A 131,813-nucleotide genomic window follows, 5' to 3' on the forward strand; every position below is an offset into this window, starting at 1 on the left:
ATTGTCAATACTGTCTTTCAGAAAATTACTAAGTGGTTCCTTGTAAACGGACTCTCACTGAATTTTGATACGACACAGTACATACAGTTCCGTACAGTAAATGGTATGATGCCATTAATAAATATAGACCTTAATCAGAAGCATATAGCTAAGGTAGAATATTCAAAAATTTTAGGTGTGTCCATTCATGAGAGATTAAATTGGAAGAAACACATTGATGATCTGCTGACACTTTTGAGTTCAGCTACTTATGCAATAAGGGTCATTGCAAATTTTGGTGATAAAAACCTTAGTAAATTAGCGTACTATGCCTATTTTCACTCATTGCTTGCATATGGCATCATATTTTGGGGTAATTAATCACTGAGGAATAAAGCATTTATTGCACAAAAGCGTGTAATCAGAATAATAGCTGGAGTCCACCCAAGATCATCCTGCAGACATTTATTTAAGGATCTAGGGATATTCACAGTAGCTTCTCAGTATATATACACTCTTATGAAATTTGTTATTAACAACCAAACCCAATTCAGAAGTAATAGCAGTGTGCATAACTACAATACTAGGAGAAAGGATGATCCTCACTATTCAAGATGAAATCTAACTTTGGCACAGAAAGGGGTGAATTATACTGCCACTAAAGTCTTTGGTCACTTACCAAATAGTATCAAAAGTCTGACAGATAACCAACAAGTATTTAAGAAGAAATTAAAAGAATTTCTGAATGACAACTCCTTCTACTCCATAGAGGAATTTTTAGATATAAATTAAATAAAAAATAAAATAAAAAAGTTGTTATATTAACTTAATTATGTTTTTAAATTAACTTAATTATGTCATGTATTGGAAAATTTGACTCGTCCCACATCATTAAGAAATATTGTATTCATCATCCATGGAACTAGTATTAATCTAATCTAATCTAACAGGGTTGCTGGCTTTTCTGTAGGTGTGGGCCCCTGTAGCCTCTTGTGTATAACTTTTCCCTTTGTTAGCCGGTAAGTCACAGGTGAGGTTAATTTCTCAGCCCTCCAACACAGTCAGCTGACAGACCCAGCTTCCCTCTAGGGTTGGTTATCCAGGGGTTTATCAGGGGACACCTCATGCAGGTTTGTGTATTGAGTTGGAGTGGAGAGGCTATGAAAATCTTGTTCAGTGAATCGTCAAGTTACCGATGCTGCTGTTCTGCATCGACATGTCACGCTCCCTTTTTTCCAGATCTCCTGCTGGTCTGGAGACAACCCCTGGTTGATTCCAAGGACCTATGAGCAAATATGTACATATTTTAGTTAAAAATCGTTTCAGTTTATCCGTAAAAAGATTCCATCATGAGGCAGCCTCAGGAGTTGTCTTGTAGCAGCAAGGTGGGCTGTCATCTGTCGCACTTTTGTTATTCAATATCGTACGATGATCATATCTGGTTGATGTATTGTAATGATAAATATGCCTTTATGCTGTTTTCTGTATTCTCTTTTACATACTTAATTATGAGGGAAACATTCCACGTAGGAAATATATATCTAAAAACAAAGATGATGTGACTTACCAAATGAAAGTGCTGGCAGGTCGACAGACACACAAACAAACAGAAACATACACACAAAATTCAAGCTTTCGCAACAAACTGTTGCCTCATCAGGAAAGAGGGAAGGAGAGGGAAAGACGAAAGGATGTGGGTTTTAAGGGAGAGGGTAAGGGGTCATTCCAATCCCGGGAGCGGAAAGACTTACCTTAGGGGGAAAAAAGGACGGGTATACACTCGCGCACACACACACACACACACACACATGTCCATCCACACATATACAGACACAAGCAGACATATTTCTGCTGCTTGTGTCTGTATATGTGTGGATGGATATGTGTGTGTGTGTGTGTGTGTGTGTGTGTGTGTGTGTGTGTGTGTGCGAGTGTATACCCGTCCTTTTTTCCCCCTAAGGTAAGTCTTTCCGCTCCCGGGATTGGAATGACCCCTTACCCTCTCCCTTAAAACCCACATCCTTTCGTCTTTCCCTCTCCTTCCCTCTTTCCTGATGAGGCAACAGTTTGTTGCGAAAGCTTGAATTTTGTGTGTATGTTTGTGTTTGTTTGTGTGTCTGTCGACCTGCCAGCACTTTCATTTGGTAAGTCACATCATCTTTGTTTTTAGATATATATAATTAAATTGTCCGTACAGGATTGAGGTTTACTTACATTCCGGTTATTCTAAGTGATCTGTCACAAACACCCCAATCATACAGACTACAGCGTCCCAACAATTTGCGTCCCCACCTGAAATTGCATTCCCGTATTGCAGATGAGTGAGGGTGTGTGTGTTTTTTTTTTTTTGGGGGGGGGGGGGGGGCGGGGGTGGTTATACCAGGAGGGTGTATTATGGTTGTGAGATGTTTTAATTATGCTCTTTCCATACTAGATGTGCATCTCTCACATTGTATGGAAATTTATATTCATCAGATTTTTCGTGCAAAAGCAGTGATTTGTCATGTATCCCAAATATTTTAGGTGGGCCTTAATTTAACGTACCCTTATTCTGTGTAAGGTGATTCATAATAAGGTTTTCTGTGGTGTCTTTATTGTTTCACATAGCTGACTCAGTACAGCCCTGCTAATAAAGGATACATTATCAGTGTAGTGGCCTATGCTAATTTTGAGTTTTCTGACAATGGTATATCATTAACATATATATACAAGGAGCCAAAGTGGCCCAAATGCATCCCTGTGGGATATTACGTCTGAGGATTTTGTATGACTGGTTAACTGGTAACCCTTCAGTTTTGTAGTACAGTTTGACACACTGCTTTCTATCAAGAGGACAAGAATACTTCCTTATTGTATTCACTAAAGCAAGTCTCGTGCCCAACATCCTAGGTAGCAGGAAACAAACCCCCTAGTACAGAATATTTGTTCAAATGAGTGTCGATAGGCGTGTGGCACCGGAGTCTGTCCTGTCTTCTAACTCGTGTAACACATAGAAAGTTGAGTATCTTATCTACCGGTTTTCGTTCCTAAGAGTTATCGGGCACATTTTCTCCCGTGTTCTGGCTGATATTTGCAGCTTTATTTTTGCATCGTGTTGGTGGAGTCAGGCCAAACGAATACCACCCGTCACGTCTTTGACGCGATGCCCAGTGTCGATGGAAAGAGTCGGTTTGTTTCCTGTTACAGTCAAGATTATTTTTAAAGAGAAATTTTGTGTGTCCATTCAACTGAGCGGTCCCAAATTAGTCTATTGCAGTATTTGTCTTTTCGATGTGTACTAACAGAACAGTGAAACACTCAACACAGTCGGGACTCCGGCACTGCTGCTAGGCAGCAGTAGTCATTGTGAGCAGAGCGGTGCCGCCACGGCTGGAACACCGACTATTCTTCGTGTTTTACTCGAATCGTCTATCAGTATGTTGCCTGTTGTTATGTGTTGTGCACGTAGTCAGCGTGTACACAACTTTCCCACTAGAGCGCGCCCCGCTAAGCACAACACCGCAGGCGCAGCGGTTGTCCATCTCCGCACTACGAGATGGCGCTGCCTTAGAGACGGACGAAATTCTGCTTCCGCCGATCCGTGTATTAATATGTCACGCAGCCAACGAGATTGCTGCTAACGTAGATCCTTTTCTCCTCGTGGATCACACTCGCGCAGTGATGGCTGAACGCTCGAGGTATTATAACAAGTGTACAGATCTCCAATTAGTCAGTCTGCATTAGTCTATAGTCAAGTTTCAGTCTGCGCCTAATAAGATTATCGTATTCCTGTACACAGCCATGAAGAGAAATGTCTAGCCACTTTTGTCAAGTATCAGAGATATGTGAGAATAAGATTAACGTCCCAAGACAAAGGAACTTCAGATTGTCAATTGCAAATAGCATCCAGAACCAAGTTAAGTAGTTTTTAGGCTTGTTATTATTTTAATAAATGTGTATGAAAATTAACCAAGTTCTGTTTAAAGTTGGTCACCGTCAATCTGCTACTCTAAGATCGCAAGTGGCATTTCTATCATCTGACCTAACGGCAGAAGATAAACACGCCACGATAAGACCACGAGACATATTGCTGACACTCGCCTACTTCGTTAGAGCGACAAGTCAAATAATCTGATGGTGTGTGTACCGAAGGTCTTACAGTACGCACACCACATTATGAATATTAGATATAGTTCTATTCATATCTATAATGCTCCACAGAATCTCCAGGTGCATCAGCAGAACCTGTAAACAAAGACCAATTTACAATCGTAGGGACTCCGCAGTGTGCAGTGCGGACTCCAATAGTGAAGCTGAAGCTGGACGGCTCTCGTAGTAGAGGTGTGAAACAGCGTAGACCGTCCACAGCGTCCAACTTCTTACAGAAACACTACCACCTGAAAATTGATTTAGTGATCGATAAAATGAGTGATGATTTAATTGAATTGTTGTCTCACCAGCTATTTTGTGATGATGACATTGAATTTTATTTCTCTTTTTCTTAAAAATTCAGTATCAACGACATTCTGTATGTGTACGCAATCTGATTCCAGATTTGTGTAGTAACCCACGTGCACAGAGGATCTGATACATTTACAGTAGGTATACAATCTTTGATCGACTACTGTCAGCTAATACACACAATTACCACACACAAACAGAATGGTCATTTCCAGTTAAAAAGCTATGTTGTTGTTGTTGTTGTTGTTATTATTGTGGTCTTCAGTCCTGAGACTGGTTTGATGCAGCTCTCCATGCTACTCTATCCTGTGCAAGCTTCGTCATCTCCCAGTACCTACTGCTGCCTACATCGTTCTGAATCTGCCCAGTGTATTCATCTCTTGGTCTCCTCCTATGATTTTTACCCTCCACGCTGCCCTCCAATACTAAATTGGTGATCCCTTGATGCGTCAACACGTCCTACCAACCGATCCCTTCTTCTAGTCAAGTTGTGCCACAAACTCCTCTTCTCCCCAATTCTATCCATTTCCTCCTCATTAGTTATGTGATCTACCCATATAATCTTCAGCATTCTTCTGTAGCACCACATATTGAAAGCTTCTATTCTCTTCCTGTCTAAACTGTTTATCGTCCACGTTTCACTTCCATACATGGCTACACTCCCCACAAATACTTTCAGAAAAGACTTCCTGACACTTAAATCTACACTGTATGTTAACATATTTCTCTTCTCCAGAAACGCTTTCCTTGCCATTGCCAGTCTACGTTTTATATCCTCTCTACTTCGACCATCATCAGTTATTTTACTGCCCAAATAGTAAAACTCGTTTACATCTTTAAGTGTCTCATTTCCTAATCTAATTCCTTCAGCATCACCCAACTTAATTCGACTACATTCTATTATCCTCGTTTTGCTTTTGTTGGTGTTCATCTTATATGCTCCTTTCATGACACTGTCCATTCCGTTCAACTGCTCTTCCAAGTCCCTCGCTGTCTCTGACAGAATTACAATGTCAAAAAGCTATAACCTATGGATAAAACAAATATTGCACTACACTAATTTCAGACTGCTCTAATAAATAGGCACATTAAATTCTGCTCGAAAGATAATTTTGTTTATAACAGGAAACAAACTGACGCTTTTTGTCGACACGAGATGTCACGTGAAAGGCTTCGTCGGCAGTATTCGTTTGGGCTGACTCCAGCTGCAAAAATGGAACTGCAAATATCTGCCGAATCACCGGAGAAAATGTGCCTGAAGGCTCTTGGCCAGCTTGGATGACTGTCTAACGATAGTTAATAAGTTCAGTCTTTCAATCTGAATTTCACTAGACAGTTGACATTTAACCATTTGGTGATCACACAGAAATGGCGACTGGCTATTACTGTGGCAACTGTCGATCTGTGTTGCCTGGAACTGCAGCTCGAAGGAACTGCAGAAACTGTGATTCGATCCACAGCTGCAGAAATCCAGGAATGGGCTGTGCAGAAACTGAAGCTTTCCTGTGTCGAGTTTGCTCGTAGAGATTAGCTTTTATTGCCGTGATTGTTATTTTAATTCTGTTGACCGCAGTTTTCTCGGATACATCGCAAATCGTGAAATTTTGGTTAGGCTAGGACAGGAGTTTAAATTCGAGGATACAAAATGCGCCATCTGCCGCAGTTCAGTCATCGGTCATTTATAATCGGCTGTTGACAGAGCATCTGAGATTCTGCCATACCTCGGGGTGGCAGCTGCCGTCGTTGCTTCGTGTTTTCGAAATGACGCGACATCTTTGTATGTCGCCTGTAACCGAGCCGTTGTCTGCAACCAGTGTGGCGGCACCGTAACGGCAAGTGACAGTTGTCAATAGTCGAGTAATTTTAATCGGACTATATAGTGTGTATACAACTCCTGAGTGCACTTTTTTGTCCTGTTACACATTTTGTTTAAAACGTCATGAATGGAAGGCTTTTCCCATCTGTTTCTTGTTTACAGTAGAGACTTGCTGTCTAGCATTTGCATCCTTATCAGTGAAGCTGTGCTTAAAAAATGGAAGAAAATAGTGGACCATAAATCAACAGTGAAACGCAACACTAGTGGCAGTTAAGCCTGCTGGTAAGGCAATATTTTTCAGGCTGATGATTATAAAGAAGACAGGTAGTCGCGGTGAGGAAGAGAGCGAAAGAAAGAACTGTTTCTCAGCTGCACACTTAATCTCTCGCAGTACTTCACCTGCCTACTGTGCTAGGGCACTGAGTACTGTGAAGGTGTACGTGAACCTGCTGACAAATAAAACATTCATTATGTAACTTCAATTTTTTGAAGTGATAATTAAAACTTTATGACCAACTGTTGCATTAACTTATAAATGAAAGTTGGTTTAAAATTTTGAGTTGTACCATATCCTCCAGAATCGTCACACACCATCATCGGTGTAGAGGACGTGCACTCGTCCATTGTTTTGTAAATATGTTTTATTTTTGTTTCCCGTGCTACACTGTGGGATTACAGACTAAACAGTATATCTGACCTGTCGAGTTATGTTTCCTGTAGACACTCTACAGTGCCTCGTGTATTACAGGTCGGCAGTCTGCCAAAACGACCCCTCAGAAACCCAATGTACCGACCTGACGCCAAACCAGGCATCTGACAGCTGCTAACCTGATGACGCTTCCCTACTGAAGTAAAGGTATGATGCTCCTGTCATAATGTAGTGCTGGAAAGCTGATTACTTGTAGTAGTAGTAGTAGTTTTATTCATCTGTATATCTCTTTTTACACGGATATAGGACATGTCAAAGTATTAACAAGCTAAGATCAATTTAAAATAAGCTAATTTGTATACATATACATTTACAGACTTCTAGTTAGACAATCATTAGATTTACTGCTGGTATACAATACTTTTTTTTTTTACAAATAACTGATTAAATAATGTAATGCCACACTGTTCACTCATATCTCACTATCAGTCACTGCACACACTATACAGCATTCGGGAGGATGACGATTCAATCCCGCGTCCGGCCATCCTGATTTAGGTTTTCCGTGATTTCCCTAAATCGCTCCAGGCAAATGCTGGGATGGTTCCTTTGAATGGGCACGGCCGACTTCCTTCCCGGTCCTTCCCTAGTCCGATGAGACCGATGACCTCGCTGTTTGGTCTCTTCCCATAAAACAACCAACCAACCACACTATACACATTGTTTCATACCACACACACACACACACACACACACACACACACACACACAGTGGTGACCTCTGGGCCATTTTCTGTACTGCAGCTTCCCATTTGCAATCCTGAAAAACTGAGTCAGCATCGCTGTGTAATGAGTGAGATATTTATTGTGTTGTAACATAGTGATTACCTAATGTGTAAGGTATGTAGTGACTGAAGTTAACTGTGTGGAAATGTTAGTATTGTGCTACCAGTTATTTCGCAGTGTCAGTTGTCTAACTTTTTATTTGTTCAACTTCCATTTAATGTTCGCAGAGTGTAGTAACACACACATTTCGTGCAGTATTACTTGTCTTACAGCCTTAATTGAATACACTATGACTATGGACGGAAGAAAAAAAAAGTGTGACCATGACCTCCCCCCGCCCCCCCCCCCCCTCTCTCTCTCTCTCTCTCTCTCTCTCTCTCTCTCTCTCTCTCTCTCTCCCTCTCACACACACACACACACACACACACTACTCAAGGAGCAAACCCTAGCTTTCTGCATGACATCAGTCATGGACTTGTGTGGATGTGTTAGGACCGCGAACATGATGTTGCTTCTGATGCTCATGTATACTTCATGACTGGTCTGGACATCAGGAGAGGTTGTTTACAGTGGTGTTCCCTAAAATGGGAGGCTCACTCAAATTTCAGCATTGTGAGTAGTAAATGTCACACTTATTGAAATATTCCAGCCAGTTGTGTTGTGGTCGAATGAATTTGTTGGAGACACCCAACATTTTGTCCTCGTCTGAGGATGACATATTCAAGTATGGGAAGGGGGTGGAGGGAGTTTGCAGCTTCTGTCGAACTCTGATTCACACTTCGACTCACTAAAAAAGTCAAAGTAAACTCCACACTCGGGTCCCGGAGACCTTGCGATGTTGTGACAGCTCACTGTGTCATTCTTTTCCATTTGGTGTCATGTGCGTGTGCGTGCATTACGGAGAAACGTGGGGTCTGCACGCTGCTTTGCCAGACGTTGTTAATTTTCTAGATTTCGGAGCTGCTGCCCCCCACAGTCACGTAGTTCCTCGTCTGGCATCGTGCAGTCGAGGGAAAAGTTCCCGGCAGTACCGGGAATTGAACCTGAGCCCTCTGCTCGACACTCTGGTGTGCCGACCACTCGACTTCAGAGGCAGACGTACTCTATTAGCAGAGATTTTTTTGACTGCCCCTTAATAACCTGAAACATTTTAATAAGTGTAATATTTCCAGCCACGAATGTGTACATTGACAGTATTAAGAGCCAACTATATAAAATAGTTGATCTTCGTTTAATACAAAAAATGAAACTGGATTAAGCTGAATCTGCCTTGCATAAATTTTATGTGGCATTACTCGACCATCGAGGAGGATCCATTTTGAAAATTTTGCGGGTTACGTCATGTTCGATTGCCGATGTCAGTTCACGACTTAGTGAGAGTATAAAATATTGAATTAATTTTTCAATTATTGTGCCAGTCGCGATTCGGCATCTCCGTTATATGGTGAGTAGCAACTTTCCTTCTCTCGTATTGAATTAATTTTTCCATAGATAGAAGTTAAAAACAATTAAATAATAAAGAAGTTGTTGTTAACACTTCCACACTGCAGAAATTTGGAATAATTTTTTTCTTATCAGTAAGGTCGAAGAAGTTTGAAAAGTTTTTTCTTCTTACTTTCCTCCATCTATTCAATACAGAGCCTTCAGTAATAAGTGTTGTATATCGACAATGTACTATTTTTTTTTCCTGGGATTTTTTTATTTTTTAAATTTTTTTCCCCCACATGTATTCTTCCATTACAGACACCAAATATATGGAAGTGCAAAAAGGGTTAGGTTTTACGATACCCGAACAAAGAATAGTATACACTGCATAAATAGATGAAACTGTTTTTATTAATAATAAAAAAAACTCTCATTTTTAACAGTGAAACATTCAGCTTTTTGAAGGAGAAAAATACAGTTCTTAACATTAAGGAAACCAAAGGATATGATGAAAATGTGCTATTCAATCCCTCTCAGCACTATTTGTGAGTTTGTCTATATTTTATCAGGGATATTAGTGCCAATGTTTTGAAATGTTTAGACGACCTTTAACCACTCTTTAAGTTCTCGGCAGTGTGGGCAAGTTACCACAGTGGGTTTATCAGGAGCAGTTGTTAATAAGTTCTACTATTTTATTTTCATTTGTGACGACTGACATTTTTCCAAAGGCTACAACTGTGTCAGTAACACTTTAAGTAACGAAACACTCTGCCAGTTTGACGTGCCGTGCCTCCCCTCAGCGCCGACATGACGAGCGTGGGCCGCCTGCCGAGGGGCCCGTGGCGCGGGGGCGGGCGGATGGCGGCGTGGCTGTGTGGCGCGCTGGTGGTCGGCGCGCTCACCTACATGTGGCATGGCGCGCACGTGCACCTCGGAGAGCTGCGCGAGGCCGCCAGCAAGTGCATGCAGCACCAGGAGGTGCTCGCCGCACAGATGGAAGGTACGTGCCGGCTGCGAGGACACTGCGCTGGAGAGGAGGCAGGAAAGCCGACCGGCACTTACTAACTGTTCACTCTAAAAATGGGGAATTAAGTACCATATTCTACTGTATTTACTCCTTAATGAAATGTGCTATAAAAATGTCTCTCTTTTTCTAAACCTACATCTCAGTTCGTGGAATCTCTACTAGAAATAAAAATAATCTCTATAATTTATGGAGTGAAGGTAACAGCTCACCAAGTAGTAGAAACATTGAGTCATCTAAACACGCATCATAAACAAAACTAAAAACTATATATATATATATCAAAAAACAAAGATGGTTATAATAGAGGGAAACATTCCACGTGGGAAATATATATCTAAAAACAAAGATGATGTGACTTACCAAATGAAAGTGCTGGCAGGTCGACAGACACACAAACAAACACAAACATACACACAAAATTCAAGCTTTCGCAACAAACTGTTGCCTCATCAGGAAAGAGGGAAGGAGAGGGAAAGACGAAAGGATGTGGGTTTTAAGGGAGAGGGTAAGAAGTCATTCCAATCTCAGGAGCGGAAAGACTTACTTTAGGGAGAAAAAAGGACAGGTATACACTCGCACACCCACACAATTCCATCCGCACATACACAGACACAAACAGACACTTGTAAAGGCCTTTGTATGCTTTCTGCCTGAAGTGTGGACTACTGCATCGAACTTTTCTGGGCATCACGCTTCCTCTTGTAGAGCAAAAATTGTAATTGTATACTTTGCGTTACTTAGTTTTAGTCTTAGACTGTCCAACAGTTTCATAGAACACAGCTTTATTAGATACCAACTGATTGTGAGAGTTTGCTGTTTTCTCCCTGTCAGTCCAGCAATACAGCATTGAGATCATTTGCTCACACCTGTGTCACTACAGTGTGTACTCTAATATTAGAAAAAGGTTTTATCCAAAAGCTAGCAACTTTTTGATAACTCAGCACATACAATGCTCTACTATTTGGTGAATTGTTGCGTCTACGCCATAAATTATTTACATTCCAGCAGAGCTTTACATTACAATAATAATCTTTGTAAAGATTTAAAGTCGGTGCAGAAAGGTTGTGGAACATACATTTTGAATAATTTACCAGCAGCCACAAAAACTTTAGCTTGAAGAGAAATCTCTCATTTGCTGGTAGACAACTGCTACTCCACGGATGAATTTCTGAGTAGGGCCAATTGATGCAATTATCATTAAAATATTGAAATAATTTGATTTTTGTATAAAATTTAACTTTTTGTACATCTTCATTGCAGTAATGTAGTGTGTGTAAGTTTTGTGAAATGCTTGTGGACTTTTGTGTGTACATCTTTACTCATTTATGGTAGTTTATATAAACATTTAAAGGGAAACATCTTGCAGATTAATTACTTATTACATTTCCTTGAGTACCATTTCACTTAGTCTGTGTGAAAGAAAGATTAGTATATCTATTCTTTTGTAAATTTTGTATTTTCTACAGCCTTGAGAATTTCCCCACTGTGGACCTACAGACAAAGGATACTTCTATCTTTTGATCTATCTGCCAACAGAAAATCCAGGGAGGAATGTAACAAAATTATGAAAAGGGTAGTTGCTACTCACCATGTAGAGGAAATGCTTAGTCACAGAAAGGCACAACAAAAAGACTGTCAGGAGCAGCCTCGGCCAACAAGGCTTGTGTCGAAAATAGACGGTGCACTCGCATGTGCACCCCCCCCCCCCACACCTGAACGCGCACGAAGAAACCCAACTCGGCACACACACGACCACAGTCCCTAGCTGCTGAGGCCAGACTGTGACTGTTGGTGAGTTGGTGGAATAGAGATAGAGGGCTATGTAATGCTGGAAAGGGGCTAGATGGGCAAGAACAATGATGAATGAAGGTTGAGGCCAGCAGCCTGTGCCATCTGGATAGTTCCCACGAACACCAGGGTAATTCCATCCCAAATAAAGGCAGTAATTTTACTCCCTATCCCAGATTTTGATGAAACTTGGCCCAAAGTCAACAAACATATGGGTAGCCCGCCCAGTTAGCCGTGCAGTCTAATGCACTGCTATCCGGGTGGGAAGGTGTGCCGGTCCCCAGCACGAATCCGCCCGGCAGATTAGTGTCGAGGTCAGTCTACGGATGGTTTTTAAGGCGGTCTTCCATCTGCCTTGGCAAATGCAGGCTAGCTTCCCTTATTGCGCCTCAGTTACACTGTGTCGGCGGTTGCTGTGCGAACACTTTCTACATGTACGCGTACACGATGATTGGCCACTGGGGGCCAAACCGCACAATAACCCTGGGTTCGGTGTGGGGCGGGTGGGGTGGGTGGACTGCTGTGGCCTGTTGTGGGGTTGTGAGCCACTGAGGGCTACGGCGGGGACGAAGCCTCTTCGTTGTTTCTAGGCCCCCAGTACAATACAATACAACATATGGCTAAAGGAAAAATGCCCAATTTTAATAAAATCCATTGACGCATTTTGAAAATTTGGCAATGTTAAATTGCCAAAAATCACCAAAAAACACTTCACCACTATAAGTTAAAGTTGCAACTCTTATAATTAAGCTTAAATGGTGGGAGAGGTGTTATTTTCCAGCATTTTCCATGAGCTTTTGTGTGATGTACAACACATTATGAGTTTGAGATAATTTAAATGAAAATATAAATTTTTAATTTCTCAAAAAGCGCATCTTGAAAAATTTCAAAAAAATATTTAATGCTTCACATTATTGTTCATGTATTCCTTATGTATGAAAATGGAACTGGAACACATTTATAGAATTTCCAAAATTCACATTTCACTAAGAAAATGACATTTTTTTAAAATTTATAGATTTAAGCAGAAATATACATAATATTATTCTTAATGTGTATTCATATTTAAGGTTAACACACTCATTCCAAATGTCATTCGCAAAACCTGATTTAAACAGTCTGTGTTGTAAGACTGAACTTTTTGTTAAATGCTCCTTTTGTTTTTACAGTTTCATCCCCCAGAATCTGATATATTCTTCCTGTTGGTGTTACTGGGTTTGCCTTACAAAGAATATCATTTATAGATAACCACAGAATATCTGATTTTATATGATATGTTTAAGACACTGATGCATCAGCTGGAAGAAGGAAAGTAACTTTAACTTCATCAAGATATTTATCTTTTGTTAAAATATAAGCTAACCACCATTTCTTGCCATAGACAACAGTAACATATGCGCGAATATCTTTCAAAGCCTGTCTTTTGGGAGAATTTGTAACTGTTCAACATTAGATTCTGTTCAGCCTGAAAAAGTTTTTACCAATATTTTGAGTCTGGCTTCAGCTGCCAGAGACTAGAGACTGAGGTCATGTGTGTTTGAGTTGTGTTTGCACGGGTGTGTGCGTGTGTGTATGTTGTTTATTTTTGACAAAGGCCTTCTTGGTCAAAAGTTAACTTTCCGACTGTCTTTTTGTTGTGCCTTTCTTGTGACTCAGCGTCTCCGCTATATGGTGAATAGCAACTATCCTTTCATTATATTTTTACCAATATTTTGATATACTTGATGCAATCACTATAAAAGCATGTAATCACTATAAAAGCATGTAACTTATGTGCCCCTTTTATGGAAACAGATTTACTAGAGCACTCTGTTTCAATGTACTCTCCATGTGTTGAAAATTCAAAATGTACAGATGTAATGTTTTTAACTGCTCAATCAAAAAGCTGTTGCAGAATAAGAGTTTGCCTCTGCAGACTTGTTTTTGTTTCTAGTCTCTTAACAGTCACTGACACCATCACAAGGCCCTTTTCCATGAGAAAAATATTTTTCGTGGAAGCACAAGTTTACAAAATTCTTCTTAGTCTTATACTGGGATGCACTGCCATCCGAAAAGTTGTATATCTTCTGTATATCAGTTGAAATTTCCTCTTTAAAAACTGAGTTAGCTTTTTTTGTGAACGGTAGACTGCTGTGGTGTTATGCTGTAGACAGTTAGAAATTATGACATAACTCGAGTGCTATGTTTTGCTCTCTCCTTTGTAATGCACTACAAAATGTTCCACTGTGGCACGATCACATGACCAATGATAACCCTGGGCCTCATCTGTTGTCTATGGCAAGAAAGTGTAATTCTCGGAGAAGTCACATATAAGAACACATTCACCCTCATTAGAGTTTTTCTTGATCTCATTTAGAAAAGAGCTTTGCTACTTTGCTAGAAAATCATAGAGTATTAGTGTAGTCAGTTTTTCAGAACATAATTCAATGAACTCTGATGAGGTCTTATTCATTACTTGTAATTTGCATCTTTTTACTGAAACCCACTGTCAAAAAGTGATATTTTCAACCACATTATTTTCAAATGCAATTTGGTGTGTCCTTTTTATTGGATCACTTCCTGGGCAAGAACTACAGTTTCCCATAAAGCAGTGAAATTTTGCTGGGTTGCACAACACTTTTGCAAAACAGTGTTCGTAAGAGGTCAATTCCCCATTGGTTAAGATACCTAGCTTAGTGTTTTCTATCATTAGTTTGACATTTTGATGGATAGTGCAAACACGTACTGAGTGTAGTCTACCATAACGAGCTAAAATGCAGTGTTTTGGATTCAGTTCTACAAATTTAGAAAACTCAGTCGTCATTGCTGGAAATTTAGCTTTGAGACTTTTATATGCTGCTTTTAAATTGCACAAAATAAATCTTTTAGATATTACTGTTCTGTCTCCATCTTTCCCCCTTCACAGTTACGCAGCCTTTCTTCCTTGGCATTACTCTGCTCATTTCATCATTTTCATAAAAATAATTACGCACTGTTTGCACATCTTCTTGTGACAAATTCTTTTCCAGTTTTTGATCAGGACGACATTCTGATATGCCTCTTTCCTTCAAAGCCTTTTTGTCTGGCGTACCATATAGTTGGCAGCATTAAATTCATGCATTCCTGTCAGTCCAAGATTCAGGCAAATGAGTGAATAGCATTACTTTCTTTCTCCTACTACTTGAACAAAAACTGGCTTCCAGGTTATCTATTACAGACTATTCCAATGGCTCTCATTCGTTTTCTGAGAAATCCTCTGTATTAGCAAATAATTGTTTTTTAAGTGCTAACTCGATGGTTTTTAATTATATGGTGGAATACTGCTTTGTCTGAAGTTTTGTACTATGTGCGGGGGACTGTACTAATTGCTGAAGAGGTGTTTTGAGTGTCGCCACAACAGCTGAAGGTGGAGAAATGTAGTTTGTCTCATCATTGTCCGAAGATTTTTTACAATCAAATTTTCTTGAATATTTTTCATTGAAGCAATCTTCTTCCTAGAATTATCACAAATTTTTGATGTCTTTGGGATATCAGGAAACATTACACATCCAACCAGGCAAATTTCTTGGTCTTTTCACGTTTCTCACAGAATGATTCTGTTTTTCTTTTAAATGACTGCAGCATTGTAGATTCCAATATCTTTCTTCCTGATCCATTGTATAATACAGCCTCCAATTAAAATTTATAAACGTTTCTGTACAGAACACTAAGAAAATGTACTGAAATAATGAGTAATGACTTAGATAATAATTTTGTTCACTAACCTACACCTTACAAAATATTAACAACACTTATATCACCACATTAATTGCCAACATCACCCACATCCAAAAATCCGCTGAACCAGCATGAAGACTTCGAGGTTTCGAGGAACCGAATGACAGTAGCGCCAGACTCGCTGTTACTGGTGGCTTGACTCTGAACTGGCATAGCGGGGCCTGGGCAGCTGCAGTAATAGCAGTTAGCTACGTGTGACTGTTGGAATCAACAATTGGAATTTCTGTCCCAGTTTGTTCTTTTCACATACAGTAATCAGATCTTAATAATTACATTTACGGATTACAATTGTATTAAAAAACTTAGTTTTAGTACTTCTGATAAAATAATCACTCATCACAGTCACTAGTGACATTTTAAACACATTACAAATAAATTTACGCAAAAGTGTCAGTTCAGTAGCTGGTAAATTATGTAAGTGACCACTTAATTTTACAAATTTTACAAAAATGTAATTTTTTAGTGAAACATGAATTTTTTTTAATTTGATAAATGTGTGAACCCATAGCAGTCCCACTTTCATACTTAGAGAATTAGTGAGCAATAATGTGAAGCAGTATTTATAAAAAAATTCATCTCGAAACTTCCTGGAAGATTAAAACTTTGTGCCGGACCGAGATTCGAACTCGAGACCATCGCATTTCACTGGCAATTTTCATTCTGAAAATTCATCTTGATCTCATACTGTGTTGTATATCACAGGAATGTTCATGGAAAATTCTGCAAAATGACACCTCTCCCAACATTTTATCTTAACTAGGTGAGTTGCTACAGCAGTTTGAAATTATGGCTGTTTAGTGTTTTTTGTTGGTGATGTTTGACAACTTCACATTGGCATATTTTGAAAATGGATCAATGGATTTGAATAAAATATGGTATTTCTCTTAACCTATATATTGGCTTGCTTTGTGCCAAGTTTCATCAAAATCTGTGATGGTGACATAAAATTCGTGTTAGAAGTGTGTCGATTTGACGTGGAATGGCCCACCAGCTTTTCTGAATTGTGCAGATGGGAACACTCCTTGCAGTATATCCTGCATTCCCGTAAACTCTCGATCTTGACCTTCGTTAGCCATTGTCCTTACCCATCTGGCCCCTTCACTGTTCTCATTCCAGTACTACACAGCCCTCTATTCCGCCAATGCAGCGACAGCCTTATTACTTTTCTCCTTTTCCGCATTTCCGGTATATGCTGAGTAGCAACTATCCTTTTCATAATATTATATATCCATCTATCTTATCAACATGAGGAAGGAAGTAGCAGTTCTGAAAGTTAGGCATAGTTTATTTTGTATGTCTAGATGTGTGTTGGCAGTGCTTGAAATTTTGGTATTGGAAGCTAAGCCCTTCTCATTTCTAGTAACTACATAATTGTGCACTATATAACTAATCCCTCCATGAGCAGCACAGGGGAAGTTTATACTGAAGACTGTGATTCCTCCTAGCACAGATGAAGAGGAGAGTAATTCATTGCTGTACAGCCAGATTTCAGTATCGGGCAGGCCCAGTGTTTATGCAAATGACCTCGTTGTGTCCATCAGGTTTGCTGTTCACACAAAGATCTTCATGTCCACGAGTGAATTAATGCCTTGTGCACAATTGGTTTTGTACATCAAATGCTACAACAGTAGTGATAAATTTCAAGTGTAATCTTCCATTTTTGTGATGCATACTCTGATAAGAACTAAAACTAGGAGAAAACACTTCTTAGAGCTCCATAAACAATTATCTCGTGCAATTAATGTCGCCATAAATCTCGTAGGGAACAGAATTGATGACATAATATACTTAGCTCCACTCAGTATTGTGTTTCAGGATAATACACAATCTGATCGAAAGTTCCCGGACACCCCAGTGTAATGCGGAATTGACTACTAGATGGCAGAATATGGGCGACTCGTCAGTATGAGACTCTCTCCTCCCATACAGGCCACTGAGGCCCGACAGTACCGACCAGTCGCCGACGCTCTCAGTCCGCAGCCGTCGCCGGATGCGGATACGGAGGGACGTGCGGTCGGCACACCACTCTCGTGGCCGTTTTGCCAGTTTACGAGACCGGAGCCGCTACTTCTCGGTCGAGTAGCTCCTCAGTCCGTTTTACGAGAGTCGAGTGCATCCCACTCGCCGACAGTGTCACCCACCCGAGTGCTAGCCCGACCTGACGGCGCTGAAATTCGGTGCCACTGCGGCGAGGCTGTCGGCCTGCCAGTATAAAAAAGAGTAACAAATTTTCAGGGGCATTTCACCGTTCTGAATCTATCCGAATCAGCTGCCGGTCATGTTGTGAAGTAGAAATACGAAGGAACAGCTGCAGCTATACCGAGTCCGGGCAGACGAGGTTTGGCGAGCAGTGCAGAGAGTGGTCATAAAAAATCACAGTGGAGGGGTCACTTGAGAATTCCACTGCTGCCAACAGTGTTTGTAGGTAGTTAAAAAGAATAGAGTACAGGCGTCGAGCAGCTTTCCGTAAGCCACACACGTCCGTAGTCCGTGTTAACTACATGTAAGGTTGTGTAAACAGTGACAGCTGTGGGCTGTGGATAACTGGAAGTGAGTCATTCAAAGTAACAGATCAGCCTGATGGAAGTGTCTGGGTTTGATGAATTCGTGGAGAATATTACATGCCATTGTGTGTGTGTGTGTGTGTGTGTGTGTGTGTGTGTGTGTGTGTGTGTGTGTGTGTGTGCACGCGCGCATCTTTATATTGTTCCTAATGTAACATTTTCTTAACCACAATAAGGGGGTGGGGGGGCAAAAAAGAAAAAAAAAGAAGAAGAATAGGAAGAAGAAAAGGTCCCTCGCACACGTGCACACGATATGAACATGTTTTACAGCATTGTATACTGTGTACAGTAGAGGAACAGTCCAGAAGCGGTCACTGTTTGTATCAGCATAGCAGTGCACTCTGTCTTAAATCGTCATCTCTGAGTCGACGGTTGGTCGACCATAACATTTCTGTAGTGGACTGACTTCCACAGAGTCCTGGTCCTTACAGTGACTCAAATCATCAACTTTGGTCCACACCCCAGCGTCTGACATCAATTCCTTCTCTGGTTTTGGCTCTTGAAGGAGGATGGGAAATCCTTCCACAGACTACAGATTTGAAACAACTCATTGAAAGTGGTCACAGCATAGTTCAAACTGTCACAAAAATGAAGGTTGACCACACGTTGTATTTTACACTAGGTGATCAAAAGTATCCGGACACCTGGCTGGAAATGACTTACAACTTCGTGGCGCCCTCCATCGGTAATGCTGGAATTCATTATGACTTTGGCCCACCCTTAGCCTTGATGACAGCTTCCACTCTCGCAGGCATACGTTCGATCAGGTGCTGGAAGGTTTGTTGGGGAATGGCAGCCCATTCTTCACGGAGTGCTGCACTGGGGAGAGGTATCGATGTCGGTCGATGAGGCCTGGCACGAAGTCGGCGTTCCAAAACATCCCAAAGGTGTTCTGTCGGTTTCAGGTCAGGAATCTGTCCAGACCAGTCCATTACAGGGATGTTATTGTCGTGTAACCTTTCTGCCACTGGCTGTGCATTATGAACAGGTGCTCGATCGTGTTGAAAGATGCATCACCATTCCCGAATTGGTCTTCTACAGGGGGAAGCAAGAGGGTGCTTAAAACAACATTGTTGGCCTGTGCTGTGAAGGTGCCATGGAAAACAACAAAGGGGTGCAAGCCCCCTCCATGAAAAACACGATCACACCATAACACCACCGCCTCCGAATTTTACTGTTAGCTGGTGGATGATGTTCGCCAGGCATTCCCCATACCCACACCCTGCCATCAGATCGCCACATTGTGTACCGTGATTCGTCACTCCCCACAACGTTTTTCCACTGTTCAGTGGTCCCATGTTTACACTCCTTACACCAAGCGAGGCATCGTTTGGCATTTACCGGCATGGTGTGTGACTTGTGAGCAGCATTGCTTCACACCCTGTTCTCTCTGTCCCAGTCCCCTTGTCTCTTCCAAATGGTTTCTCCACTCCTATCAGTAGTGTGTCCCTTCTTGCCTTCTATGCATCTTCCTAGACATTGTTTCATGTTGTAGATTTCTGTAGTACAAAGCAGAGTTGTTATATAATTCTGTAACAGTCAACAAAACCAATAAATTATGAAAGAAAATTGCTGGCAAGTACTTATCTTAAGGAGGCAAAACGTGTAGTAGTGCCAATAGATGAGAAAGTGATAAACTTTGTAGCTTCTGTGACTCATAGACCCCGGATGAGAGGGACCTGCCAATAGACGATGTGGTATCACATATGCATAGATGTGTATAGCTGGAGACAGTGATGCGTGGAAAAGTTAAGAAAGATCCACAATTTTTCACCTTGCCTGTCTACAAAAACTGTTCATTCGTAAGCCACATTTTCTAATGTTGTTGCGTAGATAAATTACTTTCAAAATTGAGAATGTAGGAAAAGATAGATTGTGACTGACCCTAAAGTTGACACATTCAGTTGCAGACAGGCACAGTTAAGAGGCCCTACACATAAGCTTTCGTCACAAAAGAAAGAGAAACGTATGCCATTCATTCACATGAGCAAACACACCTCACAAACACGTGACCACCAGCTCGGGCCAGGATCCATTGATATGTTGCATCACTAGCTGAAAAACCTGGCATTGACTGTGTATTAATTTTGCCAGTTGTCTATCAGAAATGAAACTAAAACTGAACTGTGTCTGTAGTGGTGAAGTATCGGAAAAAATTCATTTCCGTATATTCGTGAAAACCCTTCTAAAATTATGAAACAGTTGTTGAAAGAAACATGAATGCATACAAATGTATAAATACAGTTTCTGCATGCTGGGCGCACCTGCTTCACATTTCTGCTACTCAATTTCATAAATGTCTTTGTGGCAACCCCTCTTCGTAGCTCTACAAACGGCTACCGTTTTCACCTACAGTTGTCTGTGCTTTGCAGTTGAAAGCTGTCCAAAGCACTGCCAGAGGTAGGTGATTTCCTTAAGTTGACTCAAACTGTTAGAGTGTCTTAGTAGTAAAGAATAAATGTATCAAAACTTTGTACACATTGCAGCAACTTTTCATTTGTCTCGGTGTTTACGACAACATCTCTCTCGAACTATGTGTCGTACAATCGTATATTTGTGTAGTGACATTAAGTGGCATATATGGACACTGTCTGCAACATGTGTTGCAAATAGAGCTTACAGAACATCATCCACAATGGGGCAGTTTCCACGTATCTTAATGTTTATGACATTGTATTACTGAACTATGTTAGGTAGACGGTTCTTACCCCCACAGTGATTGTTGCCTGAAAGTACAGGTAATGTATATCATGTTTGGCTGAAATCAATCCAAGTGGAGGGCACACACACACACACACACACACACACACACACGCACACACACGTTTGGCTGAAATCAATCCAAGTGGAGGGCACACACACACACACACACACACACACGCACGCGCGCACACACACACACACACACACACACACACACACACACACACACACAGATATACTACTGGCCATTAAAATTGCTACACCAAGAAGAAATGCAGATGATAAACAGGTATTCATTGGACAAATATATTATACTAGAACTGACATGTGATTACATTTTCAAGAAATTTGGGTGCATAGATCCTGAGAAATCAGTACCCAGAACAACCACCTCTGTCCGTAATAACGGCCTCGATACGCCTGGGCATTGAGTCAAACAGAGCTCGGATGGCGTGTACAGGTACAGCTGCCCATGCAGCTTCAACACGATACCACAGTTCATCGAGAGTAGTGACTGGCGTATTGTGACGAGCCAGTTGCTCGGCCACCATTGGCCAGACGTTTTCAATTGGTGAGAGATCTGGAGAACGTGCTGGCCGGGGCAGCAGCCGAACATTTTCTGTATCCAGAAAGGCCCGTACAGGAACTGCAACGTGCGGTCGTGCATTATCCTGCTGCAATGTAGGGTTTCGCAGGGGTCGAATGAAGGGTAGAGCCACGGGTCGTAACACATCTGAAATGTAACGTCCACTGTTCAGTGTGCCGTCAATGCGAACAAGAGGTGACAGAGGTGGAACCGATGGCACCCCATACCATCACGCTGGGTGATACGCCAGTATGCCGATGACAAATACACGCTTCCAATGTGCGTTCACGGCGATGTCGCCAAACATGGATGCGACCATAACGATGCTGTAAACAGAACCTGGATTCATCCGAAAAATGACGTTTTGCCATTCGTGCACCCAGGTTTGTCGTCAAGTACACCATCGCAGGCACTCCTGTCTGTGATGCAGCATCAAGGGTAACCGCAGTCACGGTCTCCGAGCTGATAGTCCGTGCTGCTGCAAACGTCGTCGAACTGTTCGTGCAGATGGTTGTTGTCTTGCAAACGTCCCGATCTGTTGACTCAGGGATCGAGACATGGCTGCACGATATGTTACAGCCGTGTGGATAAGATGCCTGTCATTTCAACTGCTAGTGATACGAGGCCGTTGGGATCCAGTGCGGCGTTCCGTATTACCCTCCTGAACCCACCGATTCCATATTCTGCTAACAGTCATTGGATCTCGACCGACGCGAGCAGCAATGTTGCGATACGATAAACCGCAATCGCGATAGGCTACAATCCGACCTTTATCAAAGTCGGAAACGTGATGGTACGGATTTCTCCTCTTTACACGAGGCATCACAACCACGTTTCACCAGGCAACGCCGGTCCACTGCTGTTTGTGTAAGAGAAATCGGTTAAAAACTTTGCTCATGTCAGCACATTGTAGGTGTCGCCACCGGCGCCAACCTTGTGCGAATGCTCTGAAAAGCTAATCATTTGCATATCACAGCCTCTTCTTCCTGTCAGTTAAATTTCGCATCTGTAGCACGTCATCTTCGTGGTGTAGCAATTTTTATGGCCAGTAGTGTATATTAATTATTACAATATATATGAATTTCATTCAGCACTATGTGAAACACACGTAGGAGTGTGCCAGACCAGTACAGTGCCTGTAAATCCCACTCCAGCATATAATGTGCCACTCACTGAAGGTTTGGTGTTCTCGTGTGTTGTCACAGTGGTGGTGGAGTACAAGCTGAGGCTGGAGAAGTCCTTGCAGCAGGAGAAGAACGACCACCGGCACACGCGTGAGTCGCTGCAGGCGCGCGCCGAGGAGGAGCGGTCGCTGCGCGAGCGGCAGTCGCTCGAGGCGAGCAACCGCTACAGCTCGCTGCAGCAGCAGTACAAGATCCTGCAGGTACGTGCCGGTTGCGGCCGGAGCTCGGCGGTTTCCGAGGACGTGTCGGCTCTACCGTGTCGATTTTGAGTTTTGCTCGTCGGACAGTAAGTTTAGCTTTCTACAGTCCTCCCAGTTCTCTGCCGGCAGCAGTCGCTCTCAATCCGGCTTCGGTAGCGAGAGACGGTGGTCGCGTCTGTGTGAGTTGTGTCTGTTTGGTTTTGGAGGGAAGTGTGTGGGGTAAAAATCGTAGAGGGAGACTGAGGGATGAATGTGGTTAGCAGTTTTGAGTGGGTGAGGGCTTCAGCAGTTGTGCAGAGGTGAAGAAGCTCGTACAGGACAGTGTAGCACGGGGAGCTGCCTCACACCGGTCTCCAGACTGCAGACCATGTAACCTCCGTGTGACACAGTATTCGTTAAAGCCTGTGCTATGGTAGGTGAGTGGGGTTCATCTTATGAGAAAGGATTTTTGTGTAGATATCGACCACATGTACCTGAATGGTGGCAAATCGGACGTTCACCCACTCTGTAATAACAATGATCCATCAAGTAAGTTCGAAATGCAATTACACGTCAAGATGGACCAAAAGCGGCCCTGAAGATGCTACCAATTTGTTAATAATATGGTCGGTCGCAAGGCTAATTAGGCATTAACTGAGTTTCTTCCCTGTACAAGTTGGTATATATTCATGCAAAACAACAAGTTCTAACACTGCATAATATAGTAGAATTTTAGAACCAGAAAATCTATTGAACTGATAGTCTCACATTCTGTATTGATATGGAAAAACCGTGAATACATAGCACTACACTATAATGTATACTACAAAACTTTACACTGTCTATTAATCTGATTAAAATCGGGCATAAGTGTCCCTAGAAATAGCACTTTCGAGCCACACACAAAATGTGAATTTTGATAAAGGTAGAACACTGATAAATTTTGTCTTTTGTATTGACTTTAACTTTTGCTGGTCAAACCAATTTAGAACACTTAAGGATTCAAATGAATGGGGGGGGGGGACCCTGAAATTGTTATGATCGCTGTATTTAAAAAAATGGTTACTGAATTTATTATGCGTTCAAGATTTCCAGTATATAAGTTACTACTCTTTTCATCTTATTTACTGCTCATTTAAATACCTTTATATCTGTCTTGAAATAATTAAACTTCATTACTATATCAATATTAAAGTTATCTTTCAACTTCGTTAGACTTTCGTTATTCATTTACTGGTTCATTAACGAAACATTTCTTTAAACACCTTTCTAACATAGCTAGGTCTGCAAATAATTATTATTAACACAAACTTTAATTTTTCATTTCGGGACAGTGGGATTGCACATTATTTGGAAAGGACTCTGTGTAGGTTAGTTGTGAGCATAATTAAATGATGGGAAATTTCTGGTAAAATTTAGGTTATTATTGCACCAAACACAGTTCACTCTCTGATCCATAGGAATACAGTACTAAAAGTTTCAACCTGCTTGTATCGACGCGGCAGTTGGCAGGCGGCGAAATGGCGAGGCACAGAGCACACATACAACCACAGCTATGGCTCTCGATGTATCGGGACTTTAATTCTTCTTGGCGTCGCAGTACCTTTCCATTTAGTGCCTATGGAATTTTGCCATGCTGTGTGGGTGTTGTAACGGCATACCCGAGGCTCAGTGGTGCTACGTCTTCCAGGAGAGCCTCCTCGCTCCAGAACGTGTTGCTCAAACCAGTGCCAAACTCCAACAACTACTGCTGAGCCCGTTGTGCCGTGCAGCGCCCGCGCGCATTTTCCCGCGCTCACCTGCCATCCACCTTTTACCGCTCCCTTACAGACAGGGTAATCACCTGAGATTTTGCATTCTACATATCCTAACACATTGCCTACGTATGGATCAGACGCACAGTTACAATTTTCAACATCTTACAATAGTTTCAACATTTGTTACATTTCAATTCTATTACAATATTACTTGACATTTGACATAAACATTAATATTCACATTGAAACTTATTTTCAGTTTTCTTAACATAATGACAAAAAAAAAAAAAATGAAATTAGAACATCAATTACACAAGTTTATCGAAAAATCAGAAGAAAAAAAAATTACTTATATGTACAATAGTACAGTGTCATTGTTGTTACAACCACAACACCAGTAGTTCCCAGGATTTGCCTCAATTTTCATTCACACGGTGTAACACAACCTTGTTCCTTATTGTATCTGACCACTTCTCACCTTCCACTCTTATCCAGATCCACAGCTGATAAGCCTGTGAGCATTCCTCCACTCCCTGCTGCAGTATCCGTTTTTTGAACCGCTCGGGTAAACACTCCAAATGAAACACTTCACTATTCATTTCCATAATTGCTTATTTAAGGGGCCAAGAAAATACTACTCCTTCAGTTAACATTTATTTGGTAAAAGCTGTCTTTTTTTTTTTTTTTGTTTCTCGATTACGTCTCACATTACTGGTAATTTTGCATTCTAGTTAGGTGAAATTATCAACTTCTTCCCCTAATGCATTGCATATTTCCTTTTGTCTTCAATGTTTGCCTTGTAAAAACTTTTACCTCAGTCTTCCTCACACGTATCTCTATCTCATATTCCTCTCAGCCGATTTCAGTTATTTTAACATATTGTCGATGACCTTTTCATTTTGCTCAGTAATGCCACATCGTGGGAAAATCTGAAACACTCGTTTGTCCTTCCTCCCAGTGTCACACTGTTGTTTGATTGGAAGCAGTTTTTAACTAAATCGTGTGAATGTAAGTTAAACAGAATAGGTGAAAGGCTACAACTTTTTTTAACCCCTGTCCCAGTTTCAGTGTCTTCAGTCGTGTCATTTCCCATTCCTACTTTAATCACCTCATAATCTGATAACAGTGGACCAAACCTACTAACGCGCTGCGTGTAGGGATTGTCTCTCTCCACTGTACACGTCAAATACGTTGTGTTCGTCTGACCTAACCTCTGATATGCCAGTATCACCTGGCTTACTGCTTTACCAAACTTCTACCTCTACCTACAAATTCTCAAATACCGTGCACGCTGCCTCGCTTTCTGGATCTGTGTACCCTCTCCCACTCAAATCGTTATGAAATTATTAACTTCCTCTGTATCTTAAAATTCTCCTCTCTTGTACTGATTTGGTACACTTTCCACAAACTTGACACCGACCACCCAATTGTCACATCTCTAATTATTGACTCTCGTACTTTTGCACGCGTGTTCCAGCACGTTCCCACAGTCTGTACACCCACACACTCTCCACACCCTTTCCCAATGAAACCCACCTTCCTAAAGCTGAGGACGAAATGTGACCGGAGACATACCGGTGCTTCCTGCTTTAACTGAATACACATTTTCCTACCTGTGTCAGGTTTACTCTGATCCCCACCCCTACAACTTCTCAATCTGGGGTCCTCGTGTCTATCCCAAACTCTGTCCCACAAGAATTTGTTACAGCTATTACTCATTTCTCTCACAAATCAATAAATGGCATTTCTCATAATCTCTCTTCTCGAAATACCCCAAAATGTGCAGCACCCCGTTCGTCTCCAGTGGCAAATATCAGTTTTATTTATGTACTTCTCAGTAAATCATCTACTACCATTTAAGAAAAACTCATAAAAGTTTATTAGTATTCTAACCTACAAGTAATATGTATTTTAACATCATTTTAATGTACATTAAATCACTTATTTTATATTTTAAATCTCGCATGCTGTAGAAAGTACATGTGAGCTGCTCCCAACTCATTTCACACCCATGTAGGGATAGGGGGACAAGTGAAATAGCAATACAGAAGGGAAGAAATACACGATTCAGAAGAGCAGTCTTTCATCTTCAGACTCCCCAACATGCAACTCGGAAAACCTCAACAGATAAAAGGTTCGTAGCAAAACCCGAAGAATTTCTAATATCTCACTCCATTCAGAGAAATCTAAGCTGTGATTGATGTGACACAGTTTTCTGTTTTAGATGTTTGTCTATCTCTATTTTCAGAAAATTTTCTTTGAGCTATAGTTTTCTAGATCTATAATTATAAAATATTTCAGGTCAAATTGTAGCGTACGATGAAGAGGGACTGAGTTACAATAGATTTTTGTTTAAAATGAGCTTGATAGTGAAAAACTGTTAATGAACGCATACAAACTCATTTCACAATTATTAAATCAAATATTGGCAAAGGTTAAGTTATACTTCGTGCAGAACTACACCGGCCAGCTTCTAGTTTAATTCCCTCCCCCCCCCCCCCCCCTCCCCCCCCGTCACATGTCCTTGTTCTCCAACATTTTTCTTTCTCTTCCCTTTCTTGTATCGATTTCCAGTCCCCCGTCACAGTTAAATTCTTGTCTCACTTAGCTGTCTGAAAAATTTCTTTTACCTCGTCAAACATTCTTGCAGCCTCTTCATCATCTGCTGAGCTGGTTGGCATATATTCCTGATAATGTATCATCATCCTGAGTTGTTCCGACCTGGCAGTCCGAGCAGGGCCCAATTTTACATGCAAATTATTTACCTGAGAGGGTATTGATCATTGGACTGTGCTGTAGAGCTGCACGCCCTCGAGGAAAAAAATGACTGTAGTTTCCCCTTGCTTTCAGCTATTTGCAATGGCATCACAACGAGCCCATGTAGACCATTACAGCGAGGCTTGTCGGCTAATGTTATAAGAGCAGATCAGTATGTCATCCAGGCTGCTGCCCCTGCAATTACTAAAAAGGCTGCCATCCTTTTTCAGGAACCACGGGTTAGTCCGTCCTCTCTACAGATACCTATACGGTGTGACTACACACGTACCGTACGGCTGTCTGTATTGCCAAGGCAACGAATTTGCCCGACCTCGGCAAGATCCGCAGTTTGTGCGTATGAAATATATAATCATTGTTGACGTAAAGATTATATGTTCTGTTGAGAGGAATGAATAAAGATCCATTTACCTCAGGGGCAACAGTTTGGACGACGGACCGATCCGACCTTGTAACATCGGCCGCCACAGCCTCGGTGTGAGCGGCTGAACGTGTGGGATACAGATGATGTGCAGCTCTACCGTGTCGCTTAATGATGACGGTATCATTTTGGGTAAAATATACTGACGGTCCCCAGATCTCCAGATGCGGACTGCTCGGGAAGATGATGTCACCGGGAATCTTATGTCGAGAGCTACTAAAACTGTTCTTCGGACCGGAGACCGACAGTCCGTGCAGAATAGTTGTCATTTCTGCATTGATGTCAGACTGTGGATGGAAGTAAACAGAGAATACACTGTGTGGCAAAAAAATGTGAAGCACCCAAAAGGAAGGGAGGAGCAATGGAAATGAAACTCACTGTGAGCCCAGTCATCTGTATGACGTTGCACCCACTCTGGCTCGGATGCACGCACTGATTCGGGCCGCAAGGGGCCATAAAGGTATTGTATCCTCTCCTAGATGAGGTGGCCCACTACTACTGATCTCGGATAGTGCACTAGGGTGGAGTTGACAGCCGAGCCGGTCCCACTCGTGCTCCATTGGTGACAGATCCGGGGCTCTCGTCGGTCGCGGGAGTACCTCGGCATCACACCGGCAGTCTGTAGAGACACATGCTGTGTACAGACGAGTATTGTCCTGTCAAAAAATGCTGTCACAGTGCAGTCCCGTTAGAGGTAGCGTGTGAGGCAGCGGGACGTCTGTGACGGTATCGCGTGTCAGAGTTTGCCGAATGACTACCGGCCGCACCTGTAGTCGTACACGAAGGCTCCTCACGAAGTGATGCCCAGAGTAATACCACTGTTCTTCCCCAAAGTGTCGGAAGAACGGGACCTCTTCCCGAGTTGCTGCCGGTGTTGACCCTCTGGGGTGGTGCAGAACACACTACGGTCTAGGGTTCCCCATCACGGCAACACTCTAAAGGCGACCATTCTTGTCATTACGGGGCCAGTAATTCCGTAGCCCGGCTGCTGTTGGCTGCTGACATGTTGCAGGATGGCACGGTATGTTGCAGGAAGTGTGTTCATCGTTCCGGAATGGCAGCCACAGATGTGGAGGCGCTACAGACCAGTGGTCCTCTGTTACGGTTGTCAGACATAGTCACTGTAACCGTGACAATGAGTACACCAACCGTCACTATCACAAGTAGTCTGATGTAGGACCACAGTCACATCTGAACTACCAGTAAATCTGATCGTTGCACAGTTTGACCGGCTGGTCAAACGCAAACCTTTAGTAGTGTCCCTTTCAAGTGGTGTCAGGAGCTGATAACGCTGTCTGATACGAGTACGTGGCATCTTTGTGTCCTTCACAGTGACCGGTCGACATCCCCCCGCATTTACCGTACGAGGCTATTTAGTGGCACTAGACACGGACGACAGTAATAGAGTCTGGCGGTCATTCGACCTGTACCCGCTTGCGGTGTGTACGCGTACGAAGTTTCATCGGGATCTGACGGCGTCTTCGGGCTGCTTAACTTTTTTTGTCGGCCAGTTTAACTGTAATAGTATGCACGCCCGTAGCCGGCAGACTGATGACAGGACACTAATTGTCCCTCGCAGGGCCAGCACGGAGACCTGGAGGAGGAGACGCAGAAGCTGCGTACAGAACGGCTGGAGTGGCTGGAACGCAAGAGCGGCCTGGAGGCGTCGGTGAGCGCGCTGCAGCAGCAGCTGACGCAGCTGCGGGCATCCAAGGCGGCCGAGCTCCAGGATCTGAAGGTGCGTGCCGGCAGCATTTTGTGGAGTGGGGTGGAGTGGACGGGCAGCATCGGCAGAGCACGTCCCTCAGGAGTGGCGCGCTGTAGGCACTGTGGGGTCACCGTAAGAAAATGCTAGGCCGCAATACTGTCACTTTGAATTGTTGGGTGTTACATGTTGGCTCAATCCAAAGACAAAATTATACATGCAATTAGGTAAAGCAAATTGTATAGTAGGCAATATTGTGAAAGGATGGTGTGAATTCCATTGTTTGGTGAGTCCTGTGTGGTAAGTAGTATGTTCTTTCTATTGATACAAATGGAAATACTTGTTACCAGCATGTTCTGTGTGCAAAAACACGACAGGTGATGTGGTCAGACAGATTGTTGTGAAATTAGGATTTCTTCTGCAAACCCCTTCATATGTTCGTACACCCGTTTGAAGGTGGATACTGGGAAACAGTTTTTATTGTACGCTACATCTGCGAGCAGCATTCGGTAACTAATGCAACACATTTTTTTTTTTTTTTTCTGTAAGCACGTTTGGTTTTACTCGAGAGTCCGATACACCATATTATGTATCCCCCACTCATTTGGCTTCAAAATCCAGTTTTCAGCGTAATATCCGTTCAGTGTCTTGTGATACGTTATTGGGAGGGCCCGCACGGTACCACTCGACTGGTCGAATTTGGATCTGATATCTTGCTGTGTCAGTAACCTCACCATCACCTGTGTACTGCTTCCCACAGAGTGCATCCTACATTGGGCCAAACAGATAGAAGGCAGAAAGTGCAAGATCCGAACAGTAAGGTGGACGAGGACCTGCTATCGGGTGCACAGACTTCTGTGTGGCCTCGTGTTGTCATTTAGAAGGAGAAGTTCATTTACATTTTTGTGGCACCGAACTCTTGAAGTAGTCTCTTCAACTTCCTGAGGGTAGCACAGTGTACTTCGGTGTTAATTGCTGTGGCACGAGGGAGGACATTGAGCATAGTAACCCCTTCAGAGTCCCGGAAGGCCTTCGCCGTGACTTTCTGAGCCGAGGGCGCAGCTTTGAACTTTTTCTTCGGAGGAAATGCAGTTTCGATTCCGGTTCAAAGTGACGAACCCACGTTTTATTGCCCGTCGTGTCGATCGGCCCCTTAACGTGCGAGTAACACCGCACGGACAGTACTTCGTCGATCTTTACGGTCTCCTGTTAGGCGGCGACGAACCCGGCTGGCACGCATCTCCGAGTACCCCGACTGGTGGATGAGCGTGTCACAACTACCGACAGAGATGGCCAGTCAAACGGCCTTCTTATTGTATCGGCTACCTTACTCATTAATTTACTACATATTATTTGCAACGACACTAAACGGGTATCGCTGCTATATTTTAATTGTATTCAAAAGTGTGTTATTCTTATTATGACCGACCAAATCGTGACTAATCGCGTGGCGTGCGTTTTTAACGATAGCTTTACACTCGCCCAGCCTTTATTTGTGCAATATTATATATAAATATAAAGACAGGACCGAAATATCGATCTCTCTACCGTAACCAGTAGAGGCAAATACGCTATTGGAGTTCGGTTACATCTATCTTGACTCGTATTGTTACAAAGGGACGACTGCCACGCACGGCTCCCGACCGGCCGCCTGCCGGCAGGCCGGCCACGCCGAGTCCCCCGGGGAGGACACTGTGCGAGAGGTGGCTGCCCCGTCCCGGTCTCGAACCCGTGGCAGCAGCCGGTGGCACCCGGTTGTCTCGTTGTCTAGTGTAGCCGTGGCGTCGTGATATTACTGCCGGGTTCAGAGTGCCTCTGCCTCGACATTCGCAGTCGTTTGTGCTGCTCTGGGGCACGTCTGTCGAGCTGTTGCCCTGCTCCTGCTTGTGTAGCTGATAACACTATTGTAGTCCCATTGTGGTAGCACCTTCCTCTCCCTTCTGGATATTTATCCTGCACGGTGCCGTTTTTGCAGAGCACGACTATCCTGTCTTGCAGTTCTTTTGTGTACTTGTTTCTATAATCTAAACACCACCACATTGTGCTTACTGGCCAGCTGTAGCTGATGTGAGTCCATAGCAGTTTCTTACGTATTTCGTACATGACTGGGCAGTGCCATTACACTTGAAAACCACCGATAAGTGCACGGCTGATGGTACTTAGCACGGTACGACACGTTTGGGCTTCTACCCATTCCATTTGCATACAGAGAGCGGTCAAACTGAGAGTGTGAACGCCTCTGCGTGCCCTGTCGTTAGTACCGTCTAGTGTTCACGGTCCCTGTGGAAGCGGTGCGTGGGGCTCTGATATATGTTTCTAGATTCTGTACTTAATTCCAGTTCTCGACACTTTCGAGGTTGTGCTTTTGTGGGATAGTTGGTATCTATCGTCAAGACTGTTAATTCATGTTATTTGACATTCCCGAGGTGCTAGGTCGGACAAACCTGTGAGCAGTTGTGCAGCATTTGGTCTCTTTGATTCCTTCACCACAGTCATTTTTTGGTCAACACACTTTCTTCCATCACGTGGCAGCCCTGAAGTGTGATTATGTAAAATCTGCAGAACACACATCTACAGCTGCCATAAACTCTGCATTGGATTAAAAAATATTTCCAGACACAAATTTATTAATACGGAGGTTTTGGTGCAACTGGACAGGTTGGACTATCTTGTGAGTGCATTGGATGTTACAAAAAGTCAGAAACCTGATTCAGTTTTTCTTTTGGTAAAATATTCGTATAAGAATGAATTCATTTCAGACTGTGATTTTACCGAGCGAGGTGGCGCAGTGGTTAGACACTGGACTCGCATTCGGGAGGACGACGGTTCAATCCCGCGTCCGGCCATCCTGATTTAGGTTTTCCGTGATTTCCCTAAATCACTCCAGGCAAATGCCGGGATGGTTCCTCTGAAAGGGCACGGCTGACTTCCTTCCCCATCCTTCCCTAATCCGATGAGACCGATGACCACGCTGTCTGGTTTCCTTCCCCAAAACAACCAACCAACCAACCAGACTGTGATTTTCTCTCTCTCCCTTCCCCCTCCCGCCCCCTGTCCCCACAAGTGGTTCTAGGTGCTTCATCCTGCCTCGGGCATGGATGTGTGTGATGTCCTTAGGTTAGTTAGAATTACGTAGTTCTAAGTCTGTGCGATTGATGACCTTAGATCTTGTCTCATAGCGCTCAGAGGCATTTTTTGAACTCCCCACTCCCCCTCAACACTTCCCCACTCCCCCCATTCCCCCCACACACCCCAACTCCCCCCACCACCCCCCACTCCCACGACCCCCCCCCCACTCCCACGACTCCCCCACTCCTCCCCACTTCCCCCCACTCCTCCCCACTTCCCCCCACTCCTCCCCACTTCCCCCCACTCCTCCCCACTTCCCCCCACTCCTCCCCACTCCTCCCCACTTCCCCCCACTCCTCCCCACTTCCCCCCACTCCTCCCCACTCCTCCCCACTTCCCCCCACTCCTCCCCACTCCTCCCCACTTCCCCCCACTCCTCCCCACTTCCCCCCCACTTCCCCCCACTCCTCCCCACTTCCCCCCACTCCTCCCCACTCCTCCCCACTTCCCCCCACTCCTCCCCACTCCTCCCCACTTCCCCCCACTCCTCCCCACTTCCCCCCACTCCTCCCCACTTCCCCCCACTCCTCCGCACTTCCCCCCACTCCTCCCCACTCCCCCCCCCCCCCCCCCAACACCCCCCACTCCTCTCCACTTCCCCCCACTCCTCTCCACTCCCCCCCACTCCTCGCCACTTCCCCCCACTCCTCGCCACTTCCCCCCCCACTCCCCCCCCCCCCCACTCCTCGCCACTTCCACCCACTCCTCGCCACTTCCACCCACTCCTCGCCACTTCCACCCACTCCTCGCCACTTCCACCCACTCCTCGCCACTTCCACCCACTCCTCGCCACTTCCACCCACTCCTCGCCACTTCCACCCACTCCTCGCCACTTCCACCCACTCCTCGCCACTTCCACCCACTCCTCGCCACTTCCACCCACTCCTCGCCACTTCCACCCACTCCTCGCCACTTCCACCCACTCCTCGCCACTTCCACCCACTCCTCGCCACTTCCACCCACTCCTCGCCACTTCCACCCACTCCTCGCCACTTCCACCCACTCCTCGCCACTTCCACCCACTCCTCGCCACTTCCACCCACTCCTCGCCACTTCCACCCACTCCTCGCCACTTCCACCCACTCCTCGCCACTTCCACCCACTCCTCGCCACTTCCACCCACTCCTCGCCACTTCCACCCACTGCTCGTCACTTCCCACCACTGCTCCCCACTTCCCACCACTGCTCCCCACTTCCCACCACTGCTCCCCACTTCCCACCACTGCTCCCCACTTCCCACCACTGCTCCCCACTTCCCACCACTGCTCCCCACTTCCCACCACTGCTCCCCACTTCCCACCACTGCTCCCCACTTCCCACCACTGCTCCCCACTTCCCACCACTGCTCCCCACTTGCCACCACTGCTCCCCACTTCCCCCCACTGCTCCCCACTTCCCCCCACTGCTCCCCACTTCCCCCCACTGCTCCCCACTTCCCCCCACTGCTCCCCACTTCCCCCCACTGCTCCCCACTTCCCCCCACTGCTCCCCACTTCCCCCCCCTGCTCCCCACTTCCCCCACTGCCCCCCACTGCTCCCCTCTTCCCCCCACTGCTCCCCACTTCCTCCCCCCCCCCCACTGCTCCCCACTTCCCCCCACTGCTCCCCACTGCTCCCCACTTCCCCCCACTGCTCCCCACTGCTCCCCACTTCCCCCCACTTCCCCCCACTGCTCCCCACTTCCCCCCACTGCTCCCCACTTCCCCCCACTCCTCCCCACTCCCCCCCCCGACAACCCCACTCCTCTCCACTCCCCCCACTCCACTCCCCCCCACTCCTCTCCACTTCCCCCCCACTCCTCTCCACTTCCCCCCACTCCTCTCCACTTCCCCCCCACTCCTCTCTACTCCCCCCCCACTCCTCTCTACTCCCCCCCCCACTCCTCTCTACTCCCCCCCCCCACTCCTCGCCACTCCCCCCCACACTCCTCGCCACTTCCGCCCACTCCTCGCCACTTCCGCCCACTCCTCGCCACTTCCCCCCACTCCTCGCCACTTCCCCCCACTCCTCGCCACTTCCCCCCACTCCTCGCCACTTCCCCCCACTCCTCGCCACTTCCCCCCACTCCTCGCCACTTCCCCCCACTCCTCGCCACTTCCCCCCACTCCTCGCCACTTCCCCCCACTCCTCGCCACTTCCCCCCACTGCTCCCCACTTCCCCCCACTGCTCCCCACTTCCCCCCACTGCTCCCCACTTCCCCCCACTTCCCACCACTGCTCCCCACTTCCCACCACTGCTCCCCACTTCCCACCACTGCTCCCCACTTCCCACCACTGCTCCCCACTTCCCACCACTGCTCCCCACTTCCCACCACTGCTCCCCACTTCCCACCACTGCTCCCCACTTCCCACCACTTCCCCCCACTGCTCCCCACTTCCCCCCACTGCTCCCCACTTCCCACCACTTCCCCCCACTTCCCACCACTTCCCCCCACTGCTCCCCACTTCCCCCCACTGCTCCCCACTTCCCCCCACTGCTCCCCACTTCCCCCCACTGCTCCCAACTTCCCCCCACTGCTCCCAACTTCCCCCCACTGCTCCCAACTTCCCCCCACGGCTCCCCACTTCCCCCCACTGCTCCCCACTTCCCCCCACTGCTCCCCACTTCCTCCCCCCCCCCCCCCACTGCTCCCCACTTCCCCCCACTGCTCCCCACTTCCTCCCCCCCCCCCCACTGCTCCCCACTTCCTCCCCCCCCCCCCACTGCTCCCCCCCCTCCCCCCCCACTGCTCCCCACTTCCTTCCCCACTTCCCCCCCACTTCCCCACTTTCCAATGCTGGAGTTGTCACTGGTCTGGGCACTCCTGCTCCTGATCAGCTTCTGTTACACACTGTGGCTTACTTCATTCTCACACTTTACTGTGGGGTGCTGCTTTTTCTCTTTCTGTAGATGTGGGTATTCATTCTCTGTAAATGCTAACTCTGATGATGATTTTGCTGCTGGGTTCTCGGACTTTATTTTCTGCTAAACCTCTTCACATAAGATGTATCAACACTAGCATTTTGTGTTCCTCCTTCATTTAAAGTAAAACACCTTCCGGACAGTTAACCATTTAATCATATTGTTCATTAGTATTTATTATGTATCGTAAAACAACCACCGACTGCCTTCAACAAAGACGAAGATTGAGTTGGCCCCGTACGATTGAATCCAATGTGTCCTTTTTTTTAATGTTTTAACCGAACCGTGCTGAATAGGTTCATTGTATTTAAAGAATGACCAAAAGCTGTCGTTTATTTGTTCACAATATCCCTGTACTCACAGTTCTCAATTTATGCTGAGACTTTCACCAGTCAATATGCTGAATGCTGGAGTGGGCTGTCAATTTTTGCAGTCGATGACTGATGTAAAATACGTGAGCCAATTGCCAATTGGTGTATGCGTGTGTGTGTGTGTGTGTGTGTGTGTGTGTGTGTGTGTGTGTGTGTGTGTGTGTGTGTGTCAAATGCTGCAAGTAAAAGCTGTTATGTACTTGATGCCAAGGAACTTTCTTTTAACGTGATTTAATGATAACCCCTTGCTTAAACAACGTCGGTTGACCAGAACTTGTTTTCTGTGAATATATATTCATCAGAACTGCTTATGATATTTCCATGATGCAGTCCTTTCCTTTTTCTTTAACATTTCCACTGTTGACAGAGACCAGGGAGTTTAGTGCTCTTCCACGACGGAATACCATGGTCCGTCGACCTTCTGTAGCCGACTGCAGTAATTGAATTAATTTTGGTGCACACATTTGGTACCTGCGACATCTGTCAAGCGTGGAAAACTTGTGTCGTCATTAGGTGACCTCAGAATATGTGGAAAAATTTGAAAATCTGTGCTGTACTAAATAAAAAGACCACTCCGTTTAATAAATAAGAACTGATTGTATTCTTTAAAGGTTCCACATCGACTACCGGTAGCCAGTAAGAGACGAGGAGATGTGTGTACTGTCCACATAGTGGGAGCTCTGATGACTGAAACTGGTACAGGTGTCTGTCTGAGAAACCAGGCTGTGAGTTCTGTTTGCAAATTTTTTTATTTCTTGGCAGGGAGTAGGCGGGGGCGCGAGGCTGCACTTGCCCCTTGCAGGCTGTGGCTTAATGGGATGGTATTTAAAATACCCCTGGGAATTATTTGTTCAGGTTTAATTCTCTCGAGAAGTCTGTAGTGGTTGTGTAAGTTACTGTATTTTCTGATATGAGAGTGGTGGAAACCCTGGAGGGAAACCAGTGTTTCTACTCACTTAGCCTCTTTATGAAAGGTACTTGCTGGGTGTGATACCACACACACAAAGATACTTAAAAAGGAAATACTAACACTGATATCAACCTAAAGAGTGTTTTGAACACTGCAGTGATCTTCTAGGAACCTTTCATACTGTGGTTGGTATGGTATTGCCTTCCTCTGATCTCTGAACTGATTTGCCCTGCCAGTTGTAATAGGGGGGCCCACAGTATGGTGTTGACTTTGACCCATGGTGCAGCTCAGTATTTTTCAAATTGTCAGAGGTGAAAGACGTGATAAGTGACAACTAGAAACTGTAGATCTTGTGGGGAACTAACCTAAGACTTTTAGATCCGTAGTATGGCACTTTATTACTGACAAGGATACTACATAGCAGTTGGAGGAGGAGGAGATTAATGTTTAACGTCCTGTCGACAACGAGGTCATTAGAGACGGAGCGCAAGCTCGGGTGAGGGAAGGATGGGGAAGGAAATCGGCCGTGCCCTTTCAAAGGAACCATCCCGGCATTTGCCTGAAGCGATTTAGGGAAATCACGGAAAACCTAAATCAGGATGGCCGGAGACGGGATTGAACCGTCGTCCTCCCGAATGCGAGTCCAGTGTGCTAACAACTGCGCCACCTCGCTCGGTAGCAGTTGGATTTTCTGTATTTGCGGTAGATGAAGTTCAAAGTTGAAATCTCATTCGTACAAAAGAGTGGGATGCAACACTCAGAACTTCTCAAGAAAACCGGCTTTGTAATTATTCCTTGTGATTTAATACCTGAAAGTAACATCAGTTGTGTGATGGGCAGTGTGGCCTGTGTACGATGTCTGTGTCTTTAAATGAAGACACGTTTTCGGCGTGCATTTACACGAAGGGTAAAAGACATAAAGATGAAAACCATAATTTGTTATGTTTTTCATTAATTGAAACAAACTTTAATAACAATCCCTTATAGAATGTGGGCAATTAAGAATTTATCTTTGCAATCAAAACTAAAATTCTGCCTCTGGTACGTAATTAAAAATAAGTAGATGTTTCCCATATTCAACCAGAACAATAAGAATGAATGCGTGACCAAAACGAGACTCGAACCGGCAATTACGATTCTCGAGCACTACCAATTTTTTTTGCATCTTTATGCAGTTTATGCTTCACAGAAATGCTCTTAGAATATGTACCTTCATTTAAAAATTTGCACCAGGTGGAAATTGAACGTAGACCACCCACTTGCAGACGAACATTCTACCACGTAGCCACATTGCCAGTCAAAAAATCGAACCACAGTTCAGGGGAGGTGTGGACAAATAGCAGCCCTCCGACGCTTTTTGTGCAGCCTACTGAGACAGCAGAATTTTTATGTAACAATTCATACCTTTTCTGAAATGAAATGCAAAGTTAACTAATTTATGCAATCATGTTAGAAGGTACAGCCCTTGGCTGAGCTCCGCTTTCAAAAACTGGTGTTCGAATCAGATCTGTTGCCCATCTGTTCTTTAGGGCAGTAAAGACACTCGGAAAACTTAAGGGGGTAGGACGTCAAACGGGCCGACTTGGAGCAGGAGAGGCATCATAGGACATTTTAATTTCCAGTGTCTATTCTTTTACAAATAAATTCATAAAACTCGAAAACATAACAAAATAATTTTTTTTTTTTTGCGTGTGAAAATTCATCATTTTTTCAGTTTCTAATAGCTGCATTTGTTGCTACAGGTACACTTTTCTTCATAAGCTAGAGAGATTCTTCGATGAATTTTGCACCGCATACATACCATACTCACAGGTGGATGAAACTCTAGAATTTATTTAATTTATGAAAAAACGAATGAGCTGTTGTATTTTAAACTTCGTGTTTAGAAAAAAAAAAACACAAATTTTTGTGTTAATTACCTCAATTTTTACCACAGTTTTTAATAGATTTGGAAAATTCTAGAGTTTCGTACACCGTTAAGTATGGTTTGTTTGCTGTGCAAAATTCATCGAAGAATCTCTCTTATTTATGAAGAAAAGTGTACCTATAGCAATAAATGCTGGCATTAGTAAGTGGAAAAAAGTGATGAAATTTCACATCTAAAAAAATTATTACGTTATGTTTTACAACTTCCACTGCTAAGAGTGTGAATTCTGAATCCTTCCTGATCATGCTGGCAAAGTTTTATGAATTTATTTGTAAAAGTATAGACAGTGGAAATTGAAATGTCCTGTGGTGCCTCTCCTGCTCCAAGTCAGTCTGTTTGACGTCCTACCCACCTTAAAAACTTCAAATCAGTTTTCTGCAGAATTTTTGAGAGTTGCGTCTTGCGGCTTTAAATACAAAAATTCAGTTGTCGAGACACACAAACAGTTCAGGAGTCGGCGACACTTGTCACGCAGAGGGAACAGGCGAAGACAGCTCGTCCTCACGGTGGACGCCTCCCTCTTTCAGACGCAGTTCTCGCGCCTGGAGCAGGAGCACGAGAGCCTGACCAAGCGGCACGGCGAGGCGCTGGCGGAGGTGCGCTCGGGCGCCGCGCGGCTCAAGGAGAAGCAGCGTGACGTCGACCGCCTCTCCCAGGACAGGGAGCTGCTGCAGGTGCGGTGCGCCACGCCCACTGCCGAGCCGAATAACTCCCTCCCCCACACTTCTCCACACATTATGTTCACTAGCTACGTGCATCGCTGGCTCCTGCACGTGATGTCACCTCCCCACCTACCGCCCATTCGTCATCTCGGTCGTTCCCAACCTCTGGAAATCCGGCGGAGAACTCCCCCTCTCTGACTGACACCCTCCTCTCATACCTACACGCCTCTCTCCCCCCCTCCCCCCCCCCACCTCTCATTGTCATTGTGACTACTGTCTGTTCCCTGACTCATTTTTCTGTTTCTCCGTCTCTCCTGGTAATTCCCATCACGTGTCATTCTAATGTCTACTGAGCAACCCTCAGTTTGTGGGTTTCTTTTCCATTAATAGTCCACATCTCACTGCCACAGTATTGCTAATACACGTGGATTGCGGACATCCCTTTCCACACACACATACACCGTCAGGACCTAATTGTGAAAATTCTATTTAGATTACCAAAAGCACTGTAGGACATTTTTACTTCTTGATTTTGCAGCTCCCTACAGTCATTTTCACTAACTACTCTAAATACCAAACCTCTTGACTGGTTGTATAACTCGGTTGTTACTTGTCATCCAAAACATTACTACCACCTGCTTAATGGTTTGGTGGTCAACCATGTGATTCTGAGTAGTGTGGTTTTGACAAATCTTTAGTGCATTTCTGGAGGTGTGTGTCACTTCGTGTGTACGACAGGTCGTGTTATTCCCACAAGACGTATTCTGTCGTGTTTAGATCAGTCGAATTTGGTGACCGAGGCATCGATATTAATTCACTATCGTGCTTCACAAACCAGTATAGCCCAATTCTGGCCTTTTGATACAGTCGGTCAATCTGCGGAAGATGCCATCGCCGTTGAGGAAGGTGGCGAGCGTGAAGGGATGCAGGTGGTCCACAGTTCCCAGCTATCACAGTCTTTGATTACTACTGTAGGCCTCACGGAAGTCCAGGTGAATATCTCCCGTAGCATAATACTGCCCCCGATCGTCCGTGTCTGTAGGACGGCCGTGTTTTGAGCAGTTATATTCCTGGATGACAGTGTAGCCAGATGAGACAGTCGACCTGGTGTGACGAGAAATGCGATTTGTGATTCATCCGACCAGGCAACACGTTTCCATTGATCTGCAGTACAATCTGAGTGATCCGCTGTCCTCTGCAATTGTAATAGACAATTTCATCAGTGTGACCGGAGTGGTGTGCCTTGACAAACACTGTACTCTGAAGTCAGATCTGCCAGAAGATCGCCGCCTATCCTGCTTTGCTGAGTGGACGAGCCTCCGACGTCCATTTTGTGTGATGAAATGTGTACATCTGACACCTTTTCGGCTATCCGTACCCACTATTCTCCACCCAATTTCCACTGCTACTTTCAACAGTACCATGTGATTAGCCACCCGGCTTCACTGTTTCCTATGTGCTCATTCTGAAGTGCTGGGCCATAATGACCAGCCTTCTTTCGAGATTGTTCATGCCAGTGGGTTTTTGCATTTGTGGCCCGTATCGTCGCTAGAATAATTCTGCGTTCTTCTCTGCTGCACTTACATTTTTTCCATACTGTGTCACATGGGTGCAGCACGACTGTGTGGCATTTGATCTGGTGACGGGTAGTGGTCATAATGCTTTGCTTCATCAGCGTATTTTAGTCTTATTATAATTGGTATTAAGTACAACTTTCACACTTGGTGTATTAAATCTTTCTCTTTGTAGCCAAACTGTGTCTGTAATAGAGAGAGACAGTAAAATACCATTAGTTTTGTGGTGATGGTTCAGATATGTTCCATTAACACACACTGCTTCTTCACTTTCCCAGTTACAGAACATCAGTTTCCTGTATGACTGTCGTGAATAGTTTTGACGTTACAGAATCTCCTTTCCTGACTCCGAACTAAACACTGAATTTTCCACTGTTCTAATGAAGTGAAATGGAAGCTCTAATTGTTACCTTTCACATATTCTGACTCTTTAAGATTTCAGTCTGGTTTCTGTACAAGTTGTAGATCTTAATTTTTCGCTCCCTGTCTCATTTTCCTGATAATTTTAGGATTTCAAATACTGTATATCGAGTCAACACTGTTAAAGATTTTTTTCTGAATCCCATACATGTAGATTTGGATTTCTTCAGTCTATCTTATTAAGACAAGCTATAGAATCGTTACTGTACACATGTTCCTACAATTCACATGAACTGAAATTAATTTTCTCTGTGGTTACCTTTTACTTGTCTTTCTATTCTTCAGTAAATAATTGTTGTCAGCATTTTGCAGCCACTGCATAATAAACTCACAGTTTGCTAATACTCTTTACTTGTCAGTACATTTTGTCCTTGGAATTTGAATTATTACATTCTTCTTGAAGTTTTGCAGATATTTCACCTGCCTCATGCCAGGTGTTACGGTTGGCTATCCCGAGCACCTCAGTAATTCTGTGGGAATGCTTTCTATTCCAGGGACTTTGTTTCACCACAGATGTTCCAGTGCTCTGTCAAGTTCTTCTCACAGTGTCGTATCTCCCATATTATCGTCTGCACCTCTGTCCTCTACTCTTTTTGTAATATTGTCATCCGCTTTGAGTCCCATATATCCCTCCCTTCTTTGCAGGGTTCTGAATCGCTGTCTGACCTCTTGATGCTCATATAGCTGCTTCTCTTTCTCTGTAGGCATCTATGTTTCCCATAAACATTTGTGTTTCTATAGTCTTGCATTTACGTCCTAATCACCCGTTTTCCCATTTTGAATTTTGTCAGTCACATTTTTTGGATTTCAGTACTTGCCTTTGCCTACTTTCTTGGCTGCATTTTCAAATCTATTCCTTTCATTCAGTTAACCTGGTATCTAGTGTGTGACTCAAGGGTTTCTCCTGGGTGTTGTTTGTTTGCCTTGTTGATCTTGAGCTGCCTTCACTATTTCATCTCTGAAAGGTATGCAGTTGCCTGTGAGGAACTATTGCAGACAGTCATTGCCTAATGCTCACTTTGAAACTGTCAATGATCTCTGGTTCTTCAAATTTATCTAGTTCCTGACTTCTTAATTTCTTACATTTTTATAAATTTGCCAGATGTGTTCTGCAGGTCCTAACAAATAAATTATGGTTGGACTCCACAAATTCTCCCTGAAATGTTTTGTTGTTAAAAATCTGATTTCTAAATATGTGGCACACAATTACATAATCTACCGGAAATAATCCATTGTCTACGTGTCTACCATGTGTACAATCTTATTTCATGGTTCTTAAACCCAAGTGTTTGCAATCACTTTACTTCTCATTCCATTCCTTCAGTCAGCCAGCCAGTTTCCTCCCACTATTTTTTTCTGTTTTACCTTTTCATACTATAGAATTAAAATCTACAATCAAAATTAAATTTGTAGCTCTATTTTTGAACTTGATACTTTCTCTAAACTAATGACAAATTTTTCAGTAATTTGGCACACTTTGTGTGTGTGTGTGTGTGTGTGTGTGTGTGTGTGTGTGTGTGAGAGAGAGAGAGAGAGAGAGAGAGAGAGAGAGAGAGAGAGAGAGAATGCATTCTGTTGTGCATGATGGATTTGTATCTTGGTTGTGATAAACCGTTCACTATGCTATTCATAGTAGCTTACCCACATTCTTATTTTCTCATTCATTATTACACCTACTTTTCCATTAACCCTATTTGATTTTGTATTTATAATTCTGTACTCGCCTGACCAGAAGTCCCGTTCCCCATGTCACTCCACTTCTTTAGTTCCCACTTCACCTAACTTCAACCTATTCATTTCCCTTTTTAAATTCTCTAACTTACCTACCAAGTTACAGGATCTGTCATTTCACTCTCAGACCTGTTAACACCAGTTTTGTTTTTCCTGATGAGTAGCCCCTTCTGGAGGTCCCGATTGTGGCTATTTTACCTCCAGAATATTTTACTTGAGAGAATGCTATCATCATAAAGCCGTGCTGGAGATGCATATTGCCACAAAAAAATAACAGTTCTAGTTACCCCTTTTTTCAGCTGTTTGCAGTATCAGCACAGCAAGGCTATATTGGCTGATGTTACAAGACCAGATCTGTCAATTGTTCAGTGTGTGTCGCCTGCAACTACTGAAATGGCTGCCACTCCTCTTCAGGAACTGTTGTTTAATCTGGCCTCTCCACAGATACACCTGTAACGTGGTTGCCCCAGCTGTACAACTATCTGCTACAAACTCCTCCTCGCTCTATTCCTGCCAATCTTGTGTTTGACAGCTCATTGTGGGAAGCAATTTCTTGCCAGATAGGTATAGCTGAGTCACCCTCTATTTTCTTTTAACACCAGTAAACCCTGTTGTCTTCACTCGAGCTTCCATATATAAAACAACTTCAAACCTCTAATTACTTTACAGATGAGTTAAGGCAGGGATTGACAAATAGCAGCCCATGGGCAACCTACTGACAGTTTTTTTGTGGCCCGCTAAGACTCAAAATTTTTATGTTGCAGTTATACCTTTTCTGAAATGAAAAGTTAACTAATGCATACGACCGTTTTAAAAGGTGCAACCCTCTGTTAACCTTTGCTTCCACAAAGTGGCCCCAGAGCCAATACTAATATTCGCTTCTTAGAGTTAAGGTGTTGAATGATGAATTTGTTTGTGTGGCCATTCTCAACAGCAAGCACAGAAATATTTGTTTTGTAAATATAAAACGTCCTATCAGTAATAGAAGGTGTTTCTTATTTACAAAACAAATATAAGGTGTTAAATATTTGACATTAAGCGAGGAACCATTTGAAAAAGTTTTGAAATTATCTGTAAAGTTTGTTTGACGTTGCTAAGTGCTTTCCGGGTCAAATGCTGGATGAATATAATCTGGGAATATGTGCACAGTGAGTTACAATGGCTTGAGACAAATACAGAAAATCTAACTGTAATTGCTTGTTTTACTGTGTTAGACCTGTAACCTGCAGTTTATCTTTTAATGAGTGATTACCATATTTACTCGAATCCAAGCCGCACTTTTTTTCCGGTTTTTGTAATCCAAAAAACCGCCTGCGTCTTACAATCGAGTGCAAAGCAAGCGGAGGTTCTTAAAAATGTTGGTAGGTGCCGCCACAACTAACTTCTGCCGTCGAATATATGTAGCGCTACACAGGCATGCTTTACAGGCTCAAAGATAAATACTGGCACCAAAACCTCTGCGTCAGTAAATAAATTAAAAAAAAAAAGGTGGAAGACGAGCTTTTTTTCTCCGCCCCGAGTTTCGACCACTGCATTTTCATACATTATCCAACAAAGTAAATACAAATTTCGTATTGTTCGTCTTCGAATGTAGCAGAATTTCAATTTAATACGAAAATCCAACTGGTAAGATTGTTTGGGATGTTTGTCAATATGACCAACTCTACGTTCAGAATTTTTTCCTACCTGCGAGAAGAGGTGGTTGCTAATAGGAACCTGATGAAATGTGAATAACATGCAGTATTCTCTTCACCATAAGAATAATACGAATATGAACATTTCGCCATGTATTCTTTCGTGTTTGCTGCTATCTTATTTATATTCAGTCTGCCCAATAAACTACGAAACTAGAGTGAGACAACAGCAAACGCGGAAGAATATACGTATCGTGTCATGTTTATATTCGTATTATCCTTATGCGTAATAGTGATACTGTCAGAAATGAAGCACGGTAACTGACTAGATTTTTAAATCTAAGATGACTAATTTCTGTGCAGAATTTGATGCACTAAAGAAGCGGCCGCAAAGATTTTCAAACGGAGAAAAATTTTCGCTAAACTCTCATTCAGAACATCCTCTATCATTTGGTTCTTGTTGATCGTTATTAAAGAAAGCAGCAGTGTAAGTAACAACAAATAGCAGTCTCTTGCCATTGTTTCGCTAATGAGACGATTGCTCTCTCTCTCTTTCTCTCTCTCTCTCTCTCTCTCTCTCTCTCTCTCTCTCTCTCTCTCTCTCTCTCTCTCTCTTTTTTTTTTTTTTACTGTAAGCGGCGGTAGCGCGCACAAAAGCGAGCGGCGACAGGCCGTAAACACGCACTATCAGAATGCGACAAACAATTCATGACACAGTACAGTAACGCATTTTCAGCTTAGAGTGACGTAAACACGTATAACAAAGAAAACGGCACTTATCAGATCAAAGCAAAATAAGGAAATCGATTCAAACCAGACGAAGCACGTGAAAAAGGAAGGGTACCCGTATAAATACGGACGGGGCGCCTGACGCATAGCAATGGCTACCTGGTTAAGCTTAACTACTGAGCTTACGACTCGAACCGAACTACTGTAGCTGTATCGTCATTCATTCGACCTAAATTGTGTCTCATATTACAATGGACCAACTTTGTTTTGATTTGGAGGTGCGGCCTAAAACTTTTCTCTCCCCTTGAATTTCGAGTCTCAAATTTCAGGTGCGGCTTAGATTCGGGAAATTTTTTTTTTCCTTTATTTCGAGTATCATTTTTCAGGTGCGGCTTAGATTCGAGTGCGGCTTAGATTCGAGGAAATACGGTATAGCAGCATTTTGGCAAATAATTGTCTGAAATACTGGAAATCAAATTTGGTTGCCCCTGGGAGTCATTAGGTAGGCAACCTGTACAGCATGGACCGGGTTATTCATCATTATATTTTCTAAGTACCTGAAGGATTTACTGTATTCCCAATGATATTTTGAAGAAAGTATCACATTTGCTGATTCTCTTCACTTTAGAAAGTGGCCCCAGAGCCAATACTGTATGAACAGTATTAGTTAAGAAAAGTAATGTCATTATGCCAGCACTACTTGCTCGCCTGCACACTCAATTGTCTCTCCTGCTACTATTATCCCTCTTGTTATGATTTGTCTGTTGCTTCTAAGTATAAATATTTAAAAGCTACTAGTCTGGTTTCTTTTTTTCTTTTTTTAAAAAAAAGTTGAGAATTGCTGACTTAATGAGACTGTATTGTAGAAGACAGATATGTGAGATATTTGCTGCAGCTATAGAGATATGTCATTGCTGAGTAGCACTGTCAAAACTTTTGCCAAGTATCACATTATGCAGCAGTTTTCCCTGTGTAGCAGTGTTTGGCTGGCACAATCTGTTTTACATCTTTATCAAAACAACTGTGATCACTAATTTTATTCATTTGTTGATTTAAACTGTTTTTTCATTTCTAATCCATTTGTGCATCATTTTAATCATTGTATGAACTTTTCTGTTCACAATAAGTATTGTTCAGTATTTGACAGTGAACTTTGTTATAAAAGTGTAGGATGAATAAATAACAGAAGATAAAGAACAACTGCATATAACTTTGCAGCTGCTGTTTGTGTGTGGCTACCTGCATATTTAGTTTCAGCACTTGTGCTGCTAGTTGCTCCGCGGTGGCTTCGGCTGATGGATGCTGTCAGTGAGAAGTATTTGTGCCCGTTACAGAACCAGTGGCTCAGCTTGCCCCTCTCTGCTTGTCCCTGCACCGTTGTCTCGACTGTTACTGATATTTGCTCACGTGGAAACCTCACTAAAGCCGGTTTGCAACAGTACGTAAAGTTTTGAGCGCTTGTGATGGATTCTTATTGCCTACGTTTTCATCTGTGAAAATCTTACGCAATCACAGTTCTGGTGACAGCGTGTAGTGCCGAACGAGAGCTTCCTTTAATTCACTGTAGCTTTGCCGTGATAAGGTTATATCAGTTTTCTTAGTCGCTCCTAAATCCAGATGCTAAACCTCAATATTAAATCTGTCAGTGTTATTGAACACCCAATGTTGATTAAATATGCATTCAGCTTGAATGAACCAAAGCTGAGGTCAAGTTGACCAGAATGCGTATATACTCCCATGTTTCGTATTTATATCTGTTGAGTGGTTTTGTGGTGAAATGCCATGGATGGTGATCTGTGGTAAAGTGGTAAGCCTTATTCTGTTCCGATTCCTGTTTCCAGCACTTGCATCATTTGATCCATTGCTTCTGATGGCGCATTTCCCTTTGGTGCTCTATTTTTTCCCCTGAGATCAAGGATCACCACTATGCGAACTCTTATATTATTATCGTGTTTTCAGTAAACATTGTTCAATATTCTATAATGCATTCATTATGCGTGCATAGGATGAACAGAAGATAAACGACAATTGTGAATAATCAGTCACTGTGCAGACAGTGACAAAGACACTTATTTTCGTCCCTGACGGTTTCGTTCAATTATTGCAGTGCATTGTATTCTGATGTAAGCGCAAATTATTAATTACTTTCCACCATTTTATATTTTTGTCTGTGTTATTTCTATTACTTATTTTGCTGGAATGTTGTTTTATTTGTAAAACCTCCTTTCGTTTCAGTCTTCTTCTGTGTTATTTTGTCCTTCGTGTGAGAAAAATTTGTTATTAATGTGTGTTGGGGGGATTACTATCCAGAAACAAGTATATCTTGTAACAAAAAATAAATTTTTGAGACTGATTCACAGCCTCTGTAAATAGATTATTTTCTCTTATTTTTAACTGATCGATGAATATTTTTACATGTTAAAATATTTCAAGATGTAAAAAAAAAACTTAAAATACTTGGGCAAACATTCCAAATGAAAAATAATAAAACAATTTATAAAATAAGAGCAAATAAAAAAGTTAACAGAAACAGAATGATTAAAATTATGCAACACTCGCACGCGCACTCTCTCTCTCTCTCTCTCTCTCTCTCTCTCTCTCTCTCTCTCTCTCTCTCTCCCCCCCCCCCCCCCCTCTCGCCACCACCCTCCTCCCTACTGAATAGGGGATTTAAAAAGTTAATACCACCCCTGGCCACATCTCCTTATTAGTCTCTAGACATGCTATAAGTGAAAAAGAAATTTAAATACGAAGTTGGCAAGCTTGTATACTATATTCAAGATGCTAAGACTATTTAATTGAATATTTGTCCGTAAAATTGAAGGAGTATGAGAAAATAGTTTTTCACGGCAACAGTGTTGGATAAGTGTTTCTCAGTTTTCTTGCTGTGTTACATTTGTTTGTGTACTTTAGCAATGAACAACTTCCACTGTCCTCAACGTCAGGACTTAACTGTTGTACAATTGGACCACACGGTACCCTCGTATGTAGGTGGCCGAATTATGCAAAGGAGACGTGACAAAGTTATGGAACATCTGTATGCTAGCAGAGATTGTGTCAGTGTTTGCAATGGAAAAAACACTGATAGCAGTACTGGTTCCATTTGGCACTGTTGCCGACATTCTTTAGTCGTAGGCCTCTGCACAATCTCTGGTAGCACACGGAAGTTCTGGAAGTCGGTGATGTCTTCGCGACATAATTCTGGCACGTAGCATACCTAACAGCCAACTGAAATGTAATCACTTGACGACAGTGACGGAGGAAGTCTTCGGAGAGCTCGAGATTGCGAAATACGAGAACTGTGAGAAAGTAACTGTCTGAGAGTTTTTTTGACGGTCCACTCTGTTTCCACAGGAGCGTCTGGCCCAGTGTGAGCACCGGCGGGAGGCGGGCGAGGGGGTGGGCCCCGCCCCGCGAGCCGCCCCCTCGGAGCGGGCCGCGCCGCAGCGCCAGCTGTCGACGCGGTCCACGGCGAGCGCGCGCGGCGGGGCGGACCGGCAGGCGGCCGGCGGCGGCGTGGGCGCCAAGCCACCCCCGGCGCCGTCTCCGTCTGCTGCCGTGCCGGTTGTCGCTGCTGCAGATAAGGTCGGGTCTCGTGTTGGCTAATAAGCCGTGTCTGCCCACCCCTCGTATAGCGACGCCGACTGACTGTTTGCCGCAGACAGATTGTTAGAGTATCCAAATCTCGTATTGGTTACGAAAAGTAATGTAGAAGTAGATTTTGTTTTACGTGTTCTTACAGTAACTGATCCATATACCGAGTTAGACTGGAATTGCTCCAGAATTCCAGGGCTATACCAGATTATACTGTGTGTCCCACAAATTTCACTGTTAGAACTTCAACAACTCGAAGAAAAGTAACAAAAATTGTGAATTTTTAAGCCACTCAGATGGTCACGATGTTACTGTTGGTGTTTGACTGTTGAAAGCGTTCAAAATGTCCTGCATCCGTGTCACAGGTATGTGCGAGATGAACAGTCTTGTAGTTTTCGACATATCTGTCGTGGTGACAACTTCCTCCGTACTTAGTGGAACTCTTTTTTATTCCACACATTAATTCTTTATGTTCCGTGCATCTACTTTTGTTAAGAAAATGAGTGTGACACATACAGAAATGTCTATCAAACTTACTTCTGTTAGTGTGATGTATTAATTGTAATCCCTGTATATAAAATCAATATCCTGACTGACTCGTCAACCCAAACGGCTCAAGTATAGAAACTTGGAGAAGATGTGGGACTTGTACTGTAGGCTTCGTTTAAAATGGGGTTTTTCCAAATTAAAACCCTAAGCGAGTGAAATAGGGGATGAGATTTTTTATCAAGTATTTTTAAAGCAAAATCTATGAAAATTGAAATTTGGATTCTCAGTTACAAATTTAAAAAATACGTGTTTTGGTGCTTTTGTATATTCCATCCCTGAGGAAGTTCAATAGGCGATGAAAATTTTTGAGGAAATACATCGTTACATTAAAAGAATTTTTAAAACTAAATTTGTAAAAATTGGTGTGTCGCTTCTTGGTTAGATATAAAGAAATATTTTTCAGGGGATGAAAGTTGCCGTGGAAATAACTCCACAAGAACACCGAAGATACGATTGACAGAAATTGTGGACTCTGGCCAGCAGAATTTCTTCTTGGTCAGAAGTACATTAGGAAAAGACCATGCCTATATGGCCTTAATTAGACTGAAAAGTTTAGAAAGTGTCGTAGTTTTTGAGCCACATAAAAATTCATTCAAATAAAAATAAAAAAATCTCTGCAGGCCATATAGTCCGTGGAAGTGAAGCAGTGGGTGCTGAGATAGTTACACGTAAAAAGTAAAGCTGTCCACGCACACCAAACTCTGTCTGACATTAGGTATTGATGGAAGAGGAAGTTGTGTTAACTGCCGGGGGGGAGAGGGAGCGGGGGGGGGGGGGGGGGGGGGGGGGGGGGGCTGATTGGCCGTGTGTGTAACCACAAATCTCAGGAATTGTAGTCCAATGTTTACACACTAATCCACATTCTCTGAGGCTGGCTAAATCAGCACCGTATTTACTCGAATCTAAGCCACACTTTTTTTCTGGTTTTTGTAATCCAAAAAAGTGCCTATGGATTAGAATCGAGTGCAAAGTAAGCGGAAGTTCTGAAAAATGTTGGTAGGTGCCGCCACATCTAACTTCTGCCGTCGAATATATGTAGCGCTACACAGGCATGCTTTGCAGGCACAAAGATAAATACTGGTGCCAAAACCTCTGCGTCAGTAAATAAATTTAAAAAAAAAAAAGGTGGAAGACGAGCTTTTTTTCTCCGCCCCGCCACTGCATTTTCATACATTATCCAACGAAGTAAATACAAATTCCTTATTGTTCATCTTCGAATGTAGCAGCATTTCAATGTACTATGAAAATCCGACTGGCAAGACTGTTTGGGGTGTTTGGCAATATGGCCAACTCTATGTTCTGAATTTTTTCCTTCCTATGAGAAGAGATGGTTGCTAATAGGAACTTTTATGTATTGTGAATCACATGCAGTATTCTATTCACCATAAGAATAATACGAATATAAACATTTTGCCATGTATTGTTTCGTGTTTGCTGCTATCTCATTTACATCCTGTCTGCCTAATAAACTACGAAACTTGAGTGAGACAACAGCAAAGGAGGAAGAATATACGTATCGTGTCGTGTTTATATTCGTATTATTCTTATGCCTAATAGTGATACAGTCACAAATGAAGCACGGCAACTGACTAGCTTTTTAAATCTAAGATGACTAATTTCTGTGCAGAATGATATGTACTAAAGAAGCGTCTGCAAAGATTTTCAAAAGGAGAAAAATTTCTGCTTAGCTCTCGTTCAGAACTTCTATCATACGCAGTATATTATTTGGTTCTCGTTGATCATTATCAAAGAAAGCAGCAGTGTAAGTAACAACAAATAGCAGTCTCTTGCCATTGTTTCGCTATTGAGACGATTCCTCTTTTTTATTTTATTTATTTATTTTTTTTATTGTAAGCGGCAGTAGCGCGCACAAAAGCAAGCCATGCCACGAGTGGCAACAGGCCGTGAGCATGCACTATCAGAATGCGACAAACAATGCACGACACAGTACAGTAATGCATTTTCAGCTTAGAGTGAAGTAAACACCTATAACAAAGAGAACGGCTCTTATCAGATCAAAGCAAAATAAGCAATCGATTCAAACCAGACGAAGCACGTGAAAAAGGAAGGGTACCCGTATAAATACGGACAGAGCGCCTGACACGTAGCAATGGCTACCTGGTAAAGCTTAACTGCTAACCTTACGACTCGAACCAAACTACTGTAGCTGTATCGTCATTCATTCGACCTAAATTGTGTCTCGTATTACAATGGGCCAACTTTGTTCTGAATTGGAGGTGTGGCCTAAAGCATTTCTCTCCCCTTGAATTTCGAGTCTCAAATTTCAGGTGCGGCTTAGATTCGATAAAATTTTTTTTTCCTCGATTTCGAGTCTCATTTTTCAGGTGTGGCTTAGATTCGAGCAAATACGGTATTCATGTTTGAAGACAGATGCCACTGCTAATGTAAAGTGACTTTCACAGTCAAGTTCCGTCATTCGTTAGGCGATACTAAAATGAAGATGGCACTGGTTCCTGATTTTGTTTGGATTTGGTAGCCATTTCAGTAAATAGCCTTATGTGGATTTGACTGAAACCGAAAAAGTGCATATTGTTCAGTGATAATCGTTTTGCCTTTCGATGGGAAAAATTTGAAATGATAAAAGAAAAATTAGATTGTATTCTTGGTGATCCTTTGCTCTCGGTGACAACATTTACGTATCAGTTCAGTGAATTTAAACGTCGTTGAACATTCACCGTTTTAGATGAGTCATCGAGGATGCCCTGCAGGTGTGACGGCCGAAGAAAATCCCCACAGTGGGATTCTTTCTAATGGCCAAACAAACCTGTACGATGTGGCAGAGGCCATAAGTATGTCATTGTTGACAGTAGTTAATATTTTACACAATAAGCTTGATGTGAAAATTGTCTATGCAGAGGGTGCCCTGATTGCTGACACTGAATGAGAAGTGTGTGAGGCTTTCAAGTTGGAAGCTGAGTTTGCAGCTACGGAGCCATTTAACTTGTTGCGATGTATATATATCCATCACAACTGCGGGAACAACGTATACATATACCAGGAGTACAAATGTCAGATCGGAACATGAACATGTGACTCGGTCAGAAGCACTGCAGGAAGTTGTTAGTCGTACTAATAAACTGCATTGATATTGCTTATAGGTGGAATAAGTAGCTTTCTCAGTTGTTTTGTGCCCCTGTTGTTGGGATTGCAAAACGGGGATTTTTTATGAAACGGTCTGAAGGTGTGCAGTTGTGCATTATCAGATGTGGAACTGTTACTAATGAAAAGTTGAACTCTAGATGAATTTGATTTTCCACTGTTGTCAATCCTGGTCTGTCTCTGTCAAAGGCGAAAAAGTTGTCGTTCACATTTCCCACAATCACCTTCCAGGAGTGCAACTGATGATGATGATGAGAAAGAAGAGGATGATGGTAGACAGCTCCCCTCTGTGCCAGTGAAATAGAAGAAATGGTGAACACAGTGTAGCACGAGGCACGCCCCACCACTCACCTGGCATGGAGTCGGCAGCAAAATAGTTCACCCAGATCTGAAGAACTTTGTGTTGGGTTGTCACTGTTGATGAAACGTGGCCCTGTAAACTGAGAAACGATTGGGACGATGTGCTGTTCCCTGTGAATCTGCCCTATGGAAGTCAAAGGCTCTCCCTTCAGCTGGAGAATCTGTGGGGACCCTATTTTGGGATGTGAATTGTGCTGTAATCGTATATTTCTCAGAAAAAGGGAACAAGAGCACAGAACAATGTAACAGTGAGGTATTAGACCACTTTAACATGAGATTTAGCGCAGAAGGAAGTGCAGTTTAACCAACATTACGTGCCAGTAGGTGCATCTGGAGTTGTTGATGCAAAATGTCATCAATTGTGACACGGGTTGCAACCGCACCTCCTGTATTCACCTGACCTGGCTCTTTACAGTTTCTTCTCAGTTACAAATATGAATAAATCGCTCACAGGTGAAAATAATTGGCTCAAATTGAGCTGGTCATCGTTGGCTCAAAATGAAGGATTCATTGTTGAGACAGAGGAATGCTTTTGAAAGCTTGATAATTTCTATTTTTGGGAAGGGTAAAAAAAAAAAAAAAAAAAAAAAAAGACTATGTTGTTCTGAATAGTGTATAACTCTAAAAGGAACCTGCCAAAGAAGAAATAATTTATTTTAAAATATTGCTTCCACATTCATAACACTGGTACTGATTTAATGACTATTGTAAGCTCCACATTTGGTAGTATGGATTGATGGGACTTTATGGTAAGATTCAGCCCCTCAATTCAACCTGGTATAAAGAAAAAGGAGGTAACAGATGGCGTGTTGGTATGAGAAGGGTTCACCAAGAGGCCCCTGTGACAGTAACTTTTGGTAGAATGCCCACCCTCCTCACGTCAATAGCAAGCACGGATTGTCGTGAGGGAAAAACTGACAGTTAGTTCAAAACATGGTTGAAAGAGAGGCATTGACTGGGGTTTTTGTGATACCGTGAATGGAAAAAAGTTTTATGACATAAAGTTATTGTCCTCTTGTCTAAATAACGCATTTTGAGACAAGATTAGAACAAAGAGACAAGGAAGAGTAGAAAGTACAATAAAGGAACAAGTAAGAGTCTAGGACAGCAGTAGTCAACATTTGAAATGTAGTATCACAGGGAGCCCCAAATGCTGTTGGCTACTCTGGACTGTTGTATCTGAAACTAAATTCAATTTCCTGACATGGAATTAGATCTTATCAGATTTGATGTTCAATAATTGCTAAATTAACTTTTCCAAACTCCAGCACATTGCAACTTACATCACTGTTACGTGTGTCATCCCACATTTGTAGTTCTGGATCTTTCTTGGCATATATGTATATGCTTAAAATAGGATTATATTGAAGAATAAATAATTTTTTGGTCATAGGAGGAGGTACTTCATATCTAAACTAGGTAGTTATTGAATCACAATTGTATTAGCCATTTTTTTTGTAAGCGGGCGACATACATAAATAAGAACTGGGTAAACATTCCTACAAATTCACTCGCTTAACACAATTCTGGTTTACATAATGCATCGCTAATTAAGCTGAAGAGAACGTGAGCCTTAAGATGTTATCAAAGGTCCTCTTTTGTTCAGACTAGGTTGTTTGTACTAGGAAGGCGCACCCAGTGCATCCCACTTGCCACTCATAATTTTTGCAAAGACTGCAACAGAGAGAAACGCCCAATAGAAAAGCATAAGTTTGAGGGTGAGGCCCAGTGAACTTTCACTCGACACATCTTCAATCTCTGGTGTGATGACATCTGGAATTTCTGCCGGCTCTAGACTAGTCAGTGAACACCAGTGGTCGCTGTCCCCCTCTCTATTCCAGTCATCAGTTCGGTCGCCGTTCACCGACAGATTTGGGAGCGCAGCGCTGACTCCTCTGTTGTGATTGTCTTGCTCCACAGTTTGCACTTTTAGGTTGCAGTCTCTCTTTCTAATGACCATTTTGGAAAAAATTGTTTTAATCAGCTTCTCTTTATCAACATACGTAGTCCTGGAAGAAACATAAAATAGGGATTTTTATTGGCTGCGTTCTTTTGTGTCTGCAAATGGTGGAGAATCACACACAACATTGAACATGTGTGGAGAATGTAACATAGGTTACATGGGGAAAATTTTAGGTCGAGTAAGTAGTACAAAAGTCAGAAATAAAGAAACAGTGATTAACTATTTCAAAATATATAAAAAAACTAATGGAAACAATGGACAGTAATACAGGATGAGTGGCAGTTGACTGGAGGGGAAAAAATCTTGTAATACCTCTGGAAAAATAAATTAACAAGAAGCTGGATTCGAAATTTAGAAATGTAAAACATGAAAAGAGCAGAAAGAGAGATTTTCATAGGAAAAGTGTTGAATATTGAATGATCCAAGGACATAAGCAGTTGGAGGACAGATGTGGAATATTCAGAAAAAGGAGTGAGAAAGTAGTGAGAGTGACTGCAAGGTGTGGGTCGGTTAACTTGGGGGAGGGCAGGGGGTGTCAGGAGTAAGTGCTGGGACCATTACTGTTTCTTATATAAATAAACGAAATGCCTTCAAATATGACAGGTGATTCTAAAATATTTCTGTTTGCTGATGATACTAATTAGCTAGAGAACGATGTCGAGTGCGACATAGGTTTGTGGTTTGTAGAAAATAAATTGATGCCAAATGGCAGTAAGATTCAGTTTTTATGGTTTCTGACACACAATTTAACTAAAACTGACATTTTGAGTGCATTGAATGGGTATATAATTAATGAGACTAAAAAACCCAAGCTGTCACGGAAAACTCACGTTAAGGTTTTTGTTCAGAAACTACACAAGAATTTAAAAAATTGTAGCAGTAATCCTCGCACTTTAGAGTCTGAATCGGAGGATTTCCTCATAGCTCACTCCTATTCTGTTGAGGAGTTTCTGAAAAAAATAAAGCAGAATCCCTTGTTGTGTTGTTGGTTACGCTAATATGCGAACGCTGTTCAAAAAGTGTCCAACTTTTGTTTATAAAATCAGTCTTTATTCAGATACAGTTGTTTGACACTAGCAACCTCGAAAGTAGTTGCCTCCAGCTTCTACACACCTCTCCCAACGCTTCTGCTGCTGCCGGAAGCATCGCCGGAAAGCCTCTTTCAGTACGGTGCGCAGCTGCCTTGTTGAATTCTGCATAATGTCTTCCTCGTTCTGCAATCTGGTCCTTTTCGAAGTCTCTTTCAGCTGAGAAAAAAAGCCAGAAGAGACTCTGTGCTAGATCAGGGGAATAGGAAGGCCGATAAACTGCAACCGTGTCGTGTTTGGCAAAGAACCTCTGAATGATGATTGGGTGCATTGTCGTGGTGAAGCTGCCATCTGCCCAGTGTGCCCAAGTTTGGCTGTTTGCACGTCACTGCTTCACAGTGGCAACACAAAACTCTTGGCAATGCTCGTTGATATCAGTGCCTTCTGGGGCTTGCTCGTGGTGGACCACAGCACTCGAGTTGAGAAAGGTGGTCAGCACGATTTTCACATTGCTGCAGCCGGATCCATATTTGCATGTCGGGTACGACAGATGGTTCGATTGCAATGACTGGTTCTGGGTTGTATTTGTAAAACCGAGACGCATCACCATTGACAACTGGTTTTTAGATCTCTGAATGAAGTTGCTTTTGCTCAGTTGTTGACTTCGAGACAAATTTTGTCGAGGTCCTCCTGAGGGCTAAATGTTCTCATTAATGTGAAGTGAATGGATCCAGTACTAACTTCAACACTGTCTACAAGTTCTCTGGTGGTGATTAATTTATCCTGCATCACCGGGGTCGTCACGTGATCAGTAACGACCTCATTGGCAAATATTGTGGGCCTACCTGAATGTGCTTCACTCTCCACTGACGAGTGGCCACCTTTGAACTGGTTGTACCACTCCTTTAACTGTGTGGTACACACTTTTTCATCCCCAAACACTGACACATCTTGCAGATTGTTTCAACTTGAGAATCACTCAGCTCAAAACAAAATTTGATGCAATAACATTGTTCCACTTTTTCCGTCATTTTTCCCACAGCACAAAATCTCAGGACTATCAGTTACTCATATTTTTTTGTCAATGGCTTGCCAGTGACTGCTTGTTTCCACAGTCGTGGAAAAAATCTGTTGTTTGCCTTACGTATGCCTACACACGTAGAAACTGCATACGCCCCGATACCATTGCCGGTTTCAGCAATAAAATATAAGGTCGGATACTTGTAGCACAGCTCTCGAATACTCGGCAGCTTGCCGACTGCATAGGATTTGTGTAAATTTTATTTTATTTTTATTAACTTTTCTGCTGTAATTTCATTTACTGACTCGTTCCGTTACCACAGAGAATGGCTTCTCATCAATGTGGTCCTACAAAATTAGACATGTTACTAAAAATAAATGAATAAAATGAAATAAACAAAAGAATTTTGGAGGAAAAGAAACATAAAAAAGTAAGAATTGAATTTGTCACACGGTCCATAGTAGACCAAATGGAAAGACAGAAAAAGTAAAATACACGTGATTCCGCGGCACCTTCATTATCTGTGCAGAGCTGGTAGAGATCAGAAGTGAGCTCCAGATGTTTGCCTTAGACTCACCAGTGGGTTATATTACATGGTCTCCGAGCTTGCTGTCTCTGTAATGGCAGCTCGAACTGCCAATCTCTGCCAGTGCCCATTTAACGAAAAGCTCATCATCTGAGTCTGTTGTCAGGCACTAATGGACTATACTGGTGTATAAAGGAGAGCAAGTACACAAGTTTGCAAGCCCAACTGAGGGTTCACTGCATTGTTGCTACATAAGAAACTGTTGGATGGGACGATTATTATACAGGAGTCCCAGGAGGTACGATCTGTATGCGGGGATATGACAGAAATGCTAATTTGAAGTGAAAAACTTCATACTGACGTACGCCCTATTCTGAATGGTTTCCTTTTAATGTTACTTTTGTATGTTTTCTTGAATAACATGAAAATTGCAACATGTAGCAAAAACATTGTAGAGTACAGAATTAAACTACATCAAATTTCCTGTAAAAAAGTTCCTATTAATTTTTTCTCTAGGACAAAGATAGTGAGCCAATATTAAAGATTTTGTGTGACACACATGCACTGTAGTTTAAGTTGTTTTTGTAGGCCAGTTGAGGGTAGTTTCCTAACTTGATACACCACAAGTGCTCATCATCAAATTGTTCACCTTGACATCCTGCAGTGACAGATCGGTTAGTAGTGAATATTGTTCTGTGTATATATATGCATTTATATCTAAAAACAAAGATGATGTGACTTACCAAACGAAAGTGCTGGCAGGTCGATAGACACACAAACAAACACAAACATACACACAAAATTCTAGTTTTCGCAACCAACGGTTGCTTCATCAGGAAAGAGGGGAGGAAAGGGAAAGACGAAAGGATGTGGGTTTTAAGGGAGAGGGTAAGGAGTCATTCCAATCCCGGGAGCGGAAAGACTTACCTTAGGCGGGAAAAAAGGATGGGTATACACTCGTGCACACACATATCCATCAACACATATACAGACACAAGCAGACATATTCAAAGACGAAGAGTTTGGGCAGAGATGTCAGTCGAGGCGGAAGTGCAGAGGCAAAGATGTTGTTGAATGACAGGTGAGGTATGAGTGGCGGCAACTTGAAATTAGCAGAGATTGAGGCCTGGTGGGTAACGGGAAGAGAGGATATATTGAAGAGGAAGTTCCCATCTCCGGAGTTCTGACAGGTTGGTGTTGGTGGGAAGTATCCAGATAACCCGGATGGTGTAACACTGTACCAAGATGTGCTGGCCGTGCACCGAGGCATGTTTAGCCACAGGGTGATCCTCATTACCAACAAACACTGTCTGCCTGTGTCCGTTCATGCGAATGGACACACACACACACACACACACACACACACACACACACACACACACACACACACACACACTCTCTACTAGATTGGTGATTCCTTGATGTCTCCAAATGTAGACCATCTGCCGATACCTTCTTTTAGCCAAGTTGTGCCAGAAGTTTCTTTTTTCCCTGATTATATTCAACAGTTCCTCACTAATTACATAATCTATCCATCTCAGTCTTCAGGATTCTTCTGTAGCACAGCATTTCAAAAGCTTCTGTTCTGTTCTAGTATGTACTAGTTATTGGCCATGTTTCACTTCCACATTACACTTTGTAACAGGTACAGCCCAGTATAACAGGTACAGCCCAGTATATTGATTGATTTACTTCAAAAACTAGCAGTTACATGAAGAGCAGAAACTGATTATTGACTAGATTTAATTAAAAATTATATATTGTCTAGTCTGAGGTTCAAAAGCATAATGTGTGAATAGAGTTCCTCAAAAATGTAGTATTGTATTTCTGTGTATATTTTTGCAGCAGTCGAGTGTGGAGATGAGGGCAGTTGCTACAAAAATACATTTGCTCGGTGGGAAGCTGTACAATAATACAGAGGAGGAGCTTCAGAAGCAGACGTAGTAGGGAGTAAGAACTAAATAATGAAAGTACTGGCTGATGGTGACACAGAGGTGGTGAAGCATGTTTGGGCTTCAGAAAGAACTATTATGTGCGTAATTGATGAACCCAAATTCCCATAATCTTGATTAACTTGGTCGTTTGAGCAGGTCAGTAATCCGTTTCTTCCTGTTCAAGTTTTCTTACCAGCAGGAGTGGTGTGAGAATAAATGAGATGCAGTGTTGGCCTTCTTCAGTGGGTAGCTTGACCCACACTGTCATTAAAGAAGATACACAGACAAGTTTCGGCCGGTGACGGTTTCACTCAAATCTCTTTGTGTGGTGAGCAGTGCCTGTTTGAGTCCAACTAGCACCTCCTCGGAGTGTGTACTGTTGCACGATGTGTGTGAGCTGCCTTGTTTACGAGGCTCGCAGGAGTTTGTGCAAATAAGAGATAACCCTGGCAGATGCGCTTATCTCGGAAAAGGGAGTCTCATTATGTCAGGTGTGTTGTGGCTGGTCCTTTGTTTACAGCTGTGAGTTGCCTCCACAGGCACTTTCTTTAGCCGTGCCTAGCGCCTCACTGGCTGTGGGCGAAGGCTCAGGGAGATGGAGTAATTCAGAATATTCCTTACTGAGGCGTGCAGCAATGCTACACTTGCAACACAGCTACATAATTAACAAACACAAAAATGTTCGTGTTGGAAGTGCCATCCGTATACGTGTGAAATGGCTACCTCTTTACATCAATTGATCTCCAGAATGAGATTTTCACTCTGCAGCGGAGTGTGCGCCGATCTGAAACTTCCTGGCAGATTAAAACTGTGTGCCGGACCGAGACTCGAACCCGCGAGCAAGTGCTTCTGTGTAGTTTGGAAGGTAGGAGAGGAGGTACTGGCAGAAATGAGCTGTGAGGTCAGGGCGTGAGTCGTGCTCGGGTAGCTCAGATGCTAGAGCACTTGCCTGCGAAAGGCAAAGGTCCCGAGTTTGAGTCTCTGTCTGGCACACAGTTTTAATCTGCCGGGAAGTTTCAGGTCGATTGATATGTCCAACTGTGATGGAGATGAACAGCAACAAGGAGATCATCAAACAAAGACCAACCCGTTTTCTGAAGGTCATTAATTACTGAGAAACAGGTTTTCAACTTTTTTTAAATATAACTCCATGTGAAATTTTCTCCCCTTCCCTACCCTCCCCTCCCCTTGCCTATCCCCACCAGAGTATCAGATCTACCTAAGAGAAATTCAGTGGTATAACTTCTTTGTAGGTCTGACAAGCAATTACAGAGGAAAAATACATTGAATATGTAAGTTTGTGTTGTTCTCACCACTATTTGAATGGCACACTATCCGGAAGTTAACATTTAATTTAAATGTGTTATATGTTGTGAAAAAACCAGTAAACCCCAAATTCCTTAAATAACAAAACTCCTGTGTACAATACAGCTTTAAATGTGATTACTTTACAATAGTTGGGTAAATGGTGGCTTTTAAGAGTGTAAATGCGTAAAAGTTTAGAAAAGATTTGAAATCAGGGTTAAAGTATGTTGGAAGTTGCAGAGTGCTCTCATTGTGAAACACCAGATGTATACAAACTGAGTAATGTGCATTCTGTTTTAAGCAAAAGCTAGTTTTCCACACATTTCAGTGTTCACAATGTCATATCTCCCGAACTGTGTGTCGTACGGTATATAACTTTGCGTGTACATTCGGATGTGTCAGTGGATACAGTCTGCAAACTGTGTTGCAAATTGAGTCGGTAGTAACAAAGTAGTAAATTAAAACGTTACGTCTGGTGATGAAGTCTACTGCACGAACAGCAAAAATGTAGTAAGCGATAGATTTTCTTCATTTTTTGGGGAGTGTCAGCGAGATGTTTTGTAAAGGTATGAAATTATTCGTAAACTTTGATGTTAGTTCCCGAGTGCCCTCATTCTGAAATACCGAACGAATGACGTCTGCATACTTGGACACCGTCAGTTACTCCGTATCGTGACGTGTAGTTTCCGAATGTAATACTCGTCTTATTGTGTTAAACTTTTAATGTAAGATTATATCTGTTAACCAGTAGAATACGACAGTATTTTAAATTTTTGAATCCGGCCAGCAGTCGTGCATAGTACTGAAAATAGAATTTTTGTTCCCCCTACGCTCCAACTGCAGTCAGCCACAGTGCTAACAGCTCCGGAAGCACAACTCACAAGGAACGCCGCGTCGTCAGCTCGGCCGGAAGTGTACAGGCAGCATTACTGACAGCTGAAATAGTGGAAACTCGAACTGCCTCGCTACACTCTGGTTCGTTGTGTACCTAATATGTATGACTTGGGCATTACAGAATGGAATGTGTATTCAATATTTCACAACCATTACGTTAAAAGGAAACCAGTGATACAGATTCTGTCTCTGCAGAATGGATTCTGTAGTAAATTGCACCTTATAGAATGCATTACACATTCGGTCGTCTCTTACTTTATTAACGAAATGATGAAAGAACAGATTCTAAAATAACCACAGCAGGATTATCAGCATTTTAAACTGTGTTGCATTGTAGTCGAGATAGTGAGATAAGTAAACTAAAATTTCCATTACGGAACAAGTTGTGCTCTGAAGTACTTGCTGCACTGTAGACAGCTTCACATCAGAGTAAATGGCCCATGAAAAATATAAAATAAGTTTACACTCAACTCTCATTTGTTTTTATTCCAGTGTTCCACCGTCACCATCACTGTCAGTGCCCTCAGACCTCGGGTCGCTGGATGTGGTTGCCAGCTCGACAACTAGCGAATCCATTATTTTGTCTCTTAACAACCTTTTTCTGATGATCTCCTTGCAGTTTGTCAGTGTGACGTACGCACTTCACAATCGGCAATGGTAATTTTGTCTGTCGCTTCTTGGATCAGTCTTTCGGTGTGTGCTACTTTAAATGAAGTATTTTCGTCTGTCACATATCTCTTCACTTGTGCCCCAGCCAGTTCCCTCAGATTACAGTGGGGTGACGAAAGTCGTGGGATCACAGTAAGCGCGTGCACAGTTGACAGTAACATTGTGTACACGAGGTATAAAAGGACAGTACCCAGGTAGTTCGTGTGAAAAGGTTTCTGACACGATTTTGACCATGCGACGGAAGTTAACAGACTTTGAACGTGGAATTGTGGTCGGATCTAGACACACGGGACATCCTGTTTCGGAAATCGGCGAGAAATTTGACATTACAAGATCCACAGTTTTGAGAGTGTGCCGAGAATACAACTGCTTGTAATAATCCCAGAAATCAATGTGGTACGCAGACGAATGTATCTGTTAGGCCCGTCAGGTGAAATTTGACATAAATGGGCTGTGGCAGCAGACAGGCGACACAGGTGCCTGCACTAACAGCACAACTTCACCTGCGGCACCTCTCCTGGGCTCCTTGAAGACTGCGGCCCGATCAGATGAGTCCCTATTTCAGTTGGTGAGAGCTGATGGTACGGTTTGAGTGTGGGGCGGAACACATGAAGCCACAGACCCAGGTTGTCAGTCAGACACTGTACGAGCTGGTGGTGGCTCCATAATGGTGTATGCTTTGTTTACATGGAATGGACTGAATCCTCTGGTTATGTTCAGCTACTGGGAGACCATTCGTAGATGTCCACAGGTCGCGGTCTAGTGGTTAGCGTCGCTGCCTCTGGATCGCGGGGTCCCAGGCTCGATTCCCAGCCGGTTCGGAGGTATTCTCCACCCGGGTACCGGGTGTTTGCGTCGTTCTCGTCACTTCGTCACCACTCGGGAAAATGGCGAGACTGGACAGGGAACGGGATTGGGAATTTGCACGGGCACTGATAACCGCACTTTTGAGCACCGCACAAAGTAAAATTGTCATCAATAGTAATAATCATCATCATCATTTGCAGTCATTCGTGAATTTCATGTTCCAAAACGATGATGGAATTTTTGTGGATGACAGTGCACCACAGTTGTTCACGATCAGTTTGAAGAACATTCTGGACAATTCGAGTGAACGATTTGGCTGCCCGGATCGCCAGACACGAATCTGGTCGAACATTTTTGAGACAGAATTGAGAGGTCAGTTTGTGCACAAAATCCTGCACTGGCAACATTTTTGCAATTGTGGACGCCTATAGAGGCAGCACGGCCCAGTATTATTGCAGAGGACTTCACTGCGCCGGGCAAAAGGAGGTCCGACACGATATTAGCAGGTATGGCGTGACTTTTTGTCACCTCAGCGTATAATGGCAGTGATGAAAAGGTACTTGCGTCACCCTTTGACCTTGTTGCAGAGCTGTGGAATCAGTTTCGTGTTTTTTACTACTGGCTTCAAAATCTTAACGAGCCCCATCTGCCCTGCTCAATATGTATAATATTATTAGTTTGCAGCCGTGGAAGAAGGCCACTTTCTTGTATTTGTGGTGGGAAGCCTTTAAAAATAACAGTGTGATAGCTTGTACTGTCCATAACAATGACAGAGCTTGGATGCAAAGAAGGCAGTAGCTAATTCTGAAGCCGTTCTCAAAATATATCTGCATTCATTTTGGAATAGTAGTCACAAGTGTTTTCCAGTTTTGATGGGAATACACGCTTACTTTAAGGCACGAATCCGGTAGCAGCAAAACTGGCGTGATATATTATTAAGTGCCCTCCTTTTCCCACTGGGATTTTTAAGCCGTCTTTTCCCTCTGTTGTTTGCCAAATAAAATTTTTTTGTGTGGTTTTGACTTACCTGAGCTTCGTCCAAGTAATACACAAGTACGTCACTTCGGTCCATAAAAATTTTCTGTCTGTCATTAGATGTTATGTATTTAAATCTGACGTTCTTCAATATTGTTTGCATTGATCTTTCACTTCCTTCAGACTCTGTATTACGCGAACAGTATATCGTGGCAGTTAGTCGTGACTGTAAACAGACTAGAACTAGGATTGCTCGAGGGGAGAAGAGTGGTGTGGTGGGGTTAGCCCTGCCCCTCTCGAAGGGATGCTATCCTACGTCCACCTTCTGTGCTTCCGTGAAAGCAGAACTGACACAACAGTGATAGAGAGCGCCGATTCCTTTCGTTGCAGTGAGAGACGCATTCGAATCGCTTTATGCTCCAAGATTAGTCTCACCACTCGTTTCAAAATAAGATCACAAGCAAATGAAATGAGTGTACGGCATTGTTGGCCGGGAGGCCCCATCCGGGGAAGTTTGGCCGCCGAGTGAGAGTCGTATTGCAGTCTACGCCACATTGAGCGACTCGTGTGCCGGTGATGAGGATGAGACGATGATGAGGACAACACAACACCCAGTCCACGAATGGAGAAAAATCTCTGAAATGGCCAGGAATCGTACCCGGGCCCACTGCACGGACGGAGAGCACGTTACCACCCAGCTAAGCAGATGGACAGAACAGAAGCAATCCACAACACAAAGCATTTGGTAGTACCTACAGCGCAATTGTCTGCTGTGGTTGGCAGTGGTAGTTCAGGCCCGACCTCTACAGGCATCTTACGCAACCGTAGTTCAAAACGCTCCCTCCCTAAAACTGCCACGATACAGTGTCCGTATAGTAGCTTCATACACAACAGTTTTGCACGGATACTGTAAGCAGGGTGAAGTGTATGTAGGCTGCAGTAATTGGGCAGGATGAAGAGGCTTTCTAAGCATAGACAGCTACGGAGGGCTGCACCGAACCTGTCTGTGGACCAAAGGTAATAGAAGTAGCATCGAGGAGAACAGTAGCAACTACCACTACTACTAAAAGCTGGTTTGTGAAATGTACAGTGACATCCAGTCCTTTTAAGTGACACTGGAACTGTCGAATAACTACCGAGTAAAGATTTTTTCCTCCTGATTCATTGGCACGAATATTTACCGCACCATACCTCATAGTTACGGACCAGAAAAATTTGCATTTTGCGATAAATGCGAATTCTCTCTCAAGATGCAAAAAATGAGAGACTTCTCGATAGACGCTATTCAATAGCAAATTGTATCCACGTGAACTATTTTACCAGCGATAGTTTGAAGTAGCTTTACTTTCTCCATATAAAACTCTGTCCGAACAGGCCTCGGAAGGCCCAACAGTACTGACCGGCCGCCGTGTCATCCTCGGCCTACGGGTGACTGTTTGCGGATACGGAGGAGCACGAGGTCAGCACACCGCTCTCCCGGCCATATGTCAGTTTACGGGATTGGAGCCCCTACTTCTCATTCGAGTACCTGCTCAGTTTGCCTCACGAGGGCCGAGTGCACCCCGCTTGCCGACAGCGCTCGGCAGACTGGACGCTCACTCGTCAGAGTGCTAGCCCAGCCCGACAGCGCTCAGCTTCGGTAATCTGATGGGAACCGGTGTTATCACCGCGGCAGCGCCGTTGGCACTTTCTCCGTATAAATATTGAGAATTAAGCCTATTTTCAGTTACTAGTATTGTGCACCATCTGGCAAAACCCAGTTTGGGGAGACAATGTGCGTAAGAACCTGTTCGCAAAATAAAAAGTGTGCGAATGCGACAGTGTATCCGTGTGCTCAATGATATGGGACGATGCCAATTGTGGACATTTGAATGGTCTATTTAAGAACACACCGTGTAATGCAGTGTAGTTGTACTCAGCCGTGGGACCTAGCATTTTACAACAAAGAAATGTTTGTCTGTTAGCTAGCACTCAAAAGATGTTATATTGCGGACACTTTTAACTGGCAAATTAGCTAGCAGTTGTTTTGAACTGTGATCGCATCCAACACGACCAGAGTTTGGGCCTAAAGTACTGTTTGTTAACAGTACCCTGTGCTAACCTCAACAAGAAGTCGCACAGTATCCATCCCCGAATGACTTGTTGTTTTCTTTTCTAATGTTGAAATAAGTGAGGTGACTGACTGTGGTCTATCACAGATTTCGATTACCATCACCCTTCTGACACCAGAAGAGGTTGCTCATCCCTGTAACAGTGTGTCATTTCTACTGTAGGCTGCTGAACTGCTATAGAAATGTGCGGCTTGTTCCCTTACTTCTGACTTCTGACCCTCCCCCGTGTGTTGGTCGGTCAAAATTGTGGTTTGTTTACACTCGTGGCCATCTGCCACTGTAGTCTGTAGTGCCCGCACTCTGCACTATAACAAATGGAAACTAAATCTGTGTACCTGTTTTTGACTGCGCTGAAATTCTTCCCCTAACACAAAATAATAGAATTACTGTACATTCGGTTCTACTTCTATAGTAAGTACCTTGTCATTTCAGTCTGCACTGTTGTCAAGAAAGAGTTGCACAGCTATGAATACCCCCAAAAGGTCAAAATGAAGTCTGCAGATTTTGTGATCATCGAATTGGGCGGGAAAAGACGAGTAATGTCCAGGAACACCTTAATTCGGCAACACATTCAGTTCACTGGCAGGGAAATGCTGCCACTTTCCAACAGAACAATCATTCTTGAATGCTGAAATACTGCCAAATGAAGAAGACAATGGCCATTTCGAAACAAAAGGTTGTTGAAGTTTTTGCAGATCCAAACAGTCCAGTCAGTAAGTTATCAGCACTTTTTTTAACAGTCAGTTTCAAAGAATGAAGCCTTTGTTCGTCTTCATTCGTGTAGCGTGAGAACCTTTTATACTAGTGCATCTAATCATTAAAAAATGTGAATTTTGCCACAAATATATTCTACATTTTCCAGTCCCTACAGTCATATTAGACAGAAATAAGCTGCCAGCTGTTGCGACCGAGCAGTTCTAGGCGCTTCAGTCTGGAACCGCGATGCTGCTACGGTCGCAGGTTCGAATCCTGCCTCGGGCACGGATGTGTGTGATGTCCTTAGGTTAGTTAGGTTTAAGTAGTTCTAAGTCTAGGGGACTGATGACCTCAGATGTTAAGTCCTATAGTGCTCAGAGCCATTTGATTCATTTTGAAAAGAAATAAACAACAAATTGAACAGTTTTACTCATTAATATTACTGAAGAGTAGTTGCTGACACACACATTTCATTGTTAGGCTGGCAAAAATATTTTTCCACTTAAAGTGGTTAATCCCTAAGGTTAGGAGTGATGAGAGGAAAGGATGCCACGAAAGGCATAACTGTGGAATTTCAACCACCCTCGGTACAGATATGACTTGGTGTCTAGAGGAGGAAAAAAGGAAAGGCTGTGCATTTTACTGTGTAGCACTGAAATGCCTCTGAGAAGTTCCACCAAACTTGGTGTGCGTGTGATACTTGCAAACAGTTTTCATGCATTGTATAGAGTGCCCAGAAATTAATTATCAGTTTGGTGAAATAATTATTGTATTCTTATTATTTACAGTAGCACTCGTTTATCGGATGTCACATTCGACACGAGCACCATTCACATTGTGATGCAACTCCCACTGCCGTGCTTATTGTTCTGCTAGACATCAAGGTTTGCAGTGGGGGACACTGTAACGCGTGTGTCAAACTTGTACTCGATGCCAACCGCCACGGGTTTAGAAAACATTAATCGTGGAAAGCCCAACTCGCACTTCTCTCACATGGCATACTGAAAGCTTTGGATCGAGGCATTTGGGTACGTGCTGTATTTCTGGATTTCCGAAAAGCATTTGACTCGGCACCACACCTACACTTATTGTCAAAAGTACACTCGTATGTGCTATCAAGTGAAAATTGTGACTGGATTGGGGACTTTTTTGTGGGTAACATAGCATGTTGTCTCTGATGGAGAGCCGTCTTCAGATGTAGAAGTAACTTCCAGTTTGCCCCAGGGGAGTGTGCTGGGATCCTTGCTCTTCGTATTGTATATTCGTGACCTTGCAGACAATATTAATAGAAACTCCAAACATTTTGCAGATGATGCAGTTATCTATGAAGAAGTACTATCTCAAAGATCTCGATAAGATTTCAACGAGGTGCAGAGATTGGCAACTTGCTCTAAATGTTGATAAATGTAAAATTGTGGACTTCACAAAATGAAAAAATGTAGTATCTTATGTCTATAATACCACCGAGTCAATGTTGGAATCGGCCAACTCGTGCAAATACCTGAGTGTAACACTTTGTAGGGATATGGAATGGAGTGCACATATAGGTTCAGTAGTTGGTAAAGCAGGTGGTAGACTTTGGTTTATTGGTGGAAGACTGGGGAAGTGCAGTTAGTCCACGAAGGAGATTGCTTACAAATCACACTCGTTTGACCGGTTCTAGAATATTGCTCAAGTGTGCGGGACCTGTACTAGGTAGAACTAACAGGTGATATTGAATGTGTACAGAGAAGGGCAGCACAAATGTTCACAGGTTTGTTTAAGCCACGGCAGAGTTTCACAGAGATACTGAAGTAACTGAACTGGAACACTCTCGATGATGGACATAAAGTTTCCCGAGAAAGTCTATTAACAAACTTTAGAGAACCGGCTTTATACAGTGACTCTAGGAATACACTACAACGCCCTGCATATTGCTCACAGAGGGATCGTGAGAATAAGATTAGAATAATTACTGTGTGCATAGAGGCATCAAACAGTCATTCTTCCCACTCATACGTGAATGGAACAGGAAGAAACCCTAATAACTGGTACAGTGGCAGTTTGCAGAGTGTCGATGTAGATGTTCTGGGTCTATATACGCTGCCTGACAAAATCTGTGAATCACTCAGTAGTAAAAGAGGAAACGAAATGAAACTTCATGGGCTGGGAGAGAGAGGGGCTGTGATGTTTTTACGGGGCATTCAGAATGGTATCAAACTTACAAACAGCTCGGCAGTACGAGCCTGCTTAGCCGTATAATGTAGCACCCCGTCTGGCGTGGATGCGGGCGATGATTTGCCCGTGAATGGAGTCGTGAAACCGTTACACCCCCTCCTGAGGTAAGCTGGCCGACAACTGTTGCAACTGGTCCACGAGATCCTAGATATTGGCACTGAAATGGAATTGACACCCGAGCAGCTCCCACACGTGTTCTGTCGGGGGCAGATCTGGGTGTCTGAGTACCTCGACGTGGGGCAGACACTTCGTAGAGACAGGTACCGTGTGTAGACGAGTACTGTCCTGTTAAAAAGTGGCACCACAATACTCTCGCACGAGAGACGACGGGTGAGGACCCGGGGCGTCAGTCACGCACCGTTTTGCTACCGCAGTACCCCCGATTGCTACCGGCCGCGATCTGAAGTCGCACTCGACGGCCCCCCGTGCCGCGACACGAGGAGTAATTCTGCCGTATCTCTCCAAAACGGGGTAAGGGCGAGACCTCTCCCCAGGTGACCGCCATATTCTCTGATGATAGTCGTCCAGGGTAATGCTGAACTGCAGTTTGTTGCCGAGCACAGTGCAACACCATTTTGTGACAGTCGGTGCCTGCCGGTTACGACTCCGCTCCGAATGTATCCGTCCGTGGTGTGGTGTTAACGGCAACCCGTGCGTGGGATCGTAATTCCCTAGTCCGTTTGTTGCCGGTCTCTGACTCGAGACAGTGGGTGGCACGGAATGCCGCAGGGAGACAGTTACTCGTCATCGGTCGAAAGGCGCAGGTGTGCAGCGGTTACGTATTGCTCGGTGCGCAGAACGGCTGCCCCCCTCTGTGGCAGTCGGGTGCGGTCGACCGGAGCCTCGGCAAATGTCTCCGTCCTCACGTTCCCGTGTCGTGCAGTCAGACTTCGGAACACTGCGATATCTGCGTGTCCTGCAAATACGGGTACTGCACGACTCGACTGACTGGTCAAATGGTGACCTGACGTGAGGACCTTCCGAACTGTCTGGTGCTGATAATGCCGTCTCACACGAGTATGTGCCACCTCCACAGTGCCCACTCGGCATCCGACTTTGTTCGTGCCCTTTATAAGCCCTTCCGGGTGTGGTAAGAACACTAAACGAGAACAGCACCGGTGCACTCGAGAGGCCGTTTTACCTCGACAGAGAACTGTAACTCTAATTGTTTACATACTCACTGACAGTCTGTATGTGAACAAAGATCTGTAGACGCCCGACGGTGTTTTCTCGGTCTACTTCTTTAACATTAACATTGTTGACAGACACTGAGGAATTCGGCAATTTCTGTGGTGGAATACTAAATCCGTAATGCTTCTATAGCCACACCAGACCGAGTGATTTAATTTTGAAGTACCCTTCCAGATGATGTGACGTCTACTGAGAGGAGAAGAAGTGTGTCATCCTTAATGTTCTCGTAATATGTGTGAGGATAAGAAAATAACGTTTACAAAAACCAACACTTCTGTTTCTGTCGATAAATGTGCACCGACTCTACTAATTCTTTAAGTGCTCCACACTTACCATTGTATGGCAGTAAGAGATCACGGAACCTCCACGCTGGCATTGTAGTGAGAGGTGTGGATCAGTACCGACGGTGGGTAACTCGTAAACGTATCTGCTTCATCATTGGGAGCTCCACATAGTACTGTACGAAGGGACGATATTCATTTTATATCTTACTTTGTGGTTAAACAAAAAGAGGAAATGCTATATTGCTGTTCTGCAGCTAGTATTTACATATTGGAATACCAGTTTTCAGCTTCTGAGGCCGTTGTCGGCTGAGAACTGAATGTTTCCGTATACTGTTGCGTCCCGGATTACCCTCGTAAGTGCACTCTGTCTGGCATTCTGACACACCACGAAACCCCGAGACTCCTTCCAGTTCTTCGAACCATCCGTAAAGCTGACGTACGCGCTCGCCGTACTTGTACGTGTGACGTAACCGCCAGTTTCGGTTTTACTGCAGCAGTCGAAGCCGTCGACGCCGCAGATCAACCCTATGGCAGTGCTGAGCCGAGAGAGGGTGGCGCAGCCGGCGGCCGCGGCTCCTCCCCCGCTGCAGCACGAAGGTGAGGGGGAGGCGGAGGCGGACAACGAAGAGCGGGAGCACGCGCCGGCTGCCGACACCCGGCCGCGACACGAAGAGGTGAGCCGGTCCTCGACGAACTAACCTTATTTTCTCACTTATTCGTTTATATTTTGTAGTCTTACTGCGGATCGTGTCGTACATTACAAGTTGTATCGTAGCTTTATGAATTATTATAAAAGTTGAGTTTTGTACTGGACAAAATAATACTTGTCAGGGCAGTGGTTGGTTCTCAGCTTTATTTCTGGAGGAGCCCAAGTTCATATTACAACACATATAATAGATTTGTTCACTTCATTATAGCTGAGTAGTTTTAGGCGCTTCAGTCTCGAACCACGCAGCTGCTGCGGTTGCAGGTGTCCTTAGGTTAGTTAGTTTTAAGTAGTTCTAACAAGGGAACCTCCCCATCGCACCCCCCCCCCCCCCCCTCACATTTAGTTATAAGTTGGCACAGTGGATAGGCCTTGAAAAACTGAACACACATCAATCGAGAAAACAGGAAGAAGTTGTGTGGAACTATGAAAAAAATAAGCAAAATATACAAACTGAGTAGTCCATGTGGGAGATAGGCAACATGAAGGAGAGTCATAACAGGGTCAACCAATTTCTTTAAATTTCAGGAATGGTTATTAAAAACACAGTTTAAATTAAAGGTTCATGGTGTACAGAAGTAAATTTGCTATAAGAAAGTCTTACCTAGTGGCTGTAGGCTCGGGTGTGGTGAACAGTTACGGCGCCTACACTACCCACAGTACGGCCGGCAAGTATCTTGCAGTACGGGCTCAATTCTTCTCCTTCACGTCGTTCAGTTCTACGTACGTTAGTCCGACAACTCACAGCTGTGCTGTAAGCTGTTTGCAGTCTCCACCTGAGGCATTTCTGTACAAACTTGCAGGCAATGCTTCTCGTGCTCCACAAGGGTGTTGCCTCAGTCACAGCTGCCCACAGACCGTGTGACTGACTTCCCGTGCTCGCTCTAGGTAGTGCGCCAATTTGCCTTTGCCACGTTTTCCACTCTCAGGAACCACTCTCATTTTAAACAAAAGCACACTGGCTTTTACATAACACCAATTTCTTATATTGTTCCTAAGCGTGACCATTCTTAAACTGTCAAATTTACATTAACTTGAGCAATTTATACACACAAATATTTTTAAATATGAAAGGTCATCAGAAAATTATCTAACATAATAAACGATTTACATACCATTTTACATACATTACTCACGTGCAATGCAGTCTACAGTATAGTACACTTTTCTACATGTACAGAAAATATAGTACCAATATGTGAAAATAAAAAGGAAAAACAATTATAAAAAAATTAAATGAACTGTAAACAAATATTGTTATAACTGACAAAACGATACTCCCTGTCTGCCTCTCGCGGTGGTCATTTCTGCATTCCGTAGGGGTGTCTCGGTACTTCTGATGAGGTCGTGCGTAACAGTATACGCGAGCTTTCAAAAGTACTAGATCCTTCCTCGAGGACAGCGGGAGGTTAAAGAGCAAGTACGTGTCACTAGGACCCCACGCTATCAACCTCTCCTCCACAAAGGAACTAATATTTCTAACAGTTGGGATCGTGTATATATTTTTCTTTTGTACGTTTCTGTCAGCAGTACTGACGTTTCTGCCGTAGGTAAGGACTGGCCGACAATTCTGTCTCGTAAAAATGGCTCTGTGTGACATTTGTTGATAAAAATATGTTTAGGAGATGCCTGACCGTAGAATGTACGTCGGAGAGATCAGTGTTGAGAAATAGTAGTTATTCACTGTCTCATATTCTTTTGTTTCAAAGCCCTCCCTGAAGGCCATGTTGGTGTCTGTATTGACTGAAAAGTAACTCGGTCGCTTAAATAAGTTTTATTTTATTTCTTTTCTCTTCTTTTATTTTTTATGCCTTATTTTTTGGGGTAAGTGACCAATATAAATTTTGAACAGTATTATAAAGGATTGTTCCACTACTTTCCTGTACCTTGTGTTTCTTGCTTTTCAGCAGTGCATACAATTATAAAAGAATGGCCCTGATTAAAGTGTTACTATTGATGTCGTGCCATCTTGAATACAGTGATTTAATTTTTTTGCAAATCTATCATGCCAGGTGGAACATAACATTTTGTGCATTTTTAAGACAAAATATTTAGTTGATGCTTTCTCGTTATTGGTCAGTGACCATATGATGAACCGTGTGGTTGATATTGGTAGTTTTTGAAGAAGAGTGGCACCGTGGACCCACCAAATGTCGGTGGGCTAACATGTGTTCACAGACTGTCAAATTCGACCAGACTGAACTGGCTGGCTGTGAATAAATATTATTGCAGTGGCTTTTGGTTGTTAAATGGTGACACTCTTACAATACATTGAACTTGTGTTTCACTGTCTACAGAAAATAATTTATTTTATTCAAGCAGCAGATTATTTTTGTCACGACATTCCTCAGCTTCTGTTGTTTCTTATTTATTTATTTATTTGTTTACATTTGAACTGAGTCACTGTGGATTAACTGTTAACAGTGAATATTGTTTTTCATTTTTAGCTATTGCGTGCCTGCCAGATTTGCTGTCCTGCCAGTTTCTCCTGAGCCATCACCCTGTGTCTTCTTCAGGTCCTCTGACAGAGCCCAACTTCATCGAAATGTTGAGTTCTTATCCCAGTTTAAAACAACATCAGTTTCCACCATTTGTCTAAATTCATCCATATTCATGATTTTTTTCCTTTGTGGTACTGACTACTATAAGATCTTTTTCACATTCATGGAAACATCCCTATCTTTTCACCTTAGCCCATGTGAAGTTCTAGATTTTCTTTGTTAGGCGACCGTCAGACATTCAGAAGATGTCCCTTAAAACTACTTTTTCTGTGTAATCAGTTAGTGTCACAGGCTCGGTCTTTCTTAGATTTCCACACCTTACCTTATAACGTTCACTGTGATGATAAAAGTCGTGGGATATCGATATACAAGTATATAGACGGTGGTAGTGTTGCATACGTAAAGTACAAAAGGGCAGTGCATCGGTGGAAGCTTCATTTATTTTCAGGTGATTCGTGTGAAAAGGCTTCCGATGATATTACGACTGCATTAACAGACTTCGAAAGTGGAACGATAGTCGAACTTTGACGCGTGGGTCATTCTGTTTCGGAAATTGTCAGAAAATTCCGTATTCTGGGATACAGAGTGACAATACGAAATTTCAGGCATCGACTCTCACCACAGACAGAACAGTAGCCGACGGTCTTCGTGTTATGACTGAGAATAGCAACATTTCTGTAGAGTTATCAGTGCTCACAGACAAGCAACACTGCGTCAAATAAGACAGATATCAATGTGGAAATATGACGAATGTATCCGTCAGAACAGTACGACAAAATTTATTGTTAATGGGTAGTAGCAGCAGACGAGCGGCCCAAGTGCCTTTGCTAACAGCGCGACGCAAACTGTTGTGCCTCTCCCGGGCACGTGACCGTATTGGTTGGATCGTAGACGACTGGAAAACCGTGGCCCGGTCAGACGAGTGCCGATTTCAGTCGATAAGAGTTGATGTGAGGGTCAGTGTGTGGCGCAGACACCTCGAAGCCGTGGAAATGGGTTGTCAATGAGGCACTTTGTAACTTGGTGGTGGCTCCTTAACGGTGTGGGTTGTGTTTACACGGAATGGACTGTGTCCTCTGGTCCGAGTCAACCAATCATTGGCTGGAGATGGTTGTATTTGACTATTATTTGCAGCCATTCATGAAGTTCGTATTCCTAACAACAGTGGAATTTTTTTGGATTTCAGTCCGTTGTCACCAGGTCACAATTGTTAAAGATTGATACAAAGAACATTGTGGACAATTTGAGTGAATGATTTGGCCATCCGTATCGGTGGACGTGAATCCCGTCGAACGTGAAGGGACGATCGAGAGGTCAGTTCTTTTACAAAATCCTGCACCAGTAACACTTCTGCAATTGTGGATTGCTAAGAGACAGGACGGCTCAATTTTCTGCACAGGGCTTTCGGTGACTTGTCGATTGCACACCACTTTGAGAGTATTACGCCAGACAAAAGAAGATCTGGAAGTTTATTGGGAGGTATCCCCTGACTTTTGTCACCTCAGTGTATGTGCCCAGTAAATCCATCTCTTGGCTAAAATTTTCCTTAATATCCTGTGTGCTCTTCTGTCTAGCATATCAACTAGTTCCCACGTATTTAGAGTCAAAGTTTCTGAAGCGTGTAATCCTTCTGGTCCGACAATTGTACCACAGTGTCCAATGCTCAGCCACTTCTTATTAAGGAATTTGTTCATCGGTTGATATGCTCAGCCCATTTTCCAGATCCAATGGTTGATAGCTTAGCGTCCTGTTCTTAGCCATTCTGTTGGATTACCTCACACACATATATCTAAATTTCTTCGCATGCTTAATCTTCCCTCCATTTAAAATAATCCATTTTGGTCTGTCATTGACTTTTGTCTTCCGAAATGAGACCTGTAATCTTACTTTCTCGACCAGTCGATCAGTCTTTACGATTGACGAGTTAATATTGTTGCCAAAATGGCTGTCATCCACATAGGCTAAGCTATCAATTTACAGCCCTAGTACGAACTGGTCACCATTCCTCTTTTTTCGGCCGAGTGTCCTCCTCCGTTCTCCGAGACACAGTTAAAAAGGAGTGGGGACGGTCAATCACCTCATCCGTCGCCAGTCTTTACTTCGAAGTGGTCGGAGATCTCGCCGACCAATTTCATTTTTCGTAGTGTGTCGGCCGGTCTGCCGAATCAGATTTCTGGCTTGTTGTCCACTTCAGATTGTTCTGGGACATTCAGTTATGACTCACAGTCGACAGAGTAGTACACTTTTTTAAAATTGAGGAATACACCCACACAGTCATACCTACCAGTAGTCTTGTAGATGCTGCTGTTTTACGGGTTGAAACATGCTCTGGGCAAAAACAGCCTTCCAGAAGTCAGCCTCGTAATCACCAATATATTTATGTTCTTATTTAATTTTCTGTGAGTGCTCAGGATAAATTCAGCTCACGAGTACTTTTCGAAAGATGCTCGTAGTAACGGACCGGTGTGACAGAGTTGTCGATATCGGACAGGGGCCGGCACTGGCAGCGCCGCCGGACGAGGGGACAAACGTGGGGGCGGCGCCCCCGCTGGGGCCGGCGGACCACGCCGTGGGGCCGGCACCGCCCCAGCAGAAGGATGGGGAGCGGCAGAAGGACGGGGGCGGGGCCCGCGAGCGGGAGGAGGCGGCGGAAGCGGAGGCGGAGGCGGGCCGCCACTACGACGTGCCGCAGGGCGTCGTGCCCGCCCCGCACGGCTACGTCCTGCAGAGGGAGGTGAGCCCGGCCCGGCACCGCCGCTGCTTTCCTTTCACTCTGTTCCCACCTCCGTCCTGCGGCACACTGCTCCGAAAGCCTTCGGGCGTGGCACTTTTAGTGTTGCCTGTTGCTTATTTCAGAGTTAAGATTTATTTCAACCGTGTACTACTAAAAATATTATTCTGTTTTCTCGTCAGTTGCTCAGTGGACTGTGAATACAGAAATCTCAGACTTCTTTTCTTTATTCTGCCGTATGTGTGGAAGCCGGTGATTGAGCACAGTATTATTCAATCCGTATATTGAGGAATCAGTAAACGACACCAAAGAAAAATTTGGAGTAGAAATTAATCTGTGGAGAAGGAATTGAGGTTTGCTGATGACATTGTAATTGTGTCAGAGACAGCAAAGTAGTTGGAAGAGCAGTTGAACAGAATGGACACTGAAACTTCCTGGCAGATTAAAACTGTGTGCCAGACCGAGACTCGAACTCCGGACCTTTGCCTTTCGCAGGCAAGTGCTCCACCGAAAGGCAAAGGTCTCGAGTTCGAGTCTCGGTCTCGCACACAGTTTTAATCCTCCAGGAAGTTTCATATCAGCGCACACTCAGCTGTAGAGTGAAAATTTCATTCTGGAAACATCCCCCAGGCCGTGGCTAAGCCATGTCTCTGCAATATCCTTTCTTTCAGGAGTGCTAGTTCTGCAAGGTTCACAGGAGAGCTTCTGTAAAGTTTGGAAGGTAGGAGACCAGGTACTGGCGGAATTAAAGCTGTGAAGATGGGGCGTGAGTCGTACTTGGGTAGCTCAGTCGGTAGAGCACTTGCCCGCAAAAGGCAAAGGTCCCGAGTTCGAGTCTCGGTCCAGCACACAGTTTTAATCTGCCAGGAAGTTACATATCAGTGCACACTCTGCTGCAGAGTGAAAATCTCATTCTGGATTATTCTGTTTGCTCGTCAGTTGCTCAGTGGACTGTGGATACAGAAATCTTAGACTTCTTTTCTTTATTCTGCGGAAGCCAGTGATTGAGCACAGTAGTATTCAATCCATATATTGAGAAATCAGTAAACGACACAAAAGAAAAATTTGGAGTAGAAATTAAAATCCGTGGAGAAGAAATAAAAATTTGAGGTTCGCTGATGACATTGTAATTCTGTCAGAGACGGCAAAGTAGTTGGAAGAGCAGTTGAACAGAATGGACATTGTCTCGAAAGAAGGATTTAAGATGAACAACAAAAGCAACATGAGAATAATGGAATGTAGGCAAATTAAATCTGGCGATGTTGAGGAGTTTTGCTGTTTGGGGAGCAAAATAACTAACGTCGCTCGAAGTAGAGAGGGTACAAAATGTGGAATGGCGATAGTGAGGAAAATGTTTCTGAATACGAGGAATTTATTAACATCAAATGTAGACGTTAGTCTTATAATTAAATGTTTCCCTGAGACATTTAAGTCTCTTTATTTATTATGTACCGTCACAATCGAAGCAGACGAAATGAATTAAAATTTGTGCTGTGGCCGGTACTCGAACCCGGGTCTTCCCGCCTGTTAGGCAGAAATGCTAACCGTTACACCACTGCAGTACTACAGTCACCGTTGCTGCACAAACTACCTGAGCCGAGTGTCCTCCCCGATGCAAACTTCAATTCATTGTTCCCTTGCATTTTGTCACCACTGCCAGGGCTCTCCGATATTGGCAAGCACCCCAGCATTGTACGTAATGGGACGTCCTTCTACCACTGGTGATCTTACAGATCTTATAATTAAATGTTTCCCTTAAGTCTCAGGGTACAGAAAACTTTGTTCCTCTAATGCTTGTGGGAAAATGCTGGAGAAATTGTTTACCCTCACAAGATTCACCAGCGTTACATACTGTGTCATTGTGAGGGCATTAACAGCGAATGCCTTACTGCACCCTGCCATCTCCTTCGGGAATGTAGTGAAAGATTTTAATGAAGAGCAAACTGTGATTAAATTTTAAACCATGTTGTTAACAAAATATACAGCAGTGGAAAATCCAGGATGTAATAATGAGAATACCGTGAAAAGGAGAGATTGCTACTCACCGTACAGAGAAGACGTCGAATCGTAAATGTGCGCGACGAAAAGATGGCGAGACGAGTGATCTTTTGGCCGCAAGGCCTCCTTCTGAGTTAGTCGACGTACACACACAATCTGTGTGTGGGGGATGAGGAGGGGGTGGGGGGGCCTCCTCCCCCCCCCCCCCTCCCCCAGCTTCCTTCTGAACCCCTCACCACCATCACCCACCCAGATCACTTTTCCCCACCCTGTGTGTACAAAACTGGCCAAAAGCTTACTTGTCTAGCAGTCTTTCTGTTGTGCACGTTTGCAACTCTACATCTCCTCTGTACGGTGAGTAGCAATCTATCCTTTTTGTAATATTGTCAAAATAAGCAGATGCAGTTTTGCGAGTGGGACGACACACGTGCAGTCTCACTGCTGAATCACTTGTGTGGCATACTGTCACGTTATGTGTGCCTCAAAACTGTAAGCCTACAGAATTAACATTTCAAGGTTTTTCCGCTCTATCTCTCTCTCTCTCTCTCTCTCTCTCTCTCTCTCTCTCTCTCTCTGTGTGTGTGTGTCTCTGTGTGTGTGATTTCAGCCATATAGCCACACGAGGTAACTAAGTGTTTTCCGTTTCTCTGTTGAAGGAGCCGGCAGCGGGTGAGGACGAGAACGACGAGGGTGGCGGGGTGGGCATACACCCCCTGGCGAGGGCCGGCTACCCCTGGCGGCCGCCCTTCATGGTGGGCCCGGGCCCGCAGCCCAGGAGACCGCAGGCGCAGGTGCAGGCGCAGCCGGCCCCACGCGGCCTGCGGTGAGTGGGGCAGCACGCCCCCGCGTCGGCACGGCGTGACTTGCCACTCCCCTCCCCTGCCGCCCTCCCGTCCTTCCCCCGACCCCCGTACACCCCGCTCGGTCGTCCGACGTCCGGCACGACGCGGTACCGTTTCCCGACCTCCTGTGTAGCCCGGGCAGAGGGAGGCGACCCTCAAATTGAGTTAAGATTTTTCTAAAAAAGAGTTTAGTGGAGGTTGCAACAATTCCGGGTCGAGGCTGTGGGGAGGAGGTCATTGAAAGGTTTTAGAAAATTGGAAAAGGATTAGTTATTAAAAAAAAATCAAGCAATTCTATTTTTTTGAAAATACTTCCCTTTAAACGAGAATAGATTTTTGCGTTTGTTGAAACTGGTACTCGGAGCAGTGATGTCCGACACGTCAGAACCCGGTGTTTTATAATGTTCTGCTGCTTTGTCTGGTGATGTAAAAGTGATTCCACACATTTTATCTTCAATTTTTGGTAAATAAAAGAAATCACGAGGTCCTAGGTCAGGGTTGTACGTTGGAGGACCTGTGGTGCTGATTTTTAGGCAAGCAGATACTCAGTTGTTAGTTTTGCTGTATGTGTTGCTGCACTGCCATGCTGGATTTTCTTTTACTTCTTGTCCTCCTCCTTCTTCTTCATGCATTTTTCCCCTTACTAGCTCTCTCAAAAATTTACCCTGGACATATATTTGTACCAATCGGCCGTAACGGTACACCTGTCTTTTAATTCTATACTACTGAGCTGGCGTGACCATTTTCTTTTTTTCCCCAGGATCTTAACAGTGAATCCAAGATTCATCACCAGTGTATTTGCTGGCGTGCAATATTTACACAGTTTTGGATTTGATTCGTGCCACTACTCAGTATTGCTCTAGTAAGTTCATCGGATGTCTGTCGGTCTCCTTTGAACATTGCTCAAACTGCAGCAGAATTTTTGTCAGTAATGACACTTCCTGGTCGTCTGTCTCGAAATTCGTCACCGAAAAAAAAAAAAAAAGAAGAAAGAAAGAAATATCTCTTCTCCTTGTTCTTGTTCTTCTTCTTCTTTTAATTTGCTGTGCCAAGTATAAATGGTTGCCTTAATTGGGGCCAGTTTGCCAGGTGCGTTTCTTAGTTGATCTACACATTGTTTAGGCGTTACTGATGATTTTAAAATCTTGAGAAATTGTAGCCCAGTAATATTCCCTAGTTGCATTCGTGTTTCATTGCACACAGAATCTTTAAATGATAATAAATAACATACTGTTAGAGTGAATCGACCAGACTACATTTCGATCAACTCGCGCAACGTTAGAAAGTAGCTGTCAGATACAAACAAATTTCATTTGTTTTTACAATTGTGGTGCTCTAAAAATTGTCAGGGTCTCCCTTGTAAGTGGTAGCAGTATTTGTAGTGAAATGTCATTTGTATGTTATTCACTAAAATTTGTGATCACTTAAATATCCTAGTCTGAAAGCTTCACATTGTAGTTAAAAATGTTATTTATGCAGACAGGGCATAACGCTTTAGATAAACACCATGAACTCTTTAGAAAATGTGTTTATTGTGCCAGGCTACAGTTCCCGATTAATTCATTTTCAGAGTTCTGTATTTTACAAAGAATTAGGTGTGCAAATATTATTGACGCACGAACTCGCCGAGTTTTCATTTTGCAGTCTCTTGCCGTACAAAATGCACGCGAGGGTGCACTCTGGTCCCGTCGTAGCCAATCGCCTTACAGTTCTGATCCTCGCTACCCTGTATCTCGTGCCTTTTACAGCACAAAAGTTCCCAGGTTGTATATGACTCACAAAGACAACACAGACCTGTGTCCTCACAATTCCGTTCACTCAGTTGCTTCACTATTACAAATATTCATATGTTACACACTCAGCACACACGTGCTATCTTCATCCAAATAATAAGATAAATGCAACTGACATTATTTTAAAAAAAAGAAAAGAAAAGAAAAGAGAGAGAAACATAATACCACTGAAAATAGTGTTTTACATAAAACCATGTTTCTTATTGCTGAAAAGATAGATATACTATCAAAGTCCTTTACAGTTAGTTAGCTGACACTTATGTGCTTGACAAGAAGTTACTGGTTCATGTAAGCTTTAAATACTGCATTCTAGTTATTTTTCATCTCTCTTAAAGTGTGACATACTTTAGACTGAAGTTTACACTACTGTCAGCTATCATCATACGGAGATGTAGCACGAAGTTTTGTTCCATTCAGTAAAATTCAAATGTTGCATTTAATTTTACAACATCGTACTCAGTATTTTGTCGCCTGTGCGGTAGTGACACTTCTCGAGTGAAGCTGCCGGCTGGCACACGCCAGACCACCTGTTGCAGCTGAGGCTTTACTCGTTGCCTGTACAAAGCTACTCGCTGTCACGAAATTTCTGTAGGGGAGACGCCACGAGAGGCGATGGCGTTTTGTCGATAAACGGTTAATACATTCCTGGAGGTGAGTGTGAAGATGCAACGCATTTAAAAGAAAAGATGTGTCTCCATTACTGAACTGGCTTTGACATAGATGTGATCTCTCCACAAATGCATTATCTTTATCGCACACAGATTAATAATCTGTCGCTGCTTTCCTCGAAGTGTCGTATTTATATAATTTAAAGTCTCCTCGTACGAGTGAGAGGTGCCGTGCGCGCACAGCAGGGATAGGCCCGCTGGGTATCCTATCCGTGCCCTGCGGGACGGTGTGGTAAACAGCTCTGTTATGTTGCTTTACGAAAGAAACGATGATTCAGTATTTTTTAATTAGCGTTTCTGTTTGTTAATTAATATATAATTTAAATAGAGTAAATTTCTGCTACCGAGATTCGAACCGGCTACTTTGCGATTACAGGACCTCGACCCGACGTATTTGGCTACCACCGACAATTCTATTTATTGATTTTAAATGTTTTGTGTTTAATAGTAACGGGAAACCTTCTAACATTTAATGGCAATTTTTTTCGAGAGAGAAAATGGAAGATGCCGGAGCATTCCCTTATTTCCATTATTTGGCAAAAGTGGCCTACATTTCTACCTTTATCACAGTTAGGGTTTTTCAATATTCTGTATTTTCTTCAGAGTTTTAACAGTTTCAATTAATGGTAATGACAGGTAGAAGTCTGTAAAAAGGTGCAATAAAACTTCGAATTTGTACTTCTGTTTGTTGCATTATAGCCTGTCAGTGGACCTTTCACTCAACAATTCTAATTATGACCGAGGTTTTTCTTTATTTCTTACCAGTAGAGTGTTTTTTCTTAGCTGTTTTCACTTATAATGGGGGTGAGGTGTCTTATCTTTTTCACCTTGGGCAACTTTTAGTTCGTTGATAAAAAAATTAGTAGTGTCTTTTCACCTGGAGGAACTGTAAGTGGTGGCTCACAAAATGAAGACCAACTAAGTATCGCAACTTTGGTAACACCTCTTTTATTTGTGGGACTGCTGTATCCTTTTGTGCGGGAATAGTGCTTCTGCACGAGACGTAAGTCTTTTATGGGACTAGCGAGACATTTCAGAGTAAGGAACACTATTATGGGACTTCTGAGCTGTTTTTGCAGCTGTTTGTATGCCACACCACCTGGAAGTTGATCCCACACTTCACGAAAACTAGTGCTTGTAGTTTTAGTGAACTGAGAAAGACATTTAGCGTTATTTATATCCTGGTGTCTCAACGGTGCACGTTTTTGTCAAGAGCGACATAAGCATCACGTAATGTTTGCCTCTGTGCACAGTGGAGTAAACTTCCAGGTTGTTCACCATTCCAACAACAACAACAACAACAAAATGTCCATATTCTGTGTATTTTTATTTCGTAACTTCTCGTTAGGCTTACAAAATACTTACATCACTGAATTTGTCTTGTACAGATCTGCTGCTGTTGCAGAAAAAAATATAGTAGATCAGTTAAGAAACCAAACGTTTTGCCCGTCTCTCGGCGATTAATGAAGCGGCTCGCCAGTTGCTCAGTAAAAAGAGATTACAGGTATTTGTATAGAGTCAAAAGTCTATTTGGTGCGGGAAAAGAATCTAGTGCCTACAGTGGAAAGGTGGTTGTAGTTGTAGCGTTGGGGATAGAAGTGGGGCTGTTGGGGAATTGTGCATCACAGTTGGTACGAAGAGTTGCACCTTCCACATCTTGTTACTTAAATGTAAGGCTGCAGCGTCTTGCTGCCCTCTGCCCTCTGCCCTCCCCGCACATTCCGTACGGCCGGTGGCTGCTCCCTTCCGGCAATGCACACCGGCCCCAGGTGTATGTTTCCCTTCCTAGAGCTGCAGCTGCCTCTTTGCATTTTGTCTTCCTGTCACTGTCTGCCAACTCCTTCCTACTGTTTCAGACTTTTTAGGTGTGAATTATGCTTTAAAAACTGTTCATATGGTGTTCAGTGTTATGTCTTTCATATACAAGTAGCTGTTCTTAGGCTAGGATTCAGAGCTGAAAGAAATATTTATGTGTGTGAAGTAGAGTTTATATGTATAAGAAAAATATGGTTGTCAAATATCTGGGTAAAAAGAAAAAAATAAATTTTATTCTCAATGTTTTACAACATGTTTCATTATTTTTTTTGCCCAAGGTCACGGATATTAGATTGCAGTGGGTCACTATTGAGGATCTGAAGTACCTATTGCCCAAATGAGAAAAATATTGTGCAAATCGAATCAGAAAAGGCAATTGTTCCCTATATAGGACAGATTCCTCTCAAAAAAAGTGAGGAAAAGTCCGTATAAACTGAAGCATCAAAATGGTTCATCGTTCGAATTAGTAACGAGATAACATTTTACGGAGTTCCGAACTCGGAACCACGAGATGGCTCGCACTCGTCGGGTCGCAGTGTGTGCCGCCGCATCCCCGAGAGGTCCGTCGGTGGAGTGTTGCCGCATTAGGAATGCGTGCTGCTGTGTAACCTCTCGTCTGGGGTGTCTCCGCCGGTCACTATCGAGAGGATCTGTGTGGGGAATGGTGGAGACGACAGAACTGATCTTTCACAATTGTCCACCTGACACTGTACACATTGTCCACAGAATACCGTGGCAGGTAGATGAAACAGGTGGCAGGGCACGCTCGGAGAGAGCGGTAGGGACGGGGGTCGCGGGAAGGCGACGTGAGAGAGCTGCCGAGCACCGGAGGGGAAGCGCCATTCTGAACTGTCAGGTGGGTCCCCTCCACACACACACTTGTACGGTGACCGTTCGAAAAGGTCCGTCACCTCTACTTTGGTCAGTACCTCAAAACAGTTCCAAAAATGTAGCAGTTTATTTTCGGTTAGCGTGTTAATTTGTAACTTTCAGATGAGCGTCACGAGTGGCGATTTTTGAGTAAAACTTACACATTTTTCTGGTCTCCATTTTAAAGTTTGTTTCTTTTAGCAAACTGTAACAGAGTTTACAGTGTCTCACCTCACTGACGTGTCGTACGGATGCAGTTGTGAGAGAATTCTGAAACGGTGGCATATTAAGTTTATTAAGTGAGGAACTGAGGAATAGTAACATTAGTATCTTGTGAAAAAGCACATCTTCAATACAAAACAATCGTGTAGTGTATTTACATATGCTGTTCCGAACCCGTAACATTTTTCATTTTGCCGTCTATAGGTGACCCTCTTCAAATTACGTTCTTTCACCGAAAAAGTCCATAGTTAGTGGAATGACACAGTAAATAATAAGTTTTGCATAATAACTGTATGGCAAAATACTCTCCTATCTCAAACTGTTTACGAAATATGAAGAATGTTGCGGATGTTTCGTTCGGGCTTTGTCACTGGCGTGGCACGACCGCAAATGACTGTGCTACATCGGATCGGTTGTCTCTAGATTGGTGGGAGGTAGAGACCTCCACCCGAGTCTAAAGAAAACTGCAATACATTATCTAAATTTTGTACGCAGTAATGATTACAAAATATGTACTGAATGCAAAATTGTAGGGACCCCCATTTTTGATTTGAACTTTCTCGAATTTTACAGTGTCTTACTTCCACACAAGTGTCACAATAACTACAGCCATTAACAAAATGACGGGCACGTAATCTCGAACCTGACACATAAAACGACAAGTAAAGTGAGAACAAAATTTTCTTACCGAATATTTTCTGTAAAATGGGCGGAGAAGGATTGCAAGCCGCACACCTCGATTCTGTCGTCGCCGACTGGCCGAAAGGCGGCAGACAGTGTCGGCATTCCCTTCCGAAGAAACGAACAAACTGGCCTGGCGCTTCAGTGGAAAACTGGTCACTGCGCGTCGCCCACCGTAGCCTGTCTGGCCTCTGCCTGCGGTCTGTCCAAAAAGGCAAATGTGGCAGGCACTTCTAATACGGACACACTTAATTGACGTACCGTGTAACTGTGAGGAACCACTCGACGCTATCGGAGTCCGTTTAAGAATACGGCCACGCGTGCAACTTTTCCAGTGGCATTTTAGCTGAAAACGAGTGGTAGAAATAAAAGTGCAGCTCGTAAGTGAGGGTGGCCGGTCGGCACCGGAATTGGCGCCGCCACTGCGCTGGCGTGGTGCACCTTCTGGGTCACACGCGGCAGAATGCGCACTGGCCGGTCGACACTTCTGTGCGGCAGGTTCGGCTACTCGAGTGAATACTGACCGGCAGTTTTTCACACCTGACCAGAATGTTCCAGTGTTGATGTGTGACGTGGATTGTGTGGACACTGAGCTGTTAATCCTGGAGGTATAAAAATGTCCGTTTATTTACGATAAAAGGTGCCGAGGCTATAAAAAACGAGTAATAAAGATGGAGCTGTGCCTAACTATTAATGTGGCCCTTTTGGTGGAGAGTGGGAGAAATAGAGCTGGAAGGGAGATATAAAGCTGATTGGTATGAAAATGTCAAACGACGTTTTATTTTTTATTTCACATATATTTACAAACAACTTCCTCTTCGTGTTCCAGGTAGGACAACTATTTAAAATTTTACTCTGTAAAATAGTCTTGCCGAGGTACCGATTTGTATATAGAGCAGAAACTGTGCACAAAGTGGTCTCTGGCAAATTTTTCAATTGTGCTGCCTTTGGTTCCTCGTGCAGGTGTACCGTGTCACTGCCCTCGAAGTTGAAACTATTGACAATTGTCACATAGTTACAAGGTTTGCCACTTGTTGTTTTAAGTACTGAAATCAACTAATTCAACACTCACAGCTATCGGAGAATGCAAAATCTTCCATTTATTTGCTAAAATGGCAAAATGCACATTCAGTAAAATTCTGTTCTTTAATAACCTTTAGTTGAAAATGCTTTTTGAGGTATCAGGTTTCTTGCCAAAAAAGGTCTCGGAGCTTTGACGTAGGGTAAATGTGTCGTCAGCTGTTAACACAAATGGAAGAGGTGTAAAGGCAGTGCAGAACTGAATTGCTGTGTAATGAAACACTGTCCCTTGTTTTTCTCGAGAAGTTGCCTCGCTGGTGATTGCATTTGGCCATCTGATTCTCGACAACGACCAGTTTTTCCTGCTGTTTGTGGCCGGCACAGTTGCCGAAATTCCTGTCGCGTTTTCTGCAGCTCGAATCCGACTGGAAAAAACACTGCTCTCTTCTGTGTCCTCCCGTACTGAGGCATTTGTTTGCCCCGGTGACCAGCAGAGCTGCCAGCATACATCTTCAGTATCTGCTTGATGCAATTAACAATTTTTTTAAAAACTATTCTTATTTCCAAGTACAATGTAGAAAGTGTCGGTGTCACTCCTGAAAGCAGGTAATATGTATTCCTGAAAACAGAATCCAATTAAATCCAACGAAAACAAATTGTCGTGACACTTGACTTCCATCTATTTATCAGAAGAGGTCGTCGAGAGTTCATTTCAGTTCTGCCTAGGCTGTGCATACTGCCTAAGATTCACAAAGGAGATGCGCTTTCACTACCTGTCGAGAACAGTTGTGGAGTGGCCACCTACGATTTGTTCGAATACTCCTTTAGACGGATCCATCGACAGCAAGCGTCCGTACCGTATTCGTAAATCTATTGATTTTATCGGCAGATGTAACGAGTTTTGAGAGGGTTGCCCTTTTACGAAAGTTCCTCTCTACATCACATCGGCATCAGGTTTAGGGCCGACACAACAGTCTTGTACGAATACAAACTCTCCTCGATGTGCTCATCCTTTAACAACAAACTTTTTAACAATCTCGCGATGTTGCCGTGTGGAGTCTTTTGTCTTCCACGGTAGAGAATCATTTTATGGAACATTTCGAGGAACGGGCAATCCACTTGAGAGTTTTGAAAGGGACAGCAATTTGGTGATACATTGGCAATACGTTTGTAGTTTGGACTCACAGTGTGGACAGTCTGTGAAACCACCTTCGACGTCTCAACCCCTTGCATATTTCGAGATCTTATCAGCAGGCATAGTGGTTTCCAGTTGGGTGCTGCACAGAATCCTCTCATTTGAAATATTTGTGCCCCGTGTACCTCACACTGGTTTACATTCGATCCGGTATCGACGAGGTCAGCTTTTGCCGCAGTCCGCGGACTTGCGGCAGAAGTGCGTGTGTTGTAGCCTCACGTGTGCTGTGACAACCAGGTACACCACGTGTGTGCCATGTGGTTTTAAGTAGCAGAGGTGCATTTCCACCAATGCACTCCTGAAGACAGCCAGACGACTCCATGCCGAAATAACGTGGTGGCAAGTCGTTGACATGTGGCAGCTCGGCTGAATTCTTGCAACCTATAATAAGTATTTTTGGTAAGTAGCAAGTAGTTTAAGTCTGAACACTTCCTTAGTGGATAATCTAAAGCTTATTAAAAAAAAAAAAGCACAGGAAGACAGAACTTGAATTATTCCTTTACGAATATTAGTTCCATTATGCAAAAGTACTACTACTGTTCCACTACACAACACTTATTATTACTTAACAGATCATACTAGCACAGTAGTGATCGAAATACTGGTTGAAATTGTTTGGCAGATCCTGAATTTCTGGCTGTGGCAAAGAGGACCGGTTGGGGGAGAAATTGCTAGCGAGATAGCCGGTGGTAGATTGTGCTTCTGTGGAGTCTGATCAAAATATGATTGTTTTTAGTGTTGTTTAAAACATTTGGGTTGTGTGTATTTCGTTCAAAAGGGTCAACTGGAATAGTATGCTAACACGCATTCTCTCTCTCTCTCTCTCTCTCTCTCTCTCTCTCTCTCTCTCTCTGTGTCTCTGTCTGTCTCTCTCATATCTATGTTTTTTGCATTGCTTATCATGGACAGAAATTGAGGTTGGTTGGTAATGCTGCTTCTTCATTTCCAACACTATAAAAAATATGCGGCTGGATTCAGATATAGCAGAATTTCATTAGAAGGTGATCCATACGAAGGACATTGGAAAACTGCAGTGTGAAATGAAAGTGAAAGGTGCACGATATGGCATTTGATGATCACCGGCTTTAGATGTAGGAAATAACGGAGACCAGATACAAATAAGAAGAAAAAAGTGTAGTCCATTTTACATGGAGAATTAATCGTTATCTTCCTGCAAGATGATGCCGCAAATACTGAATGGTATAAGAAATGTTCTGCTTAGTTGTTAGTTTCTTATTCACGTAATGTATGCGTTGTGAAATGTTGTAATGATGTAGAAATGTCAGATTGTCGATTATTATTATTATTATTATTATTATTATTATCATTATTATTATTATTTCTTTCCTTTCTCAGACATTATGTCTGGTTAAAAATGGAAAGTGACGCGGACCTTGATCAAGCGTGACTTCCTTTTAACTGTACAGTATATGTTACATTGCATTTGGGAACTTTCGGCTAATTGAACATGTATCAATAATTACATATTTCTGTAGTTATTATTATTATTATTATTATTATTAATATTAATATTTGCATTTAAATATGACTTTGTGGTCATTTTTTCCAGACAACTTTACACAATAAAAAAGTGTATTTAGTTTGCTAACAGTAATAAGTATGTGCTACTTTGATACTAAATAAGCTGCAAGTTTCTGAATAACAATACATCTACAGAATACGAGGATATGCCTGGAAGGAACTTTTTCACGTTACTTTAAGAATTTGGGTAAGTGAACAAAGATTTTTGGTAGCAGCATTATGAACCTCTTTCGGAGATAAAGTGAATTTTAATGACGAGTAAAGGCGGTTGCTTTCTCTTTTAGTATTGTAATTATGAATGACTTTTGTCCTTCTGAACTATGAAAGATTTATCAACAGCGAAGTTCATGTTAATAAATATGTACTGCAAAGCTGCTGCTAAAATCCCTGACTCGTTAAGCAGGAGTGTAGAATACGATTGAGGGTGAGCAATACATTTTATTCTTACTGAACACACTTTTTTGTCACAAAAGTTTTCTTACTTAAATATTTGTTATCCCACAATGCAATTCCATACGAATTTATCACTGTTGTCGTCATTATAACCGTCGGTAATCGTGGATTCATTTGTAGACCTGTTCTTCCAAACACGTCTAGCTGCAGTTCATCAACTGTTATGATGATATAGTTTGTCCTCTGCCTCACTTATACCAACCATTTGACTCTTTCATTCATTACAGGTAGTGGTTCAGATCCCGAGGCACTTCCACCAGGTACAGCGGTACTTGCAGCCGTTGGAACTTCGTTTGTGCATTGCTGCTGTTTCATTATACAATGTGAGCTTTTGTGTCTGGTAATTCCACCCTCAGCAATTTTTTGTTTATCGGCACGAGGCTCTGGTCTGAGATGTGTTTCTGTGCCCTATGTTTAATCTCCTAATTCTGGAGACATTGTGGGGCAGCAGTTTCAAACTGAAACAGCCCAGCAAGCCGAACTGTTCCTACGTATCTGAGCTACAGTCAATTTGTGGAGTCGTCAGATTGTTGAGTCACTGCAACATTTGTTGTGGATCGTGTAGTGGGAAAGAGTAGATGTTTCTTACTTTATTTAGCAGTCCCTACAACTTTTCTGTTCTCAGTCATTTTTCTGTTACATTGAGTTGTTTTTATGGTTTCGAATTCTTGTGGCTTCTCTGTACATCCTGTCATATTAGTGATTGGATTTTGATAAAACTGTGGTATCTGAGCAACAGATTTGTAGGTGGCCCGGACCCGGTGCACGATCTGCTACTTCAGATTTACCCACGTTTCCCACACAGTAGCTGCTCTCGTGTTCCCTAACCCAATTGCTGTCAGATCTGTTTGTAGTTCCTACATACAATTGACGACATTTGCGAGGGATTTTTTTATACTCGCGCTGTGGTGACTGTCACTCATTCTCAGTGTTTCAGTATTTACCCACCTCTCTCGTCAGTTTCCACACACTATCAGTACCGTTCTTCTCAGTTCTCTCCCCGTGCGATCGGAGACTGTTTCTGCGAACGGGAAGAAAATTTCCCCTACAGTTTGTTCTTCTTCGGTCGAAGTTCCTGATCTTTTAGGACGTAGTGTCGCGAATACGATCGAACACAGTGCTACGCTATTTGTCGGCACTCTGCGGTTCCCAGTCGCGGCACCGCTTTAAAACGCAACTGTTTGTCGATCTGATGGAATTACAGTTTCCTGGACTGACAGATTGAAGAAGGGGAAAAATGGGCCAGAGATGTGTATCGAAGCTCGTATTAGGGAGGGCATCGGACTAGCGTAGTCCGTGCAGTTGTGGTAGCCACAGTGCTTCAGTGGTGTAGTGGTTAGCACAGCTGCCTAGTAAGTGGGAGGCCCGGGTTCGAGCCCCAGCAGTGGCACAAATTTTAATTCATCGCTTCAGCTTCTGTCCGTACCGAGAACAAAGTTGGAACCTTTCGTGTCATCTCGACGAGAGCTTACATGTGGGACAGTAATTCTCTAGGCCGGCTACAGCTAGTCTCCGGCCAATAATGCAGTACGATACAGAATGTTGTAGGACGTCCATTATTTGTTCTCAGACGGTAGCTGCACGTGTGGAGGTGTCAGTGTGCCGTGATCCCCCCTCACGGTGCCCGGACGAGGTCATCCGTTATCCCGACAGTGAGTAGGCACAGTCTTGTAGTCCTCCGCGGCGATCGTTCACCGTCTGGTGCTGTCCGCGCCCCTCGTATACCGTACTGGGCCCGTTAACGACAGTTAACATAAAAAATACTAATGCACTGTGTCGTTTGTTGTACTTATCGCCGAAAATTACAGGTCTAATAATTTACACAGGTACTGACCGTGTGTACGTGTACAAAGTTTCACCAACGTCGGTCCTCGTCTTCTGGGTGCTCCACTTTTTCTGTCGGTCAGTGTGTGCTGTACACAGGGGACCGGGTATGAGGCCTACGAGAAAGACGGGTTGTGGTGCGTACGTCACACCACGTGTCACTGCAGGTTTCGAGAGTGCCGGCAGCCATCTACGGCGGGAAAAGAGTTACTTTTTCAGACGGGTCGAATAATCCTTGACCTTGTGTTTAAATGCGTGCAAGTTCTTGATAGCACGTGACAGAATTAAAATCTTTAGTTGTACCTTTTCCATTAAACACCGATTCCAGTGGACCCTGCCACAAGCCGAGCATTCCTGACGAGCTGACTGGTGTGGCGTCACAAGTTTGTTAGGGAGCCTGTGTATCTCGTCAGTCCTGACTGCTCGTTAGCGGCTGTGAACGATTAGATTTGTATTGTTGTTGTAGTCTTCAGTCCTGAGACTAGTTTGATGCAGCTCTCCATGCTACTCTATCCCGTGCAAGTTTCTTCATCTCCCAGTACCTACTGCAGCCTACATCCTTCTGAATCTGCTTAGTGTATTCATCTCTTGGTCTCCCTCTACGATTTTTACCCTCCACGCTGCCCTCCACTACTAAACTGGTGATCCCTTGATGTCTCAGAACATGTCCTACCAACCGATCCCTTCTTCTAGTCAAGTTGTGCCACAAACTTCTCTTCTCCCCAATCCTATTCAATACTTCCTCATTAGTTATGTGATCTACCCATCTAATCTTCAGCATTCTTCTGTAGCACCACATTTCGAAAGCTTCTATTCTCTTCTTTTCCAAACTATTTATCGTCCATGTTTCACTTCCGTACATGGCTACACTCCGTACAAATACTTTCAGAAACGACTTCGTGACACTTAAAATCTATACTCGCTGTTAACAAATTTCTCTTCTTCAGAAATGCTTTCCTTGCCATTGCCAGTCTACATTTTATATCCTCTCTACTTCAACCATCATCAGTTATTATGCTCCCCAAATAGCAGAACTCCTTTACTACTTCAAGCGTCTCATTTCCTAATCTAATTCCCTCAGCATCACCCGACTTAATTCGACTACATTCCATTATCCTCGTTTTGCTTTTGTTGATGTTCATCTTATATCCTCCTTTCAAGACACTGTTCATTCCGTTCAACTGCTCTTCCAAGTCCTTTGCTGTCTCTGACAGAATTACACTGTCATCGGCGAACATCAAAGTTTTTATTTCTTCTTCACGGATTTCGATACCTACTCTGAATTTTTCTTTTATTTCCTTTACGGCTTGCTGAATATACAGATTGAACAACATCGGGCATAGGCTACAACCCTGTCTTACTCCCTTCCCAACCACTGCTTCCCTTTCATACCCCTCGACTCTCATAACTGCCATCTGGTTTCTGTACAAATTGTAAATAGCTGTTCGCTCCCTGTATTTTACCCCTGCCACCTTCAGAATTTGAAAGAGAATATTCCAGTCAACATTGTCAAAAGCTTTCTCTAAGTCTACAAATGCTAGGAATGTAGGTTTGCCTTTCCTTAATCTTTCTTCTAAGATAAGTCGTAGGGTCAGTATTGCCTCACGATTTGTATTAAAAAATGAAAAAAAGATTGGCACACTGCTTCAGTGACTTTTATTTTCATTTTTGGTATGTGTTTCATTGCTCATGCCACCATCATCAGGTGGATTAAGATACTTTTACATCATTAAATTTGTATGTGACAAACACATTTGTTCATATGGTATCTATTTATCGGACAACACTGTGACGGGGTCGCTGCGTGTCATCTTGCACACGTCTGGGCAAATATATGCGATGTACACTGCTAGAGCAAATTGCACTCGTTTTTAAGTTTTATCCATCCGTAGATTCCTTTTATGAGGATATTGTGTATGTCACGGTATTGCACGAAAGAAGAAAAGATACATAATTCCGTAGGTAATAGTATTTACATAATAACAGTTGTAGTGTGACAAGGATGGGAAAGAAGAGGTAGCTGGCTGTGGTGTTACATAGGAACCGTACTGAAATTTCCCTGAAGTAATTCAGGGGAACCAAAGAAAGTCTACATGCTGATAGTGAGTCAGAGACCGGAGGCTCCACGCTCCCAAATATGAGGCCATTCTAACTACAGTGAAAACCCGTTTGCTTTATCCCTAGGGTACAATACTTTTTTGAAATTATTTCATATTATAAATGCAAAGCAGAAAACTGCAGATGCTCCACAGTACCAATCTACCGGCTAACTATAGAACCACAACTTTAATTCTCTCATGTAATAATTATGAAGTTGCTCTAAGAAACAGCAACAGAAAAATCAATCAGTAGTTATTTAATGGTGTAAAAACCTGGTACTACACTGTTCATTCATTCCTCATTACCAGTCAGCACACACACTATACACACATTATGTCATAACGTAACGTGGTTAGCACACTGGGTACGCATTCAGGAGGACGACGGTTCAATCCCGTCTCCGGCCATCCTGATTTAGGTTTTCCGTGATTTCCCTAAATCGCTTCAGGCAAATGCCGGGATGGTTCCTTTGAAAGGGCACGGCCGATTTCCTTCCCCATCCTTCCCTCACCCGAGCTTGCGCTCTGTCTCTAATGACCTCGTTGTCGACGGGACGTTAAAACACTAATATCCTCCTCCCATAATGTAACACTACACACACTATCTGAGCACAGGACGCTAGTGACAATGTTTGGTTTGCATTTTGTGTGCCAAAGCTTTCTGTTTGATTCCCTGAAAAACTGAGTCTGCGTCCGTCTGTATAGAGTGAGATGTTGAGCTCACAAAGGTGGTAAGGTGTTAGTGTTATATACACCGTAGAGCTCTGTGGTAAAGTATTCCAGAAAGGAAGAAAAAGAAAAAGCAGTATGGTGCAAAAGTCGGTTGTCGAGATAGAGGTGTTTTGTTATTATTATTATTTACTCACTTACAGCATGCTGGACAGCAGTAGGCAACAACTTACTGTGATTCAGTAAAATTATGAAACTGTCCAATTTGCACAGAACTTTGTTTTTATTTAAATGGTGACCAGTTTTGGACATTAGTCCATTATCAAGCCAGCCACATAAGTGCTACCATAAAGTGTGTACACTGGCCACATAACTTGTGTTTTTCTGTAAATTTATTAAACACAGCAGAGGCTTTAATTGTCAATAATATATTCTCCTTCGCTATCTATGACAGTATGCCGATGCTAGGAAAACTTTTCAATTCTGCAACTGTAGAAATCACTCGGTTTTGAGACGGAGAACTTGTCGAGCCACGTTCGGAGAGCATTTTCAGCCAGAAAGGAAGTTTCTCGAAGGTCGTTCGAAAGAGAACGAGAGAGGCGAAAATCTGAGGGCACGAGATCGGGTGAATATAAGGAGAGTGTGAAATGACTTCTCAACCCGACTCGTGTACAGTGCTTTTGTCAGTGTAGCAGAACGCAGGTGGGCGGGCGTTATCGTGGAGTAGCGTCACTTCACTCATTCTTCCCGGTTGTCATTCTCAGATCGTTCCTGCGGGACATCTCAGTTGTCGAGAATAAATGTCGACAGTGATGGTTACACCTCGGGGAAGCAATTCGTAGTACACACTCCGTCATCATTCCACCAGATGCATAACATTATCTTTTGTGGATGCACGCAGGCCTCTGTAAGGGTAGTTGCTGCTTTCTTTGGGCTCTTCCTTTCTTTGTTGTATATTATCATAAAGACACCATTCCGTGTCACCAGTAAAGATACAGGATAGAAATGGTCGGTGTTGTTCACGAGTCAATTGATGACTAGCAAGCAGAGATGCATACGGTGGCCACTGCTATATTTTTGTGATTGCCGTAGAGCGTGTGGTACTCATGGGTGCAAATGTCACCCAATGGTGGGATGATCGCAGTTCATCACATTTGCCAGTTTTTCGGTATACTGATGTGCACTGTCGTGGATTAATGCGTTTAAACGATCTTCGTCAAATCTCTAAAGTCTTCCTGAACACAGAGTGTTAGTAACGTTGAAACGATGCTCCATAAACCAATAAAAACATTTTCGTGCTGTGCTCTGTCCATACAGAGTGCAAATGTTCCCGGCTGCCTCTGCTGCTGTCACCCCTACCCATCCAATGAACTTGAACAGTAGGATGTGTCAGAAATATTCACGTCCCTCCACTCGCCACTCTAGCATGCACAGCTCCACTTACTATGCCCAAATGACAATATGAAAACTCGAGTAGCAACATTGAACTACAAATAACAACTAGCAATTGACAAATAAAGCCGAAGGGACTGGAATACCGACAGGCAAAACAAAACGGTAAAGGTTTATGGACCGACCTAATATTAGCATATTCAGTGCTGAACTGGCATATAGTACCTTCCACTTAGCCACTCACACGAGCTTTGTGACCAGCATATACACTATATTGGAAGCAGTTATGACTATGGTCTGACAATGGACTAAGGTCTGAAGGTGGTTGCCATTCAAATAAAAACAAACTTCTTTGCAGCTTCGATAGTTTCATAAATTTGTTGAATTATAATTATTGTTATTATTATTATTATTTCTTTTAGTAATCTCTCTGATTTCTTTAGTAACTTATTGTACAGTTTTATTCCTTGGTAGATTTGTGTACTCTTTTGTAGCAAATGTAAGTTCAGTCTGTATCTAGTTCCATCCTCATATAAACAGCTGTTTGTGCAGTAATTATTAAGGTAATTCTGACATGTACAACAGATTGGTTAATGTATTGATGTGGTGTAGCTAGAATCGCCATTACTTTGAAGAGGTATCTACAGTGAGCCTAGTTACTATTTTGGTTATTATTCTGATGGTCTGTTTCTGTAGTCTGAAAACTGTGTTCATATTTTGTGCATTTGTTTCCCAGAAAAGAATTCTGTAGTTAAAAACTGAGTATGCATGTGAATACTGTGTAACTAAAAGACGCTCGTGACATAACACAAAGGGCATAATGTGCTGATAACATCCTGTCTAAAGTATCTATGTGTGCGCATGCCATTTCAATGGAGAATAAGCAGCTGTTCATACACATTTTATGTTTGCTATGAAGTGTGTAGAGGTACAATCTACTTTAAATTGAACAGTGACTTCAAACAGAAATTCCTAGCACTTGTTTTCTTTATGCTGAATTTAACTTAATGGCATGATCACTAATGGTAATCCTCCTTGAGCGTTTCATTTGCTTTCCCTGTAAGAAATTGTCAGTAAGTTTAGTACTGCTGTCATCAGCGGAAATACTTTATTTCCTCAAGATTTAAGTCATTATTATTATTATTATTATTATTATTATTATTATTATTATTATTTACTTTCTCAGACGTTAAGTCTGGTTAAAAATGGAAAGTGACGCGGACCTTGATCAAGCGTGACTTCCTTTTAACTGTATGGTATGTGTTATATTGCATTTAGGAACTTTCGGGTAATTGAACATGTATCAATAATTACAGATTTCTGTAGTTGTATATATAAGTTTGGATGTAGCTGTATTGCATTGATGTACTGGTGGATATTGTGTGGTATGACTCCTGTAGTTGATAGTATAATTGGTATAATGTCAACTTTATCCTGATGTCACATGTCCTTGACTTCCTCAGCCAGTTGGATGTATTTTTCAATTTTTTCTCCTGTTTTCTTTTGTACATTTATTGTATTGGGTATGGATATTTCGATTAGTTGTGTTTATTTCTTCTTTTTATTGGTGAGTATGATGTCAGGTTTGTTATGTGGTGTTGTTTTATCTGTTATAATGGTTCTGTTCCAGTATAATTTGAATTCATCATTCTCCAGTACACTTTGTGGTGCATACTTGTATGTGGGAACGTGTTGTTTTATAAGTTTATGTTGTAAGGCAAGCTGTTGATGTATTATTTTTGCTACATTGTCATGTCTTCTGGGGTATTCTGTATTTGCTAGTATTGTACATCCACTTGTGATGTGATCTACTGTTTCTATTTGTTGTTTGCAAAGTCTGCATTTATCTGTTGTGGTATTGGGATCTTTAATAATATGCTTGCTGTAATATCTGGTGTTTATTGTTTGATCCTGTATTGCAATCATGAATCCTTCCGTCTCACTGTATGTATTGCCTTTTCTTAGCCATGTGTCGGATGCGTCTTGATCGATGTGTGGCTGTGTTAGATGATACGGGTGCTTGCCATGTAGTGTTTTCTTTTTCCAATTTATTTTCTTCGTGTCTCTTGATGTTATGTGATCTAAAGGGTTGTAGAAGTGGTTATGAAGTTGCAGTGGTGTAGCCGAAGTATTTATATAAGTGATTGCTTTGTGTATTTTGCTAGTTTCTGCTCGTTCTAGAAAGAATTTTCTTAAATTGTCTACCTGTCCATAATGTAGGTTTTTTATGTCAAGAAATCCCCTTCTTCCTTCCTTTCTGCTTAATGTGAATCTTTCTGTTGCTGAATGTATGTGATGTATTCTATATTTGTGGCATTGTGATCGTGTAAGTGTATTGAGCGCTTCTAGGTCTGTGTTACTCCATTTCACTACTCCAAATGAGTAGGTCAATATTGGTATAGCATAATTATTTATAGCTTTTGTCTTGTTTCTTGCTGTAAATTCGGTTTTCAGTATTTTTGTTAGTCTTTGTCTATATTTTTCTTTTAGTTCTTCTTTAATATTTGTATTATCTATTCCTATTTTTTGTCTGTATCCTAGATATTTATAGGCATCTGTTTTTTCCATCGCTTCTATGCAGTCGCTGTGGTTATCCAGTATGTAATCTTCTTGTTTAGTGTGTTTTCCCTTGACTATGCTATTTTTCTTACATTTGTCTGTTCCAAAAGCCATACTTATATCATTGCTGAATCCTTCTGTTATCTTTAGTAATTGGTTGAGTTGTTGATTTGTTGCTGCCAGTAGTTTTAGATCATCCATGTATAGCAAATGTGTGATTTTGTGTGGGTATGCTCCAGTAATATTGCATCCATAATTTGTATTATTTATCATGTTGGATAGTGGGTTCAGAGCAAGGCAGATCCAGAAAGGACTTAATAAGTCTCCTTGGTATATTCCACGCTTAATCTGTATTGGTTGTGATGTGATATTATTTGAATTTGTTTGGGTATTAAGTGTGGTTTTCCAGTTTTTCATTACTATGTTTAGGAACTGTATCAATTTAGGATCTACTTTGTATATTTCCAATATTTGTAGTAACCATGAGTGGGGTACACTATCAAAAGCTTTTTGGTAATCAATGTATGCGTAGTGTAGCGACCTTTGTTTAGTTTTAGCTTGATATGTCACCTCTGCATCTATTATCAGTTGCTCTTTACATCCTCGTGCTCCTTCGCAACAGCCTTTTTGTTCTTCATTTATAATTTTGTTCTGTGTTGTATGTGTCATTAATTTCTGTGTAATGACTGAAGTTAATATTTTGTAGATTGTTGGTAGGCATGTTATGGGGCGATATTTAGCTGGGTTTGCTGTGTCTGCTTGATCTTTAGGTTTCAGATAAGTTATTCCATGTGTAAGTGTATCAGGGAATGTATATGGGTCTGCAATGTAACTGTTAAATAATTTAGTTAGATGTGAATGTGTTGAGGTGAACTTCTTTAGCCAGAAATTTGCTATTTTATCTTTTCCAAGGGCTTTCCAATTGTGAGTAGAATTAATTGTTTGGGTGACTTCATGTTGCAAAATTATCACTTCAGGCATTTGTGGTATCATCTTGTATGTGTCTGTCTGTTTCTGCTTGTATCCACCGTGCATGCCTGTTATGTTGTACCGGGTTTGACCATATGTTGCTCCAGAAGTGTTCCATGTCTGTTATGTTTGGTGGATTGTCTGTTTTAATGTGTGTGTTATCTATTGTCTGGTAAAATTTCTTTTGGTTTGTGTTGAATGTTTGGTTTTGTTTCCTTCTATTTTCACTTTATTTGTATCTTCTAAGTCGTTTGGCCAATGCTTGTAATTTCTGTTTCTTTTCATCTAATTGCTCTATCGCTTCTTGTTGTGAGATTTTACCTAACCTTTGTCGTTTTTTTTCTGACATTTCATTTCTTATAAATTGTGTTAGCTGTCCGATGTCCTTTCTCAGTTTTTCTATTCTGATCTGTAGCCTGTGTTTCCATGCTGGTTTTGTGGATTTCTTCTGTGTGTTGGTTGGTTCTGATCTCTGCCTAGTGTGTATATTTAGTGTAGTGAGTGCTCCTATATAAACCAGTAGTTGTAACTCTTCCATAGTTGTGTTTTCATTTATTTTGTTCTGTATGATTGTGTTGATAGTTTTTATTGTTGTTTCGACTTGTGGGTTATTTGGCGGTCTTTGCAAGAATGGTCTAATGTCTGTATTTGTGTCTTTATATTCTATATATGTCAGCTGAAATTTTTCTTCTATATCTAACATGTGTGTCACTTTGTGTTCTATTTGTGCTTGTTCTGGTGGCTGTCTTAAGATTTCGTTTTCCTCTGATTGTTTAATTGATGCGTGTTGTTCTTTGTTTGTTTGCTCTGGGATGTTTGAGTCCATTACTGTATTTTCTTCTTCTTCTGATTGCACATTATTTTGTTCCAGTATTTGTTGTACTTGTTGTTTGATGTTTTCTAATTCTGACTGGGGTATCCTGTTATTTTTTATTATTACACGGATCTGATCAGCTAGTCGTCGTTCTGTCAAAAATTTTAATTCTGGGTATCTGGTAATAAATGTTGTGTATACTTGTGATCTGTATCCAGTTGTGTTGGTTCCTAGGTTTGTTGCTTGGTGATAACAGAACATGAGGTGTCGATTAACTTCATCTGACCATCTCATCCTCTGTCTTTGTTTTCTTTCTAGGAAGCATATCCTGCAAAACACCTGTATTTGGATTTAAATCATTTTCCAGTTGGCTAGCAGTGTCGTTACCATTGTGGGCGGGCATAGGGTTCAAGCGTCGTCCCCGACCATGACGGCTCTTGTCCGAGGCTTCTTTAGTTCTGTCCTGAACCAACTAATCACACTAAAAGGGGGGTTAGCCCTATTAGTGGTTTGTTCTTTTCGTCGCCTTTTACGACTGGCAGAACATACCGGAGGCCTATTCTTTTCCGGAGCCTCCACGGGGTTTATTATTATTATTATTATTATTATTATTATTATTATTGTTTCTTTACTTTCTCAGACGTTAAGTCTGGTTAAAAATGGAAAGTGACGCGGACCTTGATCAAGCGTCACTTCCTTTTAACTGTGCGGCATGTGTTATATTGCATTTAGGAACTTTCGGGTAATTGAACATGTATCAATAATTACAGATTTCTGTAGTTGTATATATAAGTTTGGATGTAGCTGTATTGCATTGATGTACTGGTGGATATTGTGTGGTATGACTCCTGTAGTTGATAGTATAGTTGTTATAATGTCAACTTTATCCTGATGCCACATGTCCTTGACTTCCTCAGCCATTTGGATGTATGTTTCAATTTTTTCTCCTGTTTTCTTCTGTATATTTGTTGTATTGGGTATGGATATTTCGATTAGTTGTGTTAATTTCTTTTCTTAGCCACATGTCGGATGCGTCTTGATCGATGTGTGGTTGTGTTAGATGATACGGGTGCTTGCCATGTTTTCTTTTTCCAGTTTACTTTCTTTGTATCTGTAGGTGTTATGTGATCTAAATGGTTGTATAAGTGGTTATGAAATTGCAGTGGTGTAGCCGATGTATTTATATGAGTGATTGCTTTGTGTATTTTGCTAGTTTCTGCTCGTTCTAGAAAGAATTTTCTTAAATTGTTTACCTGTCCATAATGTAGGTTTTTTATGCCGAGAAATCCCCTTCTTCCTTCCTTTCTGCTTAATGTGAATCTTTCTGTTGCTGAATTGTGTGATGTATTCTATATTTGTGGCATTGTGATTGTGTAAGTGTATTGAGTGCTTCTAGGTCTGTGTTACTCCATTTCACTACTCCAAATGAGTAGGTCAATAGTGGTATAGCATAGGTATTTATAGCTTTTGTCTTGTTTCTTGCTGTCAATTCTGTTTTCAGCATTTTTGTTGTCTATGTCTATATTTTTCTTTTAGTTCTTCTTTAATATTTGTATTATCTATTCCTATTTTTTGTCTGTATCCTAGATATTTATAAGCATCTGTTTGTTCCATTTAGTATTGTTATTATTATTATTATTGTTATTGTTATTGTTATTGTTATTCTTATTATTAATATTAATATTAGAAAACTCATTGATGTATATCAAGAACAATATTGTTCCTAATGCTGTTCTGTGGGAGTCGTGTATCGCGGTGTTCCGGTTCTGATAAGTGTTTCACTAAAATTTTAGCATTATTTGATGTTTGTTATGTTTACTCTTTGTGTCCCATCTGCAAAGTTTGAGTGGAGCCATTGTTATCTGCAGCTCTTATGCCTAATGATTCTAACTGATTTAGCAGAAGCTTAAGGTCAACATTATCCCAAAGCCATAGGAAGATCTAAAATATGCAGTAATGTACAATAAAAATATACCTGTGCCACACCTGTCTTTTTTCAACCATTGTAGTGAATTGTGCTATAGCTGATTCAGTCCTCCTACCACTTCAGAAACCAAATTGTAATTCGACTGCAAGATTATATTTATTCAATTAATTCATTAACCTTCTTTCATAATTGATTCTGTTAATTTTGAGAATGATGACAAAAGGGAAGTTTCTAAGTTTTCTGCATTACCGTTTAAGGGTTCTTATATACCCTGAATGCTTTGTTTCAGTGCGCGTACTGGTACTTCAGCTAAGCTCACTTACTTTTTATTTTTTGGATTTTGTTCAGCTTTAGTGACTTATGCTCTGTGAGAGGTAGTAGCTTGTAAATAGTGCATAATTATTTACAGGTGTGTCGTGTGTGTGTGTGTGTGTGTGTAATTTCTCTGTAATACTTGAAAATAGGACCTCTGGTGTTTACAGTATACATAAACAATTTGTCATATAGAATCAGCAGCAGTATGAAATTATTCACTGATGACGCTATTGCCTGCGGGATAGTTTCACAACTGGGTGACCATAAGGACTTCTAGAAAGACTTGGGCAAAATTTTGTCTTGGTGTAGTTAATGGCAGCTCTCTTTAAATGTGAATAAATTCTAGAATGGGAACATACCAGTATAGCCAACACAAAAGTGTAACAAAAATGCTCAGGGAAATTAAATGGGAATACGTGCAAGAAAGATGATGTAGTTCTCATGAAACCCTGTTGTGTAAATATAAATAACTTCTACACAACAAAGACTGTGGCACCATTATATTGCTATCATTGTGTGCCTCACGTAGGTATCAAGAGAGTAAGGTAAATAGAGATTAGAGTGTATACGTAGGCTTATAGACAGTCTTTGTTATCTCACTCAATTCTGAAACCATCATTCCAACTCTTGCAACACCTTTAACTATTCTTTGGAATCTCATTTCAGGCTTTTTTATATGTTGTTTCTTCCTTTTTGTGATTAACATGTAGTAGTGAGACCTGCACAAACTCATTATGGTTATTGTTTTAAAGAAGTCTATAGTTGTTTCAGTCCTCGTCTTACTTTTAAAATTTCTGATGATTGTGCCACCTATTTGTTGGTCTTCTCAATTGTTCTGTATTCCTCTGCTTTGAGAACAGTTGATGTCACAACCTAAGCATGTTAAATGTAAGGATTGTCCCAAGCTTTTATTCTGCATTATGTTTTTTTTAATACTGGTTCCTTGCCTATTAGTTTTTGTGGTATATACAAGGTAATTTATAAAATCTGTGAAACATTGTAAATAATCGGAATGGGTAAGTAACTAAACATAATGCAACAAATGTTACAGTACGTGAAAGAGCAGTCTCAAAGCTTATTTTCAGAATTGTACCCCAAGTTAGTTTGGAAACCTACCAACAGGGATGTCACCAACTGTAGCTGCTGAAAATGGCAGCAAGGCAGTCAAAGTATTTTATTTTTCTTGAATTTTGCCTGCTGCTGATGGGTAGAGTGTGTGTGTGTGGGGGGGGGGGGGGGGGGGGGCGGCAAGTTTCACGAGATCCCCACCAGTTTACGAAATATAGTGAAGTGGTACAAAGAATTCGGGGATGACGATCAGACAATGCCAAACATTCCGGCCAACTGGGCAATTCGGAACAGACAGTGGACATGATTTCTCAGTCCCACTAAGTCTATTTAATGAGATAGTGCAGGCAGTGTGGAAAATCCTTGGTAGGTGATTAAAACTGAAGTCATTCAAACTGCAGTGCCTCAAAGCTTAGAAGCCTCAATGACAAATTGTCTGTCTGAAGTTCTGCACTGGTGCACTGCGCTTTTTCAGAAATGACGACTTCACAAGCAAATTGGTCTTCAGTGATGGAGCCACTTTCCATTTTTTGGGAAAGATTAACAGGTACAACTCTCGCATACAGGAGACAGAGATTCTGCACGCAACTGTCGGACACGTCTGAGATTCCGAGAAAGTTAACGACTTCTGCGCCCTGTCCTACAAAACAGTCAATGGCCCCTTCTCCTCCACTGACAGAACTGTCGACGGTATCATCTGTTTTGACACGCTACATCATCTTTCTGGGATTGCGTCATTAAGGAAGCAATACATATCTGTACAGCTGATAATCTCATCAATGAGGATGCAGGATTTCAACTGAGCACAGCCTGGAACCCTTCATTGGCTGCCATGAAATTGTACTGTGAAAATCGAGATTCTTCGATAACAGACCCGTCGTAACACTGCCCTAGTACGGCCGTTGGTGAGTAATGTCTGGCTGCACTGTTGACAAACGCAGTGTACAGCACACATGCGGGAGAGCTGCTCTGTGCTTTTTGGCGGAGGTAGTTAGAATACGGCAAATCACTGTGCACGCGCGATTTCCGCGGATGCGCATTCTTCCCGTGTGTTCTAAAAACGGGGGTTCGGTGTGCGATTATCGTCAGTCGTACCTAGCCACGAGCGAGGTGGAACGACCTGAAGATGTCGGACAGTTGCTCCGAGGAAATATTGTGGAATTTGCACAACGTGATCAGGCAGCGAGCTCGTGAAGACTATTTACGACACATCCGCCGGGAAAGCTTGAAGAGTCACATTGTTAAAAACCTTTGAGTGTTCTCTCTCTCACATCCTGTATTGTCTGTTATATTGTTCTTGACCATTTGTCTGTACAGATTTTTTGAAATGTTTCGTGTATTTTATACTTACCCTGTGTTACTGAATGAAAATAGGTGAGGTATCTCAAAAAAAGGGAGACAGACTAGTTTTACTTATATTTACTTCCAGGGGCAAAATTCCAAGTACTGCCAGTAGACAGTTAGAATGTAGAAAAAGCAATTTGTTAGTCTCATTGTCCCCACTACAGTTGAGTGCGAGTAACCTGCCCTGATGCTCCTCCCTCTTGAGAAAAGTTCCAATAGCTTTGTTTCTGCATGCAGTAAGGGAAGTTTCCCTATTTTTTATGTGCTGCACATCTGAACTCGGATTGTTGAGGTTTTTCTGTAGCAGTCATCACTCTGTAAGGCTTACAGCGTATCCACCTTGCCTGCCTACCTACGCATTCCTATCAGAGGCTGTAATAGGGTGGGAATATCGGTACGAATCCCTGTTAGCCATTCGACAGTGTTTTCTTTGAAATTGGTACCAGATATGTTTCTTTCCAATTTCACGATAAATGTGCACATTTACTAGGCTTGTGACAATTGATATTTCTGTGGCAACTTTCTGGTACCATTTTACTCCCTGTGTCAATTCATAACTGTAACTCGTCTTTTAAAATTATGTTTATTTTTATAGCTGGTTCTTCATTCTTGAAATATTTTTAATGGGGGACATGTTTGTACATACCATCAGCTGCTGTGTAAACTTTAATGAAACATGCTATTAAGTTTCATTTATGTGTTTACTGTCTTCTGATACAATATGTTGCATATGCACAATTAGGAACATGCTAGACAAAAAGTCATTTTGGCATGTATGCAATGGATTATAGGAATCTTTATAACTTTTCTACAATTTGATATTGACAGCATTGTGTGTTTTGTTTGTAATTATCAGGTACTAGAAGATGCTTCACAGGCTAATAGCGTGTTTCAGTACAGACACACAGGAATTACAGACCTCGGCTGTGAGTGGACACTGATTGAAATCGACGGGGAAAGCTGAAAATTTGTGCCGGACTGGGATCCGAACCTGGGTCTCCTGGTTACTGGGCAGTTGCTCTGGACAGTGAAGTTTGTATAGCAACAGGTGGTGTATACTGTACAGACACGTCCCTCATTAAACGCCGTTCTGTGCTGAGGCAAGTGCAGATGCAGCTAGGAGTGGTAAACCGTGTCATCACGTTGTCTGACTAGCTACGTGGTTACATCAGGCCGTCGAGGCAGACGGGTCACGCCAGTTCGAACACAACAGTTCCACCCAAACTCTTCACCAGAGAAAACTGAACTATTTCTTTTTTTTTAAATCCTGGACTGAATGAACCTTTTTTCTCGTAGAAGCACTTCAGTTAAATTTTCAACAGTGTCGTACGCTCAGACGTGCAGAATCGGAAACGCGACACGAGTGACGGGTCGCCGTGTGCCGCAGGCCCCGAGACGGGAGGCGCGAGGAAGCGGAGGAGGAGCCGCTGCAGCAGCAGCAGGAGGAGGAGGACGAGGACGCCGGGGGCGGCGGGGGCGGTGACTACCTGCAGGAGCCGGCGCGGGGGGGCCGCGGCCCGCCCCCGGGCGGGAACGTCGACGCCGCCGTGGACGGGCCGCGGGACGACCCCGCCGCCCTGGAGGAGGGGGAGGAGGAAGGTGCGTACACGGCGGCTCGCGTGCTGCCAGTCGGCAAAACTGCGACACTTCGGAGGCAGCATGCGGTACGATACTCGTTTGTGATCCATTTCCAGTGGCCTCACTGAGAGCGGAATGTTAACTACCTTTTCCTTTTCGAGATTTTCAAATGTGACGTTTAACAAAATTAACGACAAACTAAAGAGGGTCTTCCTTGTTCCGAGATAACAATTTTTGCTTCGTTTATTCCAGAAATGAGTTTCACCACGGCTGTGCCGACCTCAGTGGGATATTTTCATTTACGGTTTCCGAAAAGTATACGTACAAGTTTGATGTAGGTAGCATTTAGATCATATATATAGTTCACTTTTTTTTCTTTGTGTGTGCTCTGTAACTGCCAGCAGAAATCAGCCACAAGTATGAATTAATAGAGCTTGACATCTGCAAAGCAGGGATGTTAGGATGACGTCTGACTTGAATATTTTTTTTGGAATACAACCTAGCTTACCTTTCGTGTAGCTGACGTATCATTACTTCCACTTTCGTGTTTGTCTAATAAAAGTAAAATTTTGTGAGGTTTTGATTTGGAAAACTATTTTGTGTCACTTGCTATTGATTATGCTGGGAATTTTTAAAAAGATTTGCTTCTTTTCCTTGTGGTCACTGGTGAATTCTGGATGATACTGCATTGCTATCGGCTGTCGCTTAGACACACTTTTCACTGCACGTTCACATTTCAGATAAGCCTCAACATTTGTTTGTTTAACAATTTTGTTTTCGATTGGCAGCCACCGAGTTTGCACACGCGAGTTTTATTGTGTGTCGAGTGTTTCCCTGAAGTACTAAATGCTGTCCTCAGAGTACTGTTTGATGACTGATGACTTTCTGTGTGTTGTTTGATAATGTGTTCAATAATACTCTGTTGCAGAGTACTGCTTGATGATTGATAACTTCCTTGCTCTATGTGATAGCTATTTGGATGTGGTAATTTTCTTATATTGTTAATAAGAAGTGCAGAGATAAGTAGTAGATTTTAAAACCTTGAGGTCTGTTTCTATGCCACTAGGGTGATGTTGTTTTCAATTATATCTACAGGTTGTTTCAAACATAAAACACCACCACAATTGGTAGGCAAATAAAAAGCAAGTACAGCTTAGGACAGGTCAACTACAGCAACAGTAAGAAATGGGGCATATGCTACTATTTCACTAGAACACATAGTGTCAGGATTGTATTCTAAACAAAAATTCAGTTCAGACATTGCCCTTATATTGCTGTGTTGCAAATGACACGCTGTATTACTGGTGGCTGATTTCTTTTGGAAGCAACAGAGCACACACAATGTAACAAAAATAATAAAATACACGTGTAATCAAAACAACAATATTAGATCTCTCTGTATTCCTAACCTACACAAAATTTGTGTGCATATATTTTCAGAAACAAAAAAGATGAAAACTGACTGAGGTTGAGGTTGCCACAACTGTGATGAAACTTGTTTTGGGATTAAATGAAGCAAAAATTGTCTTTTTGCAAGTAGGTGGACACTCTTTAATTTAATGTTATTTATTATTAGTTAAAACTTCCAGCTGAGAGACTGTGGTCGATCTGTAAAAATACTTCGTCCTGACGTTTCATTGCTAACTGCGGGCAACATCTTTCGAGGTGAGTCAACGACTGGCAGCCAGGCCGTCGAGGTCCCATTTATGTAGAGGACGGCACCGTACTATTATTTTCTGCTAGCTCTGGAACTGAGCTTAAAATTTTATTATGGTGATTCAACAAAAGCAGCACCATCTTGCAGAAACTTTCCTTGTAGTTAAACCTTAATCTAAAAATTACCACAGTCTTTATTTTAATATGTCTATGGCATCAGATATTTTGTTCATCTCTAATCACTGTTTGCCCAATACCATATTCTGCATTTTCTCTGTTTCCATCTCCAGCTGCAGTTTTATGACACCATATAAGTAGGCTATTTACAATTTGTACAAAAACCAGATGGCAGTTATAAGAGTCGAGGGACATGAAAGGGAAGCAGTGGTTGGGAAGGGAGTGAGACAGGGTTGTAGCCTCTCCCCGATGTTATTCAATCTGTATATTGAGGAAGCAGTAAAGGAAACAAAAGGAAAATTCGGAGTAGGTATTAAAATCCATGGAGAAGAAATAAAAACGTTGAGGTTCGCTGATGACATTGTAATTCTGTCAGAGACAGCAAAGGTCTTGGAAGAGCAGTTGAACGGAATGGACAGTGCCTTGAAAGGAGGATATAAGATGAACATCAACAAAAGCAAAACGAGGATAATGGAATGTAGTCGAATTAAGTCGGGTGATGCTGAGGGAATTAGATTAGGAAATGTGACGCTTAAAGTAGTAAAGGAGTTTTGCTATTTGGGGAGCAAAATAACTGATGATGGTCGAAGTAGAGATGATATAAAATGTAGACTGGCAATGGCAAGGAATACGTTTCTGAAGAAGAGAAATTTGTTAACATCGAGTATAGATTTAACCGTCAGGAAGTCATTTCTGAAAGTATTTGTGTGGAGTGTGGCCATGTATGGAAGTGATACGTGGACAATAAATAGTTTGGACAAGAAGAGAATAGAAGCTTTCGAAATGTGGTGCTGCAGAAGAATACTGAAGATTAGATGGGTAGATCACATAACTGATGATGAGGTATTGAATAGAACTGGGGAGAAGAGGAGTTTGTGGCACAACTTGACTAGAAGGGATCGGTTGGTAGGACATGTTCTGAGGCATCAAAGGATCACCAATTTAGTACTGGAGGGCAGTGTGGAGGGTAAAAATCATAGGGGGAGACCAAGAGATGAATACACTAAGCAGATTCAGAAGGATGTAGACTGCAGTAGGTACTGGGAGATGAAGAAGCTTGCGCAGGGTAGAGTAGCATGGAGAGCTGCATCAGACCAGTCTCAGTACTGAAGACAACAACAACAACAACAACAACAACAACAATAAGTAGATCATCTTTGAGGTGCTAATTTTCCCATTTGAGTTGTGCCACCTATTTCGTAAGAGTTGGAAATAGATAAGAATATTTCCTCAAAATCCCTCTGCAACTTTGAGTGAAATTATGTTTACAGTGTACTGTCCAAAAGATAATGTTTTATGACGACGTTCTATTTGTGCTACATTTGACTGAAACGTGCACAATTTTGCCATTTGCAAGCAATGATATTACCAACTGAGCTATCCACAATTCATTCCATTGTGGAAACAATTTGAGTTCTTTAACGTAATTTTACGAACAAAACATCAGTATATCCCACCGAGACTGATGTTGCGCAACATTTTATTGGAAATCGAGTGACAGAATTATTTTGATGGATACGGAACAATTTCTTCTGTTCTCAGTGATAGTGGGACTACTTCCCTTAGTGAAACCATATGAAGATTAATTGTTTATTCACCCAACAACAATTTTACAGAGATAAGACACCTGCACGTAATCTAACAACAAGATATAGTTAAAAGTTAATAAACTTGCAGGCATATAATTACTTACAGGTATAGCCAATTTCAAAACTTACGTTGCACTATTCGTTCACTCATCATTGTGAGCCTCTGACGTCAGGACCGTGGTGGTACCCCTGCCTCTCTATTGTATGTGTCTGAAAAACAGCCTCCGGGTGAGTCTAGCTACCTGTGCTGGTAGCTCATCCCTCTGTAATCGGCAAATGCAAGCTTGCCACACTTCTAAAGCTGAGGCGAGTTCGTGCAGATAGGTGACATTGCCAGTCGTGCGGGCTCGCATTTATACCCTTATCTACACCGACGAATGGTCGATTGTTCAAAATGTGTACGTGCACATTAATGGTAGGTGAATGAATCCCAGAGGATTAATAGTAGTGCCATGAGCCATGAGTGTTGAAGTATGTTTAACGATATTAATGATTTATTAGTATAATTGTCAGAGAGTAATGACTTTAAGGTATGGATTCTATGTTACTGGGCCTCCCTCAACCCCTACACACACACACACACACACACACACACACACAGAGAGAGAGAGAGAGAGAGAGAGAGAGAGAGAGAGAGAGAGAGAGAGAGAGAGAGAGATGTGTAATAAAATATGCATATATTATTTAATGTCTGAAATGTCTGGGGGGGCGCTACATTTTCACGTAAACTGAAAGGTTTAATATTGTTTGTCATTAAAAATAAGTAACACAAAATAAATATCAAGTCCATGTGGTGCACCAGAAACTATCACAGACTGCAGCAGATAATCTTCGAATCCAAAGCTCCACATGTTCACAAATGTGCGGCAGTTGACATCCTAACGAGCACTCGAAATCGATCACCAAACAGCCTGGAAAATGTGTCGAGCCCCTCACCTCTGCAACGAAAAGTTAAAAAGTCCTAAATAGTGCGGCCAACTTTCCACTCAAAGTTCAAACGTCTGAATGTTACCTGTAGTAACTCTAAAATCAGAAGGAAGGTCAACATTGGCTGTAATTTTGATATTTGTTAACAGCAAAATCGATTTTCGATCACATATTGATCATTTTCAGTGCTGGAAGTGAAACATTTCACATAGCGATCAGTGAATAAGAAACGAGAGACCACAAATACACCTGAGTATAAACCAACTGTTGATAAGAACATACCTTTAGCGTACAAATTAAATCTCATCGGCTCCGGTGTCTAGTTATTAGCAGAAACAGAAGCTATGAAACGATCACAATAACTGAAGCTGCTGTTTACATTCACCTATACATCAGATCTCGGTGTGACAGGGACTTCGAACACCCTCTATGTGACATGTGCCACATGAAGACTTAAAATTACTTTATTTGGCAAGAGATTATCACAAAATACCAAATGTGCACTTGCAAATCATTAATTGAATATTTAAAATTTAAAAGTGTACATTAAAAATGCATAGGAACAAGGGAGGGGAAATGCACATCTTGCCAACATAACACTGGCGTGTTATTTTCAAAGCAACTTAAAAAAAACGTGCAAGAATAAAAATCAACAGGTAAATTATAAGGTTGCAGGACTAATAAAAAAGAAAAATATACAAATAACATCAAATATAACAGAATTTGTTATACCACAGTAACCGCCATCTGGCGTGGGAAGTCAGAGGTGCAAAGTTCTTAATGTACGTAAAATATTACATTGAAACCAAGAAATCAAATACATAAATAGTGGTGATTGTACAATATGCCACAATTTAACAGGCCAAAATGTCAAGAATACACAATATTCTTTATAATTTTTTTTATTTTTTAAAATCTTTTTACAGTGCAGACTAACAATTTTTTATCGTATTTGACGGCATGATGATACCCATGTCTCATTCGTCCCATTTGGACATGTTAACACATTATAACTCTGTGGAGTCTCCAATCAGTGTAGTAACTCTGACCCTGCCCCTCTGAGTGTCTCCAGCAAACTCACTGTGAGCATTTAGACCCTGTTGTGCTGTCTCAGTGATTTCAGATTCTAATGAACGAACAGTTTTAATGAAAGTGACCACCATTAAGATTTAACAATAACAACAAGTATAAACAGCACACCTAAAGAAGTGCCTTACTCTGCTGGTAACTTTATGGTGTCACACGACAGTGTAAATACAACCAAACATGAATTATCAATTAAAATGTAAATTGTACACAAAAATAGAAATCCGCTAATAAAACAGAAAAAGTGGACAACTCCCTACACACTATTAATTGACATGTCAGGATTATACATTACTTGCACAATTTTTGAATTTTTGATCTTCTTTATTCGTGGCTCTTTTAATAATCAGTAAAATAGGCTCCAAACTGATTTAATCTTTAAACTTACATTATGTTATGTGAGTGGTTTTTTAAATCAGAATAGCCCTTCTCCTAGTCATTTTCCAACGTCGACATATATTACTTTCCTCGATGATTCTGCCGGAACCACTTCATTCGTTGTCTTATCGGGCTACCTAATTTTCAACATCCTTCTATATCACCGTATTTCAAACACTTCAGTACTCTACTTTTCTGTTTTCCCGCAGTTCATGATTCACTTTCAGACAATAGTGTGCTCCAAATGTACGTTTTTAGAAATTTCATCTTCAAATTAAGACCAATGTTCAAAGCAAGTAGACTTTTCTTGTCCAGGAGTGCCCTCGTTGCCTGTGCTAGTCTGCTTTCTGTGCCCTACTTGCTTTGTCCCACGCTTATCACTTTGCTTCCAAGAATTGCTACACTTCTTGTACTAAGTGATCCCCAATTTCATGTTAAGTTTATCACCAGTCTCATTTCTGCCACCCCTCATTACTTTCCTCTTTACTCAGTTTATTCCCAGTTCACAGTGTGTGCTAGTTAGACTGTTCGCTTCATTGAATAATGCCTGCAATTTTCCATCACTTTCACTGAGTGCAGCAGTGACATCTGCAAATCTTATCACTGATATCCTTTCTCCCTCAATTTCAGTCCCACTCGAGTTCTGTCAGAGCACAGGAATAGCGTACGGGCACCTCGTACTGTACGTAAGTGTGGCGGAGCCCGAGTGCTGGCACACGTGTGTAATTGTGCACTAATTAAATTTGCTATAATTTTTGTTATTGGCAAGTGTGTAAAGAGTGACGCTCTGTGCTGCTAGCTGACATGTGGAGCTACAGTTCGATGCTGTAGCTTAAAGAGTATTGCATTATTAATTTTTAATTTATATTCAATAATAATCATAATTGCAAATGTGTGTATGTACTGTAATAAGTGTTGTGTAATCATCAATTGGACTGTAATTAACTGTAATTAACTCACCTAACCATTGCGACCCCCCCCCCCCCCCCCCCCCCCCCCCCCCACGAACCATGGACCTTGCCGTTGGTGGGGAGGCTTGCGTGCCTCAGCGATACAGATAGCCGTACCGTAGGTGCAACCACAACGGAGGGGTATCTGTTGAGAGGCCAGACAAACCTGTGGTTCCTGAAGAGGGGCAGCAGCCTTTTCAGTAGTTGCAAGGGCAACAGTCTGGATGATTGACTGATCTGGCCTTGTAACAATAACCAAAACGGCCTTGCTGTGCTGGTACTGCGAACGGCTGAAAGCAAGGGGAAACTACAGCCGTAATTTTTCCCGAGGGCATGCAGCTTTACTGTATGATTATATGATGATGGCGTCCTCTTGGGTAAAATATTCCGGAGGTAAAATAGTCCCCCATTCGGATCTCCGGGCGGGGACTACTCAAGAGGATGTCGTTATCAGGAGAAAGAAAACTGGCGTTCTACGGATCGGAGCGTGGAATATCAGATCCCTTAATCGGGCAGGTGGGTTAGAAAATTTAAAAAGGGAAATGGATAGGTTGAAGTTAGATATAGTGGGAATTAGTGAAGTTCGGTGGCAGGAGGAACAAGACTTCTGGTCAGGTGACTACAGGGTTATAAACACAAAATCAAATAGGGGTAATGCAAGAGTAGGTTTAATAATGAATAGGAAAATAGGAATGCGGGTAAGCTACTACAAACAGCATAGTGAACGCATTATTGTGGCCAAGATAGATACAAAGCCCACGCCTACTACAGTAGTACAAGTTTATATGCCAACTAGCTCTGCAGATGACGAAGAAATTGAAGAAATGTATGATGAAATAAAAGAAATTATTCAGATTGTGAAGGGAGACGAAAATTTAATAGTCATGGGTGACTGGAATTCGAGTGTAGGAAAAGGGAGAGAAGGAAACATAGTAGGTGAATATGGATTGGGGGACAGAAATGAAAGAGGAAGCCGCCTGGTCGAATTTTGCACAGAGCACAACATAATCATAACTAACACTTGGTTTAAGAATCATGAAAGAAGGTTGTATACATGGAAGAACCCTGGAGATACTAAAAGGTATCAGATACATTATATAATGGTAAGACAGAGATTTAGGAACCAGGTTTTAAATTGTAAGACATTTCCAGGGGCAGATGTGGACTCTGACCACAATCTATTGGTTATGACCTGTAGATTAAAACTGAAGAAACTGCAAAAAGGTGGGAATTTAAGGAGATGGGACCTGGATAAACTAAAAGAACCAGAGGTTGTACAGAGTTTCAGGGAGAGCATAAGGGAACAATTGACAGGAATGGGGGAAATAAATACAGTAGAAGAAGAATGGGTAGCTTTGAGGGATGAAGTAGTGAAGGCAGCAGAGGATCAAGTAGGTAAAAAGACGAGAGCTAGTAGAAATCCTTGGGTAACAGAAGAAATATTGAATTTAATTGATGAAAGGAGAAAATATAAAAATGCAGTAAGTGAAACAGGCAAAAAGGAATACAAGCGTCTCAAAAATGAGATCGACAGGAAGTGCAAAATGGCTAAGCAGGGATGGTTAGAGGACAAATGTAAGGATGTAGAGGCCTATCTCACTAGGGGTACGATAGATACCGCCTACAGGAAAATTAAAGAGACCTTTGGAGATAAGAGAACCACTTGCATGAATATCAAGAGCTCAGATGGAAACCCAGTTCTAAGCAAAGAAGGGAAAGCAGAAAGGTGGAAGGAGTATATAGAGGGTCTATACAAGGGTGATGTACTTGAGGACAATATTATGGAAATGGAAGAGGATGTAGATGAAGATGAAATGGGAGACGTGATACTGCGTGAAGAGTTTGACAGAGCACTGAAAGACCTGAGTCGAAACAAGGCCCCCGGAGTAGACAATATTCCATTGGAACTACTGACGGCCGTGGGAGAGCCAGTCCTGACAAAACTCTACCATCTGGTGAGCAAGATGTATGAAACAGGCGAAATACCCTCAGACTTCAAGAAGAATATAATAATTCCAATCCCAAAGAAAGCAGGTGTTGACAGATGTGAAAATTACCGAACTATCAGCTTAATAAGTCACAGCTGCAAAATACTAACACGAATTCTTTACAGACGAATGGAAAAACTAGTAGAAGCCAACCTCGGGGAAGATCAGTTTGGATTCCGTAGAAACACTGGAACACGTGAGGCAATACTGACCTTACGACTTATCTTAGAAGAAAGATTAAGGAAAGGCAAACCTACGTTTCTAGCATTTGTAGACTTAGAGAAAGCTTTTGACAATGTTGACTGGAATACTCTCTTTCAAATTCTAAAGGTGGCAGGGGTAAAATACAGGGAGCGAAAGGCTATTTACAATTTGTACAGAAACCAGATGGCAGTTATAAGAATCTAGGGGCATTAAAGGGAAGCAGTGGTTGGGAAGGGAGTAAGACAGGGTTGTAGCCTCTCCCCGATGTTGTTCAATCTGTATATTGAGCAAGCAGTAAAGGAAACAAAAGAAAAATTCGGAGTAGGTATTAAAATTCATGGAGAAGAAATAAAAACTTTGAGGTTCGCCGATGACATTGTAATTCTGTCAGAGATGGCAAAGGACTTGGAAGAGCAGTTGAATGGAATGGACAGTGTCTTGAAAGGAGGATATAAGATGAACATCAACAAAAGCAAACAAGGATAATGGAATGTAGTCTAATTAAGCCGGGTGATGCTGAGGGAATTAGATTAGGAAATGAGGCACTTAAAGTAGTAAAGGAGTTTTGCTATTTGGGGAGCAAAATAACTGATGATGGTCGAAGTAGAGAGGATATAAAATGTAGGCTGGCAATGCCAAGGAAAGCGTTTCTGAAGAAGAGAGATTTGTTAACATCCAGTATTGATTTAAGCGTCAGGAAGTCATTTCTGAAAGTATTCGTATGGAGTGTAGCCATGTATGGAAGTGAAACATGGACGATAAATAGTTTGGACAAGAAGAGAGTAGAAGCTTTCGAAATGTGGTGCTACAGAAGAATGCTGAAGATTAGATGGGTAGATCACATAACTAATGAGGAAGTATTGAATAGGATTGGGGAGAAGAGAAGTTTGTGGCACAACTTGACCAGATGAAGGGATCGGTTGGTAGGACATGTTCTGAGGCATCAAGGGATCACCAATTTAGTATTGGAGGGCAGCGTGGAGGGTAAAAATCGTAGAGGGAGACCAAGAGATGAATACACTAAGCAGATTCAGAAGGATGTAGGTTGCAGTAGGTACTGGGAGATGAAAAAGCTTGCACAGGATAGAGTAGCATGGAGAGCTGCATCAAACCAGTCTCAGGACTGAAGACCAAAACAACAACAACAACAACCATTGCCATCTCTTTGCTGCCTTTTGTTGTCACATACAGTGATCGAACGGAATTTCGAGATTATTCTTTCGACCGTAATTCGATCTACACTAAGTGTCCACTATTATAGTCCCCTCATTTCCAGTTCTGGCTTCTCAACAGATGTGTTACCCCTTCTACAATGTGCAAATCTATGTCCATTCCAAGATGCTGTGTGTCAGCTGAACCTACCAATACCAGATGTCAGCTTTCTTCCGTATCATAATGATAATGTGGCTTATGAAGTCATATGCACACAAACTGGACACTGATAGCATTGGTTTTGTGCCTGTATTAAGTTTTGGAATGAAGATTGTGGTGACAAAGTGAAATCTACATCTACATTTATACTCTGCAAGCCACCCAACGGTGTGTGGCAGAGGGCACTTTACGTGCCACTGTCATTACCTCCCTTTCCTGTTCCACTCACGTATGGTTCGCGGGAAGAACGACTGCCGGAAAGCCTCTGTGCGCGCTTGAATCTCTCTAATTTCACATTTGTCATCTCCTCGGGAGCTACAAGTAGGGGGAAGCAATATATTCGATACCTCATCCAGAAACGCACCCTCTCGAAACCTGTACAGCAAGCTACATCGCGATGCAGAGTGCCTCTCCTGCAGAGTCTGCTACATGAGTTTGCTAAACATCTCCGTAACGCTATCACGCTTACCAAATAACCCTGTGATGAAACGCGCCACTCTTCTTTGGATCTTCTCTGTTACCTCCGTCAACCCGACCTGGTACGGATCCCACACCGATGAGCAATACTCAGGTATAGGTCGAACGAGTGTTTTGTAAGCCACCTCCTTTGTTGATGGACTACATTTTCTAAGGACTCCCATTGAATCTCAACCTGGCACCTGCCTTACCAACAATTAATTTTATACGATCATTCCACTTCAAATCATTCCGTAAGCATACTCCCAGATATTTTACAGAAGTAACTGCTAGCAGTGTTTGTTCCGCTATCATATAATCATACAATAAAGGATCCTTCTTTCTATGTATTCGCAATACATTACATTTGTCTATGTTAAGGGTCAGTTGCCACTCCCTGCACCGAGTGCCTATCCACTGCAGATCTTCCTGCATTTCGCTGCAATTTTCTAATGCTGCAACTTGTCTGTATACTACAGCATCATCCACGAAAAGCCGCACGGAACTTCCAACACTATCTACTAGGTCATTTATATGTATTGTGAAAAGCAATGGTCCCATAACACTCCCCTGTGGCACGCCAGAGGTTACTTTAACGTCTGTAGACGCGTCTCCATTGAGAACAACATGCTGTGTTCTGTTTGCTAAAAACTCTTCAATCCAGCCACACAGCCGGTCTGATATTCCGTAGGCTCTTACTTTGTTTATCAGGCGACAGTGCGGAACCGTATCGAACGCCTTCCGGAAGTCGAGGAAAGTGGCATCTACCTGGGAGCCCGTATCTAATATTTTCTGGGTCTTGTGAACAAATAAAGCAAGTTGGGTCTCACACGATCTCTGTTTCCGGAATCCGTGTCGATTCCTACAGAGTAGATTCTGGGTTTCCAGAAATGACATGATACGCGAGCAAAAAACATGTTCTAAAATTCTACAAATCTATGTTTGGCTGAAATACGGTGAAATGATATTGGAAGCTTTGCTTAATCTGTTGGTGCGGCCACTCTCTAACCTCTGTCCAGTTGCCGCTCTCTGTGCTTCTCCTCTTCTTCTTCTTCTTCTTCTTCTTCTTGGCGTTTTGTCATTTTACAGTCTCTTCGTAATGGGGGTGGTGTGCAGATCAGGAAGTAAAGAGGAGGCTAGAGTTTTGCATAACATATGTAGGGCATACAGTTTGCTAGTAACATGTATTTATTTTGGCATACCCAAAAAAAAGGTAATTATTTTTTAAAAGGAACATGTTTTCAAATAGTTTACTAGACCATCTTACTCGCTTCAAAATACTCTCCGTTACAACTAATACATTTGTCCCACCAGTGCTTCCAAAGTTCGAAAAATTTTTTGTTTTTTTTCTGGACTACTTCAGTGTTGCCAAATTGGAGTCCTTTCGTGCCCATTTTCATGTGTAGAGATAAGAAATAGTCACACAGAGCCAGGTCAGGTGAGTAAGGTGCATGGGGCAGTGGAACCATGCCATTTTTAGCCATAAACCATTTAACAGAGAGTTTGTGTGTGTGTGTGTGTGTGTGTGTGTGTGTGTGTGTGTGTGTAGGGGCGTTGTTGTGGTGGAAGAACCAGTCTTTTCATTCCAAAATCTTCCATTAAAATTCGTTGAACTAAGCTCCAAGACAACCACTAATCTCTGGCAGTTGATCAGTTATGTCGACAGTCTGTGAGCACGAGCCCTTGGAATTTTTCCAATATTTTCGTTGATTCGGGCAGTTGACGGATGTACAGAACGAGGGTTGTCATCAATCGAGACGTTTCCATTTTTAAATTGATCAAACCAGTCGTACACTTGAGTTTTTCTCATAGCGTCATCTCGGTAAGCTGTTTTTGACATGAAAACAGTTTCAGCAGCATTTTCACCGAACAGAGAACAAAATTTCACATCTACAGGTTGTTCACCTATACTTACCACCATAAAAAACGAAACAAGGACAACACAGCACTAGCAAAAAGAATCACTGCGGGTGAACAGAACGAGCCAGGTTGACGACACAGCGGCACTGAACGGGCAGTGAGCTGTGTGATACATGCCTAACAGCAGAAATGCGTGCTACATGAGCTCCTCACATGGCAATTTTTTTTTACACACTCTTACTCAAAAAGTATATTGTGCTATGACAATGTGTTTTGCCTTCTATTTCTTGCCAACCACTTATTTAACAATGAAAACAATCAATTATTCACAAAATTATTTAATTGGATAGATAAAAAGTCTACTCACCAAGTGGCGGCAGAACATGCATGTAATAGATGGGACATAATTGGCAAGCTTTTGGAGCCAGTGGCTCTTCTTCAGGCAGAAGGTTTGTAGGGGAAGGAATGAAGGAAAAGGACTGGAGAGGTCTAGAAAAGGGGTAGATATTGGGAAAGTCACCCAGAACTGCGGTCAGGGGAGAGTTACCGTACAGGATGAGAAGGAAAGACCGATTGTCGGGCACTGCCTACTTTATGTAGTATGTACTAGGTATGCTTTAACTGTCTTTTTAAACGTGTTGGTTTTCATCACCTCTTTTGGCTCCATTGACAATTTATTTTACTGTCTGATTCCATAGTAAAAAAACACTGTTTAAAACTTTTTCTTAATTCTTTTTCCAGTATACATTAATTACGCCCGGTTTTCCTTCCACGATAGCAAATACGGTCGTTAGAGTAATAGATTGATAGAAGTACTCAGACGGTGTAGTCGGAATCCCCGACTCTTCGAGCAGTTTTGTTAAATTGACCTGATTATTTTTTCAGCCGCTTTCTATAGTTTTAATATTGTGGCCAAATATTTTGCACTCACTCTCTGCAAAATGATACTGCAGGTGAGGACCGTGCTTATATAATACGTTAGAGAAACTGGCATTAAGTGACAGCTGCCGGCTTCTGATTCGAGAGCAGCAAACGAAACAAAAATATTACCATTTCAGAAGATGACGACATGGACCACATCGACTACAACGAGGGCGCCCAGCAGCGACAGGGCGCGAGGGGCGGCGCGGGGCGAGCAGTAGCGCAGCCCGCGGGGGCGGCCGTCGCCGGCGTGCGCGAGCCGCCGCTGCCCGTGGGACCCCGCGACTCCGTCATGGTCAACCCGAAGAAGTAGGCGACTGCGACTGTGGAGGTGACGGAGGACGTCTTCACGTTTCTGACTGCTAGCCTCAAGAGTGTGAAATGAGTTTCTGAATATTTTTATAGAACTATTCCGTGTGTTAAGCTTGTTGTGTGTAACTGGTCCGTGTTAAGAGAACTGTGAAATTGATTCTGTGCAAAATCAGTTCTTCTATTTTCCGAGAAAGAGTTTGTCGCAGTGCGGGTTGTTGCGGGAGAGGTTCGGTATGGCCAGCGGACTCTCCCGCAGGTGACGGTGGGAACGGTGGCATAAGGACTCCGCGCTGCTCTCTAGTTAGCCTCTTGTGGGTTGTGAGGCATCTCACACATCACGCTTTTGTACTCGAGTGGTTTCTTTCGCTTCGGTATAAAGTTTTCTCGGTGTCCGAGCTGGGTCACGGTCGAACCGAGACTGGATCTTTCCGTGTGTATTCGGCGTCCTCACCTCCTGACGAACACGGTGAAGGACGTATTGGAAGGCTCGAATCGGAAATGGTGCGGCTCTAACACTGAGAAGCCTTCGTGGAGGATTCTGTCACTGTCAGCTTTGGAGCTGAATCGTTTCGTCTGTGTTTGCGAGCGACACTGGAAAGAAGTGCCAATATAGAAGTAATTATCTGTGGGTGTTCCTGTCCATTCTGCAGCTGGTATTTCAATGATCTCACGTATTAAGTGAATTTCTTGTTAATCCAGCACGGAAGACCCTAATTTTTAACTGAATCCTCCACCTGTACATGTTTCTTTCTCTTAAGAAAACAACAAAAGGGGCAGCGACAGATGACACTATTTTTCATTTTGTACTGTTTTTTGACACATCTACAATTTTTGTGTCTTATAGCTTATAAGTTTGTGTCAAACATTTCACAATTTTGAGCAAATTAAAGGATATGAGCTCAGAAACTAGCCCTTATTGAGTCTTTGAGTTGTGCAAATGGGAGTAAGTAAGCCATTAATATTGGTGTGTGTCGTGGGCAGATGTTTTTGTTACTTACCTTCTTCCCTGGGTTACTTACTACCTTACATTTCTACTCTAAACTGTTTTTCTTGTTACAGGGATAACTTTTTGACTAACTTTTTGGGCTTCGAGCTCTTGTGTACCGGCTAGACAAACATATTTGAGTTGTACCTGTGCACAAAATCTTACTTCTGTGCCACTGACATTTAACGAAAATAGGTTCCGACTTCTGTTACCGTCTTCCGAAGAGGGAACGTCGTAATGGGTTTTGCACTCTGGTGGCATCTTCTAGGGTTTGGTTCTTTACTCAGACGAGTGTCTACGATGACAATCAGTTGTTCAGACTGTGTGTGCTGCTAAGCAATGTTACCTCAAATCCTGTTCACCCGTAACTCTCCTGTGTTTTGTGCAACTTCGAATATTTCTTGTCACTCTCTCACATGTCTTTCTAAAGAACCCTCAGAACTGTACAGAATTCCATTACAAATACTGCTTTTGCTACTTATTTCACTTATTGTTGCTCCAGCTTGTCACCGTAGCTTATCTGACCAAAGCCGTAGGTACTTCGAGTAAAGGTACTCTTAACTGGCCGGCTTCCCAGCGGGTGAAAGTAATTGTAGGTGGTGCTCTCAATGGACCACAAACTACTTGAAAATCATTAACAATGGGAACATTATGCACTGGTCCTCTTAGATTTTCTCTATACTTACTAGAATTGAAGGTGAGTGTTTGAACATCAATTTCGTAAAGCAGTATGATGCAACTCTCAAAACTTTTGAAAAAATTAACTTTCGAGAGTATAAGATTTTGAGCCCAGTCGAGTATAAAATGCACTGTCTACTTACACTAATGCGACCACCTGTCGAAAGTTGACTGTGAGACTTGCAGGAAAAGAGTCGGTCAGTCTCTGGAAGGTACCAACAGGGACGTGCAGGCGTGCCGTATCCAGCTGTTGGCACGAACAGCCCGAGTGAGGTACTCCCACAAGTTGTCAATTGGGAGTTTGGTGGCCACGGGAGTACGGTAAACTCGTGTCGGTGCTCTTTGGACCAGGTACGTCCACTATGAGCTGTGTGACGCGTCGCACTGTCCTGCCGGTCGATGCTGTCGTGCTGAGGAAACCCTAAGTGCTCGTAATGGTGACAGGGTTAGGCAGACACTTGTGTCAATCCGTTGTGCCACGAAAACATTTCCGAGACTGTAATACTGCGTCCTCTGGCCCGACCCTCCAGACGATTGTCGCTCGGTATTTGCGTTCGGACATTTCACTCTGTATATGCTTACGGCCATCTGTCTGTCGGAGCATAAAACGTGATTCACCTGGAAAGACCACCTGTCGCCACGCAGTGGGCGTCCAGATTTAGTGCTAACGGCGAACGGTCACCGAGGATATACTGTCGGTAGCCCCTCGGTTCATCTGGGCAATCAATTCCTCGACATATATTCGAAAAGATTTCGGGCTTGCAGCCGGTCGTTGTTAGCTTCCATCCATGATATTTCGACTGGACAACTGCCAGCCATCCTCAGGTGAGCAATCGAAGACTGATGAAGACGGCCTCCGTTCCGTAATAGAGGGTGTCCCAGCTATCTTGTCCACCCAAAATATCTCTGGAATAGTATCAGCTATTGGAAAACGACTTTAACCGGTATCAATGTAGGGCTGGGGCCCATGAATGTACATATTTGGAAACATTCTAAAACGAAAGTATATGTGTTTCTTAACACAAACTTGTGTGTTTTTAACTGGACCTCCTATATTTTTTCTTCAGCAATCCATAGCATGACAAAGCACATACACAATGGCATTGATTACATCGGAATATTCCCATTACATCCCAAGATATTGAGACACGAAGTTGACGCTTGAAACACCCGACATGGGCTGCTAGCGCACGTCCTGTGGCTCAGGCGTGAAGCCCATGCTGCCCGTAATCGCAGCAGGATGGCAGCAGGCCGTGTTATTCGTTTCGGACCTCTTGATAAGTATGGAAGTGTGATTACGCATGTCAATCACATCGCGATTATGGGCAGCATGGGGTTCACGCCTGAGCCTCAGGACATGCGCTAGCAGCGCATGTTGGGTGTTTCAAGCGTCAACTTCGCGTCTCAATATCTCGGGACGTAATGGGAATATTCTGATGCAATCAACGCCATTGTGTATGTGCTTTGTCATGCTATGGATTGCTGAAGAAAAAATGTAGGAGGTCCATTTAAAAAAACATAAGTTTGTGTTAAAAAACACACATGCTTTTGTTTTAGAATGTTTCCAAATATGTACATTTATGGGCCCCAGTCCTACATTGATACCGGTGGAAGTCGTTTTACAATAGCTGTTATTGTTCCAGAGATATTTTGGGTGGACAAGATAGCTGGGACACCCTGTATATAGCATGCAGCGTGCATGCATCAAAATCATAAGGACAGACAAACCGCACCGCCCACCAGCAGCGCCCTCGCTGATGGAACTGCAGAACTCGGCTGTCTTCGGCATCGTCAATTGCCGCGGCCATCGGAGTACTCTGACGTGTTCATCTGGAGCAGATCTGAGAGATGACGGGCTTCCACGCATTATCTAGCTGATAGCCATTGTGGCGATTGATAAGATTGTCTGTCATGCGAATTTCCACCGATTCTTTTATGACGGAGTCCCAAAAGGATGTTGCTGTGGCCAAAATTGTTGTCTTGTCACACTCCATTCGTCAGTCTTCGATGGCTCACCTGAGGGTGGCTGGCAGTTGTCCGGTCGAAATATCGTGGATGGAAGCTGACGACGACCGGCTGCGAGCCCGAAATCTTTTTGAATATTTAGTTCACCGGGAAGATTTTAAATTTCACAATTCCTCGACAGCTGTACGTCTGTTCAGCCGCACACACTTCTGCAGTTCTGTAATGCCCCTGTCACCTGTGGCCCATGGTGCACCACACCTGCTTCGGTGCCGGTTGCGGTTAGCACAGTTTTGCCTCACTCGGTATACTTTAACCGCAGCGGTATGTGAACAGTTCACGTACTAACCCATTTTGGAAATTCTTCCACCCTCGGCCTGAAAGCCGATAATCGTGTTCTTTTGGATGTCGGATACGTTGCTCTGTTTCTGCGTGACGACAGTGACTGTACTATTTTCCTGTGCTGCCACCTGCTGTCTCCGATTGGTTATTGCACGTTAATATCGAGCGTAGGCTGTGGTCGCATTAGTGTGACTGGACCGTTTATTTCTAGCTAATTAACGTAGCTTCTGGTAGTTTGTATACCTCCTGATTGTGAAGGTGCTGGTTTGAATCTGATTAGTACCACTGCTTTTTATTTTGTAAATTCACTGTTGGGAATATTAAGAAACATGGAATCATACTTTTTAATAAAAGAAAAAACTTGATGTTAATTTCTGATCGTATGAAGAGACAAATATTCACGACAGTTGTATTTTATTTCCTATTTGATGTTTCACAGATTCAGTATTTCTCAATTAATATTTCAAATTGTTAATAAATATGGTATTTAAAAAAAGAAAACAACCAATGGTACTAATCAGATTCTAACCAGCAGCTTCACAATTAGAAGACATACATGCTATCAGAGACTACGTTAATTGGTCACAGAAAAATAAATTGAAGTTTGATAGACAGATGTGAAATACTCGTTTAACCGTAGGACATTTCACTTACGTCTACAAATCTCTAATTTATTTTCACATGATCAGTAATTAATAATAAAAGTACATTATTTTTGTTAGCAAATTATGACTGGCTATTTGTTACTTAACATTTCCATTCGATGATAAATCTTGTTTTTCTTCATCTTTTTCTCGTGTCTCTGTCTTGCAGCGGCACAGGATCGGCCCGGCTATTAAAGGATTCAGCGCGGTCGCTATCGCGGGTGGCCAGATGACATTCTTGTCACTACCCCCTTACCCCCCCTTGATGGAATGTGTGTTCCTCATCTGTCTGTGTGTAGTTATTCGTGTGAAAGTGAGCAAAAGTCTTCTAAATGTTTGCAAATTGCATAACTGAGGAGCAACACGGATACTGGGCCAGTATCCTACGGGGGTCGGAAACAGCCTAAAAACCAGATTTGGCCAGCCGGACTCGCCGACCCTCGCCGTCAGTCCACCGGGTGGACTCCTTCCTGGGCTGAAACACCTCCTCGTACCAGATGTGGTGCTCTAATGTGCACAGCTGTCTTAGAGGGTTGCATTTGATAAGAAATGTGGAGTTTAAATAAAACTAAAAAGTACAGTACTGTTAATCAGATTTAAACTATTGACTTCGCGATTAGAAGACTTGGACGCTACACACTCGGATACTGGAGAATAAACCTTCCTTCGAGCATGGCACCCTCTCCAGGGGGATGAGCTGAATTGTGTCTCACTGATTGCACTGCTTATTCACTTGTTTTGTCATAAGATCTCACTACTTAAACACATTATAAATGGTGTCTAGCTTCGCAGAAAGACGTTTGTGACATAAAAGCACAACAATAGAAATATTGTTCTGTTCTCTCATTACTACTGTAGGGCTTCGTATTAAATGAAGAATTCTGTTGCAATCGGAGGAAAATGTTATCCTCTGCCTTAAATGGAATGGCTTTTGAGTGGAGATCCATCTGAATTCCTGAGGTGTCTAGACTTCTTTGAACCGAGTGAGGTGAAACTAATGCGTCAGGTAGTTGTTTTGGGAATGCTTTCCTTCTATACAGTTTTCATCTTTGCCAAAATATATTACTTGGGCATTGGTTCTACTCATGTGTACCGTTGCAGAAAATATTACTATCTCCGATGGGGCACGTTTAGTCCGACATTGTAATGGACGAGTGTTCTCACTGCTTTGGCAGAGCTTTAGGTCGAGGGAACTTTATCACATTTTGTCTTTTTTTTGCTTTCCACTAAAGCGACTGTCATTTCCGTCAGTTCCTGGCAAACATCAGCTCCGTCAGCAAAATCTTCATCTCCAGAACCATCTCAAATTTAAGGTTCGCAGGAGAGCTTCTGTAAAGTTTGTAAGGTAGGAGACGAGGTACTGGCAGAAGTAAAGCTGTGAGTACCGGGCGTGAGTTGTGCTTCGGTAGCTCAGATGGTAGAGCACTTGCCCGCGAAAGGCAAAGGTCCCGAGTTCGAGTCTCGGTCGGGCACACAGTTTTAATCTGCCAGGAAGTTTCATATCAGCGCACACTCCGCTGCAGAGTGGAAATCTCATTCTGGCGTCTCAAATTTCATTATTATCCCCTTCAAACATCCTTTGGATTTCTTCAACACGTCTTCTGTGGAGTAGATTGTGTGTCTTGGTCCAACCTGCCACAGTTGAGTATAGCCCTCCTAAAATACTAAAATTGCTATAAAATTCCACAATCGTAGCCAGTGTATCAGTTTTGTACCCGATATTCGGACAACCTAACAAACAATCAGCGGTCCAAAAAAGAAAATAAATGCATTTTGCTTTTAAAGTAGCTCTGTACTTCTTACAAATGAGGGTGAAATCTAATTAAATGTGCTGTCGAAATGAAACTGGAATGGGTCCAGTGCGTCAGATTCAGTAGTCACCACATATCTCAACAATGCAGTTCTTCCGATTCCGAAGCAAATGACAGTGGAAAGGGTTCGCACCAGTGAATCTGGTAGCAACACGATGTCACTGCTGTCTGTCATTAACGAGTAATTGACAGAAAATTAAGACAGCCACCAATTTGATCAGCTGTGTCTGACGGAATGTTTTTTTGGAGAATTGTGTCGTACTGCTTTAGGAAATGTGGTGGCCGGTTAGTGACCGTCTGAGCCTGTAACTACGAATAAAATTGAAAAGGGCTGGTGTGTTAGACCTGCTGGTAAATTACAAAAGTCGTTGAAAGTGGCGTTCATTATGCTGCTCACATAATCGAATAAAATACTGCATGTTCTTAAACGTGTGTTGGAATTTTTAGTGAGGAGCTGATATGACACTCTGTTAGAATTTCTTTCTGCAATAAGGGGACAATTAGTTTCGTAAGTACCGTAGGAAACAATCAAATGAGGAGAAATGGAGAGGTGAGTGGTGCCGCACCTCCTTTAAGCGTCTTTGAAATTACTTGTCTGTGAAAGTGAAACTCTCCAGAAAGTTGTGGCACCGGCTTCTGAGCCGCAGCATTGCCATGCTGAAACCACAGGTGTTGTGTCTTGTCTTCAAGCATATTGTTGCACTGATAGCAGTAATGCTGCTACAGTACTTTGTATTTATCGTTTGGGAATACAGGGTGTACATAAAGTCTGGGAACACTTTCAATTATTTACTGCACAAGAACATTGTACAGATGTCATACATATTGCTTTTTGAAGAGAAACTGTGAAAGTTTTTTTTTTTTTACAAACATAAAATATGTGAACCACTAGTGACTTGGCAGATGACAGTACAGTAATATAATTCTTGCCATACCCGTCCCAGCATGGCATCGGTGACTGTGGCAGTCGCTTCCCCTATTCTCTCCCGGAGCTCTGCTACATCACATGGTCGAGGCGGTACACACACCAGATCTTAAACGTGTCCCCACAGAAAAAAGTCGCACCGAGTGAGATCTGGTGGTCGGGGAGACCATTTCGTGAAACAGCTGTCCCCTTTGGCTCGTTCCGCACCTGAACTCGCCACGTTTGCGACTAGCGCCGACTGTCGGCAAATTACCAAACTACACAGTGGCGGTATATGTGGAAAAAAAGCTTTCAGGTTTTCTCTTCAAAATGAAATATGCACAATAGCTGTACAGTGTTTGGTTCTTGTGCAACAAATAACTGAAAGTGTTCCCGGACTTCGTGTACACCGTGTAGTAGTTCTTAAAATCTGGCCTTCTCGCCTACAAATAAACGGCTGTAGTATCGAAGCAGAACTTCTGCATCGGTTACGTCTCAACTGTATGCGAGACAAAATGACAAACCTGTATTCCTCCCTTCCGCGGGCCTCAAACTACTGACCACACGGGTCAACTTCTCGCACCCCTCTATCTTTCTCTCGGAGCAGTGACAAGTTGGGACAGAAATATTTGCTACGGCGGCCAGTCCCAATACATTTGTAGTACACAGTCTTACTTAATCGATAAACTTTATGAAATAACTGGCTCCTGATGTCTAGCACAGATATTCCAGTTTCTTACTGTGAGTCATCCCCTTAAGTTGCTGACATTAATGTAAAACTCTACAAGAAATCTGCTTAAATTTTACTAAGTTAGCACAGAAGACAGACATAAATGCACACTAAAGCTTCTGTTGTGGCAATTGTGGGCAGCTGTTAGCTGTAGGTGGTACTTACTAAAAGACAACACACACTGAAACTTGATGCACAAAATGGAAACGTCATTGCTTCTCGAGCTCTACCGGATAAACAATCATCTGGAAATTGATTTCAGGCATACAGACAGAGAAGTGCCTTGAAAGTCATCAACTGTCCGTGTACTCCCATGTACATCAGTTACTTACCTTGAGACCACAGATAATTTCGGACAAAAATTCTTGAATCAGCATTACAAGAGTGACACTTTTAAGAGTAATTCTGACATTAGGTAAGGAAGTGCCTTAACAATCAAAAATCTTGTTGCTGTGCTGTGTGTCTGCTAAGACAACAATTTGTCTAACAGCCAGAAGTTTCTCTGAATGCTAAGCACTCTCTAGCATTTACTGTCTCATAGCATGCCTATGGACAGTGCCTCATTGCTCTAACTTTTGTAACACCTGGCAGGAACTTTCTAATTATTACACTTTTTTCTGATAGTCAGTTTCATGTTCCATGGATCATTTTCACAATAAATTGTAATGATGTGGAATGAGTCATTTTACATTCACATCATAAACTAATTGGTAAATGTTGCTACATGCTTTTTTAAAAAGAAAAGAAAAAAGATAGATACACAGATGTGCGTTAGTAATTCCTGGCCACCACCTTTTACACATTACAATAATAGAAATTCTTCTGTGGACAGGGTGGGTTATCAATGAGAAACATTTTCAATTTATTTTCAAATTTTAGTTTCCTATTTGTCAGTGATCAAAAATGTAACAGTTGTTTACAAGCTGATCACGGGTGGGCACCATGTTACTCTCGCAGCATGTTTTCGAGCACTGAAGACGTCCTTTCTTAAGTACGAGTTACCCCAGAACATTATTCTGTATGACATTATTGAGTGAAAATATGTCCTGTTACCGATTTGTCTCTCCACAAGAATTGCAATGATTCAGAGTGCAAATGTGGCTGAACTGAGTAATTTTAGGAATTCCAAAATCTGCTTCCTCTAGTTTCAATGTTCACCCATGTGGAAACCTAAAAATTTTGAAGTTTCCATCTTACTTACTGTTTTTTTCAACATGCAGGAAAAGTTATATTGTTACTTATCATAAAGGAGACACATTAAGTGCAGCTGAATGTGTCCTACATTGTTGATATTCCTACATGAATTTCCCTGTGCTTGATTTCTTGAACATGTGTTAGTCTTACCACTGGTCTAGTACCTCTAGAAGTGCACAAGTGAGCGTATTGTGTCTTTTTAAAATTGAGAATGAGACCATATGCAAAAAACCAGACAGTGCCACTTCTTAAGAATATTGTTTACCCTTTCCTCTGTTTCAGCTATCCCATTTACTGAATATGCACTTACACAGCCGGGCAACATCATTACGAGTCTTAATATTTGTACTGTCGTCACATACTTTCGAGGGGGGGAATTTGAAATTATGACATTGTAAGGGACTTCTGAGGGCTCTGTACTTACCAGTTTTCACAACAGTCTCAATCTTCAAGGAACTGGTATTCTGTTTGTAAAATATAGCCTTATTTCTTCACTCTAGCTTATTTTTATTCCTTTTGTTATTTTAAACATATTTAAGTTATTATTTGCTGTTCAAATAAGTAATTGTATTGAATCCTGCAAGTTTATTTTGTACGAATACTTGTTTGTTTGTCGGAATACGTTATTTTGTACCGCTTCTGTACTTAAAGTGTGGCAGCACCTCGAGCATACGTGTTGATGTAATGTGTGAATCACATTTAGACTTTGTCTTGTGGTCTTTTTTATACTGGCTTGTACCTTTTCAGTGTTATGTAGCGGTTTAATAAAAAAATTACTCTCTTCTAACTTGTGCGTTTTATTCCTCTCAGAAAATATAAAAGTCCTAGTGTGAAAGATCAACAACCAATGATGGCAGAAGCATCTTTTGCATTGACATTTGTATGCTTCTGAAAGTTCCAGGGAGAAAAATTTGTGGAAAGAAATCAGCATTTAGATAAATGGCACTTCTCAAAAGTGAGAACTAATCATAAAAAATATGACTGCCTCAAGTAATAGTCTTTTGCAGTATCACAATCATTTGTTTATTAATTCATTCATTCTTTTATTCACTCATTGATTCATCCATTCACTCATTCATTCCCACGTAAGGTTCCTCGAAGCTAACCACGAATGAGAGCATTTAGGAGTATGGAATGACGCAAATTATTCATTGACAGGCAGCTGCAGTTACCGGAGGCTGTTTCTGTGAAGTAGACCAACAACAAACTGTGACCAGTGTTGTTCTGCTGTCACAGTTATTAGTGGGAGTTTCTTTGAGATTACTTTACGTATGTATTTGTATATTAAGAGAAATATGGCAACTTCAGAAATAACCACTACTCCTGCTGTTACACTTCTAGGCTTGTATTTGTATCCCATGCTTTGCGTGGCCTGGTAAAAGCACGTGCCTAGAAACCAAAAGGTTACGGGATAGAATCCCAGGCAGACTGTGGAATATCTCACTCTGTCTTTAACGTAGTCTTCACCTCGTGATAAAATTCTACGGAACTCGGTGCCGTTTTCGTGAATTCGATATTGATTGTGACCACTTAATCTTTTGAAAATAGATAGCTTCAGACAAAAACTGCTTTGTAAACTGTAGCCTAAAATTCTATATAATAAGAGTGACACACGCTGAAGGTGGTGTGGGGGTGAATTGGGAGGGGCTGGCAGGAAGAGGAGGAAACTGTCGGACGGAGGGTCCGGGGACACCGTGTTGCCCGAGACCGAGTCCGGGACGATTACGGAGGCAGAGGTTGTGTCGTAAGGATAGTAGCTCAGAGGAGCTGGTACGGAGGGAAGGATCCAAAGGGCTCAGGTTGCGAAGCAGACGATGAAATTGAACGTGTTGTGCTCAGCTGCGTGTTGTGCCACTGGTGGTCCACTTTGTTCCTGACTACTGTTTGCCAGTGACCATTCATCCTGATGGACAGTCGTACCAACATACGAGGCTTTGGACCAGAGATGGTATATGACGTGGCTGCTTTCACATGTGGCCTGGCCTCTGATAGGGTAATTATCCCCCTCAGTTTAAGTCGATCCATTGTCCCCAAACCCTCCACGTGACAGTTGCCTCTTCCGCTGTTCTGTCACCCCCTCCCAGTTCAGATCCCAACGTTGCCTTCAGAGTGTGCCACATCCTACCAGCCCTATAATTATACCTACCACCACTCCCTCCCTCATTCCTAGCCAGTAGACTGGCAGCCTCCCTCTGACTCGCTAGCCAGCCAACCACCTCGACCCACCCCACCCAAACAGCTAGTCCACCAGTGAAATAATGGCATTAGCACTATTAATCCGTGTGTGTGTGTGTCCGTGTGTGTGAGAGGTCAACAAGGT

At 42.5% G+C, this 131,813-nt stretch overlaps 1 protein-coding gene across 1 annotated transcript; it reads left to right on the forward strand.

The window, feature by feature from the left end:
* The first annotated feature begins 49,001 nt into the window (after nucleotides 1-49,001).
* On the forward strand, nucleotides 49,002-120,244 carry LOC124553551 (zinc finger and BTB domain-containing protein 47-like). The gene is made up of 6 exons (XM_047127398.1): nucleotides 49,002-49,114; nucleotides 71,268-71,447; nucleotides 76,472-76,714; nucleotides 79,366-79,532; nucleotides 106,178-106,389; nucleotides 120,069-120,244. Exons 2-6 carry the CDS (start codon nucleotides 71,301-71,303, stop codon nucleotides 120,242-120,244), a joined length of 945 nt encoding a protein of 314 aa, XP_046983354.1. The 5' UTR covers nucleotides 49,002-49,114; nucleotides 71,268-71,300.
* Nucleotides 120,245-131,813: the final 11,569 nt, after the last annotated feature.

This window comes from Schistocerca americana, chromosome 11 (assembly GCF_021461395.2).
Source record: "Schistocerca americana isolate TAMUIC-IGC-003095 chromosome 11, iqSchAmer2.1, whole genome shotgun sequence".
NCBI lineage: Eukaryota > Metazoa > Arthropoda > Insecta > Orthoptera > Acrididae > Schistocerca > Schistocerca americana.

Coding starts and splice junctions, on each gene's coding strand:
- LOC124553551 (XM_047127398.1), top strand. CDS start 71,301: ATGGCAGTGCTGAGCCGAGAGAGGGTGGCGCAGCCGGCGGCCGCGGCT. Junction 76,715..79,365: donor GCTACGTCCTGCAGAGGGAG/GTGAGCCCGGCC, acceptor TCTCTGTTGAAG/GAGCCGGCAGCGGGTGAGGA. Junction 79,533..106,177: donor CCGGCCCCACGCGGCCTGCG/GTGAGTGGGGCA, acceptor CGTGTGCCGCAG/GCCCCGAGACGGGAGGCGCG.